The sequence below is a fragment of the Amyelois transitella genome, chromosome 16 (assembly GCF_032362555.1).
Source record: "Amyelois transitella isolate CPQ chromosome 16, ilAmyTran1.1, whole genome shotgun sequence".
Taxonomy (NCBI): domain Eukaryota; kingdom Metazoa; phylum Arthropoda; class Insecta; order Lepidoptera; family Pyralidae; genus Amyelois; species Amyelois transitella.
The window spans coordinates 8,278,672-8,422,850 of NC_083519.1; the positions used below are offsets into that span (position 1 = coordinate 8,278,672).

The window sequence follows — 144,179 nt, forward strand, 5'->3', positions numbered from 1 at the left end:
TACATCATATGTTCCGAGCGATTAGTTCTTCGACATCATTTGTTCGATTTCAAGTCTTAATAACAAGATGAGCATCGAAAACTATTAGTTTATTAGAACAATGCTCACGGAAATGTGGGCAGTACTAATTTTAGAAATGGGTTTGAATCTGGTTGCTTTATCACGCTTCATCGACTAAACATAATTAACTAAAATTTGCACACAAATGGGTGCTGATCTATTTTAAACATGTTAAATTTTCAATCTATTTCCGTTTTCACATATTTCACACGTCTATATCCCTTGCGGGGTAGTCTATAGCCGTAAAGCCAAAAGTCTTGAAAAGACTGAATGGCCACGTTCAGCTATTTGGCTTAATGATAGAATTGAGATTTAAATAGTGACAGGTTGCTAGACCATCGCCTAAAAAACAATCCCAAGTTTGTAAGCCTATCCCCTAGTCGCCTTTTACGACATCCATGGGAAAGAGATGGAGTGGTCCTATTCATTTTTGTATTGGTGCCGGGAACCACACGGCACTCCGTGTTCACACTTGCGCGCAATTTTGTAAGCAGGGTTACATTTCGTTACCGTATGTTTTTTTCTGAATATCATTATAACACGCTGCCGTGTGGTTCCCGGCACCAATACGAAAAAGAATAGGACCACTTCATCTCTTTCCCTTAGATGTCGTAAAGGCGACTAAAGGATAGGGTTACAAACTTGGGATTCTTCTTTAGGCGATGGGCTAGCAACCTGACACTATTTGAATCTCTGTTCTATCATTAAGCCAAACAGCTGAAAGTGGCCTATTAGTCTTTTCAAGACTGTTGGCTCTTTCTACCCCGCAAGGGATATAGACGTGACCATATGTATGTATGTAACACGCTGAAACTAATGATAGTGATATAGGTAACGGCCAATTTATACTCGTAATAATCTTAGCCCTTCAGTCTTTTTAAGAGTGTAAACTCTATCTACCCCACAAGAGACAAAGAGGTCATTATCCACGTGTAGAGGCGCTTGAGGTGTATCTGTTCATTGAGTTTATTTGAACAGTCAGAAAAAAATGAAATATTTATAACATAAATCTCATTTTTTCTTTGGGTAACACAAAATCCGAATAAGTTCCTAATCAGCTACAACACCAGCGGTTCCCAACCTCTGTAATTCTCCAATTACACTAGTAATATGAGCCAATGATATTGGGCGCTGGCTGCAACACTGAACAGCTTATTGGATTAAGATAATTGATAGCAATAACCTATTTGAGATCAATGCTATCACTGTTATGCAGGGTCCGATTAAGACGGTGACGACAAATCAGATGATATATGTAGATTATTTAATGATATTTTTTTTGTGAAGGAGTTTTACATGTCCTGTCACTTTTAACGGCGCAATCTCTGCACACAATTTCCAGTCCCATGTCATCTCTAAAGTTTAAAGTAAATCTGATACTGAGAATCTTACTGCATAAGAATGAAACTGCTTTTTGGATCAATTTTCATGCTCTTGATATATGCATACATATGGTCACGTCTATATCCCTTGCGGGGTAGACAGAGCCAACAGTCTTGAAAAGACTGAATGGCCACGTTCAGCTATTTGGCTTAATGATAGTATTGAGATTCAAATAGTGACAGGTTGCTAGCACATCACCCAAAAAAGAATTCCAAGTTTGTAAGCCTATCCTTTAGTCACCTTTTACGACATCCATGGGAAATAGATGGAGTGGTCCTATTCTTTTTTTCATTGATGACGAGTACCACACGGCTCTCTCTTGATAATTTAATATTTAAAGGAAGTTTAAGTTTCGCAATATAAAAAGATGTAGTCTCTACTCCTTATGATTTTGAAAATGTAACACTTGATAGGGATGGTACAGCTATAATAAATAATATAAATATAGATATGACATCGTAACAAAAGTTCATACTGATAAGCATTTTCTAATGAGATATGAAATCGAAGATCTGGAATATCCGATTATGGTCCAGTTAACTATAGGAAATATAGAAATGACACTATCAAAAATCGTTCAGCCACGCGAACGAAGTTGTGGGCATTAGCTAGTTCGCAATAATGACAGCGTTGGTAGCTGATGTTAATATATCGAATTTGCATCAAATGAGCCGTTGAGTATAGGATCACTCCTATAGAATTAGACAGAATAGGATTCCGTTATTAGTTCAGCTCTAGAGGCTTTATGGCTATAGAATATGGGTAATCTGCTGTGCAAGTTAAACCGCTTAAACTGTGAATATTGTTTGTAAAAAAATCGCTGATTCCTTGTTTTTTTGGTCGAATTACTATCAAGACGTTTAAGTGTTTTTTTTTTTGTCTTGACGCCTTGTATTAGCACAGTTGGTATTTGTAGTTATTACTATTATACTTAAACATTTAGAATTTGAAAATGTTCATATTAATATATGATAAGTGTTTCTTAACGATTATGATGATGTGCCGTGTGGATCCTGCCTCAATATAACAAAGAATCTCTTTCCCATGGATGTCGTAAAAGGCGACTAATGAAAATGCTTATAAACTTGGGGTTTTTCTTATAGGCGATGGGACAGCAACCTGTCACTATTTGCATCTCAATTCTTTCATTAAGCCAAACAGCTGAACATGGTACGTACAACCTGCCTACCCCTATTAAGGCTTATGTGGAAAAATTTCGCCCAAGTTGACGTTATAAGTGGTCACCCATCCATTGTACACTGAAGATGACGATCGCCGTACGTATCTACGGGATATGTGTCGCTACGATACGCCTGATTTATTAGTATTGATACGATGTCGATTGCCTGACCTGCTGTCGGCTGACAAATTTGATTGACCAATAACATACACATACATATGTATGTATGAAAACCTGCTCCTTGAAAAACGGCGAAGCAAAAAGAATTGTTATAATTTTTACCATTTCATATTTTCCCTCATAACTTCCAAACATGTTTAACCTTTTAAGCGCTTGGCTAAATATCAATTGTCGTGCCCCTAGCGCGCCGCTACAAATCGATAAAATAATACCTACAATAAATAAGGAGGAGTAATCGTTGTATCGATAAAAAAAGTCAAAAAGTTTTTTATGTTTTTATTTAAAATCAGCCTTCTTGTATCACAATCATTCATCTTTAAGGTGAAAGCTTATCTCTAAGTGAAAATTAGTAAAATTTCCGAAATCTAACTTATTTTGACTAATTCTTTGTGAGAGCGAATGGAGCGACCGTTTTAATAATTCTTATGTTTAAAGTTATACTTGTTAATTTAACTTTATTTCGTATGACACTGTTTATTTCATGCTGAATGATGCATTATACCTGATTATTTAACTGTTTGTTATTTTGTTTTTAAAATGCGCATTGCATTGTATCCCATCCCTATGGTCATATTTATGCGACACGCGCGATAGACACCGAAGAAAAGTCCGAGCTGCCAATTACTTATTTTTGTTTAAGTTTTTTCAATGCTTAGAGCTATGAAACATAATTTTAAGTAATTGTTGTAATAAATAGCTCTATTCAATAATAGTTTTAGTTATACCACGAAGTTAATAGGACGATAATAGAACGAAAAAATCATGGATATTCTCTGTCGCAGAAATACGACACGGGCGGTAGGGGCACGGCAATATTTGTCGCATATATGCGACTCGCGCGGTTAAAAGGTTAAATTTGTTTAAAAATAATCAACGTTTTAGTATTACGAATTAAATCACGTTTAAGAATCTGATACTTATTATACCGAAATTGTTATAATGATAATATGTCATGCTAAAAGATCCCCAATATAGCAACGGTAAGATGATAAATAATTAAAGGCATGAGTTAAGCTTTAACCTTAAAATTATAAATAAAATAAATAAAATAAAATAAAATAAAATATGTTTATTTCAGACACAGTCCAGAGTTGTTAGTAAATCTTATGTACTAATGTTAGTAATAATTTGACACGTTTTTATTTAAGCTCGAATGCTGTCGAGTCCAGTGACATAAAAAGGGCCCATCTACCCTGCCAGCGATGACTCTGAGTAGACGATTGGGGGTGCCGTTCAACCTGCACATCAAGGAGGCTACCCTCTTTCGGGCTATAGCTTGAAAAGTGTCAATTTGAGCCTGTACGAACATACCTGATGCGGAGCAGTATCTTGGCAACCCCAAGAGCGCCCTCAAGCCATTATTATATGTAACACGTAGGGCACTGTATGCCCTCTGCGTAAAGTTGACCCATAGACTGCATGTGTAAAATACCTGGCAGTATGCCTTAAACAACGTTATTTTTACACTACAGGGGCACTTAGCAAATCTACGGGCCAACATATTACATCTGACAGACAATGCCCTACGCTCCCTATCAATGTCCAGGTCATCACTAAGGGTCTCCGTCACCCAGTGCCCCAGGTACTTGAACTGCGAGACCCGTTTAAGCGGCGTACCAGCAAGCGAGACAGGCGGGACAGATGAATATGTCCTAGCGGTAGCCTTAAACATTAAAAATTCGCTCTTAGTTGCATTGTACCTGAGGCCATGGGCCACGGCGTAACGCTCACAGACTGAGATCAGTCGCCTGAGACCGCTGATTGATGGGCTCAGCAGCACCATGTCGTCAGCGTAACTTATGTTGTTAAAAAACGTACCGTCCACAGAACATCCTATCATGGTGCCGCTGAGCTCACGAACCAACTGGTCCATGTAAAGGTTGAACAGCGTCGGTGAGGTTAACCCCCCCTGCCTCACCCCACACTCCATTGCGTATTCCTGAGACAAAGAGCCCGCCCACCTAACATAGTTGCTCTGGTTACCGTACCAGTACTTGAAAATATCTATAACTTCTTTTGGTACTTCTGTATTATCAAGTTTGCTCCAAAGTTTGTCGTACGATACGAGGTCGAATGCTTTAGAAAGGTCCAAAAAACAGGCATAGACGGGTGTTTTCCTATCCGTGTAGTACCGGACAGTATGCTTGAGACAAAGAACAGCTGATTCGGTAGAGAGTCCGGGTCTGAACCCGAACTGCGCATCATGGAGAGTGATATGCTTGGTTAGTTGTCGATCAAGCAAACTGTCCAGCACTTTAGCAAGGATAGCGGCTAACGAAATGGGCCTATAATTTTGTATATCCGACTTATCACCCATTTTGTTTTTTGGGACTGGTACAACTAAGGTCAACATTAACTCTTTTGGCAAGTATGCATGTCCCACACAAAGAGTATAGAACATCGCCAGCACGCGCGACAAGTGTGGCCCCGCGTGCTGAAGATGCTCGACACTGAGTGAGTCATGTCCCGGGGATTTACCACGGGTCATGCCTTTTATTACAGTGGCCACCTCTTTGGTAGAAAAGTGTAGATAGTCTTGTTGACTATCACTTGCATTGATTATACTATGTTGCATGGTTGGCCCCAACGGTGAAACAACCTTAAAGTGGTCTTTAAACTGGTTTGCTATTGCGGTAGGATTGTTAATGCCCCCCACACTGGCAGGCATACCCGAAGGGTGATTAAGTTTGCTAGTTTGTTTCCAGAACTTGTCAAACCGTTTAGCAGCGTGATGGGAAGCAATCAAGTCCATTTTTATTTCTTCTTGACTGTCTTGACACCATTTTAATTTAGACTTAAACAACCTTCGAGTCTCACACATCTCATTATAAATGGGCCCTGACGAGGGTTTATTAAAATTATGTTGACCGAAACAGAATGAACTGTATTTACGTAATTCTACTTTAAAAGAATTTACCTAATTCTTGGCACATATCCTCGAAATTCCGTTTCAGAATATTGATTTAAAAATGAAATGCATTCATACATACATACATATAGTCACGTTTGCGGGATAGGCGGAGTCACTGTCTACCTAATTTATCAGCAGACAGTTATGGTCTAGATTTATTTGGTATGTTATTGCCTTTGTTGGCTGGATCTGGGACCGTAAAAGACTGAAAGGCCACGTTCAGCTGCATGGCCTTTCAGTCTTTTCAATACTGCTGGCTCTGTCTAGCTCGCAAAGGATATAGACGTGACTATATGTGTGTCTGTTTCTTAACAATGTTTGATGAAGATTAATTGACCTTTTTGAAGAAGACTGAGATGTTGAGGAGTCAACCGAAATATGAATAAAACTATATGATATCAAAAAGTAAATCGGAAATCGATTTACTTCAATAATACTAAAGATAAAAGTCGGGGCTTTCTATTATAGTTATACCTATACCTGTGGTAAATAAATACTTAGGTATATTTCTGCGAATATAATAAAGAAAGTAATATGTCCGATTGAGATCAGTATAAATGTCTCGGAGAAAGAATTCGGACGGAGCAATAAAGCAAATTGTGCGTAAAATTAAGCCAGCCCCTGAAATATGGCTCCTGGGAAACTTAGGATATGACGATTTTTATACAAGAAATTTAGTTAAAAATATTTACATACATACATACATACATACATATGTGCAATCGCGTCTATATCCTTTACAGGGTAGACAGAGCCAAAAGTTTTGCAAAATCTGAAAGGCCACGTTCAGCTGTATGGCTTTATGATGGAATTGATATTCAAATAGTGACAAGTTAAAAGAAGAATCACGAGTTTATTAGCCCATCTCTTAGTCAAATTTTACGAATTCCATGGAAAGATAGGGAATAGTCCTATTCTAAAATGCCGGGAACCACACGGCATAATATTTTACAAACGTAGTAGATTACTCTCATGGCTCCGCCCGGCGTGTAACAAATATTCCCGGTAATTTCCATTCCCGTGGAAATTCCGGGATATCTTATTTTGGTACAGCCCCAGACCATATAAATACTCGTATATATAAGATTAAGTCTACATGAGTTTATAAAAAAAAATATCTAATCCCTTCAAATTTATATCAATCGTCAGATTTATAAACGAGTGACAAATTCTTCAGATTTATATTTTTTTTTGTAATGAACAAAATCACAGATGAATGGGTTGGTTTCGCTTCATCCACATAACTCTTCATGCATGCTCCGTTTGAGGTACTCTTGACCTAACTTTTTACCAGAACGTCCGCACGAAAAAAAAAAAACAAACAAAAACTATAAAACCAACTGAAACTGTAAAAAATCATTTTAATATAACTTTAATCTAAAATTGATAGCAGGGCGACAGAATCGACAAGGAATTTTACTGTAAGTAGAATCCGCCGGGCCGGGGCCACGTCAGCGCAGTCGAATTTAATGCTCGACTTAACTCGCTATGATGGTCAGACCGTTTTAACGGGCCCTTTATGATGTCAGTGAATTATCTGGTGTCTACTATTACTTATATTTTGCATTTGAAATTATATTTTGTTTTTAGCGAAAGTATATTGGTGGATAATTGATATAACGTAATTTTTTTTAATATCTTTATACATACATAAATATGGTTACGTCTATATCACTTGCGGGGTAGGCAGAGCCTATAGTCTTAAAAAGACTGATCGCCCACGTTTTAGCTATTTGGCTTAATGATATAATTGAGATTCAAATATTGACAGGTTGCTAGCCCATAACCTTAAAAAGAATCCCAAGTTCGTAAGCCTATCCCTTAGTCGCCTTTTACGATGTCCATGGGAATGAGAAGGAGTTTTTTTTTTATTTATTTCCCAGTATATATAAAAATTAAATATATCTAGTACATATAAGAACACTGATAAAAAACACAGAGGTTTGTCCACAGTGTTAACATTCTATTCTTTTTTTATTGTGATTCTATTCTTTTTTTATTGGTGCCGGGAACCGCACGGCATATATATTTCTAAATTGTAATTGTATATATTTCTAAATTACAACAATTCCAGCCAGTGTGAAAGGTCCCCTTCCATCGCGCCAGCACGTCCGTTAATGTTCTGTTCGGGCGTATTATTTCACGTTTCGATAAAGTGCTTGATAGCACTAGCTTTCGAGCGTGACTCCATTCGAAGTCCTGCAAAATCCAGACGGCTATCAAATGTTGCTTTAGAATTTTTTAAAGGTAGGTAATTCACATTTTGCTTTAACTTTTTACTGTAATGGTTTCTGGCATACTAGAATTGAAACACTGTATACATACATACATAAAATCACGCCTCTTTCTCGGAGGGGTAGGCAGAGACTACCTCTTTCCATTTGCCACGATCTCTGCATACTTCCTTCGCTTCATCCACATTCATAACTCTCTTCATGCAAGCTCGGCGGTTTCGGGTACTTTTGACCTGATCCTTTACCAGGACGCCCTTAATTTGATCAAGATACGTTCGTTTAGGTCTTCCCACTCCGACCTTTCACACAAAAATATTATGGCTCCAGGGAAACTTACGATATGACGATTTTATATAAGTAATTTAGTCAAAAATATTTACATACATACATATATAAAATCGTGTCTTATCCTTTACGGGGTAGACAGAGCCAACAGTTTCGCAAACACTGTCTGCCCAGCAAAGAATAAAAGCATATTTATATAACTGTGTAAGAATACGCCAAAAAGTTATCGATACCCTTGTTTCTATTACGTTAAACTTTTAATCTCTATAATTATAGACATTAAAGTTCGGAATTGATAAATTTCAAATAGTCATATTCTTACTAAATTGTCTTATATCTGGCTCGAACACCAGCCCGAAGGTTCGATTAAAGCTACAAAGGTTTCTGCTACATTTATTCAAGAAAGTTTTGCAACGAGTTCTCAAGTTCCTAAAGAGTACCTTACCTACTATTATATAACGCACACTGAAATCGAATCTTTGTCGCTCTATTTTAGGTGCGAAAATCCTCACTTTTTCTCTATAAATAAATACGGAACATATTACACAGATTCAAATTCAAAATTCAAAATTTTTATTCATTATTATAGGATACTATATATCGCTTAATAATTGTCGTATGGTTTAACAACATTGGTTGACGTCAAATAAATTACTTAAAAACTAAGTTTACTGCCGCTTCCAAGGCGTCAGTGCAGAAGAAGCGGTAACAAACTGCACTGCAGCATTTTCTTCAACAACGTCAACTTCACAATATTAAATTATACTTAGAATAGAATGTGGACGAGAGAATACATTGTTTAATTTTATATATTTATGAGATTTAATATTGAAAAAAGAAAAATATATATTGAGTTAGCCTCGAAGTAAGTTCGACACTTGTGTTACGAGATACTAACTCAACGATACTATGTTTTATAATAAATACTTATATAGATAAACATCCAAGACCCAGGCCAATCAGAAAAAATCACGCCTGTTTCCCGGAGGTGTAGGCAGAGACAACATCTTTCCACTTGCCACGATCTCTGCATACTTCCTTCGCTTCATCCGTATTCATAACTCCCTTCATGCAAGCTCGGCGGTTTCGGGTACTCATATGAAAGCTCAATAGTAGTATTATTAAGATGACTTCTTGTTAAGTCGATTTTAATGATTCTGTCATCGTTTAGCGTTTGCGCATGTTTTATGAGTGTGTTGGTTCAAGTCATAAGCTTTTGGTTTTTGTCACTTTCAACTAGGTGACCCAATCTACAGCTCGTAGAAGATGTTGGAGGTGAATATAGGAGGAAGCCCTTTTAAAAAGCCCGTGTGTGTGTGAATTCTCTAAATGTCATATCCAACAAACAGATCGATGATATAATTTTAAAATCCTCGGGCGTTCGTCAAATCAAAATGACTCCTTCTCTTCTGTCGACTGTTAAATTATAAAAAGCCCGCTGTCTCTTAATCTCTTGGTGACCAAAAAGCATGGCGTCGCATCGTTCACTTTCAGACTTTTGACTTTTGAATACTTGCTTATCCAATTCTTGATCGCGGTCATAGATTTGTCACAGGGATGACGCATCCAAAAAAAATATTAAATTCGATTGATGCGATAACAAACAAACAATAACAAACAGTGACTTGCCGCTTTTTTTTTACTTAATTATAGTAATTATACTTCTCTAGTTCCTTTATAGTTTACTGTTTGCCTGGAGGAAATCCCGTTATACAAATCACTTGCAATAGGAATAAGTCCGCTATTGCAATTGATTTGTTTCTTTTATAACTATGTACTATTATTTCTTGTAACTGTGTTGGTACACTTACTAAAAAAGCGTGCTTGTTTGGAACATTGACTCTTTACTGAGTTGTGTTTTAATAAGTTTGAATTGATGCTTTTACGGTCAGGAATATGCATGCGCAATATGGCTGCCGCGAGACACTTAAACACTAGCGTTGTCCCGTTTCAAAATAAATGCTGTGTTAAATAAAAAGCGAAACAGCGATAGGGTTTAGCGGACATTCAGCGTATTTGCGGACTCTCTTCAGAGAGTTACTGAACCCAACATTAGTAGGATGATGAAAGAAGATATTCTATGAATTGCGCCAAGCACTACAAAGCAAATATTTTATAATGTCTCTGAGAAAACACACGTATAATCTGTCGAGATTTCGATCAAAGAGCACACACAAACTCGCAAATTAATTTCAGTTTACTCAAGTCATGTTTACTTTGGAAATTTTCACATTTTCATTTTGAAACAGGTACGTACGTATTAAAGTAATATTTCTGTTTATTTTAAGGCTTCGCTTTTATGTGCTTTCGTTATATAAAATATGCAAATGATTTATTTTTTTATGCCTATACCATGTCTCATTGGGGCAACGTCACCATTTTCAATACATATATATATAGTTAATAATATAGTTATGGTACCGTGTGGTTCTCGGCACTTAAAAATAGGACCACTCCACATCTTACCCGCCGTAAAAGGCGACTACGGGAAAGGCTAATAAAGCAGAGATTCTTCTTATAGGCTAGTAACCTGTCACTTTTTAAATCTCAATTTCATCATTAAGCAATTCAGTTGCATGTGGCGTTTCCATCTTTTCAAGACTATGGGCTTGGTCTACCCCGCAAGGGATATAGACTTATGTATAGATTTGGCCAGTTGTAACTATTACTGAAGAATCCCAGTTCACAAGGCAGGCGAAGAAGTATTTAGTTGGCATACAATATGTTTTTTCTTCTACCGGAACTACCAGTACAGCATAGAAGATAACTTCTATGCTGTACTGGTAGTTCTATATGGCGACTATAGGATTTAACACGTGGATATAAATCCACGTGTTAAATCCTATAGTCGCCATTTTTGAATATATTTTTCACAGAAAAAATGTACATTAAAATTATAATTTTGTATAAATGCCAAAAAAAGTCTGTTTGTTTTCTCCTCAAGCGTTATGCACCGAACTAAATTTCTTGAAATTCTCGCGTAGGTATATAAAAATTAATCTAAATCTTTCATCCTGATAAAAACTATAGACCACGTCCCATTTCAAAATACATGTATTCTCTTGTAGGTGACGCTAAATTCGTGTTGGCGATGCCGCGTGTAAAAGCTAGTACATACATACATATGGTCACGTCTATATCCCTTGTGGGCTAGACAGAGCCAACAGTCTTGAAAAGACTGAATGGCCTCGTTCAGCTATTTGGCTTAATGATAGAATTGAGATTCAAATAGTGATAGTTTGCTAGCTCATCGCCTAAAAAAGAATCCCAAGTTTGTAAGACTATACATTAGTCGCCTTTTATGACATCCATGGGAAAGAGATGGAGTGGTCCCATTCTTTTTTGTATTGGTGCCGGGAACCACACGGCAAAAAAAGCTAGTATTATATAAATATCGATAAAATGGAAATAGAATAGTTTAAAAAAAAACAGCATTAAAGCTGAGAACATAACACTCTTTCCGTACAGCTATGCACGAAGATGGCTCAACCTCATTTGTTTACACACATTCAAATAATAAACACGAAGTAACTTTTCTATTTAATCCCGCCCAAGGGTAAGGTTTTATCAAAGTTTAAAGTTTCGGAGATGGCACGCTCAGATAGACATAATGCCCGAAGTTTGGTTAAGGTGTGCCCCTGTGGTGCGATGAGCAAGATATGAAATGAACTTGAGTAATGAAAAAGATACAGTATGTGTTGCTTAAGATGATAAGAGTTTTTGATAACTTTTTGCCGTGTGGTTTCTGGAGAATAGAATCACTCCAAATGCTTTCAATCGATGTAGTAAAAGGCGACTAAGGGATAGGCTTATAAAGTTAGGATTGTCATTGTAGGCGATGGGCTAGCAACCTGTCAATATTTGAATCTCAATTCCATCATTAAGTCATACAGCTGAACACGGCCTTACAGTTTATTGGATCTATCTACCTTGCAAGAGATGTAGACATGACTATACGTATGCATGTATTTATTTAGATTACATATATAATGAATGACAATGAAAGAATGTAAATTGATCAAATTGAGGATTTCCTGGCAAAAGGTCAGGTCAACAGTACCCGTAACCGACGGCCTGGCGTAAATACAGTAATGAATGTGGATGAAGCGGAATAAGGTTGTGACAAGGTGAAGTCTCTGCCTATCCCTCCGTGAACGAGGTGTAATTTTTGAGTTTATTTATATATGTAAATAGAATGCAATGCATTGCAATCATCCCTAAAGACTAAATCTTCAATATATAAATACTAACAAAAACTTTGACATCATAGCGTCCTTTTCGAGTGAAAAAAGTAACTTCTACGTAGCGCCTTCGTAGCACCTCTACAAATTTTGTTTTCACACCGCTCTGACAGATGGCGGCAGTGGTATCTTAACGAAATAAAACGCAACTCAAGTTATCCATTCCTCAATGCGAACTTTTCACTTGTATGAATATATTAATATGCAAAAACAAAACGAATGTAATTATAAGTAAATAAAAACCCCGATATGTGATGTAGGATTTAAATTTAGTACGCCGCGGTCTCCCGTGGCAGAAGCACGGTTGCACGGGTACGCTTTCGCATTTTTTTTCCGGAATAACGTAATAATACCGGCTGGTAATCATGGGAATACCAGTGAAAAATAATTGAAAAACGATTATTTGCGTTTAATTTAATGGTCAGTGTATTGATTCTGATCGGCTCCAGTGTTTTGTGTGTGTATTTATACGTCAGCGGTAAGTAAATAATGTGCCTTTTTTATGATTGTATTACTTATATCTGTAGTTTTTATTATATCTAGATCACGTATCACGTTGCATTTTTGAGACTGTTAGCTCTGTCTATCCCGTAACGGATAAAGCCGTGATGTGCGTGTATGTTTATAATTGTACCTATATATAAAATCACGTGACGTTATCACGAATGAATCTTATATTTCTTTCTCTTGGCGTTAGTGCCAGTTGAGTCTTCTCACCTCTCTAAAGGACATATCTCTGTCTGTATGTATGTATGAGTTAATCTCTAAAAGCTTTTGACGGATTTTGATCCTGTTTGAAATGTTAGGTAAAGGTTTTTCTAAGTATGGTTTTTATTTATAAATATTACCGGTTGCTTGTATCGACTAATTTAAAAGATGCTTATCTCATTCTCGTTTGGATACTTTATAAATAAATTATAATACTGAGCCACAGCAAGAAGTTAATAAAATAGCAAGTATAAGAATTTCCGCAGGGTAAGTTGCATAAATTTTCGATAATATTGATATTGTGCCGTGTGGTTTCCGGCACTAAAGTGCCTTGGCCATATGGAGTGTATCTTTTCCATGGATGTCGTAAAAGGCTAAATAAACTTAGGATTGTTCTCGAATCTTAATTCTGTCATTAAGCCATGTAGCTAAACATTGCCTTTTAGTCTTTTCGAGACTATAGGCTCTGTCTGCTCCGCAAGGGATGTGGACGTGACTGTATGTATGTACGATTAATACTCAAAGGTGGCGCACTCCAGGCTCCTCTCCAGAGGGTGAGAAAAGTATTATTTATGTTAGTGAGCCTATCGTTAGTTTTGATTTCTATCGACACTATTAAAAAGAAAAGCCTTTCTGACGAGTGTGCGGCCAATACTTTAGTTTCTTCATCAGCTGTTGCATCTTATCTTACCAGTGGTCTTTAGTTTCTTCATCAGCTGTTGCATCTTATCTTACCAGTGGTCTTTTTTTTTTGGACAAAGAACTAGCACACATTTGGGAGTGGTGTTCATTTTAAAGAACGTTCCGTTTCGTTTTAAAAGGGACGCTAGACTCAAGGTTTAAGTGTTCAGGTACTTTAAAGCTTTTTGACAAATATATTAGTTAAAGGGTCAGGTCAAAAGTACCCGAAACCGCCGAGCTTGCATGAAGAGAGTTATGAATGTGGATGAAGCGAAGGAAGTATGCAGAGATCGTGGCAAGTGGAAAGAGGTAGTCTCTGCCTACCCCTACGGGAAAGAGGCGTGATTTTATGTATGTACGAGTAAGTATATTAGTTAACACTTAAATTTTATTTATTGAACTGTAAAATAACGTGAAAATGTGCCTGCGAAGGCCTTGTTTCTTAATAAAATATTGATTTGGATTTAATTTATTTTCTTCTTCTTCTTCAAACCAGAATTGGAACTACCCTTAAAAAATTCTATCAAATCAATGCCCTTGTCGTTCACATGACTACCAATATAAACAACGCCCTATTCCTCCCTTGGCTCACTATTTTCATGAATTATTTACAGGTAAACATTTCCTTTCAATCAAACGTAACGGCCTCTCAAACAGCCCAGTGTAATTGAAAAATCCATAAGCTTTCAACCAATTATGTATATTATAGCTATCGCGTCTTTGTGAACTGACAGTTTTGTTAAAATAATACTTTGAGAATTATGTGTATTATCCTAATTGTTTTAATATTATTATTTTTTTTTTAAATTTTCCTCTGGATGTTACTACAGACCCAGAAGGAGTTTATTGCCAGTATACTCTATCAGGGACAGTGACATTTTCAAGCATTTTCTTTTTTTTTGTTTACTTGAAATATGAAAAACTATAACTTTGCTTATTACTACACTTAGTCTTCTTATTGTACAATTATAAGGGTTTATGATTGGTTTAACATTATGCATGTAGTATTTCTGCAAGTTAAATTGCATCTCTTATGTCTAATTTTGTATACTTATTAAATTTGCTTGGCTGCACTGCCTTTTTTTAAATTTACTTATAGCTATTTATTTTTGTTTCTATATTACTGATTTACTTCAAAATTCGTTGCTTTTGTAGGTGGCGTTTTATTCGTACGCTTTTTGTATATAGCGCTAAATTAGCGCGGGCTGAGCTGTACGTAAAAGGTTGTTACAAAATAAAGCTTGTAAAGATTTTATTTATTTGTTACTATCTACCGAACAGAACCCCGAAACATTGCCTGTAGTGTATTTATATTACTTACTCTGATGGTCTCGACCCACTGAAGCATGCATTTCATCCAAGCCTCCAGGCCGGTCTTTTGTGGCAGCTACACAATTAATATCGCCATTATTGTATACATTTGCAGAGTTATTGATATGTCAGTATATTAAGACCTACGACCTATGAGTGTGAGCCGACATACTTTGATAAATCAATGTATTTTTCCGTCCGATACATTTTTAACCGACTTCAAAAATGGAGGTTCTCAGTTTGACCCGTATGTATGTTTATCCATAATTGGCTTGCGTTTGGCCGAACCGATTTTGATGCGGTTTTCGGAAAAGTATACGCTTAACACAGGTTGTTTTAGTAATTTAACCTGACTGATAAAAAAGAAGGTTCTCAGTTTGACTCTTAAACATGTAAGTTTGTTAACCAATTTCTCGTGTTTGGCTAATCCGATTTTGGTGCGGGTGTCATAAAACGTGCTTATGTTTTTCGTATTTTATGCTCAATATTAATAACTACTTAAAACTTTTACAGAATATTTAGTTGCAACTTTCAAAATAAAAAATTAAATAAAATAAAGTTATTATTAAAGGGAGCTCCCACACAACAAACAACGAATTTCAAGTAACATTTTGGTCAATTTTAACAAACAGGTTTCACAACAAACGTGGCGATGGTACGACTCGCACTTGACAGATATTTATTCAGTTCCATTTTTGAATTTGAATCCTTAACAAAGCCAACCACAGCCAAGCAACTAATTCAAACGAAAATGTAAACAGATTTGAATTAAATTACGCAGATGTTCGAATGAAATTTGGAATTTTACTTCGGTTTCTTATAAAACATTTTCATGTAATTACTCCATTGGTTCGGATGAATAGCCCTTTCAGGACCGTGGATTTCACTGAGTATTTTGTCATTACATACATACATACACATAATCACGTCTATATCCCTTACGGGGATAACCAAAAGTCTTGAAAAGACTGATAGTCTTGAAAAGACGGACTGAGAGAACGTGGCCTACTTTCAGCTGTTTGGCTATAATTGAGATTTAAAAAGGGGCAGGGAGCTAGCTCATCGCCTAAAAGACGAATCTCAAGTTAATCTAGTAGTTAGTCTCCCTTAATCGCGTTTTACGACATCTATGCGAAAGAAATGGAGTGGTCCTATTCTTTATTCGTATTTATTGTATTTTGTCGTTATTCGGATCGTTATTTCGATTTTCCTACCATTCTAAACTGAAGAGGAAAAAAAATTGGTGGTGGTTCTATTAGGGAAATTAAAATTACCCTTAATTAGCCTTCATATCAATTATTTCAGGTTATTGAGAAAAGTGCAAAAATTCTAAGATTAACAATGTTTTTCTTAAATCGAGATAACGCAGTTTGATAGTTTATCCGTTTACTTTCTATTTTAGTTTAGAGTTATGAAAATTTAATATTGTATTATTAAAAAACGTAAAATTTTTGACCCACTACAGAAATGAGAAATATATTTATTGAATATTGTTTTTCATCAATCGAAATAGCTACAATGCATTCACTCTCCGTCGCCTCCGACCAGCAAAAGCCGGCATTCTTTTGTGACTAATAAAAAATGCGAAACAGAATTATACCCCAATAACAATTCTGAAAAAATTACTCGAACGAAAAAGAAAAATTCTCAGGAAGAAAAATATCTTGATTTTCATTTTTTAAATATAACTTAAGAGGGGTAACTTGATTGATATGGAATATCTTAATAAGATTCGTTAAAGTGACCCTCCCTACTCTCCCCTCGACATTGCCGAAATGCGACGAAAATATGAACGTAAAAAAATATACCTATCTCCGTTTCGTAACCTTTTTTATAATTTTGCGACAGAAATTTGTCGTGGATAAATGGTTCGCACGTGATAAGGCGGAATTCTGGTGGAATAGTGACAGTTGAAAAATTGTGCCATTATAAATAATGTAATGATGTGAAGGGTGTGTCGAACTAGTCGAATGATTTTTGTACACATAACCTTTTTTGAACCGTAGGGGAAAGGCCCAAGAATTTTTTTACGTATTTTTATGAACTGGCTCTGTAAATAACACAGGATATAACTCTTCTTTATCAACGCGTCTACCGTGGTTCAATGTCCCTGGGCACATACATACATATAGTCACGTCTATATCTCTTGCGGGGTAGACAGAGCCAACAGTCTTTTCAAGACTGATAGGCCACGTTCAGCTGTTTGGCTTTAAGATAGAATTGAGATTCAAATAGTGTCAGGTTGCTAGCCCGTCGCCTAAAAGAAGAATCCCAAGTTTGTATGCCTACCCCTTAGTCGCCTTTTACAATATCCATGGGAAAGAGATTGAGTGGTCCTATTCTTTTTCTATTGGTGTCGGGAACCACACGGCACCAATAGAATGCTAAAAGTTGTGTAGTTTTCGCTAAACGTTTTAAGTAAAGTAGAACAGCATCCGTAGCATGACACGCGTGATGCCGTTTTTGTCGCGCGAAAAACTATCGCCACATTCACTTCATAATACAAACAGTAACAGCGATAGTTTATCGCGCGATATGAACGGCATCGCGCGTGCCATGCTACGGGGACAAGATTAGTTCATATCTACTTAGGAATGAAATGAGGAAAGGGGACTAAAGTATGAACATGCACGTTTTGACAGTGAATTTATCTCTTTCTCTCTCAAGTTTACGAATTCTCAAAACTTTCACGGTTGCACCGTCAAGATTTTCTATGATTGCTTCTCTACGAAATAAATTTCGTTATTATCTGAAAACGAACTTTATTGGTTCAAATATTTGACGGTCTCTGATTGGTGGAATGGAAACAAAGCACGCAACGCATGTGTTCGAGTTAGATCAACGAAATTAGATTCCTTATTTAAAAAATATCCAACACTTTTGCTCGCTATAGCTCCTTTAGTACGTAAGTACTCAACAATCACAATGTTCTGTATACGAACTGAATTAACGCAAGTATTTGACGGCCCCTGATTGGTGGAAACAGATCACGCAGCCGCAGTGTTTGAGCTACTCTTAGTAATCGTATCCCGTGTGTTTGTGTACCTCTCCACACAACCCGCAGTCAAGACCCACTTGTTTTATACTGTTTTGCTTACTGTTTCTATTCGAAAAATGTATAAGTACTCGTACAATTCAATTGAAAATTATCTTTGATACATTAAATACAGACGAGTTTTTCATTTTGAGTAAGTAACAGAACTCCACGACACAAACAAGAAATCACATTGCTTACCTAGGGTCCTACATTTTCTTACATACATATAATCACGTCTATATCCCTTGCGGGGTAGACAGAGCCAACAGTCTGAAAAGACTGATAGGCCACGTTCAGCTATTTGGCTTTAAGATAGAATTGAGATTCAAATAGTGACAGGTTGCTAGCCCATCGACTAAAAGAAGAATCCCAAGTTTATAAGTCTACCCCTAAGTCACCTTTTACGACATCCATGGGAGAGAGATAGAGTGGTCCTATTCTTTTCTATTGGAACCACACGCCACATTGTCCTAATTTCCACAATATTCTTGATCTGACCTTTCTGAATTAATCATTTAAATAAAATAATATCTTCACTTTTTGTTATATTATGGAATGAGATACCCTAAAAGAATAATGTGTAATTAATTTTATGAAAAATTTGCTTCATTATAAATATTCACGATGGAACTTCAACTATATTTTACTTTCAAATTGTGATACCTTAATTATTATTAAAATGAGATTGGGTTTTCGGACATTTTCTTCTCAAAAAGTAGTAACAATCGTAGCGTTTGTCCCAGGGTCCTCTTGTACGTCGCCCAGGGGTCGGTTTACGACTGTGATCAAAGGAGTAACACGGTTTTAATAGTGACTGTCAGTGGTCGAACGGTAAAGTTGCCAGTATGTCAAAACCAATTATGCCAAAAAACTATTATGACAAAAAATTCAATGCGTAACTCGTTATGCAAAACGAGTTATTTTTGTGTCCTATTTTAATAGGAAACAAAAAATTAGTCGAATGAAAGGGATCCCTTTCTTTCATAATGATGATTGTTTTTGAAACGAAATAGGTATGAAGAGAACATTTCATTTGCGTCATACGCATTTCTCATTCGGTTATCCCCATGTCTCATTAAACTTTCAACGTATTTTTACGCCAAACATCGGAAAATGGTGTACACTTCAATATTTTTGGAAACATACAACTCTATATTGTGTCTTTAGGTCTGTTTTTGAATTGCACTATTTTTAATGTTAGTGTTGTTGTTTACTACTATTAAAAAAAAGAAAAAAAAAGAAGGGGTAGATTGAATCAGTAAAAGAGAAAGAATCTGAATCTTAATTCTATCTTCAGTCTTTCTTGGCTCTGTCTAGCCCGCAAGGGATAAAAACTTGTTTATATATATATGTAAAGAGAAAAAAATATGTACTTAGTAAAAATAGAAAAGTTCGTTGCCTATAAAAATAATTCGAAATCCTGCGGACCATAAAAATTGGGAAACTGGCCACAATAATGAAAAACAAAAAACAAAAAATATTACGAGCTTCTATTTTCTAGATTTTATTTTTATAAAAATAATAATAAAGTTCTCCAAATAAAAGTCCGTATGTTTGTCAAGTAATTTTATAGCAATGTGTTAAGTATTTTCCGTTCCGTAGTGACGTTCCGTTCCGTTTACAGAGATGGACCATTACATTATGATCGGAAGCTGTCTTATCTCACAAATTATTTAAAGGATGTGTATACAAGAATTTATTTTTCCGGAAAAATTAGGAAACACATCTTTTTCTTGACTATCTTTCACATTCTAATAATATTTGGAAAATTTGCTAGAAATACATACGCCTCTTTCCCCGAGGGACAGGCAGAGACTATATCTTTCCACTTGCACATACAAAAAATAAGTACTTTAAAAAGAAAATTAAACCGTGATGTTAATCGTTATTTCAAAAGCCTCTTGATATTTCAACATCAAAGTAAGTACGGATTAATAATGCCGTGTGGTTCCCGGCACCAATACAAAAAAGAATAGGACCACTCCATCTCTTTCCCATGGATGTCGTTAAAGGCGACTAAGGGATAGGCTTATAAACTTGGGATTCTTCTTTTAGGCGATGGGCTAGCAACCTGTCACTTTTTGAATCTCAATTCTAGCATTAAGCCAAATAGCTGAACGTGGCCATTTAGTCTTCAAGACTGTTGGCTTTGTCTACCCCGCATGGGATATAGACGTGACCATATGTAATGTATTAATATCTCTTTGTAACTTTATACCAAATATGGCGTTCATTCAGTTTCTTCCATATTCTGTCAATGAATCGTCGCTAACGTCGGTAAATATGCGCATATTTTCAGGGCTCGATTGTATGCTAAGTTTGTATTCAGATTTGTGAAATACATACATATAAAACTGAGCAAGTACATGTTTTTGTATTGCTTGTAAAAGTGAACTTTCAAGCACCAAATTTCGAATGTCTTAAAAAACGGAGATGTTAGGAGTACCTGTAATCGTCGGATATTAAAAGACTAATGAGTGTGTAAAAAGCGGGAGAGCTCTGTAATAATGTGTAAGGATCGAAGCAAGTGGAAATCCATAGTCTCTGCCTACCTTAATGGGAGACAGGCGTGATGATATAAATGTATGTATATATGCTTGGTGTGCTTCTATGCCGTCTGAGTAAGTATATGTTGTGTTATCTGCCTCTCTTTCTGTTTCAAATTGTATAGAACACTGACCGCCTAGAAAAAAGTCAATATTTAAAGAAAAAAAAAAGAAAAAAAGTGAAAGTGAACAATTGAATATTATAATTTTTCTTCAATTAAATTTTTTTTTTTCTGTATTGAAAAGACTGGAAGGCCACGCTCAGCTGTATAGTTAACTTATGAAATTGAGATTCAAATAGTGACAGGTCGCTAGACATCTACAGGAGAATCCCAAGTTTGTAAGGCTAAGAAAGTTGGTTATTATATCGTTTTCACCAAGCTTGATGCGACTTTAATAAATATTCAACATCTATCGTGCTCTTTTCTGACTTTTACAACTTGTTTAAACATTCAGACGGTCTGAACGTAAAGGCGGATGCAGTCTTTAACATTCTTAAATGTTTCTATAATTCGATTTGAGTTAACACTTTTTTTTATTTCTACAAAAAATTCGATGTACAAATGACTAGGTATATTTAATTTTTTGTATTTTTGCAGTTTTTCGTTACGGAGATATGGACTTAGTTAATTTTGTTTTACACCGCGCTTATTAGCTTTAAAAATCACATAAATTGGCATTGGATATTTCATTTAAACGAAAAGTTTTTATGTATTTTTATATTTATGTATATCAAGGAAAAAGTAAGAATAGAACTTAATTAAAGAGAAATTTAGTACAAGGGCACTACTTATTTCTATACTTTTGTTAGTTATAATGAGATACCACAGAATTATTAATAAATAAGGTACTTTATATACGTGTCAAGTGTAATTTATTTAAAGAAACTTCTATCGTCAAAATTTAAATTTTATAAATTTACATACCTAAGTCTTCGTTGAACACTTGATTTATTACATGTACCGTCACAAGTTACGTAACGCTCGATTTACCGATTACTACCGCGCGATTATACATTAATGTACTAGTTAACTTTTGAGGTTTGAGCATTAAGATGATATACCACGTATGTATGGATGTGGATACTCCATCTCTTTTAGATTGTACAAGTTAATTAAGAAGAATGTTAAAGTCATGGTGTATTTGTTGCTAAATTTTATACGTCCTTGCTAAAGGTAAGGTCTAATTAGGAGTATCTATCTCTATCTCTAATCAAGAGTAATCTAAACAAAATTGTGATTAATTTGGAGAAAACCAAAAATAATAACGTTGCATCGTTTGTGGCAAGTGAAAAGAATTTGTAGTTTCTTCCTCCCGTAAGGAGCAAGATTTTATGTGTATTTTTATAAGTACTTTTGGCATTATAATGGGATGTCTAAAACATATTTTACCAGTCGCGAAATTATTAAATCTATTACAGTAATCTACTTTGTCTTAGAATAACCACGTATATGTATCTAAATAATAATAAAAAAAAACCATCTGGAAAGAATATTACAGTAATAGTAGGCGATAAAATACTCAAAGAAATCTCCCATCTACGGGGATGAAAAATGTTCGTTCCGATCCCACGCTGTGCCCGAATGAAGAAAGAGATGGAAAAGACGTATTACACCGATTTTAGTTAACCTCCGATGTTAAAAAGTGGGGTTGTATATGGATAAAGTGACAACGAGGAGTTGTATAAGTATAATTTCCGATTTTCATGCGAACACTATTTTCTTTAGCTTCCAATCAATCGATAAATAATAATAAAACATTGAAAAATATGTACAGTGAATAATAAAAAAAAATGGCCGACAGTAGAACTAGTAGGTAGTATCTTTATAAAGAATTTGAAAAAAGATCTGTCTGTTTGTACACGCTATCTCTGGAACTACTGGATGGATTTTAGTATGTCCTTTATCCCCCATAGTATGTAGTAGCACGTGTGACACTGCGCCGTTTTAATCGCGCGATAAACTAGCGCTGTCCCGTTTCACATCGTTATAAAAAGCGAAACAGCGATAGTTTTTTACGCCATAACAATACCACGCTACGGAGCAGGAGTAACAGGATTTTATCACCGCGAAAAAGTTGGTTATTTATAAGAAGATTAACTTGAATTACAGCTATGACGTGGTCAGTTAGTATTGATATAACTTACCTACCTTGCTATACCTATGAAAAAAAAAATGCAGCGTACCACAAATTCAGCGTATCCAGGTCAGCACTACATCACAGATGCTATTTGCAGTAAAAATCCACACAATACCGTAGTTTACAACTGTCATAATTGTTATGTATACAGCGAAATAGTTCACAAAGAAATATTGAATCAATTTGTTCGTCGATTCTAACGCGACGGGGACAAATAAATCATGCATGACTGTGAAATATTACCGGTTGTCGGAACGTAACTCTTTACTAGATATTGTGATGGAGAATGCGGTTTGCATTGTGTTTATATAGTTTATCTTCTGTGAGAACTTTTTAGTAATGCGGTCTGTAGAGTATTTGCGTCTATTCCGTAAGGAAGTAAAGACGTAAAATGTATGTATCTAGAAGTTAATGGACCTAGAGAGGACATAGTTTAAAAATAAAAATATATCTTTACAAATAGTTTCTGACATAGCTACGACATCTCTACGAATCAGTTCCAATGACGTACGATATAATTGTGGTAAAGCTACGATACGAATCAATTGTAATATGGCTACAACATGCCTAGAAATTAATTGCAACATTTTTACAACATGGTCCTACGAATCAATTTCGACGTGCAGTTTAAGTGCAAAGCTTTGTTGTATTACTAAACTTCACGATGCTCTGAACTCGCACCACTGGTAAGAAGATTTAACACTGAAAGATTCACCTCCGTTAGTTCAGAATTGGACCCAAAACCCCGATTCTAATACAAATATCAGCCACATATCATGTTCATTGCACCATATCTCGAACGACGCCATGGCCGTTCGAATTTCGAACGTTTAGACACGATGCGACGACAAAATTGGCTGTCCTGCTCGCGAAATAGATTGGCGCACTTACAACATTCACGTACATATCACGTAAACTCTATACGAACGCAATAAAGATGAGAATTGTTTGGGCAAACGATGCCTTTGAGTTTGCAGCCGTAACCGTATAATAGGTACACTGAAGTGTTTGAAATAGGTATGCAAGCTCTGTTTACGAAATCTGCTGTTCCGTAAAATGCATTGAGAATATATATACCTTAGTTGACAGCTTGAAAAAGTTATGCTTTGTTTTTTGTGTACAAGAGTAATATATGATAATGATGGAATTCTGCATTCAAAAAAGAGGTTGGTTTTTGATATGATAAAATAGGATCAAGCCTGTCTAGATTGGACAAAGACGTTGAAGGTGGCGAAACGACGAAGGTATAAAATATAATCATTTTTACGATCATTAATGATTTTATTATCAATAAAGCCATGCAGCTGGAGTCTCCTCTCAAGACTGTAAATTGTATGTATGGCTGTCAAATAAAGGTCAAAGATATAATGGAAGTTTATTTCGAAATAGTATTTTTGAGAATGGAGAAACTACTCTATCAGCGTGTAACTGAAACAACCTAGCAAATTTGATTCACACTTGTATATGGTTGCCTGTATGGGAATAATTTCTAAAAAAACATCCTAAGGACACAACTAGTGTTGTATATCAGTTGGTAATTATGATAACACAATAACACAAGCATCTCCAAAACAATTATATTTGTAACTTTATGTGCGGATTAGCCCAGGGCGGCATTTTATCAAGAGTCTATATAAAATCATACCTCTTCTGAAGAATAATGGACAAGCATTTCTCGTCTCAATCAATAAAATAACAAAAGTATCGTATTTTCCGATTCGCAACAATACCGGGAAAATATTTCCAACCGCCACGATATCATCGAGGAACAAAAACAAAACATTTAAAAGGTATATCTATTCAGTGCGGACCCAATTATTCTTAGATCTTTCATCCCACGAGCTATAAAAACCATCTGCCGCGACCGGGTAGCGACTTAATAATTGAACTGTCAACCTCGGGGATATCGCATAAACATTGACATTCTGAACTAAGGCTTTCTCACTGTACAAATAGAGAAAAAGTCCATTGTGACGATCGGTGTATTTTTGATGATGAAATATAAATGATTTATTTTTCAATTTGCCTTGGAATATCGCATGAGTGTTATGAAAATTTTGAACTAAGATATACTCGCTGTACTAAATGGAGAAAAATCTATTAGGTAGATTTTTCGAGATTGTTGCCTCTGTCTGCTCCGTAAGCAATGTATGTAGCTCTGTATGTGTTTTTCAGAAAACAAAAGTACCTATTATTCAAAGAAAATGTATTAAAAATTCGAAATGCGAAAAGCAATAACAAAATCTGAAATTATTGTAGCGAAAATTCCATATTCCACGTCACAACAAAACACACGCCACCATTGTCACTCGGAGTAGATTCAAAAAAGGAACATCGAATCGTTCGATTCACGAGCAATTCACGACGAAATCGAAGGAAAATATTCCGAATAACTTCGATGTTCATCATTTTTAGAGTTCAATGACCTGGTAAATCATTCAAGAATGCCAAATGAAAGGTAATTTTATTTCGTAACGTTCTGCTGAGCGTGACATGGAATGGACAGATATTTTTGAACGTTAAGCTTTTGTAATTTTGTATAGTATTGCTTTGTGTAATATGAATTGTTTTATTGTGAGGAATATAATCTCAAATAATAACAGTTTGTTTTATACTACTAGGACTAGATTTTTCTTGCTTCCTAGATTTAAGAAATGAACAACAGCTTAGGAAAGAAATAAGTCAAAGGTTAGACCATTGGGTAAAGCATTATTCATTAAGTATAGCCATTTTATAGCCACTGTTTGACGCCTTTTTTTCAATTAGGAAGTCGCTAGCAAGAGCTGGTCATACAAAGAGGTGAACAAATGAAAATTTACGTTTATTCTGCAAAAAAATACATATTGTGAATTAGGGTCCAATACATGATACCTATGTATACACGTAAAAGTTTTTTCCTTGATACTTAAATATTTCCGTCTTTTCATTTCTTTGTCAGTTTAGGAGTATGTAAAATAATGAAAGTCTTTCACTATATATTTCAAGAGGATATCAAGCTTACAAGAGCGTCGCATTTTTCATATGCACCAAACAGGCAAGCGCATATATCATGAAATAGCGGAGACAGCCAAGCTTAAGTGGTGCGATGTAAACGGTACAAAGAGTGAAATATTCATATCCGACGCCCTAAGATGAGAGAATGAGGAAGATGTGGCTAGCTATTGACTAACGATAGGGTCGCTATCATAGCTTACATAGCACGCGTCGACGATGTTTTTGTTACGCTACTATCAAATATCGCTGTCCCGTTTCACGTTATAATAAAAAGCGAAACAGCGATAGCATATCGCGCGGTAAAAACGCGTGCGTGTTCATTGGTGCAAAATTGACACAGTGTCGATTGTTGTTTAACCCTTAACAGTTTTATTCTAATTGCTTATTAAATTACATATTATGAACTATCTTTTACCTACTACTGCTTTTACGTTATGTACATTATACTAATCAATGATCTTACGGTGAGGGTAAAAATGTGAAACCTGCGCCCTGCAAATTGAAGCAAATGGATGTGTAGTAATTATGATCCAATACGGTTTTAGGTTCAACTGCAAAGGTTGCGCAGGTGACGGGAGCTGCTTTGGGTAAGAAACCAGACTCTCCCAATCCAAGATCCATGGTCAAAAGTGTAGCCAGCAGCTACTCACTAGTGGTGAGGATTTAACCGAGACTATAGCCTGAAGAAAGAAGAACTAGCTTTCACCCTGGAGTTTTGTAATGATGAACCTATTTAAAAATAAATAAACAACCAAATAGTCAATACACAGGTTTTTTTAAATAAATTTAAATATTTCCATAAGAAAAAAAAAATGTTTCTTATCAATTTTCTTAGTAGCGTATTTTGAGGTTGTCATAGCGTACTCCTATTTTCAGCTGCTGAATACGATTGCATATCGCATGCTGTCTTTTATCTCTAGATGCCCACTAATACTAGCGGGCTGTAATAACCTAGAGAGAGGAGTTAGACGCCAAGTTCTCAGTTTCCCATCGTCAGAACCAGTCGGCACCATTGCTTTCTACGGTAATTAGTTGTCACTATAGAGTTAAAGACATCAGAGGACGTTTCTGCTCGCGACTTCACTCGCGTGTACATTGTGGCCTTTGTGTTGTGTTAAAATATTTGTATGTTTTTGATATAATTAAAATCATGCTTCTTACTAAAACATCACACTTTATATATAAATTAAATGAAGTAAGATACAAACCTATAATACGGCATTTGTGTTATATGTACAACAAAAGTTTTTTTTTATATATATACATTATCACGTCTTACGAGGTAGACAAAGCCAAGAGTCTCGGAAAGACTGAAAGGCCACTTTCAGCTGTTTGGCTTAATTATATATTTTTTTATATAAGTACTTAAACCATTAACTCTAATCAACAGCTCATCAGTTCATGTACCATAGACTTGACTTGACATTTTATCTGGTATAAAAGGTCAGGTCAAGTTTATGACTGTCGCAACGTCCATGTTTTGATGAAGTAATGTCCGTTTATTATTAACTACCTTTTTTTAAAACAATATTCTATAACGGAATACCGAGGGTATGTGCCAAGCCTTAGGTAAATCCTTTTAAAGTAGAATTACGTAAATACAGTTCATTCTATTTCGGGCAACATAATTTTAAGGTTGAAGCGAAATTCATGTCTTTGATTATTACGTTTTGTTACGTTATACTTTTAAAAATGTGCCGGGAAATGAGTGGATATTTTCCCGCTGACCCCCGAAAGGACCATCAATTAAATTGTAAGACCCATTTAAGTCCATGTGACGTCGATGACATGACCGAATTTACTATAACCAGGAGAACCAAAGCAACGCCACAGAGTAAGAAAATTAAGCAGTGAGTCCTTGTATAACTACATAGTATAAAGCAAAGCCGCTTCCCGCGTCTGTCCATATGTCTGTACTATGTATGTATGTTTTTATTATTATATATTTAAAACTACAGAACGGATTTTCCAGTTATTTTAAATAGATAGAGTGATTTCAAAGGAAGGTTTATGTTCGTAAATGCTACCCGTGTGAAGCCGGGACGGGTGCTAGTATAAAACTTATGTTTATGTAACACTAAGTAAATACAAATCATACAGATTGAATTAGCCCCAAAGTAAATTTGAAAAGAGTGTTTCAATTGAAATTTAATTTCTATTAATTTTTCTATTGACCATACCTTTTTTGATTGATTTTGACGAAACTAAAGTTTTGACAATGCTCCTGATTATTTATAAAATAGTTGTAAAAGTCACATTCAAACCTGTTGAGGAGTTTCGAAGTTATAACATACCAAATAGACAGCCAGCCAAAATTCTGAAAATAGTTTTTTTTGCTTTCTGTCAATTTCTCCAAAATTCTTTTTTTTTTTGGTAAAATATTTAATATGTAGACTCGATTTTTACTGTCTTATTATATGTTTTGATTATATCGTCATCTTATATAGGCACAAACAGTATACGCGTTATCAGCGGTTCTTTCTTAAAATTCCTTAGTTCAAGTGTTAGATATGGACCATCCAAAATTAGCATAATTGAAAAACAAAGTAATTAAGATAACTAAATTCTTGCGAACTGTCTTGATTAGAATTGATCCTATGGGTCAACCCCTTCATTTCTCGAATAATAAATTCGCTTAGTCTGGAGTGAGACTACTTCATCGAGTACTATCAGAGGCACTTTATAATGATGAAGACGAATATAACGATGAATTTGTCAAATCTACGCTTATTTCGAAAGTCTTTGCTTCAGAAACCTCACCCCTACGCCAAGGAAGATAAATAAATAACTTGAAGATAATTCAAAATCATTATTTATTTAACCAGAGAATATAACAATATCTTTATTAGTTTCGAATTAAATTATTTTTTAATTTTCCCATGTATATTCTTATTTTTATGATTGTACAATGGGACACACAGAAAATAATAAAAACTACCTACTTCTTGGCGTGTCGACTCCACCAATAATCCAATTTTACCAATTCATTCATTCATCTATTCATGTTTTTTAATGTAAACAATGTGCATTCGTTCACGATTTAGATTTAAGAGATCTATATTTGTAAATTAACGTCCGATGAAAATGCTGCATTGTAGTTTGTTCCGCCTCTTCTTCTACACATGCGCTTTGGAAGCGATAGTAGTTATAATTAGATTTAAGACAAATCATACGCCACAATTTCATATAAAACCTTTGAAATATTAGATGTACGGTAGGAAGTACACCTTTCTCTGTATCCCTCTGTTTATTGCTTAATTGGACGACTATTATTCTTAGACTGTAACGGAAGGACCCCTCCAAAAGCCAATTACAGGCACGCGAGTCACCATTTGCGTTAATCCGCGTGATTAACCTTTTTGCAGGACTAATGGCCGGTTTTTACAAGCCGTGTCATATTCTAAATACTCGTAATATGAGGTTTTTTTTTTTTATAAACACTCAAGTTTCGAAAGTGTGGTAAGTTTAGCTTATTTATGACTTTCTTTATGCTGTATAGGCATGATGACTGAATAGAAAAAACATGTCAAATTGAAAAACTGCTCCTTGAAAAACGAGAAAACAAGAGTTGTATAATTTTAACCGGTATGTTCATCTTTTCCCTCATGACTTCTAAACTAATTTAAATATATTCAACTTTTTATTATAACGAATGAAATCACGTTTTTAAAGCTGATATTATTAAACTGAAATTGTTTTAATGATGTCAAAGAATAATAACAAATTAAAGATACCCGATATAGCTACGGTAAGTAGATAAATAATCAAAGACATGAATTTCGCTTCAACCTTAAAATTACGTAAATACAGTTCATTCTATTTCGGGCAACATAATTTTAAGGTTGAAGCGAAATTCATGTCTTTGATTATTTATCTACTTACCGTAGCTATATCGGGTATCTTTAATTTGTTATTATTCTTTGACATCATTAAAACAATTTCAGTTTAATAATATCAGCTTTAAAAACGTGATTTCATTCGTTATAATAAAAAGTTGAATATATTTAAATTAGTTTAGAAGTCATGAGGGAAAAGATGAACATACCGGTTAAAATTATACAACTCTTGTTTTCTCGTTTTTCAAGGAGCAGTTTTTCAATTTGACATGTTTTTTCTATTCAGTCATCATGCCTATACAGCATAAAGAAAGTCATAAATAAGCTAAACTTACCACACTTTCGAAACTTGAGTGTTTATAAAAAAAAAAAACCTCATATTACGAGTATTTAGAATATGACACGGCTTGTAAAAACCGGCCATTAGTCCTGCAAAAAGGTTAATCACGCGGATTAACGCAAATGGTGACTCGCGTGCCTGTAATTGGCTTTTGGAGGGGTCCTTCCGTTACAGTCTAAGAATAATAGTCGTCCAATTAAGCAATAAACAGAGGGATACAGAGAAAGGTGTACTTCCTACCGTACATCTAATATTTCAAAGGTTTTATATGAAATTGTGGCGTATGATTTGTCTTAAATCTAATTATAACTACTATCGCTTCCAAAGCGCATGTGTAGAAGAAGAGGCGGAACAAACTACAATGCAGCATTTTCATCGGACGTTAATTTACAAATATAGATCTCTTAAATCTAAATCGTGAACGAATGCACATTGTTTACATTAAAAAACATGAATAGATGAATGAATGAATTGGTAAAATTGGATTATTGGTGGAGTCGACACGCCAAGAAGTAGGTAGTTTTTATTATTTTCTGTGTGTCCCATTGTACAATCATAAAAATAAGAATATACATGGGAAAATTAAAAAATAATTTAATTCGAAACTAATAAAGATATTGTTATATTCTCTGGTTAAATAAATAATGATTTTGAATTATCTTCAAGTTATTTATTTATCTTCCTTGGCGTAGGGGTGAGGTTTCTGAAGCAAAGACTTTCGAAATAAGCGTAGATTTGACAAATTCATCGTTATATTCGTCTTCATCATTATAAAGTGCCTCTGATAGTACTCGATGAAGTAGTCTCACTCCAGACTAAGCGAATTTATTATTCGAGAAATGAAGGGGTTGACCCATAGGATCAATTCTAATCAAGACAGTTCGCAAGAATTTAGTTATCTTAATTACTTTGTTTTTCAATTATGCTAATTTTGGATGGTCCATATCTAACACTTGAACTAAGGAATTTTAAGAAAGAACCGCTGATAACGCGTATACTGTTTGTGCCTATATAAGATGAAGATATAATCAAAACATATAATAAGACAGTAAAAATCGAGTCTACATATTAAATATTTTACCAAAAAAAAAAAAGAATTTTGGAGAAATTTATAGAAAGCAAAAAAAACTATTTTCAGAATTTTGGCTGGCTGTCTATTTGGTATGTTATAACTTCGAAACTCCTCAACAGGTTTGAATGTGACTTTTACAACTATTTTATAAATAATCAGGAGCATTGTCAAAACTTTAGTTTCGTCAAAATCAATCAAAAAAGGTATGGTCAATAGAAAAATTAATAGAAATTAAATTTCAATTGAAACACTCTTTTCAAATTTACTTTGGGGCTAATTCAATCTGTATGATTTGTATTTACTTATTGTTACATAAACATAAGTTTTATACTAGCACCCGTCCCGGCTTCACACGGGTAGCATTTACGAACATAAACCTTCCTTTGAAATCACTCTATCTATTTAAAATAACTGGAAAATCCGTTCTGTAGTTTTAAATATATAATAATAAAAGCATTCATACATAGTACAGATATATGGACAGACGCGGGAAGCAGCTTTGCTTTATACTATGTAGTTATACAAGGACTCACTGCTTAATTTTCCTACTCTGTGGCGTTGCTTTGGTTCTCCTGGTTATAGTAAATTCGGTCATGTCATCGACGTCACATGGACTTAAATGGGTCTTACAATTTAATTGATGGTCCTTTCGGGGGTCAGCGGGAAAATATCCACTCATTTCCCGGCACATTTTTAAAAGTATAACGTAACGTTCACAAATTATGAAGGGTACATTAGGCTATTAAGTTCTTCTGGCGTAAGTATTTTTCTTAAAAAGGAAATGGGAATACTAACAACGCTTATAAACTTGAGATGATTATTTGAGGCGATGGGTTTAGGACGGGTGGGAACATGACACCAATCTCAATTCTATATTTAAGCCATACATCTGAACATTTGTTCGGTTCAGTTTATACTGTGAGGGATAAAGACGTAATTATATAAGTATATAATATGTATGCACATCAAAAACAGTTTAGAAGCAATGCAGTCTGAAAGCGGGCCCGCACCAAGTTGTAATACAAGAATCTCTTCGAACACGTCATATCAAATTGAAACGCGGGCCCGCGCGCCAACTGATCTGCTGCCGCGCCTCATTGTGAAGAGTTTCTTATGTTAAACAACTTGGTGCGGGCCCACTTTTAAACTCTTGCTGCTTTTGATATGCTTGTACCACGCGTATAATGTTTTTTTTTTTAGTAATATACTTAAGACAAGATTTGTGTCAATTAGAAAATCTGAGTGTACTGTGTGGCTCCCGGCACCAATACAAAAAAGAATAGGACCACTCCATCTCTTTCCCATGGATGTCGTAAAAGGCGACTAAGGGATAGGCTTACAAACTTGGGATTCTTTTTTAGGCGATGGGCTAGCTAGGGTAACTACAAAATCAGATTTCGTGAACTAATCGGCGACCGAACTCGGGACCTTCGGACCAGGTGATGCATACTACCACACTGCTTCACACAGGTCATCGGGAAGTAGAAATGCGATGGATTACAAAAATTACTTTAATATTCCAAGGAGGAACTGTCCAACTTTGCTATCAAATAGAAACGGAAATGAATGTCACTTTGGTAAATGAAAATTCTTTGACATTGTTATGAGAAAGTTTGGATTTTTGAATGAAAATACTCTAGCTTTACAAAGCTGCGTTGTCCTTAAAGCAGTGATCTTGTAACTTCATCCAAGATCTAGTGAATATGATTTTTTTTGTGTGAATATACGTAGGTATCCTACAAGAAGTCACTTCCACTTGTCTTTGTCTATAATTTACAGATTCTTTATTTATTTAAAAAAAAATAGGTAAAAAAAAGCCTGATAATAAAAATCTTCTGATAAAATCTAATGGATTTATTTTGTAGCATGGCAAATGTAAGAAACGTTAAAAGAAATTAGAAACTGGAATTCGAATTTTAAAAGAATCGAGTATTACACAAATGAAAAACAAAAATCTTTTTTCTTATTCGCAAGTGGCCAGTCCCTTTTATTAGCTTTTATTGCAGTCCGTAATTACCAGTTTTATTTTCCAAGAGGCACTTTAAGTACGCACCCAATTGGTTTCCTTTGCCTACTTAAAAATCTATCAGAATTGAAGTAGGTAGACTTGTGAGATTTAATTCAATTAAATGTGTTGACTATCAGAAGAATTTATTTATTTCCATTTGAGTTAAAAACAGTTACCTACCATGCATCAATTAACTAACTATTCACTTATTAAAAAAATGAATGGTAACGTTGTCTTTCGGTCACATCAAAGGTTTTATATTGGTTCAGATTCAAATAAGTGATTAAAAAGTAAATAGGGAGAAATAAATTTGTAGAAAATAACTCGAAATAAAAACACAAATTGTCATATAAACATTTAAAAAAAATTACAGTCCGCGACAACCGGAACGTAAAAAAAAACATTTTGAAGTACATATCCAACAACTAGCGTTTCCTTTCAAGATAAAACTGAACAGAAATAGGCTACCTTATCTACGCACCCTAAGCTTGCCCATTTGGGGAATGAACAGTCGAGGGCCAGGGTCGGGTTTGGTAACACTTCCATTGAAGGGTCACGGTTCAATTCCTTATATCGTTCTAGGAAATCAATGAATTTTGTAAGGTGAAAGTTTGTTAGATTCCTTCTAAGTTTGACATTTGTATGTATGTAATTTTTACTTCTACATTTTTAAAAATATATTTTTTTTTTCTTTTTTTTTTAATTAATGAAAATTGTTTTTGCTTGGGGAAGCCCGGATTTTATAGAATGTCCGTTGTTTTTTACAACGACGCGAAAGTCGGAGTACAGGTTTACAATAAAAATGCGTCTCAATTTGTCATTTAATTCAGAAACAACGCAATCTTTAATGCGTACAGAATGGAAGAAAGAAATTTATTAAAAAAATCCATTCTAATGAAAAAGTACGTCATGAAAATTTTCTTAGTTAAACAATTTCTTTGTTGTAATGAAATGGTAGTATTATTCATACCTTTTCATTTAACGGCTAAGCCTTTGAACGCTGTTTTAATTTGAGATCTTTGTAGGACTTAATTGAGTAATTTGTTAGAAACAGTTTTGTTTGAAAATTTTGGTTATGTAGTCTTTGACACTAAATAAAAAGAGTAATTGTATGTTTTTAGGGATTATTTGTGTTGGTAAGAATTTCTTATTCTTTGTACGCAGAAAATTACTTAAAAAAATCATTTTACCCTTGAATTTATTATCTTTTAAATCAAATTGTATATTAAATTTATAAGGTATCATACAAGGTCAGATCGAATTGGCAGTAGTACCAGGCCTTTCTAAAACTACAATGGAAAAAGTACCACATCATTAAATAACTTGATTTTTCATTTCAACTTTATGCAAGCCAGTATTATGTACCTTTCTCTAATATTATATGGCAATACGTACGTACAAATAAAACCTTTTTTTTTGACATCCCTACAATATTCGTTTCCAATTCAAATGTCACACGATATATTTTGCAAAATATTGTTTAATTATTAATATTTTTGCTAACACCAAAGTGCTCCCGGTATAAAATATTTATAGATAGACATTTTCCGTGTTCTACTTTTTTAATATAAATTGATATTTGTACAAATTGGGACGGACGAAGAGACAAACATAAGAATTATTTTTTTAATTACATGACAAATAAAACGTCATATAAATGATTCGTTTATTCACCAAATAAAGTAAAACCTAACTAGACTCAACAAAATTAAGCCATTGTCAGGAAATCCTCAATTTAGCCTTGTAGTGAGAACGAGCTTGTAGCAATCAATTTTATGGCCTATTTCTACACGGATAATGTCTAAATTTGAATGTGAACATGGTAATCTATTGGTTAACCACACGCAAACCTTCCGGGGCGGGGTGTCGCTTGAAGATTTATAAGTAAATGTTTAGTTTAAGCGCTGACTTAGCATTTAGCTACTTTCCGTGGCGTTACTCTAAGTTAGAAAAATACTAGCTTTTACCCGCGGCTTCGCCCGCGTGTACTAACCGCCATCTGCAATAAGCGACGAATTTAACGCCATCTACAAAAAAGCGACGAAATAAGTTACACTTACAAAAAGCAAAGTATTAAACGCCACCTACAAAAACGCAACGCAATTTGGTGCCACTTTCAAAAGAATATAAAAGAAGGTTTTTCGCAAATTCCACGACAACTTTAGTTTTTGTTGGGTTTTCTAAGTCCATCTCCAGACTCTTAATTATTATACAAACGTGATATTTCAAGAAGATAATCCGAGAAGAGGTAACAAACAAACAAAATATACTTACTTTCGCTTTTATAATATTAGTTGGGATATATACAAATACTTGTATGATTTCACTATGGTTTCGTGGCAAAGAAAAAACATAGCGTGTGCCAGTTCTTATTTTATTTAAAAGGGATAAATAGATTTGTAGGAAGTCAAAGATCCTCATGATTCGGCGACGGTAACCGGGAAGTTGGAAGAACCATATGAATGTTTGTATGTAAACATACATACATACATATGATCACGTCTTTATGACTGATAGGCTACGTTCAGCTGTTTGGCTAAATGATTGACATGAGATTCAAATAGTGACGGGTTGCTAGCCCATCGCCTAAAAGAAGAATCCCATGTTTATAAGCCTATATCTTAGTCGCCTTTTACGACATCCATGGGAACGAGATGGAGTGGTCCTATTCTTTTTTTTATTGGTGGCGGGAACCACATGGCACAAACAAACATATACGGCATAAATGTCTAAGATTGATCTAGTTAGCACTAAAGTTAGTTTTATGCTTATGTTCGTGAATTTTTTATCTCGCCGTGAAGATCAAACCTCTGACTTCTGACCCAGAGATAAGGTTTTCTTCAAATAAATACTATTTAAAATTAAATTAATTTATAGGCAGTTCATAACTAAGACGAGACGCGAGACTACATAAATACATTACAATATAGCCAAGCGATTTAATTTTAACTACTGCACGCAACGACGCGTGGCGCGGTGTCATGTCGGTGAGAACTAAAGAATAAAAATTAAAAAAAAAAGAATGTTTGTTTGTGGTTTTATAATTTACACAGATAAAATAAATAGTAGCTTATTAATTAGAAAAAAACATTCTTTTGTTCCAGATTTGGTCGCGAAAACAGATGTTCTAGTGTCGAAGGAAGCGTATAATGTGCAAGAGTTTGTGTGATAATTTCAAATATGGAAGTGTATAAAAAATTGTTTTGGATGATACTACAAACTTTTATTCTGCTGCCTACTATTGATATGAAAGGTAAGGGACAAATAACACAGATTTAGTTCGAAATTTGTGTAACGAGATACTAACTCAACTATACAATATTTCATAATAAATACTTATATGGATAAAATTCCAAGACCCAGGCCAATTAGAAAAAGATCGTTCCTGATCATGCCGGGGCAGGGATTCGAACCCGGGACCTCCGGTGTCAGAGTCAAGCGCAGTACCGCTGCGCCACAGAAGCCGTCAACATTAGTAAAACATACCTACTTATTCAAAAACTGCCTATCGCCTGTGTACACTTTATCTTATTAATTCACAAGTTGTAGCAATTATTGTTATTTTTCTTTGACTCTGAGAATAACCGAACTTGTAACACCATAATAAGCAATTGCCTGATCAGCGTCGCTCCCGTGAGAATTTCCATAAAAGAAAGTAGCTTATATCAAACATCGTGAGGAAACATGCATGTTCGGGCAGCTGAGTGTGCAACTATATGATCCAATTCAGGTAAGGTTCCCATGCAAAGCAGAAAAGGTCAGATGGGAGACGCTTCCTGTAAAAAAACTAACTCACCCAATCTAGGATCCATGGTTTATCCCGAACTCCTCTCCAGAGTGATGAGGATATTACTGATACTATAGCCAGGGGGAAGAAAGTAGCCTACATCAAGACAATACTCGTATATGTAGGTTTGCATGTTTAAATAGGTTCGAGTTTCAGAATAAAGCCGAAACTTGGCACGGCAGCGGACTTAATTGATTTGACAATTGAAAAAGAGTCCCAAAATTATTTAAAAGGTAAACGGAGTTGGCAGCTTTCAGTAAAGTTAAACGTTAAAATAAAAACTGTTGTGAAGATGCATTGTCCGAATACATAATTTACATGTATCGTATTTGGGGATAAGATATTATTATTGATCTAACTGAAATATATGGAACGGAACGTGTTCTACGTCCAATGCCAAGTTTTCTTTAAAAAGGGGATGATAGCAATTTCCAAAACAATATAAACAAGTTATTTACATGATAGAATACATGCTCTTAAGGTGAGGGAAAACATCGTGAGGTAATCTACACATACAGAACTGGATGTGTAACCAATACGGGTTAGGTTTACCTGCAAAGGTTGCGGAGGTCAGATGGAAGTCGCTTCGTGTAAAAATCTGACTCACTCAATCCAGGATCCATGGTCAAAGGCATACTCCGGGCTCCAGAGTGATGAGGATGCAATCAGGACTAAAGTCAGGAGGAAGAACAACATGTTAGATTACATGTAATTAAATACTTTATGTGACTTTTCATTTTAAATTTTTACCATCTATATATATAAAACTCTTCCGTTACTGAGTGACTGACTGACAGACAACGCACAGTCGAAACTACTGGTCGTAGACAGCTGAAATTTGGAATGTAGGTTCCTTGGGATATGTAGGGGAGCACTAAGAAAGGATTTTTGGAAATTCAACCCCCAAGGGGGGGAAAAGGGGTAAAAACGTTTCTATGAAAAATCTTATTCCTTGGGTTTATAAACTTAAAACTTGGCATGAACACGTACATAGGCAAGTAAATATGTTTGACATTATAAGTTTTTTCAAACTAACCTCCAATCGTGATTTAGGGGGTACGATTGGGTGACTGATTTATTAACGCACAGCCGAAACCGCTCGGTATAGGAGTCTGAGATTTTGAACAGAGGTTCCTTTAGTAACATAAGTGAGCACTAAGAAGGGATTTTTGAAATGTCAACCCCCAAGGGGGGGAAACGGGATAAACTGAGCCGGGGCTGCGGGAAAGTTCTAAACGAGATACCGTGGCCCCGGAACGCAAAGGGCAACTGAAGGAACGAGGTGGGTTTTAGTCAGTAAAAGTCTGACACTCCCTTCCGTTCCACCCAGAGCGGGAGAGGTCATTTGATGATTTCCCATCCTTAAAAAAAATGACTTTGTATGACAACTTTCAGTCGTCTCTTTAACATACATAATAACATACATAATTATGTACATACATGCATAACATTAATAACATCACGCCTTTAAATCCCTATTTTGTGTTAACACTACCCATACAAACAGCTACGAAATTTGTCCGCATCCATTTTCACCTAAATTCTTAACGTTAATGAGATTTACTTTTTATTATCAGGTCAACCTAATAGCCTCACATGTACGTATAACTTCGTAAGAATTTTCTTTCAACTCCTAACCGTTGAGGAGTTGTACCTTCCATCATCAGCTCATTCACATGGGATGATGACTATCAGACGCAAATACTTAAACAGATCTATGAAATTGTCAAAAACGTAATTGCCTGTAAATTTGAGGTTTGCCCTTGATTTCCCTGGAATACCATCATCAGATCCTGACTAGGTAACAACGGTACCAACTTGAAAGTATACTCTACCGAACAAAAAAAGAATCACGTAAATCGGTCCATAAATCTCGGCGTAATCGGTATGCATAAATAAAACACCCGAATTTTATTTTCTATTAACTATCACGAGTTGTCTCGATGCTCGATAGATGGCGTTGGCATCGAGATAGATCGCGCTATGGTTTCGTTACCGTCATTTAGCAAGGTAGCGTAAAATATTTTAATTTATCGTGTAATTTTAGCAGCGCCCCTAGCGGACATACGCGAAACTACATATTACACACTACAAATATTTTGATTTGAAATTATTATTCGTTTGATTCATTAACTTTTAACTTGACTTATTTAACTTATTTTACTCTCTATTTCAGTTAATTTTTGATTTGTTGATTAGATTTGATATTTTTGATAGTGATAGGTGTCGAAGTGCGAGAAGTCTTAAATATTGGTTAGTAAAAAATACGTATCAGTTGCGGAAAGCAGGATGGCACTAAATAGGATGGGATGGGACAGGATAGGACTGGACGGGGCAGGACGGGACACAACAGGTTGGGACGGGACGGAACAGAACGAGAAGAGACGGGACAAGACGGGAGAAGCCATATGAATTTAAACCAAATATAAACATAAAACAGCCCCGCACGATACGGGATAAAAAAATGGGTGGAATTTTATGGCGTATCCTTATAATATAAATACATTTGCGCGGGCGAAGCCGCGGGCAAAAGCTAGTAAAAAATAAATAAGGTAGCTGCCAAACAAATAAGGTTCATGATCCAAACAGGTGTGATATCACACTTAAGTAACGTTTTGTGAGAGATATTATTAGATTACTAGAGGCCGCCCGCGACTTCGTCCGCATGGAAACCCTATCAATCCCGCGGGAACTCTGGGATAAGTAGTCTATGTGTTATTCTGGGTCTTCAGCTACCTACATACCAAATTTCATGGTAATCGGTTCAGTAGTTTTTGCGTGAAAGAGTAACAAACATCCATACATCCATAAAAACTTTCGCCTTTATAATAGTAGTAGGATATTATTACTCAATTAATAAACACCAGTTGACATGATTGAAGAAAATGCTGCAGTGCCGTTTGCTGCCGCATCTTCTGTACTGACGCTTTGGAAGCGGCACTAAACTTAGTTTTAAGTAATTCATTCGACGTCAACCAATGTTGTGAAACCAAAAGATATGACAAAAGTTAAGTTATGTTTGAGATGTCCCATAAATATTCTCAGGGAATCAAAGTTCAGAGCAAAATACTATATTAAAAGATAATAATATTATGTAGGTTAGGCATTTCCCTAAGAAATCTCCTCCTTGCATATTTATCCAAGTAAATGGTGTAAGTTCAGCACTACAATTTTCTTTAGCGGCGGCAGCAATTTTCTTCAGAAGTGAAAGGTAATGTGAAACGGAATGATTGACGTTAAAACTTGCTCAAATGATAAAGGCGCGTTCACACTGATAAATATAATGAAGGGTTTTAAAGATTTTATTTTTAACTCAAATATAACATTTTTTTTTATTAAATAATGCAATGCAATGAATAGTTAAAAAATCAATGAAATAAAAATATTGATAAAGAAACGTAATTAATAAAGCTAGATATTGCCATATCCAAGCGGGGTAAATGTACATACATCTATCTTATATAGGCTTCGCGTGTAGTAAGAATATAACTAAAATATGTTATTTTACAGTTTGTTAGCACGCTACTAAAAAGTCATCCAAATACCTCGCACTTCATTGTAATTCCTTTTCAGTTCTTATGAACAGGCCCTTCAAATCACATGCCGTGTTCGTGGAGTTAATTGTTTAATGTACACAGTAATTACAAAAGTAAATATGCGCTTATAACCAGTTATAAGTCCGTAGTAAGCCATTAAGAAAACAAGGGTGAATAATGTTATTGAGGCGAAACATTGCTTATAATTTTCAACGTCCTAGGCTTGATAAAATCTCCTTGCCTTATAATTTTGGAACAGTATTTAAGATTCAGTACTAGATCTTCATTTTTGATGTAAAGAATTTTTAGTTCTTTGTTCTTTAATACTGATTTTAACGACAACTTTGGTTATAGTATGCGCCATCAGTTTGGGTCAAATTTGTGTAGTCCCGAATAAACTTAAAAATATTAAACTTCACGAAAATTGTTGCAGATATAGAATAGACTTTCAAGTTTTCCCACGGGAGCGAAGCCCCGCGCAAAAGCAAGTTAAAACTAAAGAAACTTATACTCGTGTGAATACCGGCTTATCACAAAGTATGTTTAATCTATTTAAAGAACAGTTTGATACTCTCCCGAGTGATATGGAATGACGCGAGGTTGTCAATGAACGATTCCAACATCTGGCAGGCTGCCAGCCATCAGCTCCGACGTATTGTCAAGTTGAAACCTGATTTAATAGTGTTTGCACTGATCCTTAGATGGAGCAATCCTTTTTTTGTTTCATGCAAACGTGGGCGAAAGTTGTGATTATATTTCATTAATAGTATGTGTTCGTGCTGTGTGGTTCCCGACACCAATGAAAAAAATAATAGGACCACTCCATTTCGTTCCCATGGATCTCGTAAATGGCTACTGAGGGATAGGCTTATAAACTTGGGATTCTTCTTTTAGGCGATGGGCTACCAACCTGTCACTATTTGAATCTCAATCCGCTGAACGTGGCGTTGCAGTTTTTTTAAGACTGTTGGCTCTGTCTACCCCGCAAGGGAAATAGACGTGATTGTATGTATGTATGTAATAGTGAAATTCCATTTTGCCCTGCCGCAAACCACATGGCTGTGAATAGTTAAATTATTACGGACACGAATCGGAATGGCAATTAAAAATTGCTCGGTCCAGTCAATTATTTTATTCCCGTGACGTCATCGATTGGGATTGTGCTAACGCGAAATGCAGATCGTTTCTAGGACAACTATTTTTGCTTTCCATTTGAGAAAAGCGTCGTTCGGAACGTTGAATTTTAATGCATTTCTTTCTCTCTCTCACCATGGCGTATTTCCGACTACATTTTCAGTGTAAGATTATTATGTGTCCGAAATTAGCGATCACGTTAAAAAGAGCAGTAAAACTTGCTACTTTTTTTAACCAATTGATACTAATGTTTTAGTATGATATTTTAACTATGATAATATTGTTATCAATAAAATAGGTGTCGTTCTGACGGCAGACCGTTTATTTATTAAAGTATTCTGGTAAGGATTAAGACATTTAAATTTAACTATAAAAATAACAATCATCTTACTAACATAAACTTACAGTTTACGCCCGCAGTATCGCTCGCATAAAACATAAATCTCATTTATTTTGCTTTCCTGCGGATATTTTAGAGAAACCTGTCTTTGTGCACCATTAAACTACTTGGATCCAATGGTTCAGATTAATCAGTTTCCTATTATATATTTATTAGTGATTTATTCTACTAGGGCTGTAGCGGGAGCGATGATTCGGCTTGACCGCCATCAAAGGGAAGATCTTCCGCAAAGCTAGGTGTTATGCCTGGGGAACCGCGGCTCCGACTATGTTGAGTCGGAGGTTGTATTTATGATTGACAGTTGATGTGTCACGGTACTCAGTAGGCCTTCACTTCAGCAATATTTTTTTTAAATATGTCCACAACGTATATACGTTATTATACCTACCCGCATGTCAAATTTCAGTTAAATTCGTTCTGCGGTTTTTTCTGTCGTTGATAGATCTGTCAGTCAATGTTTTCCTTTGAAATCAAAAGGAAAAGAACCCTAGGGGCATTTCAATGTGATATATTTTCATATGCGTTCTTTAATAAATAAACATTTTTTTTGGTGCTGTCACTACTTGTGCTTAATAATCCACGTACCTTAATTTATTTTATGTTATTTAGCTCTATTAATAAATATTGTTTTTGTTTGTCCTTAAATGCATTTTTATTTTATTTGCTGATTTTAAAGAGAAAGCCAGTGTTTAAAAACTATTTATTGATATAAACTCTCTTCTAATTGCAATGGAAAGAAAAATAAGTGTACTCATTAGGCACTTGATTGTGTATTTCTTTTTTTAAGTCGTAATTAATTAACGCTTAGGCCGTGACTACATTGTGTTACGGATAGCGATTTGTAGGGCTCAAATTCTTGACAGGGTAAAAGAAATCAGGACAATGGCGATGTGGATAATTATCTTAAGAAATGTAAAAAGAAGGTCCTGAGTCCTAATTCTAAGTTGTTGAAGGAAATCATCAAGAGAGTTCCCCGAATCATCAGGCAATCACTATATGCTGTAAAATCATTTCAACTTAGTCTTCTGAAACATAGCCATGAACAAGACTGCAAGATCGATATAAATCAGTGTTTCCACACCCTTTAGCGAGCATAAACATTTATACATAGAACTTTATCCGAACAGCGTACAAGTACAATGTTTTATTATCTTTACATCTGTTAAACAGTTGTCTTATCGCCGTGTCGAAGCACAATGCAACAACCCTAAAGTCTTTTTATATTTTCGAGGAAATTAAAACAAAGTTCTCCACGGAGCGTGCTCGTTTCTAATTTATTTTAAGCAGATTTCTCAAGATTAGGAGAGAAAGGAAACCGTATACTTTTTCACTTGGCAAATTAAGTCGCAGTGTAGGGTAATGACGAGCGCTTTGGTAAGCCCAGCTTAAGTTTCAAGACCAAAATTCCCACAGTAGGTACACAAGTTTTGCCAATTTTTGTATTATTTTGAAGTATTGCAAACAGAATTCTAATGCCACATAATTGGATATATTTTGGCGTTTCGTTGCGAGAACGATGTTTCATGCTCGACATCCATTAAAGGGAAAATCTTCCGCCAGGTTAGATTATACTTAGTGAACCACGGCTCCGACGATGTTGAGGTTAAAGTCTTGCTTTAATTCATATAATATTTAAGCCAAATAGCTGAACGTGGCCTATCAGTCTTCAAGACTGTTGGCTCTGTCTACCCCGCAAGGGATATAGACGTGATTATATGTATGTAATATTTAAGAAGATACCTTCAGGTAGAAATTGATTGCGTGATATAAGCTTAATCTCAATATCCGTTACCAGCTTAGCTGTAGTAGAAGAGACGTTATGGAGACAATACCCAATACAATATAAAAGGCTAATATACTGATGTACCGGGTTCGAATCATGGCCAGGGAATGATGAGGAAAGAACTTTTTCTGATTGGCCTGGGTCTTGAATGTTTATATGTATAAGTATTTATTATAAAATATAGTATCGTTGAGTTAGTATCTCGTAACACAAGTCTCGAACTTACTTCGGGGCTAACTCAATCTGTGTAATTTGTGTTCCGGCATATATTTATATATTTAAAAGTACTAAGAAAAAAAAAGGTTCATTAACTACTTAACGCTAACAGAGAAAAGTTATCAAATTAACGAGAAATAATTATCTAAATGCCATACAATATGAGCTACAGCAGCCGCTAAGCTTTGGCCCAATGCCACTGACGTGTATTGCAGCTTGGAACAGTTTTGGGTGTGCACTAAACTAACTATAATGTAATCGAGATACTACACTCTCGGAGTATATTTTGAAACATATAAGCAGTCGTAAGAGGTGATGGAAATGATACAGTACTAATGTAAGTTAAAGACGAAATGATGCGTTCAGAAATTGCTTTTAAAACTTTTAAGTTCAAAACATAATTCCATTATTTGCGTAGTCAAATTTTGATCTTCCTTACATAGCTTGTGAAGTTCTCTCTTTCTCTCATTTTTGTATGTTGTTATTGCACCCTCCGCCATTATGCTTTGGAACCTGGGGTCCACCATGAGGCTTTTATAACTTATAAGCTATCTTAAAAGCGGACTCTTTAACTTTGTAACTGTAAGTTAATAATGGAATCAGCATGTTTTTACGAGAAAAATAAAGAAAGTAGTATATTAGTTTGTTTAGTTATATATATACTAGCTGTGCCCGCGACTTCGTCCGCGTGGAAGTGTTATTTTGTCCATCATTGAAGCCCTCAAGGATGAACAATTTTCCCCGTTTTTTCACATTTTCCATTATTTCTTCGCTGCTAAAAGTTGCAGCGTGATGTTATTTAGCCTTAAGCCTTCCTCGATAAATGGTCTATTCAATACAAAAAGAATTTTTCAATTCGTACCAGAAGTTCCTAAGATAAACACGTTCAAACAAACAAACCGACAAACTCTTCAGCTTTATAATATAGAGGAAGGTTATATCATAAAGTTTAGAATTATATATAGCGGTTTGTTCATATGTGTCACATCACTCTTTTCAGCATTCATTTATACCCACAACATAATAATATTTGACGGCCTCTGTGGCGCAGCGCCAGTTCCCTTGTCTGTGACACCGGAGGTCCCGGGTTCGAATCCCGGCCAGGGCATGATGAGAAAAGAACTTTTTCTGATTGGTCTGGGTCTTGGATGTTAATCTATATAAGTATTTATTGTAAAATATAGAATCGTTGAGTTAGTAACTCGTAACACAAGTCTCGAACTTACTTCGAGGCTAACTCAATCAGTGTAATTTGTCCGGTATATATTTATTTATTTTTATTATTTATTTAATTATGAAGTTAATTACTACGAATACTTCTTTTTTATTTATCCAAAATCAAAGATGAACGGTGCTCAAAGCTCCATATTTTTCAACCATTTTCAATCATATCACAATATTGGGAATACCTTTCATTGGTTTCCTTTGAAGTTGATTGGTACTTGAACCTACCCAACCGGCATTTTAATTAGTATTTGAAATGCCGAAAGAGAGGTGCTTATAATTTCTCAGGCCTGTATTTTGCTGTTTGTTTAATAAAATAAAACGAAAAATAAAAAATGCGATAATAAGATATGTGATGATAGTATTAGGTACATTAACTGCTCTACAAGTTTTAAAAACAAATTACGTGTTGTAAAAATTCGAGATGATTTTTAAGTATTCAGTTCTTGTGGCCTGTATGCGGTATACAAATGGTAGAATAATACCATAATACGTTTGCGATAAAATCAAAACTACACATTAACTTAAATTAAATAAAACAACTTTAATATCTAAAATAATTAGATAGTGAGGAATTAATAAAAAAGTGTAAATTCATTCTGCACAATCTGGTTTCATACAAGTAGATTTTACTCTGACATTGCCCACTGTTATTAATAAACAACTTTTAAAATCTCACATGTATACAAATGTAAAATCTCATTCATTTCAGCATTCCATTTAAAAAATGCTGTAAATGTTTTCTGAAATAAAACATCCATCTATCTCTCTCGCTCACTGCACACAGTTATCAAATTAGTGGGCATGGGCGCTGAATTGCAATTGCAGCATAAAGCGGAAATAACAAATATTGAAAGCGCTTTTTGAACGTAATAAAAGAACATTTACATTATTAGGCAGCTTCGTCTATTTTAAACATAGGTAAGTTACGAAAATGTCAAATAATTTTACGACTTGTGTTTCATTTTTTGTTTTGTGCTGTTTTGTATGTCTTACTCTTATGGTGCAATAAAGAGTTCTATTTATCTATTTTTTTTATTATTTCTATTTATCTATTAAATTTTGTATACAGCTGAACGTGGGGTTTCAATTTTTTTTTGAGAATTTTGGCTTGTCTACTCATAGATACATACATACATATGGTCACGTCCATATCCCTTGCGGGGTAGACAGAGCCAACAGTCTTGAAAAGACTGAATGGCCACGTTCAGCTATTTGGCTTAATGATAGAATTGAGATTCAAATAGAGACAGGTAGCTGGCTCATCGCCTAAAAATAAGATTCCCAAGTTTGTAAGCTTATCCCTTAGTCGCCTTTTACGACATCCATAGGAAAGAGATGGAGTGGTCCTATTCTTTTTTGTACTGGTGCCGGGAACCACACGGCACCAAATAGCTGAGCGTGGCCTATCAGTCTTTTCAAGACTGTTGGCTCTGTCAACCCCACAAGAGATATAGACGTGACCATATGTATGTATATGTAATAAAAAATCTAAAACACTTAGTTATATTTCCAATTAACTTTAATGGAGTATACAACAAAGCGAAGGTAGATTCAAGTTGGATGCGGATCCGGAAACTTCCAGATTGTTTCGGAACAACTTGTGACTCAGTTCATTTGGCTAAATGAGCCGCGACTCTGTCGTGAAACTATTTCGAGAATGTTACTATTCTTATTATAGCATACGTACGTACATGATATACGCATCGCTAATAGTTTTAATTAACATACATACATATGATCACGTCTATATCCCTAGCGGGGTAGACAGAGCCACCAGTCTTGAAAAGACTTATCAGTCTTTTCAAGACTAAGCGTGACTGAGTTGTTTGGCTTTGTGATAGAATTGAGATTCAAATAGTGACAGGTTGCTAGCCTACCCCTTAGTCGCCTTTTACCACATCTATGGGAGAGAGATGGAGTGGTCCAATTCTTTTCTATTGGTGCCGGGAACCACACGGCACATTGCCCTAATTTCCACAATATTCTTGATCTGACCTTTTGCCTTTCTGACGTCCCCTTTTTATCAAAGTAAGCTTTCCTTTTCCAGCGGTCCTATTTACAACTCATCACTACATAGTATAAAACAAAGTCGCTATCCATCTACCATACCATACTATCCATCGCCTAAAAGAGGAATCCCAAGTTTATAAGCCTATCCCTTAGTCGCCTTTTACGACATCCGTGGGAAAGAGATGGAGTAGTCCTATTCTTTTTTGTAATGGTGCAGGGAACCACACGGCACATTTTTAATAAAGTTTTAATTAATTTCGTTACTATTATTAGTTGCAACAACAGAAAGGCTCGTCATTTGACCGGACATGTTCGAGACGAAATAAATCCGAATTGGAAGGTTTCTCCTTTTTTGAAGTCGGTTACAAAGACCAAAATTACCACTTATTAGTTGAAGAAAAGTTACTGAAAAATGCGCCTCTTTGATTTTAGAAGCGTAATGCCCCATACGTTTTGATATAAAATACAAGCTTTAAAGTACAGGTTTATATCATGGCTTTATTCCCTACGGAATAGACAGAGCCCACAGTCTCGTAAAGACTCCAAAGCTACACGTGGGTAGCTTGGAAGTCGAATTCAGATTCAGATAGTGACAGGTTCATGTCTAACGTCTAAAAGAAGAATCCTTAGTTTGCTCGCATAAGTATTTCCTTTGGTTATACTTTTACAAGAAACAGAAGTGCACTATTATTTTTCTTTCACTACTAGACCATAATAAAATTCTACATACATACATACATATGATCACGTCTTTATCTCTTACGGGGTAGACAGGGCCAACAGTCTTGAAAAGACTGATAGCCCACGTTCAGCTGTTTGGCTTAATGATAGAATTGAGATTCAAATAGTGACGGGTTGCTAGCCCATCGCCTAAAAGAAGAATCCCAAGTTTATAAGCCTATCCCTTAGTCGCCTTTTACGACATCCATAGGAAAGAGATGGAGTGGGCCTATTCTTTTTTTTATTGGTGCCGGGAACCACACGGCAAATATAATAAAATTCTAGCTTGAAATAAAGTGGTGATGGCTAGCCACAACGTTGATATAATCGTCATTAAATCATGAAATTAGTCTCATTATCCAAAACCGCGGGTTAGGTGTGGTATTAATATCACTTTTAGCGAGTGTAACTGCAATCTATTTGTTGATGACATTAAGCGCATTTGCAAGCTCATTACTTGGTAATAACGGCTGAGCCGGCGCGGGTTTACGAGTGGGGGGAGATAATACAATTTTATCATCGAATTGTTTAGCTGTAATGATAGGTGATTCGGAATTTGATTGTCTGATGGTAATCCATGATGGTGTATTTTTATCATTTTAGCAGAAGAAGTTTAGATGTCTCTTTAATTTTCTTGCGTTTTCTAAATTGATTCAAAGTCTAGTAGGCTATTAGGCTATGATTCTGACTGGTTCTGTTAATACTTTTGACTTTAATGTTATGTAAAGTAACATATCGTCCCCTTACTGCAAAAACCAATTAAAGTCACTTTTTGTCAAAACTGAGTTAAGTGCACCTTCATAATCTCCTTTTCAAGCTCTATACGCTGGTAAAACCCGTTTTTTGATATGACGCTTCATTCCTGATTTAGCTTTTCGCTAAGATATCTTACAATGTAATTTTGAAAATATTGTACAGTAAAACAGTAATGTGTAGTGGTTAAATAAAATGTATAAATAAAATTTACAGAAAAGATCAGTAATCGTATTTTCAATGGTTTTGGCATGTTAAATTTTGACAAAAAATATTTATTCAATTACTGCAAAAATATACTTAATAATACTAGCAAGCTTTTAGCAGTTACTTGTTAGATAAAATTCTCTATGTTACCTACTTACGAAATATTTAATAATCTGTTAGTCCTTTTTACTGATTCATATTTCCCTCGTAAATAAATATTATCTACAAAAAAAAATATAATAAAGTAGTTTTGTTGGTTTTACTTGTAAGCTGTAAACTTTGATTTCATTCAGCCCGTCAGCAAAAACCGTGTAAGTCGCGTTTCAACCGTCGCTCTTACTGTGCGTCTGCGTTGAATTTCGTTAAATTGCTGTTTTGTTTGTGTTAAACCTTGTATGTGGAGAAAGTAATAATACGAAAAAAGCGGGTAAGTAAAATCATTATGTAATTAATTTTAGGTTAGATTTTTGTTAGAATGATTTTGTTACCTACTTAGTTGAAATTTGAAACGGAATGTATTATTATGATCTATATTTTGGGTGGCGGGAAGGCTTATTTTGTTTGTTTAATCATACTAATATTATAAAGCTGAAGAGATTGTTTCTTTGTTTGTTTGTTTGAACGCGCTAACCTCAGGAACTAATCCTATTACGGTGCACACATTTGCACAGCTAGTTAACAATATTTAACAACAGTTTTTATATCTACTAACATAAGAATGTGCACGTGATGATGATCTTTTATTTTTAGGTGACTATAATAATACCTACCCAGTCAGTGTTAATGCGAAAGAATCTAGCCCATCGGAGTTGACCGTAAGTGCTCGTATAAGTGCTTGCAAAAAATTACATGTCTAGCTACCATTTGATATAAGTATGTTACTATGCTATTTATTTGCTAATTAAAGATATTTAAATGAATGTTTATAGTTGTTAGGTTTTGAAAGTGAATTTAAATGTGTACATCATTTTTAGGGTTCCGTACCCAAAGGGTAACACGGGACCGTATTAATACGGTCCCGTGTTACCCTTTGGGTACGGAACCCTAAAAATCCTCCGCTGTCCGTCTGTCTGTCTATCCATCTGGGGTGACAGGAGAGATGATGCATCATCTCCCCTGTCACCCCCTTCCTACTTTACCTCTTCTTTTAGGCTTTCGACGACTCCTAGTCTTTTCATATCTAAATCGGTTCATTCAATTTATGTATTGAATAGAATATTTGCAAGTTCTGAAAGTATTCTGGAAATCCGTAAGGTTAGCCCTAAGAAAAACTAGAACCAGAGAGCTGACCAGGATCAGAAGCCAGGATGGTAGCGTTGTGAGAGGAGAATAATGTGTGTTAAGATATGGAAGGAGTATTTTGAAAGTTTATTTGAAAAAAATGAAGGAAATATTAAAAATTTATGTTATAGCGAAGAAAAAGAGAATGAGATGGAATGCGAAATTGAAATGTTCGAAATTGTGAAAGCATTTAAGAGTATGAAAGCTGGTAAGGCTGCTGGGTATGATAGTGTCGGTCGAGATGTTAAAAAATTGTTCTGCGACAAGGCGTATTAGCTAGTCAGTTGTACTGCCTTTTCAATTTGTGTTGGAGAAGCGGCCGAGGACCTATTTATGTATAGTTGTTTGATAGATTTGAATGAGTCTGAAAGTGGATTAAGGATGAAAGAGTTACTCATCAAATGTCTGCTCTATACCGACGACCAGGTTATACTGGCGTCATCAGCGAAAAAATTACAGGAGATGGTAAACTGTATGCATGAAGCTTTGAAAGAGAAAAGAATGAAAGTAACGTAAGTAAAACTAAAACACTGGTTTTTTGAAATGGAGAAAGAAATGACAGCATGTAATATTTTGATTGGAGGAGAAAAAGTTGAGCAAGTGAAAGAGTTTGTATATCTAGGATCAAAGTTTACATCAGATGGAAAGTGTGATAGTGATATTGAAAGGAGAGTGAACGCGGGGAACATGGTGAATGGAGCTTTGCATGCCTTTATGAGCAGTCAGAAACTATCCAAAAAGGCTCGACTGGCTGTGCACAGGGACGTGTTGGTCCCGACATTAATGTTTGGGAGTGAAAGTTGGGTATGGCAAAAGAAGCACGAAAGCAGAATAAATGCAGTGGAAACGCTCTCATGCGTTAAGATGATCGGTGTGAAATTGAGTGACCGGATAAGGAACAGCGTGATAAGTGAATGTTGTGATGTGAAGATGTGAGATATAGTTACAGGAATAGAAAAGGGTATGTTAAGATGGTTTGGTCATGTGGAGAGGATGAATGAAAGCAGGTTGACTAAGCAGATATAGGTACAAGGAGAGTGTGGAGGGTAAGGTCGGAGTGGGAAGACCTAGACGAACGTATCTTGATCAAATTAAGGACGTCCTGGTAAAGGTTCAGGTCAAGAGTACCCGAAACTGCCGAGCTTGCATGAAGAGAGTTATGAATGTGGATGAAGCGAAGGAAGTGTGCAGAGATCGTGGCAAGTGGAAAGGGATAGTCTCTGCTTACCCCTCCGGGAAAGAGGCGTGATTTTATATATGTATGCATGTATGTATTTGCAAGTTAGCAGAGAACAACTACTTATGCACATTTTATATTTCAGATGATAACAGTAGAGGATCTACAGACCTAAACGAATCAGCCACTAAAACTGCAGACTTTTTGTATGACGTTTTTTATTTGATTTTGGTTATGTTAAATTAATAAAGAATTGTATTTTTATTTTCACAACATTGATGATGATGATTGTACTATTTGGTATTGTTTTTATACATAATAAAGTATTAAGGCCGTCAAAATTGTGTTTTAAACACGTTTTACCAACATTTTTGTAACATTTTAGTGAGTTATGGGATATTTTAATATTAAATTAAAAGCAACTAACCCAATATTAAGTAATATTTAGGGCACTTAAGTAGTAAAGTTAAAAAATCTTTACAGTAAAAACCATTTATTTGCACCACCTCTCGCCCTAATTCCTTAATTTATTCTAGTATTTCGAGGATTTGCTTTTATTGTACTAATTACCTTTAAAGCTTAATAAATAAGTATTAAAAATACATGAACAGATTCTTGAAAGGTTACAATCTTAATAGTGATTTGACAGTGCAAACCTTTAAACGTCAATTTCTCAAAACTTAATTTCATGCACTTAGTTGGTTTTTGCAGTAAGGGGACGATATATTACTGGATTATACTCTGAGTAATTATTTTACATATTAAGGTGCATTTTGCACCCATACCAATATATGTATAAATAATAATACCATGCCAACCTTGTAAAAGACATTGTCGTTTTTGAAGGTATTTTTCAGCATTTTGTACATTCTTGAGCATTTTCAGTTTTGATTAATATACTGAGATTCAGTTGCTGCAAGCCCAGAAACTTTAACCCAAATTTCCAATTTGAATCTTTACCAAAGAGTTACGTTTCGGTAAATCTTCAAACAGTATCAAACAAGGTATTTAAAAGTTGCAACACAATTAATTATAGACTGAAGCGAGGCGGAAATTAGTTATTTTGGGAAGTAAAGAAGCTTCACTTTGCACTAGTTCCAAAGTTAGTGGACTTAACTATTGCTCTTACACTTGATGCAACTACGTCACAATAAAAACTTAGCGAGAGTTTCGCCCACGGAGTATCGTAATGAAGTTACGTACTTTTGATAAATAGTTTTAGTTCGCTTTGTTACAGACATTTAGCAGGCAATAATTCAGTTTGGGCTAAGTTATGACTGCGTACACTTGTAGTAAGAGGTGAAGAGCTTGGTTGATTGTACATATAATCACGTCTATATCTCTTGCTGGGTAGACGGAGCCAACGTAATGAAAACACTGACAGGCCACGTTCACCTGTTTGGCTTAGTGAAAGAATGGAGATTCAAAAAGTGATAGGTTGCTCACCCATCGCCTAAGAGAAGAATCCCAAGTTGACTGTAAATTTTTTTATATATGAATACCAAGAGTAAATTTTGTTTCCGAAGTAGTGTCAAGTCCGAAATTGTTCTCCGAAATGGACATTTTTATTAAACGTTTATAGTCTTAGAAGACTATCGTTTAATCTACAAACAGTATTCTATAGCATAATTTTTCCTCATCGAGTCATTCTGCGACAGTTACCAACTTTTTCCAAAACACTAAACATAACATCTTTATGTCATTGACCACACTGATAATGTACACATTATTTTGTAGAGCTCTGTTAAACGTTCTCCTGGTTTGTTTGTAATATCTTTATTGCATAGAAATTTACACAGTAACAAGAAAAAAGTACAAAGTTATAAAATAAACAAATCACTAGCAATGGCGGACTTATCCCATAAAGGGATCTCTTCCAGTCAACCGGCAAAACAATAAAGGAACTAGATAATTCAGTAAAAAGCGGCAAGTCACTGTGTTTTTAGCAACAATATAATAATATACTAACAGAAATACATATAATAGACATATACCTATCCAATAAATATATATGTATAAACTTATTAATAAATAAACATACATAAACTAAGATAAATTGCCTGACGTTCGATCTAGGTGCTCAACTGGACAGGAACTTAAATACATTATTTTTAAACATGTTGAGGGTCTGTGCTTTTTTAGTGTCCAAGGGGAGAGAATTCCAAAGCTTTGCAGCCTTTACGGAGAAAGATTTAGAGTAGGAATGGGAAGAGTGTAAAGGAACACATAGAAGAAGTTTATTGTAGGATCTTAGACGATTGTCCGGTTCGCGAAAAGAGAATTTTTCGTGAAGATACGAGGGGAAAGATCGATTGAAAAGAACATTAAAGAGCAGAGAAAGAATATGGAGATTTCGGCGAGCTCTGATAGGCAACCATTTCAGTTGATCACGAAATTTCGAAATATGATCGTATTTCCGGAGACCGAAAATATATCTTATACAAACATTTTGTAAACGGTCGAGTTTATTGAGAAGTTCTTCAGACGGATCCAAATAGACTATGTCAGCGTAATCAAGATGAGGTAGCAAGAGTGAGCTAGCCAACATAATTTTAGTTTTAAGAGGCAAGAAGTTTTGAAGTCGTTTCAAGGCGTGTAGTGAGTAGAAAATCTTTCGACTTACGTCATTGATTTGAGGGGCCCACGATAAAGTCTGATCAAATATGATACCCAAATTTTTTACTTTATTAGTAAAAGGGATAATTTCACCATTGAGTGAAATGTTGGGTACCAAGGATAAATTTAATCTACTAATAAAATGAGGGCTACCGATAATAATTGCCTGAGATTTGTTCGCGTTTATCGTAAGTCCAAAATTCCGAGCCCAATTCGCAATTGAAATAAGGTCTGCGTTGATAACGCCGACAGCATTGTGGAATTCATCAAGTGGGGCAGCTGCATAAATTTGGAGATCATCAGCGTAAAGATGAAAAGAGGAGGATAAAAGGGCCGTTATTCCATCTATAAAAATAGAAAAAAGTATGGGAGAAAGAACTCCTCCTTGTGGTACACCAGCAGCGAGCCCACACCAGTCAGAACTAATCTGGTTGGCGTAAACTTTCTGATGGCGACCCTGAAGATAGGAGCGGAACCACAGAAGACAAAATGAAGAAACTTTTAAAGAACCCAGAACAGCCAGCAGGATATCAAAATCAACTGAGTTGAAAGCATTAGAAAAGTCTAGGAGAACTAGGGCTGTGAGGCTCTTATTATCAATGTTTAAACGCAAGTCCTCCGTAATTTTTAGGAGAGCTGTGGTTGTACTATGGCCTACTCTAAAACCAGATTGGTAAGGACTCAGCAATCTATGCCTTATCAAGTGACTAGAGAATTGCCGCTGAACATGGTGTTCTAGGATTTTAGATAACAGTGGTAGGATAGAGATAGGACGGAAATGGTATTAGCTGATTATTTTCTTCACTACTTTACATTAGAGGATTTTACCATTTCTTTCTTATGAAGCCTGGAAAAGATTACTGTACCGTAAGTTAACACGTTTTTTGTACTTCTCATAATCAGTGAAAATTTCATACGAAAAATTGGTGGTACAATAAATAACTTTTCTATCCAAACACGTAAAAATAACTCCCCAACCTACCACAGACCCAAACAAAAACAAAGGCCCACCAACAATACCAAATTGAAACATTAAATGTGTCAGCCATTTTACAATTTATGACGTTTCCTACCGCATATAATGGCTAAGGTTTTGTCCATTAATGCGTCATTAGCAAATATTTAATAGGAACTTAACATTCAGTTTGCAAAGTTGAACTGTTTTACTGCTAATCAAAATTCAACTATGCTAATTTAGAAATGTAGCACTATTAAGCCACGGTTTTGGCGTCGGGACGCATTTGAAACATTTAATTACTGGGACCTGACTATAACTTGTCTGTATGCGGAAAGTTGAATAAGTGAATGTAATTAATTATTTTTATTGTTATTAATTCTGTATTTTTCAATATAAATGAAATTGAAATTATCTTTGAAACTTAATTTTATCATCTCAAGTATGATCTTCGAGCTCTGAGATTAATGGCTTTGCCTATACCGTTAAAGACAAGGATGTGTGTATTTTTCAAATCATTTACAATAAATATCTTTTATTGGATTGAAAAACTTTATTATCATACGCAAAACAATATAATGAAAATAATAAGTAATTTTTAACACAATTATAAACATTATAAGAATTATCATCCAAACGCTGACATCTAATGCCAAATGTTGAGACAACAAAAACATTTGATGGGACATAAACCAACTTTTCAGGGGTCATAAAGCCATACGTGTTTATTCACTTGTCAACATACCAGAATGTACATATGTATGTAGATGTTATTGTCAACTTGTAAGTGAGTACTTAAACTTGCTGCTGGGCCTTTAAGTTTTGAATTGAATTGTTCTGAAACTTAGCATTCTTGCCCTGCGCACTGACCGCATTGTATAAACATAATAGTTATTTTGTTGGCTTTGTCAGTCACAATTATATGATAGTTGTAATCGAATAAAAAGAGAGAGACATAGATTCAAATCCTACTTGACTTTTTCTGACTTATGCACATCACATTAGCTTTATACAAATATGACGAAATAATAATCTGTTTCTTTTTTCATTTATTATTATAATCACGTTTAAATCCCTTGCGGGGTAGACAGAGCCAGCAGTCTTGAAAGATTGACAGGCCACGTTCAGCTGCTAAGCTTAATGATAGAATTGAAATTCTAATAGTGACAGGTTGCTAGCCAATCACCTTAAAGAAGAATCCCAAGTTTATAATCTGTTTCTGCTATTTGTCTAAACGTATAACTTTTATTATAATCTTAATACAATATAATAAAAGTGAGTAACAGTTTTGAGTCACGTATCGGGTTTAGCAACCTTAGCCTCTGGCCTTAAACGGCAAATATTTCATTTTATCTTTTGACGGTAGATTGTTATGACTCTGGGAGTTTCCGGCCCATTCCCGGGGAAGCAACACGAGAGATTTATTAAATTCGGGTGGGGATTCTGTCTGGCTTGTCGTTAGGAATATTCTAGAAGGATTAAGGTTTTACATGCATCATTTTTTTAATTTGACTTTGATACATTTTTGAGTCAGATTGAATCAGAAATATGAGGGTGGTTAAGAGAAACAGATGTACAGGTATTAATTTACATTGGTCGCAATCCAAGCATGCACTACATATGTTTGGAAAGTCATTGTAGAAAATGGTATTGATAATGTAAGCAATATGATAAGATAGTAAAAATCGAGTGCAAACAGTGTTGAGGTAGACAGAGCCAATAGTCTCTAGTATACTGAAAAGCCACTTTCATCTGTTTTGCTTGATGATGGAAATGGGATTTCAATAATGATAGCTTACTAAACTTACTAACCCATGGTCTAAAAGAAGAATTTTAAATTTATTAACCTTGTTAAAAATATAGATATTCTTTAGAGAACCATGAATCTTCATTCATACATTTTTAACTGCAAACGAGTATTATATTCTGGTATAACGTATGATAACATCGCTACACTAAAAGCAACACGTGTGTATCTAATATAACATAACGCCTATATTTTCCTACACGAAAAAAGCGTAAAACAAAATATTCAAAGTAACGATAATGGACAGTAAAATCAACACGTGATGTTCAACGTTCACCCCAATTTTACCCTTTTGATGTGGGAAGGGTTACAGGGTTATAGACAAAATATTAACTTTTTTCTTTGTTGTTTTTGTTATTTTTTTTTTTGAAGACTTAAATTTTTGATGAAAAGAGTATTCTTTGTTCTATAGAACAAATTAGACTGACGGTTAGGACGGTTTAGGCATCAGAATAAAAAAGTATAATGCTTTGATGATAGCTTAAAATCCTGATGACGTCGTTGCGGCCATGTTATTGTACTAATGACTCTATTCTGATTTATATTATTTGATTGTTAACCGATGTTCTTACGGTGAGGGAAAACATTGTGAGGAATCCTGAGGCATCTCGATTTGTAGGCAAAGTAACCATGATCAAATATGCGTTGGGTTCTCTTGCAAGGGCACGGAGATCAAACGGGAGTCGCTTCGTGTAAAAACCTGACTTATCCAATCCAGAATTATGATTCGCACCCCAGACTTCTTACCACTGAGCCTAGGAGGATGATGAACATGTCCCGTAATAACGGTAATTGTGATGACAAGAAAATACTCTTTTTTTATTCTGATTCTAGCGTTTGACTCCTTCTTTATTTCAAGTCTCCAGGAAAATATTCAGTTTGGTCCAAACATTCGACTGGCTTGTGGTATTAAGTCCGTTATTTAATAGATAATAATTTAGAAATATTATCCTGAATTTCACAACCTATCCGCTTACTCTTAAAGTCTTTGTTAAAAATAACTTCCCTCTTAAAATAATAATCTTATTTCATCATTCTTAAAAATACAAAAAAAAAAACAAATTAAGCCTATCAAATTGCTGAATTTCTTTTCAGTGACAACTGAGAAAAAAAAAAAGAAAAAATCACCCTTCTAGAGTTTCCAGTGATTATCTCAAATAGATGTAATTAATTTGACGGTCCCCGGGTTGGTCCTTAATTACACGAGGCCGAATTAAGACGCCTCCGGCAAAATTATCAGGGACATTTTCACTGTCTGATGCGCGTAGATAACGTATGTTGTAGAGCGTGGAAGTAGTTAGAAACGAGAATGAAAGAAATAAACATAATTGCTAAGAAGGCGGCTTAAAAGTTAAAGCAATGTTTTATTACAGCTTTTATCAGTTAACATTAAAAATAAATATACTAAAGATTGAATGAATGAAAAAAAGACTCGTAAAATTGCACAAGTGTTAATTCTTTTTAGAACATTTAGAACCTATGTTTGTAATACAACCAGAGATTTTTATAATTAATTACTTCAACAAAATAAAGTGTAGAATTTTGAAAACTAAATTATGATCTACACTTATAAAATATTTTGCAGATTTAATTGTTTGTCAATAACATCACCAGAATTCAACTAAGTTAATTTTTTCGAAATAATAAGTCTATTAACACTAAGTTATCATTTTACACATGTGAGGCCATTCTTCAGAGGAATTTAATATTGTAAGGTCTGAAGCAAATGACAATAACATTTGCTTAAAGAGTATATACCTATTATGAATTAAATCATGAACTTTAGGTATGTCGCCAGCTCTGACTGCAACAAACAATTATTTTTCCAGGATGTTTATATGTATAAAGTACCCTAATACCTAACATGTTGTTTTTATTGGCTTTAAAACCAGTTAAGAATGAAATTGAGTATACTCCATTATACTCCTTGATTGCGCCCTTACATAGGACCCCGAGGTTTTATGACCGTTATTAAGGATTGTAATGAGAGAAAGAGAGAGAGAGGGAGAGAGAGAGAGGGAGAGAGTGAGATAGACTTATCCTTAATTTAGGGCTACTTTAATCCTTGCACAATTGTACATACATACCTACATGTTATATGATAGAGGCATTTTTCGAGAGGGAACATTCAAAAAATGTTTCCACTTACCTCGATTCTTGTTTATCCTTGTGTGCTCCAACCAAATTATCCATATGGACCCTCTATTATATTCCAAATGCTATTTATTAAATTATTAAGAGACATAAGATCGTTTCGTAAAATCATTGGCTCATTACCACGCGCACCAAAGGCGTGTTCTCCCTTCCCACTTGGAATCCGCGGAGCTAGTCCATTTCTTACAGAACTGAAATAAATATATACGGGACAAAGTAAACAAAATAAAACTTAACAATAAAATACATACATACATAAATCATACTTTTTTCCCGTCTTTACTTTTAATGTACTTTTTATCTTTCATATAAAATGTTCGTTCCCGTGCTCCTCCGAAACGGCTTGACCGATTCTCATGAAATTTTGTGAGCATATTGAGTAGGTCTGAAAATCGGCCAACATTTATATTCCATACCCCTTAGTGATAAGGGTAGTCCTATCCACCCTTGAAATCTTTTTTAACTAGTAATTACTTAAAAATTATTTATATAGCAAAACAGCGTTTGCCGGGACAGCTAGTAACGTATAATATTATAGAAGTTAATATATTAATATGTTTCCGTCTATATATTTTATTGTTAGTTAGCTTACATACGTCGATGTATATGTGATAACATATCACATAAAACAATTAGGTAAAAATATTGACTAAAAGATATTTCAAGATTCCATATATTGCATTACCTAAAGTATTATTAAGTAAGTACTAAAAGTACGCAAAATAACATTTATTGTATTATCTAAAGTCTTATTAAGTAAGTAGGTACTATAAGTACGTACGATGTGCGGATTTAAAATTCCATTTCCGAGTACGTGATCGTGGAACTTCCGAACTGGATCTGTTTGCGTAAGTTCCGCAAAACGGGCTGGCCTTTTTTCGGATTTAACGTTAGGCTTTGTAGCATATTAATAACGTTGCTGTAGGAGCAACGGTTTGAATTTTACGTACGTGCGGTGTTACGAAATTGTATCCAAAAACTTGCTACACGTATGCTGATGCGCGTAAATGCTAATAGTTAACTGTTATTTAATTTTTAATGTCGACTAGGAGGGGTAGTGTTAGTTTTTCGAAATCACAGGTCCCTAGTTCCAATTTCGATCAGGTCTTGATACAAATTTTTTTTAATGTTTATTGCATTAATTAAAAAAAATAAAGTCATTGAGTAAGTATCTCACAATAAAAGTGTGTTCTTTCTTTGGGGCTAGCTCAATCTGTGTTTTTTGTCCAGTATTTATGTACTAGAGTTTGCCCGCAGCTCAGCCTGCGTGAAACGAAAAATTGTTAGTATCTCTTTCCGCTGGAATTTAGGGGAACATAAAACAATCTACATGCCAAATTTATCTATTTCCAAAGTCCTTTTTTATATATTAAGATGTTACTAGCTGTCCCGGCAAACGTTGTTTTGCCATATAAATAATTTTTAAGTAATTTCTATATCAAAAAAAATGTTAAGGGTGGACAGGTGGACCCTTATCACTAAGGGGTATGAAAAATAGATGTTGGCCGATTCTCAGACTTACTCAATATGCTCACAAAATTTGATGAGAATCGGTCAAGCCATTTCGGAGGAGTACGGGAACGAACATTGTGACACGAGAATTTTTTATAAAAGATTATGTAGGTGTATGAGATGTGATAATGTTTACCGGTACCATCACTAGAAATAAGACCCAAACAAGGTTCAGGATTTGCTCAATGAAATGAATCATTAATTCCGAAGGCCTTGTATCTCGGTGAACTATTTGTCACTGAGCATTATCTTAGTCGGTTAGGGCACGCACTGGCTTAGATTCCGAATTAATTGCGAGTGAGATCTAAAGATTTATGTCATATTTTGATAAATGGGAGTTGGAGTTGGAACGAGGTCAGTGTGGAGTTTTCGGAGTTGAGTATTTGTTGAAGGAGATTTGTTTGATATAGTGTTATGGTATAAGTCGGCTCTTTTAGACTTAGCAGGATAAGTTAATCAATGCTTATAGAAAGGTTGTCCTGCAGCTTACAGTGAGGGTAATTATTAAAAGATGTAGGAAATTTTCATAGCATGTTTGAATGATGAAACTGAGTTGGTTTCCAAAAACATATGGCGATAAAAGCGAAAACAAATAGAATTACTTTCTCATTTCCCGGCATTTTGGAATGGGACCCCTCCATATCATTCCCATGAATGTCGTAAAAGGCGACTAAAGGAAAAACTAATAAACTTGGGATTCTTCTTGTAGGCGAAAGGCTAGCAACCTGTGACTATTTGAATCTCAATTCTATCATTAAGCGAAACAGCAGAACGTGGCTTATCAGTTTTTCAAGATTGTTGGCTGTGTCTACCCCGCAAGGGATATATACGTGATAAATACGTGACATTATATATGTATACATACATACATTTCTAAAACCCCTTTCACACTGTGATCTCAAATGATAGATTTAAGAGACGGTGCCTATTAATTATATAATTTCCCTTTCATTTTGACTAAATACTGGTGTTTCTTTGAGGATTAATCATTAAGAACGCCATATATGAAATTGCTTTGGCAAAAGACTAGAGTTTGCTTGCGGCTCCGCCCGCGTGAAGCGAAACTTCTTCTTCTTCCTTGCGTTAGCCCGGTCATATTCTCACCTCTCTGGTGAGGAGCCCGGGGTATGTCTTTGACCATGGATCCTAGACTCAGGTTTTTACACGAAGCGATTCCCATCTGACCTCCGCAACCTTTGCAGGTAAAACTAACCCGTATTGGTCCATGGTAACACATCCAGTTGCCTGAATGTGCAGGGTTGCCTCACGATGTTTTCCCTCACCGTAAGAGCAATATCATCAACAATAGCCCGCGTGGAGCGAAACATCCTGATAATTTATCTTCCCCCAGTGGTGGGTTACCACCCATGGCTCTCCCAACCATCCATAAACAAAATATTGAATGTACTTATGATGTAAAAATACATTATGTACATACTTTTGTATGAGTATATATTTCTGCAAAACAAATGATGTCTAGAGATCGGACAAAGAAAAGTGTGGAAAGAGTCATTTCAGAAAACAGATTCTAGGCAAAGAAGTATAATTAGTGACGAAAGTGCAACCAAGAAAACACAAAGATAAGAAAGGGAAGATGTAAATCTTTTTCTTCCTGGCTTTAGTCCCGGTTGGATCCTCACCTTTATGGAGACCATGGATCCTGAATTGGGTGTCAGGTTTAGTAGATGTAAATCTTCTTAACTATGAAAACCATAAAAATCATCATCACTTATTTTCGTGAAGTCAAAATTTGACAAAGATGCAAAATTGTCTTGCACGTTGAAAAAAACAAGAAATGTAAGCTGAAAACTAAAAAATACCTCTGTTAAATACAATGAAACGAGACTAATTCCGAGTGAGACAAGGATAGATTAAGCAGTGTCTCCATTCGTCACGGCGGCCAGGGTTGGCGCTTGACCTCAATTTCTAACCAAGTACATATCCTTAGGTCATATTAAAATAAAGCGTCCAGATTTGTCAGTATTAAAGCTCGCATTTTTAACCCTTAAAGTAATAGGGTTTTGAACGTGAGTTATAAGGAAGTGGGCAGTATGTATTTTTTTGGTTGATTTCGTGAAAAATTGTCTGTTTATTACGCCTTATCTCTTTCGACATATTGTGTGATCTTTCAAAATAATCTTGAATTTCATGTTGACGTGCCAAATTTCCAATCTCTAGATCCAGCGGTTTGGGCTGTCGGTTAGTCAGTCACTCAGAAACCAATGACTTCTATTTAATACTATCGACCCGCCCCGGCATTGCACGGGTAAAATTTATACATATAAACCTTCCTTTTGACTTACTGTATCTATAAAAAAACCGCATCAAAATCCGTTGTGTAGTTTTAAAGATATAACCATACATACAGACGTGGGAAGCAACTTTGGGTTATACTATGTAGTTATATAGTTTTATATATAGACGTGGCAACCCTACCTCTTGTAGTCTGGCCTGGGTGTTGATTCATTAAATTTAATGTCAGCGGTTACAACGAATGAATTGTAGAAGCGAATTAATTGTCGCTATAAATTATCGCAAGCGACTGAACGACGTGCGTCTGCTTTTGTTGTGTTGCGTTATGATTGTCTCTCATGTTCGGGTTTAACCCTCAATGTAAAAACGGGGTATTTTAAGACAACAATTAAAAGTAATAATAGTTTCCGCGTAGTTGTAAAAGTCAATTAAGAGAATGGTTTTGCATATAAACTGTTTAGGCCATGAATCATCAACCTGCCCATTTTTGAATGTCAATTAAATCATATTTCATGGCCATCGATTTTAGTGACTTTCGAGGTGACTGACATTCTTTTGAATACAAATGATTCCTGCCCTTTCCAACAACATTAAACTCTTGCTCATTTCAGCATCATCAGCATTTCCAGATAATGTTTTTGATGAGTTGAAAACAGGGCATGTGATATAAAATTCTAGTTTAAATCTACGCAAAAAAGTGCAACAAAAGGGAACCAAACAATTCAATTGCAAGCTCATCCGACTGAGCGCTACTCGTATCCCTGCCGAGGCCTCAATTATTCAGGACAAAATTAGGAGTAATTGGCCCAGGCCACGCTGAAGCAATCTAGATAAAAGCCTGGACGGATGGGCTGTGTGTTGTTCTGTGATGCTTGAAATTTTATTAAGACTTGTATTGGTACTGCCGGTTGATGTTTTTTTATACTTTATTAGAACGTTAACTTTATGAATATGGTATTTCATTTGAATCGGTCCAGCGGTTTAGCTGTGAAAGCGGAACAGACAGACAGACGTCGCATTTATAATATTAGTAAGGGATTTGTTATTATGGGATAGGCAGGAGCCATGTGTTTCGAAAAGTTCGGTCGGATGGCTTAATTATGGAATTGGAATTTATATTATGAAAGGTTGTCAGATTATTTCAATTTCTCTTGAATGTTATTTAATGTGATGAACTTTTCTTAGTCTATACGATATTTACACCACATTGTTACAAATGGTTCATGAAAAAAAGTCATGTGAATTTATGTCGTAAAAGCTATAATTACAAATAGTTAGTAACCTTACATTATATATCAAGCATATGAGTAATGAAAAATAACGCAAAAGAAAGACAACAGAATGAACTCCATTTCAATGGAATTCCAGGAAGAAATACATCTTAAACACAGCGATCGAAGCACGCCACAAATCCGCATTCACATTCAAATAGGATATACGGACGCGTCTCTAAGGAACAGATCAATCTCCAACAACATTAGCCGACGACACAGGCTGACATCAATCACATGATTTGATCCCACGAATATTCGGAAAAACAGAGGTGAGAGAAAATAAATGTCCGGGCAAGAGCGGGTTTATTTAAATTATGGAGGGTTCTGTGTGTTGAAGACTTAAGTGAAGAAGCTCTTATCCTGGTGAAGTGGGAAAAAAACAGTCAGACAGCGAACACCACGCCCCTAAGCATAAGGCTGGAGGGTGCAACTGGGAACAGGCAAATATGAGGCAGAGAAATATACGAAGGCGTCTCTAAGGAACAGATCAATCTCCAACAACAAAGCCGATGACACAGACAATCAATCACATGATTTGATACCTCGAATATTTCGAGAAGCAGAGATGAGAAAAGAAATGTCCGGGTAAGAGCGAGTGTATGCAATTTGAGAAGGATTCTATATTTAGAAGTCTAGCTTAGAATTGAATACACTGTAGACCGCATGAACTGGAATGAAAATAGCCAGAAAGCAGACCTCAGGTTCCTGAAGGACTTACTTATACTGAAAGCAAGTCTGATTAGCGCTATGAGGTTGCATTTAATGATTTTCAACACCTTTTTCTGCCGAGATCATTTGTCAATTATTTTAGTCTCTTAAGAATATTAAATACAAAAGGAATATTCTTGTAAACCATATATTTTAATTTTGTTTTTTGAGTATTCTTAAGAAAGCCCGAGATACAAATCTATAAACTATCTAATCACCCTGAGAAAAACTTATTTGCATAAAAATATCCGCGAGTAACCCTAAAATTGTAATAGGTAAGGGATGACAGATAGAATAGGTAATTTGTCGAGCAGATAGGACTGATGTCCTCACGGATTCTGAGTAAAAACAAACAAAGATAAGAGGTGATTTGGGCAAAACGGACGTGCCCTATCGTTTTGCAGATAGTGAAAGAAGAAATCGAAGATGTTTTCTGGGTTAAGGGCCAGGAAATACGGATTTTTAAAACTTCACTTTAAAAGTAAGTTTTGACCTGATTGGGGAAACGCAGCTTAGTATTATTGTATGATCAAATAAATAGTGATGACAATTTCGATTGCTAATCTGGCAACCGGATGTCATTTTATTTTTATTACTATTGGACATCTCTACCCCTAATGTAATGAAAAGGACGTAAGTTTTTTGTTTAAATTTTTGTTCTGAACATAGTGGCTTTTCCAATAAATCTTCCCTGTAAGCCTCATTATTTAAATAAAGGAAGACATTTTTACCTAGCACTTTAGTTTCCTTATAACAGGAAGCTAATTTCCTTTACCATTATGATGGCGATACGAAAATAAGGCATGAACAGTAGCCATTAGCGAAGAGCGTTGGGTCTCGAGAGACTCTCCAGTTGAGACTAAAGCTTAGTACACACTTGAAAGTCGTTGTTATGAAACGTTACTAAACACATATACTTTTGCTGACCGATTAGAGTTTGCTCGCATGCATATCAGGTTTACTTCTCATTCTCACGGAAATTTCAGTCCTCTCTAAGTACCTCCTACACTTCACAAGCACCATAAAAAAATTTCTATCTGCGCCCAGTATATTCAGCTGCTTTATGCTATTTGCCAATGAGTAGCTTTCACAGACCATTGGTAATGAAAAGGTTTTATGGTAGGTATTGGTAGGTTGATATTTCTTCTTTGATCAAAATCGAGTAGTGGGTAAATCGGTTAATAATCAATTAGTATGTTAACTTGCCAGTCTCACTTCTATGATATGGGTACCCCATCTTTTTCTTCTTAAATTTAAGAGCTAACTATTGTCGGTTGAGTAAGTGGAGCGTACTTAATTCATCTCTTTTCTCTGTTGATTCTTTTATTAGTTGGTATGTTGTATACCGTTTACTTTTTGCTTTATTTTATTCTTGGTCTGCCTATTCGTCTCTTTCCATTATTATCTCCTTCTACTGTTGTTTTAAAACATTCGTTATGTCCGATAAAATATCCTAACAATTAACCTCTCCTAATTTCTTTCGTTTTAAAATAAAATACCCTTTCTTACCACGTATTATCAGATCTTGTATCACGGTTTTTAAATAAGGCGAAAGTGGATATCACCCTATTCAAATTCCGGGAAAGTCTATTATTATCTAGTTACTGTTATCTGTTATAAAATTAAGTAAGAAATTATTCTATCGTAATATTTTAAAGGATGTATGCTACTCCTAATCCCTGCTTCATTACTTACGACACAAAAGTGGGTAATGGTGTTGTCAAAATTAACATGCTCTCCTCATTAGGAAGACTGGACTTTGTGAGTTATGAAAATATATTACAGTGTGTTATTTGGTGAGGGATAACATCGTAAGGTTGCATGTTGAGGTAACTGGATGTGTAAGAATTGAATGGCAGAGGGTGCAAATGGGAACAATATGGGTTAGATACTGGAAGTCAGACGGGAGTTGCTTATCTTAATTGGTTTTTATTGCAACCTATTACTGTTTGAATTCCATTATTAGTTTTTCCACACGGTAATAACATTCAATATTGTATTTAATAACGTTGAATATTGGCAGAATTAAAACCTGTGCAGTGTATCACGCTTTTTCGGGTATTCGCGGTCACAATACTATATCTATTAAGAAATACCCACATTCAAAATGATATTTTCCATTTAGCAACTAGCAACGACATCGATACTACTAGACGTTAACGAGTTGACTCGTGGCCAAGTCTAGTGCAATTTACTGGACCGCGCGGTCTTGCGACTTGATAACTTCTGTTTTACAGTTCTACATTGGCAACTTTTCCTTAAATAGATATAATCAGATTGTAAAATAACGGAATTAACTGAAAGTAGAACCATGGGAGAAAAATATTTTTCACCAAGTTGATTGCATCAATTCTCAAAAATATTTTTTTTTCTATATATTTTTTGCACAAAAACAAAATTGGCGCCACAGCTGGCCACTAACAAGATACAAACATTGAAAAAAAAGTAGAAATCTAGATAAGAACTTAGTACACGTACTCTACAGACAAAGATTTAAAAGAAAGCATATGAAAAACCTAATGATTGAAATAAAAAAAATACAGATTTATACAATTGATATTCATCAGGTGATTGTATGCTAATGTATGGTTCCTCATATCAACTAAAGTTTAGAGCCAACAGTCATTGGTGTCTTCTTTTGAACGATAGGCTAGCAACCTGGTACTATTTGAATCTCAATTCCACGAATTTGGCCTTCAGTCTTTTTATGTCTGATATCTCTGTCTACTCTGTGAGGGAAAAAAACCTAATTACATGTATTTATCTGTATGTATTATTTTATTTCTGAATTTCTTTTTGACTTGGCAATGATATAATTTTCTCTACGATTCTATTCTTAAATTTTAATAAGGTCATTAATTTTCGCCACTCTGTCGTATGTAATCAAAAGCCAAACTGGATGTAACCACATAACTTGGCTGAGCAGTGGTCAGCTCGTTAGCGAACTACCTTCATTCCTATATAGATATAGGATATAGATACCTACATTATATGTTACGAAGATACTGTGTTAATATTTAGATTGGAATAATAAAAAAACATTAATCGTTGTTGCCATGTCTATTTTTGGGTTATGAGTTTGACCTGAATACCCTATACTATTAAAAGAGCAATATTTGTATATATTTTTGTATTATTATTTTGGAAGTCGGTTCTAACTATTCACGTCGCAGTACCTAGGTTTGATCCGCAGCAACGGATTATTTTATTTTACATTTTTTTGTGATTTATTTTTTTTTGTTTTTATATTTTTTTATGGTTTTTCTGACGTCCACCAAGCACAGCTTAGTCAACTAGGTACTGGTATTTGAGTGGACAATATATTGCACAAAAATGATTACGAGACAGATTTAAATATCAACATAAAACATGGCATTATATAAATAATAATTTAAACTTCAAAATGACAGAAAGACTGCCACTTACATACGAGCAAAGACTCTCACGGAAGCAAGTTATTTTTTTTTTAACTTTGATAAATTATAAAAAAAGGTAACACATAAAAAAGGGTATGTATCAAAAAGTTCAAGTAAAGGACAACGCACACGCCCTAAGTTTAAACAGACGAGGCAAATGGTTTACTGTCTTTAGTTTTGCATAATACTCGAGACAAAATATGCTAATCTGTTGAGAAGTTCACCCTTTGCGTATATACATACATAAGTTAATGACATAAACACTTTTCACGTTGATAACACTTCTTCTTGTATTTTTGACGGGAGATCGCAGTTTTATAAGCCTACTACTGATATATAGTTAAAACACATGGTTGACGCAGATACTTAAGTGTATCAATTTATTTTTAGGGAAACTTAAGTTTTTGTGAAAATAAACTGATTTCCATGTAGCACCCAAATCTAAGTTATAAGTGTTAAAATTTTGACAATAATTAGCTGTTGAATGATAAGACACATTGCTCTTAGATATTGAGAGATTTGTACAGACCATCGTTTTACTTAATGGGTATATTCTATGTAATTTCCGCGAAATTACTGAAATTAGGTTTTCATCATTTAGGTTTCAATTATAATTCAAATCTCCACTGTTTTAATAAGATTCTAAAGAGTAGTAAAGTCAAAACAAATGTATGGGTCACTTTAATTGGGTTAAAATCTTGAAGACTCTTCAACTTAGTTACGTGCCATTGTTACGTTTATATCGATTAAAACAAGACTCGGTAAGAAGGCGGTCTCTTCATAAGAGGATTAGCTTCTTAATCAGGTTAGCGCCGACACACTACGCTACGCAGGTCAAGCGCGACTTACCGGCTGCGCCAACTTCTTATAGCTTGTTAAGGAAAATGCTGGAGATATTCTTAGAAGTTGCTTTGTTTATCTTTATAAATATGTTGAAATTTTATTTTTTTATTGGCCATATGTACTGTGGGAATTTTAGAAACAAGTTCAAATAACGTTCAGAAAAACTAGGCTAGTCAGGCGCCAGTTATCAGCTGCGCCAAATTAAGAAAGTGCTTGTAAAATATTAATAAAAGATATAAAATACTCTCTCTCACTCTAAATTAGTCTAGTTTTTAACTCCAAGGAAATATCCCGCGGACTATTAAACGGTAAGTATTTTAGGCTAAGACATTGCAATGCCGTGCCGTGTGGTTCCCGGCACCAATACAGAAAAGAATAGGACCACTCCATCTCTTTCCTATGGATGTCGTTAAAGGCGACTAACGGATAGGCTTTCAAACTTGAGAATCTTTTTTAGGCGATGGGTTAGCAACCTGTTACTATTTGAATCTCAATTCTATCATTAAGCCAAATAGCTGAACGTGGCCATTCAGTCTTTTCAAGACTGTTGGCTCTGTCTATCTCGCAAGGGATATAGACGTGACCATATGTATGTATGTATGTATGCATTGCATGTTCAAATAGAAAAAAATCGTTATCCAAGTTACAAGATACTTAATAAGCCGGATTCGAGTGTGTATGTAATGTATGTATGTATGTGTGAATCCTTTACTCAGAACAATTTATGAAGTTTAGTAATCGGTGAACTGTAGGTACCTACTTGAAAACCATGAGTAGGACCTTAAGTAATTATTGCAGGTCGCTTGTTCTTGGTGTTAGAGACTCTCATTTTCTCAAAAGGGTTTAGTTACATTGGAATTTTGGAGTGGTATTATAATTGATGTAGTCTCTGCCTACTTCTCCGGGAATTAGGCGTGATTTTTATATGTATGTATAAAACTGTCCATAATCAGGTCTTTGTCAGGATTGGTCTTTTTGAGACTGTGGGCTTTGTCAACCCCGCAAGGGATATAGATGTGATTATATGTATGTACTGTCCACAACAAATACTTTATATTTATAATGAAAACAAAATGTAAATATTACTTAAAAATTGTTAATTTCGGAAAGGGAATATTATGCCTCGACGAGCGAGAAATAACATGATGTACAAACACGGTTGCACATTCAGTTGCCTTAATGTGCTGCTTTTCATACGACAAACACACAACTCACTTTGTTTCCTCTCACCCTAATCATGAGATCGGATATTTAATTTAAAAAATAAACGTAAATGGATGTCGTAAAAGGCGACTTAGGGAAAGGCTAATAAACTTGAGATTCTTCTTGTCGGCGATGGGCTAGCAATCTCGCACTATTTCAATCTCAATTCTATAATTAAACTGAACGTAGCTTTCCACTATTCATAAGACTCTGTCTACCCCTCAAGGGATAAACACGTGATTATATATATGCATATAAACACGTCTATATCCCTAGCGGGGTAGACAGAGCCAACAGTCTAGGAAAGACTTATAGGCCACGTTCAGCTGTTTGTCTTTATGGTGGAATTGAGATTCTAATAGTGACAGGTTGCTAGCCCATCGCCTAAAAGAAGAATCCCAAGTTTATAAACCTATCCCTTAGTCGCCTTTTACGACATCCATGGGAATGAGATGGTGGTGGTGATGGTGGTCCTATTCTTTTTTTTTGGTGCCGGGAACCACACGACATATTTATATATGTATATAAGATAAATTATTGTGTGAAAACACCACCAGAATTACCAATGAACGTACAATTACATTCGTGCCAGAGCAATCTCCGTCAATTCCTCGGAGGCTGTGAACTCACTGGTGTATGCAATCAGTTGTTTAGTTCAGACAAAGCAATAAGCTATTCTATACATGTACGAGCTTTTGTAGATTACACTTTATTTATTTGTTTTTTAATTTTTGTATGTATACACAGAAAACATTGAGTATGGTTAATACAAGAAACAAAATTAAATAGGTTCTGCTTATTTCTAAAGAAATCTCTTCCAGCAGACTCGAGATAGGAAACTTTGTTAGGATAATACATTATTAAATAGCAAAATTTGACGAAACATGTTGTTGATATGTTTCTGTTATTTTTTGATGAAATGAAAAAATAAACTTTGCATTCTTCTTGTAGGCGTTGGACTAACAACCCGTTACTATTTGAAATTCAATTCCATCATTAAGCTATACAGCTGAACGCGCCTCTTTTCAAGAATGATGGCTCTGTGTGTCAGTGACAATATGTATGTATGTACATATGATGCTTATGATTCATTATCTCTAAAACATTTTTCGCATCAAAACAGGCAGGTATAATAATCTTACAATGTAGTGGCCAAAAACCTCTATCACTACGCACCTGCGGTACATTACTCAAACAAACGAGTGCCTAGTGACAGCCTGACCCTACATTGCTGCGTAATATAAAGTTATGTTTACACAGTTTTTGTTGCTTTCAGTAAAAATACTTGATTACTAAAGAATAACTCCATGATGTATTTAACCCCAATTTTCGTTTTACGCATTAATATATACGCCTATTTTACAGATTCTGTCAAAAAAGTTATCTGCTTAGCCCAATGTTAGACTGTTAGATAAGGCTATTAGCATTAAGGTAGGCTATCGTACTTTACAGAGTGTATTTGGTACATAAAGATTAATAAATAAAAGGCCGGTCAGGTCCATACGTTCCGTTTCTCATTAAACACTCATTTGAATATTATAAACATGATGTTAAAAAAAGCAAAAGATGCGGGTACGGGAGGAATGATGCAATTTTCGTGATATACATACATATGTGAAGCTAATCACAGTATTGAGATGCCGAAAGATATAATTTTGTTATCATAATCATCATATAAATACATAATATTATAATGGTATAATTTTTTCAGAAGTAGGTATTTCATCAAGTTTCATCGGGGATCACCAATTTAGTTAGACACCGGGGCGCCTGATGAGTCCTTATTATGTCAAAATTATAGTTATACTTAACTCAATGTAAATTTAAAACTGAACAATAGCTTAATTTTTGTTGAGTTTTCTTTGTAGGTAAGTAATTCAAATCGTCGTGGCTAACATTCAATAACAATATGATATTTTTACTAAAAAAATAAAGTGAAAATTATGGTAATATTCCTTTATTGGCATCATTATTTTCATCGTGTGAACGTGGCTTTAACCCGTAAATGTACATTATGCTTTCAGCTTATCTTTACGGTCGCGATGACCCTTATCTAATAGTGTTACATCTATGTATATTATGGTCTCTTTGGTGTGGCCACTTTGAGTATTCATTACATTTCGTTATATTATACCTACTGAATTTTCGTAATATTATGAGTAGAGTTAATATCTACTATTTATTTATCAAAATGTATGCTTAAAAAAATCCGAAAACCTATATAACAACAACTAAGGTAAAATGTGATTTTTAAATTTCTGTCTGTCAGTCTGTAAGGTTTTCGCATAACGCAAAAACCACTGCTCTGATTTGAATGCGGTTCTCAGATAAACTAGGTATGTCTGACTTTAAAACATGGTACAAAAATTACTAAGGAGGCAATAAATACCTCCTTAGTAATTTTTGTGTAGGTTAGGTTAGGTCTTTATTGCACATAGAAAGAAATGTAACAAAAAATAGAAAACAGTCATTGGATTTAGATGAGTGTGTATATCTTCCAGTCAACCAAAATATAAAGTAAAACCCAGAATCAAAGAGGCATAGCATAGAGAACGCGCATTCAATAATCAATTAATTACAAACTAATTGTATTGAGATAGTCAGCGTACTTCTACCGCGAACGAAGTAGCGGGCAACAAGTACATACATATGGTCACATCTATATCTCTTGCGGGTAGACAGAGCCAACAGTCTTGAAAAGACTGAATGGCCACGTTCAGTTATTTGGCTTAATGATAGAATTGAGATTCAAATAGTGACAGGTTGCTAACCCATCGCCTAAAAAAGAATCCCAAGTTTTTAAGCCTATCCCTTAGTCGCCTTTTATAACATCCATGGAAAAGAGATGGAGTGGTATTAGCAGTATTCTTTTTTTGTATTGGTACCAGGAACCACACGGCAACAGGTAGTTATTTATTATATTATTAACAAAGAAACTTCAACAAAACGCTTACAGCTACCAATCTCTATTGGTTGTATGCCTCATTTTATCGCCGACACTAAATAACTGGGAACAATTCACATTAAAAAGTTCCCAACAAATATTGCGTTTAACAAGACCATCGTTTATTTTTATGTCCCAAGTTTCAGTAACAGAGCGTTTTTCGCGGAATATCTCGTAATGTTCTTTCTTTTCTTTATTTATAATTTTATGTCCCTGTGTTTTATTGCTGTTATATTTTTTTTAAATAGTTTATTACAGCGTTGGAAGACGAATGTATCTTGATCGAATCGGGAAAATCCTAACGAAATTACACGTGAAGAGTTAGACCCTAATCCCTCATAGCTACGAGCACTTACTTTTACAAATATTAAAGACTAGTTTGGGATATAAAGTAGCCTATGTGTTATTCTGGGTCTTTATCTACCAACATACCAAATTTCATCATAATCGGTTCAGTAGTTTTTGCGTGAAAGAGTAACAAACATCCATACTGACATCCTGACATACTCACAAACATTCGCATTTTTAATATTTGTAGGATGATTGGATAAGTAAAGTGCCGTATGGTACCTGGCACTTTGAAATAGGACCACTTAAATTCCTCTTCCATGGACTTCGCAAACGGCGACTAAGGAAATGGCTAATAAACTTGGGATTATTCTTGAAGGCGGTCGGCTAGTACGTCAAATAGTGACCTGTCACTATTGAAATAATGACAGGTTGCTAGTCAACTCCAAAATTTCAATTACATCGCTAAGCCAAGACTGTTGGCTCTGTCTTCTCCGAAAGGGATATAGACGTCATTATATGTACACACGTAACATTTCGTAAATGTTTTTTTTTAATTACAATACATTTCTAGTTTACCAATATAAAAATAGCTAAACTACATACATACATACATATAATCACGTCTATATCCCTTGCGGGGTAGACAAAGCCAACAGTCTTGTAAAGACTAATGGGCGTTTTTCAAAAAAGATGACCGTTACTGTACCGGAATGCCAAAAAAAAATATTCGATTATCTGATTTATTTTTACATTTCTAAATAGCTTTTAAAATAAGCTTTCTGGAAATACTAAATATACTGTAATTGAAAAAGTAATTTCGTCAAAAAATGAGCATTTCTCGACAATTCGGGGCGCAAGTCGTCTTCAAAATGTGAATTGATAATAAATAAATAAAACACGTTTTCCATATATTTTTATTTAAAAACCTATTAATGTAACTGTTTTCATTTAGAATACAAGAAAAAAATAACATTATCAGTATTATTCTACAAATTATTAAGGAATTTACTTCCGGTAAGTAACATTTTTATCATCATCAACATTTTTAATACTCTCTTATGAAAAATCCGTAAGGTATAAAACTAAATGTCTTAGCAATTCAGGTAAAACATTATTATGTTAATAACATTTCGTTCTTATATTAATTATATTCTTACTAATTAACAAAGTAAAATAACATTTTATAAAAGAAGTCTCACTTCAACCAATTACTAATCGGAATTCTTAGTTACTAATAGGAACATAAAGCTGAGATCACAAACACAAATTTTTCTTTCTTCTACAAATATATTTTTTAATCAGTCTCAAAATCAATCACAGTTGTCAGTTACAACACAATGTTAGCAAAATTACGGCATACTAATCAATGATTGATTATAAGTTAGCCGTTACGAGTATTTTTTTTTCTGTAAAAAACTAATGTAAAATAATTATCTTCGTCACGTTAACGTTAACGATTATTTTTACCTAAAAAATCTAACTTCTTGTAGTTTAATTTTTTTAACTTTTCCAAAATCAATCACATTTGTTAATACAACACAATTTTAGCAAAATAACGGCATCCTAATCAGTGATTGATTATTAAATTCGCCCTAAAAACTAATAAAATTTAACAATAAATTATAACAATAAAATTTTATGTTGAAGGTGAAATTTACCTTTAATCTGAGTCACAAAGACAAGGAGGACATATGTAATCAAAAGAGACTGAGTCACTGCATTTCAGACATATATCAGATTTGCAAACCATGCACTTTATTTTACTCTTTAATTCCATTTGACACAACTTACAGGCAGGGCCAATATTTTTAGATTTATTAATAAAAGATTTCGTATTATATAGAAGAGAGCTCGCACTTATATTTTTAGGAGGTAGTTGAGAGTTACCAGGAAATAAAACACGAGCACGTTTTTTTTCACGTTTAGGACTTATGATATGTACTAATGGAAGATCACAGTTGTTACCCTCTATATTAAAATTCGTATCAAGGTCCTTATTTTTAGATTTATTAAAAGATCCCGTATTGTATAGAAGAGAGGTCGCACTTACGCTTTTAAGAGGTGGTTGAGGGTCTCCAGGATACAAAACGCGAGCGCGTTTTTTTTCACATACAGGACTTGTGATATGTACTGCTGGAAGATCACAGTTGTTATTCTCAATATTAAAATTCGTATCAATATCAAAATTTAAAGTTGTTACATCAATTTGCTCGGTTATGGATGGAGAAGGTAAATCATATTCCACCTCTGACGATGGCACAGTTATAACAATTGGTTGGTCTACTTTTGGTGCCGTTTTATTAGGCTGAACAAACTCATGAAACTTTGGGTTATAGCAGGAACATAACCCTGCATTATCGCCGCAAAAACAACTAAGCAATCTATACTTTATAGTATTTTTGGAAGATGAAATAATTTGGTGCAATTTCATCGTTCCAGGAACGGTTGCAATATTGGTTGGAATAAGTTTAGAAATATTTTTTGTGTCAGTATCGTTAACATAAAAACATTTAACTGTTTTCATTGAGTTAGACAACACTTCAAAGGCATCTGTTGCATTGGTGACATCGCAGCCGTATGAGACTCTTCTATCTAATTGGCGTTTTACACTACCACCAACGCCATCAGCAATGCCCTTACCATGGCCACTTTCTGAGAAAGACCATGTAGAATATTTAAGATTTAATTTACAGGTAAATAAATTGAGCAGATAAAAGTTTTTTTTTTGTCTATATTGGCTTGTAGGTCCATCTGAAAAAAAATGAATAATAGAAATTTCCGGGTAGTTTTCCTTTGCATATTTAATAACAGGTAATAAATGTGCCCAGATAGCTCCAGGGTCATGGTTATTATTATCCGAAACGGTTGCAAATGTTTGACATTTATCAGTAAAAAATATTGCACCAGTATGAAGAGTAATAGTGTTTTTTGAGGCACCGAAATGAATTGATTGAACTTCATTAGCATATTTACATTCGTAGTTCTCAGAAAAGTCACATAAGATTGCGATCTCACCATTTTTAAGATTATTAACACATTTTTGATACTGTTTTTGCTGCTCTTTCCAGTTGTGAAAGTGTATTTTAAAGAGTGGTATTTTTTCTATGAATAAGGATGTTAAATCAGCGACAGTACCTACCTGTTCTTGCTTAATTGTTTTTTTGGTAACGCATTCTTTACTACCTCTTTGGTATTTGTGATCAGTTCTTACCCATTGATGCCACTTAATAGTATCATTAGCTTGATGAATATCAATTTCTAAGCGAGGATTTTTGCAAACCTCACAGCATCCGTGCATACAGTTAAATGCAGTAATATTACAAGAAAAAAATTTGACAACTTCGTCAATATTTTTGTACGAGATGATTGATCGATATTTCAAAGCGTTAAACAAATATTGGAAATTACTGTGTTTAATGCACAAGCACGTATCTCTAGCTGCACGAGTGGGCGCTATAACATAAAATGGTTTACAGCGATAAAATGTAGTAAAACCAAATTTACCGCCTTCTTCTACATACATACGATAAGTGTTCGAAAGGGTGTCCAGCAAATATCTTACTTGCATCTTCTGTTTGTTTCTTGTTTTACACTCTTTACGACCAGCTGCACATCTAGATACGTCATCTCGCAGATAGAACGCCGCAATGTTTTCTCGAACCTTGAAAATAAGAATCGACGTTATCATAATATGGTCTCACTTACTCAGAGAGAAACACTAAATAATTAAGAAAAATTACCTTTAATGTCCCGTAATTTTTATTACTTCTACGATTGCAAAATCTTATTTTAGTTTTTAGACCCAAAATTTTCGGCAGATTCTTTCCAAACTTTTGTTTAAATTTATGTGCAATTTTTTTTAATGCCCTTTTTTCTGCAAGTATTTTGCATTCTGCATATGTCTCTTTTATAGCATCTTTTAAATTCTCCAATTCTTTTTCAGTTACATTTTTAGATGTTTCCAAACTTTGTACTTTTTGCTTAGTGCGAATTAACTGCTTTCTGAGACGACCAATGACTGTATTCAACTTTTGCTGATTTTTTTGAGCCCTGTAATAGTTAGCGTACACCTTTTGTAACTTTTTAGTATTTCTATTTTTTGGCATGGTTTGACATGGTCTATTTTTTGGTATGGTTACTTGATTATTTGCTTCTTGAATTTTTTTTTCATCTTTTCTTTTTTTCTGAATTCTTTTTTCTTTTCTCCACTGTTCCCTTTGCTTTTCTTTCTCGTTATCATCTAAATCACTAATTTTTTTCCTTCGCTTAGCAACTAGTTCCCTTTGTTTCTGTTTATATTTTTCATACTTTTCTGGATCGTCCTTTAATTTTTCTCTAAATTTTTTAGCCCGTTCAGCTCCGGTTAATGGCATTTTTGTTTATTCAATTACAGGTTAATTGTTATTATTCGCAATATTTGCACTCGTCCTCCGGATAATGATCATATACAGTAAAGAATAAACAAATTTGACACCAGAAAAAATTATGATATAAAAGACAATGAATGTATTCTCCACTAAATATTACAAAGTGAGTAGGTAATCTAGCGTCGGTGTTAGTTTTACAGTTATGACATTTTGTTGCTAGCATAAAGTGCGATCTTCTCCATGGCCACTTAGCTCTTTCGAGTAGTCTCAAATCGTCGCGAGTCAAAAACTTATCGATGTCCAGAATTACTACCATAATTTATCTAAGTATATTGAATACTAATTCGTGTTCGTATAGAAATCTGAAATGCAAAATGTAGTAATTGTCACACAAGATAAAGATTAAACATTTTTACTTAATTGAAATACTTAAAAGAAGCAAAAAAATTAAAATTATACTAGTCGTTCGCATCGAACATCGAATATTTTAAAAACTACTAAACTGATTTTGCCACTTATCAACAAAATCTCCAAAATTTATTTTCGTGTGCACTGTGCAAAAAGCTTAAAATGATTCCAGTTTTAATATTTTTAGTTAGTACATACCTACTTGTTTGCACAAAAAGAAGTAAAATCAAGTCAATAGAAAAAAATAGATTTTTTATTTAGGACTCGGCCTTATAATTCCAATTAGCAACAAAATTCATTCCGGCTATATATAACGTTTCTAATCGGATGTTACGAAAGTACATATTTGCCTACACATTCCAAAATTTTACATATAATACCCAGTAATTCTTTATTCCAATAAACTTATTGTTTGCAAAGACACTTTATACGCAACTTTAAATGGTAGGCGTGTTTAAACAATAAGATTTACCTGTTCAAATTCACAAACTCACTGGAACACTTTTTTTTTCGACATCACTCTTCGAACACAAAAGTAACGAATAAACAAATCACAGAGACCCGAAAAGCAACCGGAAACGACGTAAGCTGTCATAAAATAGTTGCCACATTACAAAAATTACTAGAATTGGTAGGATTTATTTTTGTAAGTTTAAGAAAATCGATGTTACTTATCCGAAATTCCGGTATTGTAAAAATCAGGGACAAAATAAAATTTGATTTATTTACTTATTTTAATATAGAAACTTATCAAAATTCTTTGTATATATAATTTTGAATGCTTTTTCCATAAACCGAAAGATTTAGATGTAAAGTTTAATGAAAATATTTTGAGAAATGTCGCTTCAAAGTTAGGAAGGTATGTATGGGACATGGTAAATTGGGGTGACACGTCGTAACTTGGATCGATTTTATTCAAATCGGGATATCATTTTTAAAAACTTTCTTATTTCAAGTTACTTATGTTGAAATTTTCTTTAAGTTTCCGTATGCCATTTACATTAAACTATTATATATTTAATTATATAATTAAACAAAGTCAGTGGACATGCTGTTTTGTCAGTGGTCAAAGAAATTGAAAAACGCCCTAATAGGCCACGTTCAGCTGTTTGGCTTTAAGATGGAATTGAGATTCAAATAGTGACAGGTTGCTAGCCTATCGCCTAAAAGAAGAATCTCAAGTTTATAAGCCTACCCCTTAGTCGCCTTTTATGACATCCATGGGAAAGCGATAGAGTGGTCCTATTCTTTTTTCTATTCGCCGGGAACCACACGGCAAGGAACCACATAGCTAAACTATACTTAAAAAAAAAGTAAATGTACTATACTGAAATTGATGTATTGGTTTTAAACTACTATCCTTATACAGTTCTGCACTAGCTGCATTCGATCCCTAGGGAACTCGGCAACGTCGTCAATTTACCCCGCCGGGAGCCGACTTGACGTTCGATAACGGAACGCATTGACAAGCGACAACACCTGCAGTTTCATTAAAAAAATAAGAATAATAGATAATTGTATTTTTTTTTTACACTCAATTCCGTGCCGCGTGATTCCCAGCACTTATATAAAAAAAAACAGGGCCACTGCATCTCTTTTCTATGAATATCGTAAAGGCGACTAAGGGATAGGCTTATAAACTTGAGATTCTTCTTTTAGGCGATAGGCTAGCAACCTGTCACTATTTGAATCTCAATTCTATCATCAAGCCAAATAGCTGAACGTGGCCTATCAGTCTTTGTTGGCTCTGTCTACCCCGGCAAGGGATATAGACGTGATTATATGTATGTATGTATTTGAAGAATACTTATAAGATAAAAGTATGCATTATCCATTATTTGCAATCATGACTATACGAGTATCTATGTATGTATGTGTAGCGGGAGCGTTAATTCGTCTCGACTGCCACCAAAGGGAAGATCTTCCGTCAGACTACGTGTGATGCCTGGGGAACCGCGGCTCCGACGATGTTGTGTCGGAGGTTGTATATATGCTTCAATCCGTGAAATCTTTGTTTGCGCGTATTAGACTTTTCGCTATTTTTCTGACTGATAGCGTCCCGTGATTTTCTTTTTTTGATTTGGGCGTAGAGATGTCGCCACATAATGTACATACTCGTATGTTAAAATACCAAATTATATTCGTCAATGTTACATACATACATACATATAATCACGTCTTTATCCCTTGCGGGGTAGACAGAGCCAACAGTCTTGAAAAGACTGATAGGCCACGTTCAGCTGTTTGGCTTTATGATGGAATTGAGATTCAAATAGTGACAGGTTGCTAGCCCATGGCCTAAAAGAAGAATCCCAAGTTTATAAGCCTATCCCTTAGTCGCCTTTTACGACATCCATGGGAACGAGATGGAGTGGTCCTATTCTTTTTTTTATTGGTGCCGGGAACCATACGGCACTAACTAAACTAAACTAGTATTCGTCAATGTTTTAGATAAAATTACTTAAACAATATGATATACAGGTAAACTCGTAGCCCGGGAATTGAAAACCCGCATCTGGAATAATCCGTATATTCTGGATGTTTTAATCTCCAGTCCTGGAAACAGATTCGCAGCTCATCTGCAAGTCTGATGTTTAGAAATATTAGAGCGGTTGCTTTGGTGAATTCCTGACTTTAATATAAAAAGAGCAGGTGATATGTTAAAAAAAGGTTTCATTGTCGAGTCATTTAGCTTAACGTTGCTCGTGAGTCCTGTGATTGGCTCTGTCTATCCGGGAAGAGTATATACGTAATGTCTATACTAAATATTTAAAAAATAATGTGATTGTCATTCCTAGTTGATATTGTTATTGTTTTAGATTAAATATAGCAGTAACATATTCTATTGATAGGATTATGCGCAGGTAAATAGTAGGTCAGCCATAGTACCTAGTGTACTAGTGGTCGAAAAGGTAAGGTGTCTGGTCAAAACGCGCGGTTGCGCATAAAGGCACCGGTTCGAATCCCACCACCGCCATGTACTAATGATTATTTTCGAAATTATGTACATTAGTTTGATAACTAACCGATGCTCTTACGGCGTGGGAAAACATCGTGAGGAAACCTGCACATTCAGGAAACAGGATGTGTAACCAAATAATCCAATACGGGTAAGGTTCCCCTGATAAGGTTACGCAGGTCATATGGAAGTCGCTTTGAGTTAAAACCTTACTCACCCAATCCAGGATCCATGGTCTAGAGCCTTCCCCGGGCTCCTCTCCAGAGTGGTGACGATACAACCGGGACTATAGCCAGGAAGAAGAAGAAACAAGTAGGTCAGCGTTTTTTATCGCGCGATAAATACGGCGTCGCTCGTGCCATAGTACGGGGGGCAGGTTATGAAAACCTGCATCCGGAAATTCGGGTTGTTTTAATCTCCCAGCGGTTGCAGCTGGAAACAGATTTGCAGGTCATCTGCAATTCGTACGGCATAGAAATATTAGAGGTTTTGCTTTTCCGACTCTCTCATAGTTGGTGAGTGAAATAATATTACGTTTAGACAATTTTGAAACGGGTAGGTATATATAACTGATTTTAAACTATCGCGTTGCACTATACTATTTATAAATACTATATAGTATTAAATGCGCACATAACGTACCTTTATTTTCGGTCGCTCGGTGACCACAGATCATTGTAACATGATTCGACACGTCCTAGATAAAATAAAGGTACGTTACGTGCGCGTTTAATGCCTATTGTATTTATAAATAGGTATTTATTTAAAATAATTTCAGATATCATTGTAAAACCTATCCCTTTTTAAAAGTTGGGTAGTGAAATCTAGTAGTATTTTTGCTGAGGGGTAGGTAGAGACTACATCTTTCTACTTGCTTCAACTCTTTCATACTTCGTTCGCTTCATCCATATTCATAACTGTTTTCATTCATCGGATCTAGTACGTGCGTTTAGTAGGTATTTTGAAAAACCTGTTGAAGTAAAAGCCAATTATTTATGACTAACCCGAGTATGCAATATTGATAATGTCTCTATCTTCATACATATATCATACACACATAAATAGGCACGTCTATATCCCTTGCGGGGTAGACAGTGCCAACAGTTTGAAAAGGTTGAAAAACCACGTTAAGGTTTCATGATGGAATGGAGGTTCAAGTAGTGACAGGTTGCTTGCCCAAATGCCCATCACCTATAAGATGAGTCCCCATCTTATAAACCTATCTGTTAGTCGCTTTTTACGACAAACATGGGGAAGATATGGAAGTGAAGATTTATTGGTGCCATGCTAAAGTGCCAGAAACCACACGGCACATGTTTCTATATACGTACAATGTTAATAAAATAATATTTCTATAACAAGTCGGGACCATCGGTCTTATCTCCAAGTGGTTGCCACCCACGTCACGTTCCATCAAGAACACTTACGCGCTCATTTTCTAACTTCGAAAGGTACTCATAATATTTTTGTGCTGTATTTTTATTATATTTCATCTCATTTAGAAATTTTATTTGTATTAAATCAAGGGCTAATTCAGTTATTTTTTTTATTAATACGATTTTATTAATTGATATTTATTAAGATTAAAAATAAAAATGAGTAGATTTTATGAAGGCACAATTTTTATTTCAGCTGGTCGCGATTTCTTCATCCACATTCATAACTCTCTTCATTCAAGCTCCGTTGGTCTTAAAAATGGATGAAAAAGTGTAAGAGTCGTTTAAAATTTACGAAGTTACGCATAAAATATAGTAAAATCCTCTTAAATGTTAACCATTAAACCTTTCCAGCAAATGTACCTATAGAAACTGCGGGCGCGCGGCTCGATGAAACGTGCATGGGATCCAAATGACCCCTTGGTACTGAATACAAGTTCAGTTAAAGGCAGAATCCGCAACGTTAGGTTTTGAATTTCGAACATTTTAAAAAGTTAATCTATTCTAATATAACGATAGGTTGAACAAAGATTCAAATATGGAGCGTTGCGGCAGAGTACAATATATGTATATTTAAAAGTTCGATTTTCAAACAGTGGTAATGATATTTATTTCGATCATTACTTATTATATTACTGTTAAGGTAAAAGTACGGATTTGTATTTTTGAATTTTTGTAGAATTCTTATGAGATCTAGGGGAAGGTGGATCTTTCAGCGGTAACGGATGTTAATGTTACTAGTTACAATATATATTGACGAGTATGTACTTATTATCGTTTATCAATAATAGGAGAAAGGATAACAAAATTTTCTTCATAAAGAATTGGTTCCAAAGTTAGTTGAAGCAAATTTTCTCTAAGCTTTCAAAACCATAATATATTTTTCTATAACTCTAATTACACCTAGCTAAAGCTCCCAACATTAAATTACAATGTCACAAAAGTTACAGCAGGACGCCTCAACATCAAAATTCTTTTAAAATTATTCCGAAGTGAGAAACTTGAAAATCATTCCTTTCTAATAAATTAAAATGCCATTATGGAACTGCCTGCTTCCTTTTTACGCGTCACGGCACAAGAATCCAATGGATTTTCGACCTTATTAGCCGAATTTTTGGCTGGATTTAATTTTGGTAAATGAGCATGAGAGGTTTAGAAGTCTTGCAAATGTGATTGCTAAGGTTAACCAAATTGGATGCAAATACATTCACAATGAATTTTAGGTTCAGAATATCCTCTCATGGGTCTACTGGAAGAAATTTATTTAAATAAGAAGCACCTTTGTACTAGAATTACTGTATTAAATGCTCCTGTATATAATTTTGTGTAGGTATATAAATAAGTAAACAAATAAGAATTAAACAAAAATAATTTGTCGTGTGATCATGGAGTTACATTGAACCTTGAAGATAGACCTCTGTCGTGAAATTAGGAATATTAGTGGATGATTTTATATTGTTGAATTTCAGGACACGTATACAACTCTTCAGAATCCGCGAAGATGTAATAGATTAATGATAGATAGTAAGTGTTTGTTTAGAAAAACATAAAAAGAGACTTTTATTCTCAGCACGTCAAAACAAGTAAATGTAATAAAAACACGCGGTATTCCGACCGAAAGGCAAAAAATAACGCTTCATTCCACGCGTCGTAGATAAAAAGTTTTCGCAGATAATAAATGTGTGGTGCTCACTCGTAGTTTTATCACAATTCACATAATTACAGATGTGGCACTTCTGACGGCCTCTGTGTCTAGCGGTAGTGTTACTGAGACATAAAAGGTCTTGGGTTCGAAACTCGGCCTGGGCATGGATGAGGAAAAACTACTTTTTTGTGTGTTTATCAATAAGTATTTATTGTAAAAAGTATCGTTGAGATAATATCTCATGACACAAGCTATGTGCCTACGTCGGGGCTAGCTCAATGTGTGTGATATGGATCCTGTAATGCATTTATAATTATATTTGTTGAATAAATTCACTGTAACAAATTTAAAAAAAATGCTTTTTCATAGCCTATTTTTATAAGTCAACTGTTATATATTTTGTTCCACATCAATTTTTCTGCAGGAATTAAGTGAGTTGGTTAATGCAGCATATGGTTCGAAAAATATACTTTTAGTAATTATATTATCTTTTGTTTTTAACTTTTCTTTGATGTAAGCCCACAAAATACCACCTAATAATCGACTTTATAAATTGCATTCAGTATTTTCCATTCGGCTTCATTTCTGCACTCTGGCTATTTTATTTGCTATGAACCAAGTGTATGTATATGATAATGTATAGTAAGATTTATTCAGCGTTGATGTGTTTTTCAAAGGTTAAACGGTTTTTGCAAAAAAATAAAGTTATATTAGGTTTATTTTTACGATTACAGATAAAATCGAACATAGAATTTGATATTAGTAGTTTTTCACCTACAGTACCTACTTTCTATTAAATTAATATTTGTAATTTTTTAAAGTGTGTAGTAAAATATTAAACTATTAATTCGTCTATCAGTGTCATCATCTGCTCGGTTTACTGTAAGGTAAAAAAGCCACACACTTTAAGTCCGCCATGTTAAAACATATCCTTTTAAATTCATATCATAACGAGAAAACAATCATAATAAACAATAAACTGTACCGATATTTTGCACAGAGACAGAAAAGCCATCAAGAGTAACATAAGATACTTTTTATCAAAAAAGGAATACTAAGTTTAGCCTTACCCTTAGTCGCCTTTTACGACATCCATTGGAAAGATACGAGTAAGATAATTCTGAAGTACCGGAAACCACACGGCAACATTAGACGTTTTTAACTTACCTTTTAATGATCAGAAGAAAGTGTTTAGTAAGTTCTCCCAATAGAATATCTATTAATCAAAGCACAATAGAAACAGTTCCACTTTGGATGCGGGATTTTAATTTTCGTTATAATTCGACGGGCGAAAATGTTAATTTTGTGGCAATTATTGCCACGGAAGGCTTAACACGAGGTGGATCGTGACAGGTGGCGGCTGTCACGGGTACATGGTACGGGTCCATTGTCATACGCTAAAAATCTAAGTTTGGACCTTACCATAAGCTTCTTAGAAACTTCTTCCGCCTGGCTTTAAACCTTATTACATCCTCACATTTCTGGAGAGAAGCCCGAAGCCGGTTTTAACATGATCCTGAATTGAGTACACCAGATTTTTACACGAAACGACTTTCATCTTACTTTCGCAACCTTTGCAGGGTAACCCATTTTGGATTTTAGTAAAAGCAGCACTAAATGAATGTGATCATTCATTTAGTCGTCTTTTGCGACATCCATAGGAAATAAATGGTACTATTATTAAGTGCCAGGAATCACACGATATCGCTATTATGATTTATAAGAAATTAATATTTATTATAGCTCGTACGAGCATCATGGACATGAAGCTGCCGAGAATCAAAGAGTTCCCGTGCACGTTCATAAAACTCACTTTAATGTGCTCTTTCGTCCTTTGTTTATAAAGCTCTATCCACACCAAAAGTATTTTATCAATAACGCCATGTTCCTAGTGTCATTATACCGGCTAAGTTTCGTTGCTATACTTGTCCAGTCGCCTTTCTATTCGTAAGATTCCTCCCACTATAAGGTAGATTGGAAGAGATTGCTTTAGCGATAAGTCCGAATTTGTACCTCAAAAACCTGTTTTTTCTCCGATTTCTTTTTTCTTGGCGCAATATAGAGTTTATCTATGTATCTATTCATAATCCAGAAAAGGAAGATTCTTCTGTATTTCGAAAATCAAAACTCTTCTATCCTTTATTCGTAACTAGCATCTTCAAATACATATAATGGAAACATACCACTAAACAAGGTGGCGTGACTTCGCGAACGATTCCGGGGTACCAAACATAGCTTCGTCTCAATTACGTCGTAATTTTAATGCCCCCACTAATTATAATGTTAGCCTTTTGATTGCCCCCGAACCGTGTTTCGGAACTTTGATGGAGTTTGAGGAACTGAGAACTAAAATTATAGGTTCGAGTGTAAAGTTTGCGCTAAATTATTTTATAACGTGATTATACAGTTCGGATCATCTAACCGAGTTGCCGGGGAACCGTCAAACTTAGTATTTTTACTCGATATTGAAAAAGAAATGGTTTGTTTGTCATTCATTATTGAGAGGACAAGGTCAGAAATCGGATTCCAGATTCACGAAGGAAACACTAGTGGAGGAACCCGCAGAGATTAAAGAGGGCACTTTTTTGATAACCGTACTTTTCGTCACATCTCGTCTCGGTCTGAGCTGACCCTTCAGTCATTCCACAAACAAAGGTACATTGAACTAATCGAACTTCCCCAAGTGAAGCCACCCCGAAATTAATTTCCAGTAAGCGAGCAACATAAAGCAATTTTCACACAATATAAACATGGAATGTTACATCGCTTATCTATCCAGTGCCCATCAAATCAAATGAGAGATCGCCTTAGTTTGGGCCGATCTGTGTTTAACTTTCCCTAATTGTTTACACAAGTACCGACTTTCGTGGGTCAGCCAGTGTAACGTAACGCGTTGACCTCTCTAAAGACATTGAATTTTAAGAGCAATAAAGGACGCCATAGGTCTGTAAACTGGACATTCCTATTACCTAATCTACCAAAAACCAATGTTACATGGAACTTTTAATGTGATTAATATTTGATTTGTTTACCTTTTGAAATATTAAATGAACTTGTATGTACGTGTTTTCAGAGTGATTGGATTTTGTTATGTGGGCGAGAAGCAATGAAGAATTTAAATCCCTTTTTTTCGGTTAATAAGTAAGCGAATGTAGTGACAACTGTAAGAAAGTGGTAAGCGACCGCTATCATAACTTAAAAGTTTAGTAAGAGTTTGTGTTTTTTCATTTGTCTAGGAATGAAATAGAAAAATTCGGTCTTATTTTTTTATATTTAAAGAGTATTTATGAATTAACAATTTTAAGAAAACCAATAAACTTAACGAAGCCTATCTACGTTGTCTACATTCCGAAGACATCCAACATTCCAATTAAAGGCTCTTAGAATTTTCATCTTTATTCCGTCAGTTACGACAAAATTGAGCAAAGAAATATAGATGGGAAATTTTATTGTTTTAACATTTCGGACATACACATACATAGGTATCGGCCCCAATTTAATTATGTACGATAAGACTTTACCCGTGTAGGCTTATTTATTGTTTTACGTTGTTTTGTTGATATGTTCGTGAAATATTTTTGTTAAAATATATGGCGATACTGTATTTTAACATACTTATATTTTCAACCAAAATGAATTTGTTTGTCTTCCAGTCCAAATGGAACAAATTGATGATTTTTATTCGGGTCTAAGATTATTTTAGTCACTGTTTTTGTCCAATAAGTAATTGACTAAAAAGGTATATTTTGAGTTAGTATCTTGTACATGACACAAGTTTCGAACTTATTTCGAGGGCAACACCATCTGTGTAATATGACCCATGTATATTTATTTATTACAAGCAGCTTCTCTTAGCAAATCCTATCTAAAGAGTATTTGTCCTGGATAAAAGGTAGAGAGTACTTTTCTTCTCAATACTTTTAAAGGTTTGAGGCGTGCCTATGGTTGCAAAGGCATTTAGCCAATCCAAAATCATGGTCAAAAGACGCACCCCAAGCTCCTCTCCAGAGAAGTGCGGATCAATGCTAGGGGGAATGATGATGGCATAAAATTTTCCATCATACGTCTAATGGGACTCCACTATAGCAGTTAAAATCTATGGCACTATAAAGGGGTTGGTAATTATGGTACGGGAGCGGTCTCGGTAATTACCTAAAAGCTAATTCATTGTAAGACCGTTAGGGTATTGCTACAGATTACATAACGGTTTGAAATGTCTATTATTGTGTTAAAACTAGATAAAATGTAAAAAATCACTAATGTAATATACATAAGTTATTTTCAGTAGGTACATACATATGTACATATAGTGTCGTCTATATCTCTTGCGGGGTAGATTGAGCCAACAGTTTCGAAAAGAGTGAAGAGGCACGCTCAGCTGCATGGCTTCATGATAGAATTGAGATTCAGATAGTGAAAGGTTGCTAGCCCATCGCCAACAAGAGTCTTTTACGACATCCATGGGAAAGAAATGACATTATTCCACATTATTCACTAAAGATAGAAGTGGATAATTAAGTAATTTTATTTATTTATTTTATTCTATTACAGCCCTAATAATGTACAATAAGTGGACTTAATGCCACGAGGCATTCTCGACCAAGCGAGCCATAAGACCAAACTGAGATTTCATGATAAAAAAATAAAATTTGTAGTTACATAGTTTAGAAATTAGGGAAAACGAAGCAAACGTACACTTTATTAATTTCAAAATGGAATTATGATAAAGAAGAACATCAAGTTTATAAGTCGTTTATTCATTAAATAATATAAATTAAATGCTTGATTCTGATACTCTACCCTCATAAGTATGAATTGTCGGCTATTACAAGATCGATAGCTCTATAAGGGATTCTAATTAAAGTGCGGAAGGTACTCCATAATTACCTGGAGAGGGCTTTGTTTGAACTGCACTAAGCGCCCTTTTGTTTAGAAGGGAACGGATATTGTGATGCATTGTTACGTCAAATTGAAATCTTCGCGAAAGTATTCCTGGAAAATGGAGTAATTTCGAGTTGCTACCTTTTGATTACCTGCTAATTGACCATTCAATTAAGAGGATTGCCAATTTCAGTAATATTTCCGCCTATTTTCATAATTCTATCAATGTTTTGGAAGATGCTCCTTTACGCGCTAATGGGTTTATGGGATCGGTCGGGATTTTTAATATTTTATCACTTGGTAATCAAAAAAGCTGTCGTTAATTAAGGCTCGGACACAAAAATAACCAATTAATCAACTGATTCGAAACATAATGGATTATTATTTAGATTTTATAATACCTACTCTTAGTTATGTTACATGTTATAAAATAACTACTGAAAAAGCAATTCTACATTTAAAATAAACTTCATGCATAAAAATAGAAGGGTGCAAGAAAGTGCTTAATGTCATATTTTTCAATCCTTAGAGTTACATTGGATTGCAAAAGAAGAGAAGGTTATACCGAAACCTGAGCTTGTTTCATCTATTAACCCTCAACAGCAAAATTTATTAAGTTTTTTCAATCAAACAAAAAAAATTGTTACACATTTTACCTAATTTGAGTATAACAAAGGCATTACAGTATCTTGACCTCATCGTACGTCGATCAATATCCGTAAATAGCGAGTAAAGCGGCTGCATTCATCGTTCATAAATTATTTACATCACTCACCAGGTGTATTGTGAACATTCAATATTTGATATTCTATAAACGGACTGAGGGGCTTCCAAATATGTGTCTCGGTATTGTCTTTAAAAGTTAAAAGAGATTAACATGGAATTTCCTACTGAAGTCTCAAGAAAGTGCCGGGAACCACACGGGCTTTAGAGGAGGATCACTCCCTCTCTTTCCCATGGACGGCTAAGAAACTTGGAATGTTTCATTTAGGCGATGGGCTGGTGTTTTGTAAACGCTTTTATTAATTCCATCGTTGGTTTCGACATCGTTTGTCTACCCCGCAAAGGATAAAGGAAGTATATCTCAAAAAACATGAAAATAATTAGTAAATATGTCTTTCAAATTTCTGTAATGTTAAACGGCCTTATCTCTTTAAATAATAATTAGAAACTATCTTCATTCTTTTCAGACTCGTACGTGATAAACAAGAATATAGACGTCCCACAATTTGAACGGCCTATAGGAAACCACACATTCTACATCGGCAGAGAAGCAGTCCTCGACTGTTCAGTCATAAACTTGGGGAAACACAAGGTAAGTATGTAGCCAATGATGGGTTACATCGAGTTTTACTCGATCAAAATGGGCGTATAAACGTCATTTGTATGTATTAGTGCCATCGCGTAACCACTAGATGGCGTTGATTAAATACTTGCTCGACTAAAACCCGTACTAATATCCCTGGTGACAGGCTTTCAAATATCTCTAAGTTCATTGGGAAAACACAAGGTTTAGTATCTTAGCCAACTGGTCACAGGCCAGTTAATATATCTATCTTCAAAAGACCTTATTCGTCTTAGTTTTAATTTTAGTTGCATTCACACGTAACTCTGACCCAATGTATGATTATGAGTAGGATTCTGGACTGAATAACTTAGGGTTTTCCACAGAGCGACTCCTGTCTGACCTCAACAGCCTCTACAAAGGAAAATTACCTATATAATACGCCCTAAATGAGCAGTTATTCTCACGATGTTTCTTCTCAGCAATAGACAATCTATCAATAAAATTAAGTAATTTATACTCGTATCACAAAAGTCTAGTGGGCGTGTAAGAATTTGAACCATCTTTTGAAGCTTAAAATAAAGAAGTACATTACATCCATTGTAAATGAAACTAGTGATAAAAATTATTATCAATAATTCCAATATTAGTGTTCGACCACCGCTTCTAAACCTAAAACTTAACCTACTGCATTTATTACTATGGCGCATTTACTCCTTCCAATCAACAGTTTTAAACGTACAAATATTTTCCTTTGTTCTTCTACCTGCAGTATCTAAACATAATGTCAAAGCTAAAGGCACCGTAATTTCGAAACTAGACCATAAACAAGGGTAATTAAGGTCCGAATTAATGCCGCGTCCGTACCAATTAAAGTTTTAACGCTCCTTGTTATTTGTTGGGAGTACGAGAAGTGTGGTCACCTCACTCAGGTTGTTTGATCTTAAGTACCTATATAATCACGTCTTTATCCCTTAAGGGTAGACAAAACTAAATGTCTCAAAAAGACTAAAGGCCCTCGTGTCGGCGATATAGTACGTATAGTCAAATTAATCATTCAATCGAATTGTTTAAAGACTAATTCAATAGCATAGGCTTGATAATTTGTTTGTGAACTCTTTATTCCACATAAAAATAAGATAAGTAATATTACAAATTATAAAACAGTCAATATGTATTTAATTAAATCGATTCGACTTTAAGCACTTTTCGTTATATTATAAATACTCGTAGTATCATTTTCTTTTAAGTTTAGTACAAAATACTTAAGAAAGTTGTTTATAAATAAGTCGCGTCTGTTTAATATTTTCACGTGGAGTCTACGGCGTAGAACTATGGCTACGACGCGGCGTAGCAACGCTACGATGTATCCGATTTCGTAGACTAGCCAAGCCACAATCGCGTTCTTATCTCTAATCTAGTAGCTAGAGCTGGTTAAATATCACGAGGGCCATATTTTACTGGATAGCTTTAATGATAGAATTCCAGGGTAGTGAATTAGATTGCTAGCCTATAGCCCAAGAGAAGACTCCGAAGTTCATAAGCCTTTCTCCATATATATTGCAAGAGAAGCATCACACGCACACACTATGTATTTTCTTTTAAAGAATACAATGAAAGCAACAAATAGAATCTTTGATCTTTTAGCCATCAAACTAAAGAACTCTTTCTGATTGGCCTGGGTCTTGTATGTTTATCTATATACGTATTTATTATAAAATATAGTACCGTTGAGTTAGTATCACGTAACACAAGTCTCGAACTTACTTCAAGGCTAACTCAATCTGTATAATTTGTCGCGTTTATATTTATTTAAACCGAGAATTCAAATTTTGCCTACTTATATACGGAAAAAAATAACACAAATTGAGTTTGTTAAGAGGAACTAACACAACGACACTATATTTTATATAAAATATTATAAAACATATGTCCAAGACCTGGGCCAATCAAAAAAAGCTCGATTCTCACCGTGCCCTGGCCGGGATTCGAACCCGGGCGATACTATGTCACAGGCAAGAGCACTACCGCTGTGCCACAGAGGCCTTTAAATAACACCCCTCAAATACCACAAGCGGGTAAAAAAGAGCATTTCACAGCACAACTTTCGAGGTTTATGTAAATGCATTGTTGTTTACACCATCACGAGTTTTCTCATTCAAATTTCGTGTTAATATTTAAGTTCGAACCACTCAGAGTTAAATTAATAATTGTATTTGAATGTTGACGTCATTGCGGTAAAAGTTTCCCGACAATGTATAGTCGAACAAATGTTACAGGTTTTTGGTAAATAGATATTGTAATTTGGAAAATGCGATGGTACTGAAATTGTGGTGTACGAATTTGTAACATAACCATCAACTAACTTAATTTGTCTTGTATAACTGAATAGTTCTACTGAATAATTGTACCTACATAGAAGAGAAATCAAGTAATGCGCTGCTCTCAACTAGTCAGACACATTCTTGTCTCCCTACAAATTCTTCTTCTTAGTCGTGTCACTCTTGACAGAGTGGTCGTGGTCATCATGTAGTGTTGGAGGCGGCGCCAATGTGCGCCTTACGATGTCCCGCCATTTCTCCCTGCTGGAAGTCATCCTGCTGCACTCGTTAAGTGAACCGCCAATCACAGACTTTATTTGGTCGGTCCATCGCATGGGTGACCTCCCGCGCGGTCGAGAGCCTTCCACTTTACCCTGGACAACAAGCCGTTCTATATTAGCCCTACAAATATTAGAGTACATATCGACATACATAAATCACACCTCTTTCCCGGAGGGGTAGGCAGAGACCATACTTTCGACTTACCACGATCCCTGCACACTTCTTTCGCTTCATCTACATTCATAACTCTCTTCATGCGAGCTCATCGGTTTCGGGTACTCTTGACCTGACCTTTTGCTAGAACGTCTCTGACAAGGTACGTTCGTTTAGGCCTTACCACTCCAACAGTCCCATTCACACTTCTTTTGTATATTTGCTTAGTCAACGTGCTTTCATGTCTTAGAGTATCGACGTAATTAAAAGTAATCTACAAATTCTACACTTTAATTCTCCATAACTGTCATCAGAGTTTCAGAGATCAGACGGAAGGTATCAACAATACAAATTTTTAATGGCATGCCTTGTAACAAAATCATCGCATCGCATAAAGTCATAAAAGTTAAATGTAGCGGTGATAATGTCAAAACTCATAAGACCGCATGAGTTTTGAAATTTTCAAATTATGCCATAAAAATGATGTTCAGATCAAATTAACATTGACAGGAGTATACTCGTGTTATTATTTGACTAACTCAGTCTTAAATCGTCATTAAAAGCGGACTATTTCTTCCTGAACGCGAAGAAAGATTATTGAAACCAACATGGCGATAAATTTAACTGAATAAACTAAGATGAGTGCCGTGTAGTTCCCGCACTAATAGGAAAAAGAATAGGACCACTCCATCTCTTTCCCATGGATGTCGTAAAAGGCGACTAAGTGATATGCTTATAAACTTGGGATTCTTCTTTTAGGCGACTAGCTAGCAACCCATTTGAATCTCAATTCTATCACTAAGCCAAACAACTGAACGTGGCCTCTTTGTCTTTATAAGACTGTAGGCTCTGTTTACCCCGCAAGGGATATAGACGTGATTATATGTATGTATGTATGTATAAACTAAGATGAGAGAGAGAGAGAGAGAGAAGATACTATAAAACATCTCGTTTTAACTAGTTTTATGACATTACGAGCATTTTATAGTTTAACGTCGTATATACTGTTTTACTCGGCCCAAGGGTATAAAACGTAAGACAGTTTATAAATAAAACTTACATCGTTTTATGAATAATAAAATAACTTGTATCTATTTAACTGAAGATGGTATTTACAGGGTTATATTTTATTCAAAAATTTAAAGACACTTTGGTTTATTGTAATTGGAATATCATTTATTTTTGTATCAAAGTCAGTTATTATATATAATAAGGTTTGAAATTACGATGTTTATGGACTTTGCTCTATTTTTGTCAACTGGAAATAAATAAATGTCATTATTTTCGAAGAAATTCAACTCATATCGATATGTTTGTGTTCAGTTGCCGTAAAAAAGTATAAAGTGATATGATTGGAATAAATTATGAAGACTGTAACAGAACATAACAAATATTCACTACAAATCTGACATTATGTTTGGTATTGAAAATGTGAAAGCAACTAGTAAACTAATTCTCGGTTGCTACAGAATTAAACGTTGATTTACATTAAAAAGTCTTGTCATTCGTTCTTTACGGACTTTTCCAGCCCTTCGCCAGGCCATGATGAGAAACGAACTTTATCTAATTGGTCTAGGTCTTGGATGTTCATAAATATAAGTATTTATTGAGTTTGTATCTCGTAAAACAAGTTTCGCACTTACTTCGAGGCAAACTCAATCTGTGTATTGTGTACCGTATATATTTATTATTATTGTTTATTTTTTTCAAATAAACTAATTAATCTACAGCTTCATCACTATGCCAAACACAGAGTTCCCTGATGTATTTTCAGGGAAATCTTGGGTAATCAGAAAAAACATGGCGGCCTGTATTTATTTAGAGACTATTCTAATTAAGGGGCAGGCGTTAATCTCAATTGCGGTACGCTGGTTTAATAATGTATACCATTAAGGGGAACGCGTGTAGTTGTGATATATTTTCCTATTTAGACTGAGAGGACTTTATTTACTTAGGTTTGGTATTAGTGCTGTGTGGTTCTCAAGATTCCAGAATAGGATTACTCCATCGCTTTCTTAAAGAAGTCGTTGTAGGCGACAAAGGAAATAGACACGTTGTTCTTTTGCTGGTTTTATTTTAATGCAATTTGGATTAGGTTCCACTGTAAAGTTTGCGTAGGTGGGTGCGATGGAGGTCCCTTAGAGTAGAAATGTGACTTACCCAATCCAGGGAACTTCCTTTTGGAACCAAAGTTCCAAAAGGTCAATGGCCACAGGCCAGAGAGGTGAGTATGTAATTTTGACAAATACCAGGAGGAAATACATATATATAAAAAAAACAAGATGTTACGTGGGTTTTCTCTCCCGTGGAAATTATTTGCATGCATAATTGCATAAAGCCAGATGATTGCACAATTAAATTAATTAGTATCTTTTTTTATTGCGTACAAATTCACGATTTCGTAGGTGACTGTTTTAACTCCATTAATCGGTTTAAAATATTCGAATGGATGGCATCGAATGATTGCTGTGAATGCAAAAATTGTTTCCATCTTTTTATTACTTTCCTCTTTTTCATGTGACTTCGCTCCCGTAATAGCGTTATGTAATGCGCGATGATAAAGATCATTGTCATAAAAAATATATTTGGACTAAGGTATAGTTACTTGTAGACAGCTTTGGCCTCAAAATTGTTTTGATTTCATAAGAATACTCTTGCAATTTTTAACATCAATTAAATGGATCTTAAGTTTTTATGTTTATTATATTAACTTCTTGAAGTAAAGTTATGAGCATTAATTAAGTTATAATTAGTATAGTTTTCGTAATTGCAAACACTATGATAAGTGAAATACTTTTTGTTACATTCCCCATTAATGAACTATCTTTTGGGGATCCTTATTAATTTGTTTGGTAAACAAAACTTATTGTTTTCATAACAAACATAGTTCTAATAAATGGTTCTAATTTTAGAGGTCCGTAATAGGAATCCTAAGCAAACATATAAAATAGTCCTATATTCGGTGCCCGTGGCACGTTTGTATGAGATAATCATATTTCTGCAGGATATTAGGGGTTATATGATGTCATAAAGACATATTAAGCGCGCGAAAATATACTTTATTAGATAATATTTACGATTCATTAAAGTTATGACGTGGTTAAGGAAATTAATTATAAAAAATAGGGTTGACCTAAATTAGAACTGAATAGGAGGTATAGGTAAAAGTAACGTGATTCCTCCAGTTCAAATCCGTCAATCAGTAATGAGCAATAACTTTTTCAGTAATGTACACTGGTGTGATAAATGTAATACTTAAAAAATATCCATTTCATCGCAGTGTTAACACTTCAAATGCAGCTGACAAGACAAAGATTACCCGTAACTTTTTAATTCACGCCAGACAAGTGGAAGGAAACATTCTCGGTCGCGGAACCCTAAAAACTGGTTCCTCAGCTTGTAAATCATGAAAGTTTCTTGCTCATTTACATAGACATTGTGCAGGTTACAGGCATCTGGGGACATCGCCGCGACGTCCAACTTTCAGGGTTCACTTTAATTGTTTTTATCTGCTCCATTTCTCACAAAATAATGTAATGTTCAATACATACACAGAAAACGTGCTGTTTGACAGCTTTTTCTTTTCACTTGCTTATCTACACTAATATTATAAAGAGGAAAACTTTGTTTGTTTGGTTGTAATGAATAGGCTCAAAAACTACTGGACCGATTTTAAAAATTCTTTCACCATTCGAAAGCTACATTATCCACGAGTAACATAGACTATATTTTATTTTGGAAAAAAATAGGGTTCCGTAATAATATATAAAAATAATTGGCAAAACAGCGTCTGCCTGGTCAGCTAGTTGTAAAATAAATCGAATGCTTTGTAAACTAAGACGTTGGCGTGTAGTATTGAATCTGAATTTCGTTAATAGACAAATCGTGTGAATAGACCCCGCCAATTAAGAAAAAAAAACGGCTCAGCAGCAGCACCCTCACATCACTTCCTTGTATTCATGAATATAAATCGTCTGTCTGAAAATATCCCAGTGCCAATTAAATACGACAATAACATAACAACAATGTATTAGGAATGTTCAGTATATTTTTCCTCAGAATAAAACCCTGGCCGTGAACTTAATATGTAGTATTATTCCATTATAGCTTTTTAAATATATCCTATATTTATCATATTACCTACCAACTCATGTCTGACCTCGATACTTAAGTAAATCTTTAATAAAGTTTTCATTGCAAAATTGGTGATAAAGAATTTAGTGATTTAGTAGTGAAAGCGATACAAACAGACAGAAACCTTCACACTTTATTTACTCTACAAAAAAAATGTTCACCCCATCTTTCGTGCCAACACAAAATCTTATCCGTTTGACCGTAAAATATGACGTCATAAGCGAAAAGGAATCACACAATAGAGCGCGATAACTCTCCCCATAATAAGGCTTGTAAACACCATCAGCAAATGACAAATATATCTGTTATCTCAATTTATTTCTGTACATTTTATTGCCGCATTGTTGGGAAAGTGAGTGATGGTTGCTTTGTATAAACCTTCACGTCTCAGAAACGCTGCGAGGAATCTGACAGGAATCATTAATATTACATGCCGCTTGGTACAAGTGCTGATTTCGAGTAGGTTTTGGGGGGTTAAATTAGCTATAATAATGGTGCTTCTCATGTTTATTTGATACAATATATAGGTTTAAAGAGTTTATTCTCATAAAAAGATTACAATAAATCCACTTACATGAGAAAATAATTCACAAATATGCTTAAACTAAGATGCAGTCACCGTTATAACATTTTATATATGAGGCAAACAAAAGGCACAGAAACAAAACATTTTATCCAGGTAGACTAGATTTCTATCACGACTATATATCACTTACGGGGTCGGCAGAATTTCGGAAAGAGGCCACGTGACGTTGAGGTTGCTTTTTACATAAGTTACTATATCACTCCTCTCACCCGGAGGAGTAGGCAGAAATTTATATATTTCTACTTGGCGCGATCTCTTTATATTTTACTTCATTCATATTCATCATATTTAGTATGATTTAGGTTCCAAAATGAACAAAACTGTGTTGCCACATAAGTTTACTTATCTGCAAAGATCCTGATGATAAGGATTATTCACAGTTTTTTTTTTGTTATAATTAAAGCATAATAAAGATATGTATAATAAATAAGAAAAGCTCAATAGTCAAGCTAACTTGAATATATTCTTTTCCATATCGAATTGGAAACAAATATAATGGTACCAATGTAAAGAGAGATATGATCACTATGTATAAATAATGCGCACGTAACGTACCTTTATTTTATCTCGGACGTTTCGAATCATGATACAATGATCTGTGGTCACGGAACATACCTTTATTATTTATAAATAGTATTAACCGACGCGAAAGTTTAAAATCAGATATAATCACTTTTATCATAATTCGCGCTTACAAAAATATCCAATGAGAATGTGGATTCTTTAAAAATATCTAGATTTTTTCCGAAGTGGCAACATAATTTAAAGTTATTGGAATATCTGAAAAATATTAGACCAATCCCGCTTTGGCCGACAAGCGTTTGTTTGAAGAAAGCTTCGAGCATCGGATTATCCACGATTAATAAATTTGTCTTCCGATCTCAAATACAAAATATTTATAATACAGAAGCAAGTTATGTATTTAATATGTTTTTGTCTTTTTAACTGCCACCATCTAGCGTTTGTTTATTTATTTTGGTTTTGTAAAATTTATAAATTGTAAGTAATTCAAGTACATTGTGTTAAAGCCATTTACCGACAGTACATACATACATATAGTCGCGTGTATATATATACCTCGCGGGGTGAACGAGCCAACATTCTTGTAAAGACTTACCAGCACTGATTAAGAATAATGATAAGGATTCTGTTCTTATTTATGTATGTCTATGAATAAACATTTGTATTTTTTATTGACACCGGATTATTTATCTGTTTGCTTTTTTCCAAAAGTTGACTGGTAGAGAATGCTATTAGCATTAAGTCCTACCTATTATACTTTTGAAGCTCAATAATGTTTTAAATAAATAAATAAATAGTATGTAAATGCATGTTTTTTTTCTTTTGTTCTCTCTGATTGAATCATTCAATGATATGAAGATGTCACTTCTGTACTGTTGTTATTTGCAATCTAGGAATATTTCACCCTACTTGATTTTTTTTTTTGTTTGTCATAAAACATCTAATTGTTGGTCGTTATCTTCGGTGTTTCGTTCGCTCAAGATTGCCGGGAAATATTTAAAAAATATAAGGTATAAGGCGATAAGTATTTATTTTATGCTTACTGAATATTTAGAGATAATTTAGTGCTTCTGTTGTATATTATTTTTGTTTATTTCTTACAGCTCTACAAACGTATTTATTACGAACTTTTTGAACGACAACTTCTAAAGCGGAGTCTCTTAAACCTAGACTATAAGAAAAATAGACATGGCATAACTGCGTAAAAAAAACGTACATTTCAAAAGCAAAACAAAAAAGAAATATACGCCTATCAATCTTTCTTCACTCATCATTCAAATTGAGACACGTAACCGGAAAGATTCGAAATTCAAACATATTTGTAGATTCGCCCAAAGGGCTCTGGCAATTTTCGAGTATTACATAACATTAGGGCCGGGAAGCGATTACTATTCGCGCCGGGCTATTGTAACTTTTGCCTTACAATAAAAGGCGCGTGACTGCGAATTTAAACGCAACTGTTTGGCACCAAATCAATTTGGGCCGGGCGTGATTCAAATTCGCCATTGCCCTTTTTACTTTTTGCGGGTGTTTATATATTTATTTGGGTAACAAACAATAGTTATAACACGTACGTACCCATACATAATAGGAGACATTTTAAGTATACCTATCTAGTTACATCTGGTAAAAGTATACCTATTACATACATACAAAAAAATAACAGGTCTTTCAAGAATGATATACGAAGTGACTGAATCTTTCCACTTGTCATGATTATTACCATAATTCTCTTCGTGAAAACTTATGAGTTTAGGCTATTATTGACTCAATCTTTCGCCTGGACTATCCTGATTAAAAAATAAACTTAAACCTTTATAAAATAATGACTGTATTACCATGCGGGTGGTGGTTTGCGAAGGCTTCTGGGAATATATCATAAGCAGATTCCAGGGAGATGGCAATTCGGAAAAATATCCAGACAATAGCCTTAAGAGGATTATTAGTTAACTAGTTGTGCCGGCGACTTCGTCCGCGTATAATAGTTATTATGGGCATCATTGAAGCCCTCAAGGATGAATAATTCTCCCCGTTTTTTCACATTTTCCATGACTTCTTTGTTCTTTATAGTTGCAGCGTGATGTTATATAGCCTTCCTCGATAAATGGTCTATTCGACGCAAAAAGATTTTTTTAATTCAAAACAGTAGTTCCTGAGATTAGCGCGTTCAAACAAACAAACAAACAAACTCTTCAGTTTTATAATATTAGTATAAATACATAACTTAAAGTATTAGTAGTAATTCTGTCATGAAGTCATACAGGTAAATGTGCCTTTTCTAGACCATTGGCTCTGTCTACCCCAGAAAGGACATGCGGGATTGTATTTATATGTATATAGTCAACATACTCTGAACCTATTTTAATATTTGAATAAGCCGATTATATAGAATAAAAGTAATACTTCTTAACCTTAAAACTAACCACATTTTATTACTTCCCTAATTCTCTCTTTAACCGTCACACGTGGTCACCCATCCAGAACAATTTTACTGCCATTACCGTCCGCTTTACAACCCCCTAAATACGTCTTCATAGCTCACCCCTCCACATTCAGAATCCTTTATTCTCCCATATCTTGAAGAGCCATTTGACAGACTCCATTAATTTGGCCCATAACCAGGGAAAAGCGAGGCATGATAAAATGTAAGACGAAATGATGTATTAGAGCATACGACGGTATGTAGCGTGGTCTAATGTCGCTTTTAAGATTTTGAGGTTGAAAAAAATGAAGAAATTTAGTATGGAACTGTCTGTCAGTCTGTCTCTCGGCTATATCTCATGAACTGTGATATTTAGACAGTTGAAATTATAACGTACCGTGGCATAAGTGCCGTGTGGTTCCCGGCACTAATACAAAAAAGAATAGGACCTCTCCATCTCTCCCATGGATGTCGTAAAAGGCCACTAAGGGATATGCTTACAAACTTGGGATTCTTCTTTTAGGCGATGGGCTAGCAACCTGTCACTATTCAGCTATTTGGCTTAATGATTGAATCTCAATTCTATCATTAAGCCAAATAGCTGAACGTGGCCATTCAGTCTTTTCAAGACTGTTGGCTCTGTCTACCCCGCAAGGGATATAGACGTATGTATGTATGTATGAAATTAAAACAGATGGCGTATTTCTGTTGCCGCGATGACAAAAAATGCATGTTGTGATGATAATGGCAACAAGTAGAGTATTAGGTATATATATTAAAGTATCTTTCTATTTTTATATTAAAAAAAATCGTCATTGCTTCACAAGTCATTTAACTTCATTCATCTTCCGTCTTTAACTCTTAACAATATTCATTTGGTCAAAATATATTTCATTTTCAGTCTTATTTTTTTTTTGCTCGATTCTTCATGGTATAGTGCTTCTTCTTTTTCATTTTTCTTCTAAAAAATGTCTAACTATAATTAAAATTATTTAACTAAATGTTTTCTTAACTATCTTTATTATCTTATCCAGGTTTTATTTTTTCTTAGACCGCCTCTCTCCACAGTTTCTTCATAACTTTTACACTATACACACCACTTAGATATAAGCCGGCCTTTGTACTGTTTTATATTTGTAATTTACTCCTTTAGTGAACAATAAAGCATTTACTTACTTACTATTAATTTTATTAAAAAGCCTTTAATTTATTGAGCAGGAAACTGGCAGGGTCAAAATGAAAACGAATGAAACGACGACTGGTGTTAGACTCTTATATTTATTCTTAAATACACATAATATATACTTGAATCTTATTTACGCTACACTACCGCACTACAGATTTTTATATAGGAAAATCTAACACAAGGACGTAAAATGTGTTGTTTTGACAGTTTTGTATGAATAGAAGTTACCCAAGCATTAATACGTAAATAATTAATTAGAAGTCAGTTTCAAATTCTCGTAAGCTTCTAGTAAACTTGATGAAATTACGAAACAACTTGAAGTACAAAGAACAATTTCCTATGAGGCCAAAATCGCGATTATTAATTATTACTTCAAACGGTATTTATTATAACAGATAAAGGGTCCGCTCAACAAAAATTAATTTCAAGAATCCATTAATTTTCACAAACAAAGTAACCGGCTGAAATTGGTTTAGCAACGTATTAATTATTATTTAAATTAATAATGAATGAATGGAAATAAGTCATCGAAAATCTCTTATGCTTTCGGTCGTCTCGATCGTTCATAGCTACGTTTTTACTTTAATAATTATATCCTCTATCATGCCTTTCCTTTTTGTTATGTATAATTTAATTAGCTTTTTATATGCAGCTTCGCCCGAGGGAGTTAAGCGCCATCTACAAAAAATACAGTTTTTTCGCAACCGGAATAAAAATACCATATGTCCTTCTCCACTCTTAATTATTCCATGCGAAATTTCAAAATGATTGGATCAGTTGATCACGAAAAATGAAAAAAAAACAAATAAACTTACTTCAGAATTTATAATATAGGTACCGAAGTTCAGATTGGGACAATTTTGTATGTTTATTTGATAGCGAACAAAAAACATAATGTGTGCTTCTTTTGATTGTAAAAGTAAATCAATGATAGTCTAGTTTCTGAATCAACAATTCCATCCTTCTTCCACACTTCTCTTGGAGAAAAGATCGGTCATCAATCAATAAATGAATTTAGTAGCCTTAAATAAGTAATAATAAATCTTGAGTAGCCTTTTACAACAACCGTACGAAGGAGTTGTGTTATTCTGAAGTTGCCTGAACCATATGACACAAGTGAATGAACAATTCTAAAGCATACATATTCTAAAAAGTAGGTTTCCCGCTGTTAAAAAAGCCAATGCAATAAAAAGCTTGTCAATGAGGGCGCTAGTTGTACATTTCATAATAGCAACACTTAAGTTCCGTTTCCGCCCGCCATTGTTTTGTTGTGTTCGTTCAATGTACGAGTATGATACGGTGTTAAAAAATTAAACTTTTTTATTTAAATCTCAATCTTTTAATCATAAAACAACATCCCCTACATTTCTATGCGGGAGTCATAAAATAATGTCACAGCGCATCTTTTGTTATTCTTTAAGATTTTCTCAACAACTTCGAAGTGGTTCCACTATCTTGAAACTTTAATATGCACAAAATGTTTAGTCTTCGAGCTAAGACAGCTTACCTCACTCCTCTCTCGTGTTATTATTAAAATTTTGTCATCTTCGTAAGTTACTTTGCTTAGTAACTTAGACTTAGTAGCTTGAGTCTATTCTTATATTTTGTGATCATTTTAAGATATGACGCCACTAGGCAATAAATTTAAATTAATTATTTTAGGGTTCATGTAGGTATATATTTTGTTATATGTAGGTGATATTATATTATATTTACTTATTCAAATATGTAAAAGAAGGTAGTAAATAAGTTTCATATCGACACAGCCCAAACTACTGGGCTTATATATGGACTTGAAATTTGGCGTGTAGGTCTTGAAAAGATTGATAGGCCCCATTCTACTGTTTGGCTTAATGATAGAATTGAGATTCAAATAGTGAAAGGTTGCTAGCCCATCGCATCTATGAAACATTCAAGTTTATAATCCTATCCCATAGTCACCTTTTATGATACAGTTGGGACCGAGGTGGAGTTGTCCTATCATTTTTGGTGGCTGGAACCACACGGTACACACTACAATATTAAGAAAAACCTTCAGAAATAAGAAAATATTTAGAATAATATAAATTCTCTTACGGAATCTAGGTTACGCTCAAACTCCACAACTCTATTATTTTTAAAACTTTCGCAACAAGTATGAAAGTTTGTCCACCCTGTTATCTTGATAACAGTTTTTCTGCAAGAGAATCACATCACACTTCAACACGTTATTAAATTATAGATATGGCCCGGAGTTTTGCTCTCATGGAAATTTACAGAATTAAACGTAATCATAAGTATCCTAGACTGACGAGCTTGCATGAAGAGAGTTATGAATGTGGGTGATACGAAAGTGAATTAAAGTTAAAAACGCAACTGGAATAACCGTCATGAAGATGATAACTCCCGAAGGTCAAGTTTGGGTCAAATTCGATCAAAATGGGAAGCATGAGTATACACATACACACACATAGTCACGTCTATATCCCTTGCGAGTAAGACAGAGCCAACAGCCTCGAAAAGACTAAAAGGATACGTTCAGCTGTATGGCTTCATGATGGAATTGAAATTCAAATAGTGACAAGTTGCTAGCCTATCGTCAACAAAAAGAAATCCCATGTTTATAAGCCTATCTCTTAGTCGCCTTTTACGACATCCATGATGGAGATGGTGTAGTCCTAATCTTTTTCTATTGGCACCGGAAGCCACACGGGTAGTATAAGTATAACAAACAATAATACAAAATACGTATGTACGAGTATTTTATCTCTATAATATTAGGAGGAATAGAGGTTATTATTTTGATCCAGTAGCAATGGTAGCCCTAGGCAAGTTTCAGGGAGCAAGATTCAATTATGGCGCCCCTCCCTTGCCTCTGATATTCCACACCTTTCACATGCATGTGTTATGTCATGTTTTATCGATTATTTATGTAGATACATACATATAATCACATCTATAACCCTTGCAGGGTTGACAGAGCCAAAAGTCTTGAAAAGACTTAAAGGTTACGTCAGCGGTATGGCTTAATAATTAAATTGAGATTAAAATAGTGACAGGTTGCTTAACAACCATCATATACCAGAAGAATCCAAAGCTTTTAAGACAAAATTTTATCAGCAAACTAGCTAATAAAACTTATTCCAGTGCCGTGTGGTTCCCGGCACCAATAAAAAAAAGAATAGGACCACTCCATCTCGTTCCCATGGATATCGTAAAAAGGCGACTAAGGGATAGGCTTATAAACTTGGGATTCTTCTTTTAGGCGATGGGCTAGCAACCCGTTACTATTTGAATCTCAATTCTATCATTAAGTCAGTCACAGCTGAACGTGGCCTATCAGTCTTTTCAAGACCGTTGGCTCTGTCTACCCCGTAAGGGATAAAGACGTGATCATATGTATGTATGTATGTAAAACTTATTCCCTCAGGTGGGATGGTTAAGGGCGGCTGACCAGACCATCCTGACAATGCAAGACCGTTCGATTCTCGGGTCCCGATACTCCGTCAACCGGGATGACCCTACCACCTGGCAGTTGAGGATCCGCCCTTTGAGAGCTGAAGACAGAGGGTGCTACATGTGTCAGATCAACACCCAGCCCAGCATGAAGTGGCAGATCGGCTGCATTGATGTTTATGGTGAGTTTATATATTAAATTTCAATTGTAAAGTTTCTTGTGGTTCTCTTTTAAGGATAGGATCATCTTCTTTCCCATGAATGTCGTAAAATGCGACTAAGGTATAGGAAAACAAACTTGAGATTCTTTTTGTTGGCGATGGGCTACCAAATTGTCGCTATTTGAAGTTTCCCATTGGGTCGTGCAGCTGAACGTGGCCTTTCAGTCTTTTCAAGAACGCTGGCTCTGTCTACCTCGCAAAGGATATGGACGTGATTATATGAATGAATTAATGATTTTTTTTATATCTTTTGTGATATGTATTCATTTTATGATCGCGTTCACAGGCGGACCCCGGGCTCGTTTCTAGCGAGGGCTTAAATATTTACATTAGAATAATTAAAAATACTCTTTTTTATCAATCAATCAGGTGAATGGAGCTTTGCATGCCTTCATGAGCAGTCAGAAACTATCCAAAAAGGCTCGACTGGCTGTGCATAGGTGTGTTGTGGTGTGCATACGTGTTGGTCCCGACATTAATGTATGGGAGTGAAAGTTGGGTATGGCAAAAGAAGCACGAAAGCAGAATAAATGCAGTGGAAATGAGAGCGTTAAGGAGTATGATGGGTGTGAAATTGAGTGACCGGATAAGGAACAGCGTGATAAGGGAATGTTGTGATGTGAAAGAAGAAAAATATTGCTCTGTTATTAACATTATACAATTTGCGGCAACATAAAATAATTAATTATTAATTCAGTAGTTAATAAATCATTAATTATGACTATTTTATCAATTATTGCACAATGAAGATCAAATAGTCAACATTTTAATTTTAATATCGATGTGTCAATAAATTATAATTCAGATTATACTTGCAATATTAATATTTATAACGAACTGTAATAATTTACAGTTCGTAAATTCCCATTTCATTGAATATCAATATACAAAATACAATGTGGTACTCGGCAGTTTACAATAGGAGCACTCCATCTCTTTCCTGCAAGCACCAGGCTTTGGCTTACTGATATAATTGAGATTCATATCTCTTATATATGTCCTTTATATGTATCGCCTAAAAGAAGAATTCCAAGTTTATAAGCCTTTTCCTTAGTCGTCTTTTACGACATCCATGGGAAAGAGATGGAGTGGTCCTATTCTTTTTTTCTATTGGTGCCGGGAACTACACAGCACACGCAAGGTACAAAGCGTGATTATATATACTCGTATAATATAATATAATAATTAATAATTGTATTGTATAAATGTTCGTAAATTTCCAATTCATTGAATATCAATTTACTTAAAATTTATTGGAGGGCAGATACGCGTAAACAAATATAAAGCCGTCAAGAACGTTGTAGATACGCCGAAGAACTTAAGTAAATTAGAGAGTGAGTACCAGCCGAATTAGTAACTTTGTTAAGGTGATTCCAACTGTGAAACTTTCAAAAGAAAACTTCGAACAAACGATTTCTTTAAACGCTAAAAATAAAAGGAAGTTTATAAGCTTGTTTGCGTATCGGGAGATGCGTATTGATGAAATATCCTACTAATGTGCCGTGCCGTTATAGTGCCGTGTGGTTCCCGGCACTAATACAAAAAATAATAGGCCCACTCCAACTCTTTCCCATGGATGTCGTAAAAGGTGACTTAGGGATAGGCTTATAAACTTGGGATTCTTCTTTTAGGCGATGGGCTAGCAACCTGTCGCTATTTGAATCTCAATTCTATCATTAAGCCAAATAGCTCAACGTGGCCATTTAGTCTTCAAGACTGTTGGCTCTGTCTATCCCGCATGGGTTATAGACGTGACCATATGTATGTATTGTATCCTACTAATATTATAAATGCGAAAGTTTGTTACTCTTTCAGGCTAAAACTACTGAACCGATTATGATGAAATTCGGTATGTAGGTAGCTGAAGACTCAGAATAACATATAAGCTACTTTTTATCTCGGCGTTTCCGCGAGATTGATAGGGTTTCCATGCGGACGAAGTCCCGGGCGGCCTCTAGTGAAAAATACAATTAAATAGCTGAACGTGGCCTATCAGTCTTTTTAAGACTGCTGCTCTGTGTCTACCCCGCAAGGGATATAGACGTGACTAAACGTGTATGTAAAATTTTGTTAGTGTAAATAACTTGCTGCAAGTTCAAGTTTTAGATTCGATTACACGTTAGGTCAAGGTGAAAATGACAGTCTTCTCTATCAATATGACGTATTAAAAAATTGTTATAATGTAATAGTGTAAGTTAAGTTGTTTATTTAATACTCACTCAGGTAAATTTATAATGGTTATTTCGTAATAATTTTAGAAAAGACTTTTTTGATCCGTAATTTTTAGAGCGTGTTTTAGTAGTCGCGTTATAGTTTTTAAACTTTATTTTTATACTTTTAAAGTTTCTGGCCATTAATTAACGATTAATATTTAAATGTTGTCATAATCGTTAATTATATTAACAGTAGATACTATAATCAAGCCTCTTTTCTAGTCAGTGGAAAGATATAATCTCTTTACTTTCTAGATACTGCTACGATGCCTGCATCTTCTTTCATTCATATAATCACGTCTATAGCCCTTGCCGTGTAGACAGTGCCGGCAGTCTTGATAGACTGATACGTTCAGCTGTTAGGCTTAAAGATCGAATTGCGATTCAAATAGTGACAGGTTGCTATCTCATCGTCTAAAAGAAAAATCCCAAGTTTTTAAGCATATCCCTTAGTCGCCTTTTACGATATCCTCGGAAAAGAGATTGAGTTCTACACGGCACATCTTTTTTTACTTAAACTATACTAATAAATTTTACAATGATAACTTGCAGCATATATTTGACAATCCACCCCTGTTTCAATGTGCAACATACTTATTCAATAACACCTAAGTCGAACTTATAACAAAACTCAATATCAATGAAACGATTGAAAATGTCGTGGAAAAATTTTTCGTCGGGAAAATAAATCACCTTAGAAGGTACTCGCACTCGAAACTGACGCCAACTTTTGTCGCTAACTGTTCAAATTAGTTTGGACTTTATACTTTTTTTTTCTCTCTCAAGTTTTTGAAGCATGGATTTCAATATTGAATTTCTACTGTGTCTCGGCGGGCAAGAAGTTTGAGAATTTAATATATATTTTTATTTAAGGGAAGTAAAACTTGGCAACGAAGTGAATCTTTGGCGCAAGTTTAGAGATATTACTCGAGTTGATGCGATAGAGTGTGGTAAAAAGGCCACAAAGTTAAAAGCTAATAAAATGTGTTAGCGACTATGGTAACACTTGTGTCATATTTCCGAGTATATGATGTAGAAGAAATATATTCTTCTTTGCTCTTTCGATTTTTACCTCTTATTTATGTTATTTCTTAATGCTGAGGTTCATTGATAGATAAGATAAACATGGTAACACATCAGAATTCATTATTCATTACTTCTTATAAATGTGTCGAAAAATTAGAAAAACCTTTCAAAATAGGGGTGGCTCCCACCATTTTTATTGATAGAAATATTGGCACAAACATTTATTTCCTTTTTAGAAACATCTCTTGAACATATTGAATGATAACAGCGATATTGAATGATAATTTTATTCATAGAACCTCAATGATAATAGAGTTCTATTTTTGAATAAAATTATGGACAAAAGAAAAAGTTAAACTGTTACTCATACTTCATTTTAAAAATACTTTAGGTCTCAGAAGTTGTTTTTTTTAAAGAAACATGTGAATAGTATTTCAAGACCTAAATGGAATAAAGTCACCCTTTTTTCACAGTACCTATATTATATTTACAGTAGGTACTTATATTTAGGGTTTATACTAAACCCCTTACAAAAAGTCACAAGAAGAACATGGTTTTACTTAAGTTTATGTAAATAGAGCGATCAGGGGGATACACTTGGAACACCGTAAACTGTTCCTGGAAGAAAACTGTTCGGAACAAAATGTCGGTTAAGGGAAGGGTGATGTAATGGTTTATTACACGAGGAACGTAATGAGAGTGTGAATTTTGCAAGGGTTCGATAAAAAGGAAGGCTTTCCTTTTATATTTTTTAAACATGTTTTCTTAAAAAAATGTGCTTGTATTAATTTCGCAGGTAGATTAAAAATTTGACTCTTTTTGCATCTTTTAAATACAATGTTCTAATACTTACAACTTTTGAAATATTAATTCTTCTTAAAAAAATCTCATTATATAGTAATAATTTTTTATCTACTCCTCATGATTACACTATCCCAGGCACTTTCCCGGAAAATACTAAATTAGAATGGCTAATAGTTTGACGATAACCCTCACCTGCAAATAATTCAATTTATTTAAAGTTAGTATATTTTGACAGTGCCACCAGACATCATAAATGACGACACATCAGCGGACGTCTCTGCGCAGGAGTTGGACAACGTGACCCTGGTCTGCAAGGCGAGTGGACACCCCCCGCCGAAGATCACGTGGAGAAGAGAAGACAATGAACCTTTGTTGCTGAAAAAGGCCGGAGGAAGGGACTTTTACAAAGGTCTGTGGATTTGCCTAGCTTTATCTCGCGGTTTCTTGAAAACTCTAAATTTGTTGATTCGAATCAGCATCCAGGACTCTTCTTCAAAGAGATGAGGAGTGTAATCACTAATAATAATTATTATTATTGCAAGGAAGAAGGAGCAGAAAGTTACCTATTGACCGTTTTTCACTACTCTTAACTATGAAAACTCAAACCAATGTTTTGAACGCTATCAAAGAAAAAATGTTTTTTTTAGTGATGACGTATGCACCTTAGCAAATACAGCTGTATTAAAACCATGGTTTAGAACGCTACCGAAATAAGAAAAATGTTTTTAGAGATAACGTACTATGTAAGTACTTTAGTACTCGCAAATACAGCTGTATTCCAAAACAGTCATTAAACATAAATTTTCAATATACCAATTAAAAATACAAAATTTCCGTATCTTACTCCGAAACGTATATGGACACTTCTCTTCTTGTAGTGCACAATTACGTGGGCAGTTCGCTTACTCTGTGGCGCGTGGACCGAAGGCAGATGGGCGCGTTTCTATGTATAGCGTCCAATGACGTCCCCCCGACTGTCAGTAAGAGAATCACCCTTAGTGTCAATTGTAAGTATTAAATCTTTCCTTGAATTAAATTTTTTAACAGTAATACTAATAAGGCCGCCTTTTGTGCATTTTGCTAGCTTATGTATAGTATACGTTATAATTATTGTTCAATAAAGTGTCGCCGTGTGGTTCCCGGCACCAATAGAAAAAAGAATAGGACCACTCCATCTCTTTCCCATGGACGTCGTAAAAGGCGACTAAGAGGTAGGCTTATAAACTTGGGATTCTTCTTTTAGGCGATGGGCTAGCAACCTGTCACTATTTGAATCTCAATTCCATCTTAAAGCCAAATAGCTTAGCGTGGCCTGTGTTTTCAAGACTGTTGGTTCTGTCTAGGGATATAGACGTGATTATATGTATGTATAAAGGGTATTTCATCATTAAGCGCTACAGCTGAACGTGGCCTTTCAGTCTGTAGGGTCTGTCTCACCTGCAAGGGCTATAGACGTGACTATGTATTTATGTATAAAATATATTTTCTAGGTGCCAGAAATAAATGGTACTCGTACTTGGTTTTTTTTCAGTCTATGAGCTGGCTGGTTATGAATTTTAATAGTAAAATGGGACCTTTGAGTCTTGTGACTATTGGATCTTTAAGGGATTTTATGAAATTAATACAATATATGTAATTACGTATTTATCCCTTACGGGGTAGATAGAGTCAATGATATACATAAACCGTTTTAGTTTTTAATAAACATTGGAGTTCGCTTAACAATACACACCATGCCAATTTCAGTGTTCGTGCTTTAAACTACCAAATAAGTTTATCCGTCATTTCTAATTTTTTATATTTATATTAACTGGTTCGATTTTATTTTATTTTCGAATCCAATCGTAAAGAACAAACCAATAAATATACGGGAAGGGCACTTAATACAGGTACTTCAGATAAATATATTTCCACAATCGGTATAAGCCAAACGAAGCTCATCTCTGGAGGCAATACAATTAAACGATTACTCCTCTTAGCTATCGACGTGTGCCTAACCCGATGGTCTAATTTATAGGCACATTGACAAGATGATAAGTGAACAAAATTTCTTATAATTTCTCTTTCAAAACTTAAGTAACTGAAAGGGACGTCTAACAGACTATTTTATAATTCTAATACGTTACACACAGGAATGTCCCTGTCAATTTCCAAATGAATCAATTTTGCCAATCAGATGATTCCTGAATTTACCTATCACCGCGTATCGTAAGCAAATTAACATTTTCCAAACCGTTACCCAATTTACACGTCACTTCTCACTAGCCTTATCACCTTCTTCCTGTCATTAGTCCCGGTTTCATCTTCGGGAGAAAAACCCGGAATGCACTATTTGACCATAATCCTGGATTGGGTTAGTGAGATTTTTACACTAAGCGCTTTCCATCCGATCGCAACCTTTGCAAAGGAACGAGACCTTAATGTATCATAGTAAAAGGTGCACTAGATGAATGTCATCAGACAATTGCTCACTCCTGTCACCGCGTATACTAAAACGTTACCAGCCGTAGAATTCCCAAGCCTCTCGTCGCTTATCACTTGTACCACGCTCCAAAGCTGTGATAAAGCGAATTGATCTCGCCCTTGTAAGCCGCCCTAGCGTATAATTGACTCTTCCCTGTCATTGAGTGCCAGGTAAGTGAAGATTCGACGACCTCATATCGGAATATTTAGTGGTTTGTACGAGAATGTCTTACATCAGGCCTCGGATTAATTAAAGCGATAGACGGTGCCGACTCTTGTCGCTTAATTTCAGGTATAAAGGCGTCTTGCAGCTGAAATTAGCTAATAAAGCAATCCGCAATATGCCGAGCCTCGAAGTACAATTGGCTTAGGATGAAACTGAAAAATGAAAAGAGAATAGTTTAAAAAGTCTGTTTAAAAACTTTATAGATTACAGAAACTTCTTCGTAAGAATTACATAGTCAAACCTCAAAGCCTTCCCATAACTTTTTAATTATATTGTAGAAGTCCTGTGATTCCTCGAATTTAAGTTTACTTTCACAACCTTCTAACAAAATGAAACTGAAAAATATATATAAATGTTTAATATAGAAACGCGACAACATGCGATATGAACAAGAGCTATATGTGGAGTGAAGGATCGGCTCGGCGATGCCTCACGATTTTGATTGGATGTTGTGATAAGTGGCGTAGAGATGTCGCCACAATATCTACACAATAAAAAAAAAAACATTCCATATTCTCAACAAAGCGTTTCTGTCGAATGCTAAACCAGAAGACACAACACAAATCCTAAGAATGTGTTCACAAACACAAGAACGATGGATTGAAATCGGCGATCTTTCGCATCCAGCGAATTTCACGGCTCATCGGGCCACCATCCAGGATCAACTCCCGTTTATCAGGGCGCTGGCTCCCGGGCTAACCACTTCGGAATCAGCCAATTTTACTCCAAAGCCAAGGTTTTAGTTGAGAGTTCAATTTTAATGCGTTCAGACTTGATCCAATTTTTTGATTTGCCGACTTTGCGGATTGCTTTTTCTATTTGTTTGAGGAAATGATTCATTTGAATTGTATAGCCGTGTTTTTTTTTAAATAGCTCCACAATTTGTTTTTTTTTTGCGTAAATATTTTTTTCTTTGTCTTTGATTCATTCAGTCGTCATCGTCAGAATATTCACAACACTTTATTTTCTTCACTTGACTTTTCATACATTATGCATGCGAATTTCAATTTCAAAAAACATGTATCCGTAGATATCCGACTGCCAATCTTTATTGAGATTTATTATTGGTTTTAAAAGTAATTTTATTTGAAATTTGTAGGTATTTAATAGCAATAAATCCGTGAAATAACATGATTAACTTCAAACTTTCTGTTTTAATTCATAATTAAAAATCTACTGACTACCTTGCTTTAAGAAAGTTATGAATGTGAATGAAGCGAAAATAGTATGCAGGAATCGTGTTAGGTGGAAAGATATACTCTCTGCCTTTCCTTTCGAGAAAGAGACCATTAAATCAGCAAGTAACTTTAGAAAATACCTTCGTAATTTTTACAACGAAATTAATCTTCGTTAACAAATTTAAATAACGTAATTAATTAGATGTTAATTTATAACCTTCCTATCTAGAAATAACACGACCTGTATCAAATTTAAACTTAAACATTGTTTAAGCGACTGAGTAAGTATACATAGGTGAAATTGTGCAAAGACTGTTACCTCGTGACAAGAGAATTGTTGGTTTAGCTTAATGAATGTTGCGTGTATGTTATTAGGCAATACATGGAAAATATTCGTCAAGAAAATTTATTTTGGGGTTACGGGAAAATCATAATCGTTCTTAATAATAATGTAGGAGTGGGAATGCTTTCCAAATTTGTTCAAGATATGTTCATCTTGAACAAATTTGGAACGTCCTGGCAAAAGGTCAGGTTTGTTAGACCGAGCTTGCATGAAGAGAGTTATTTATTATTTATTTACTAATTTATGTACACAGAAAACATCGAGACTGATAAACACAAGAAACAAAATTACAAAGGTTCTGCTTATTTCAAAAGAAATCTCTTCCAGCAGACCCGAGATAGGAAACATGATGGAAAGGGTGACAGGCGTGTACTCAATGTGGATGAAGCAAAATAAATTTGGAGAGATCGTGGCAAGTGGAAAAATGTAATCTCTGCATATTTTTGCATGCCATGACTGGTTAAATGCGCGAAATGTACTCGTATATGCTTTGTAACACCTATAATTGTACCGCATTTATAGCAAATAAAGTATTTGTTTCTTTGTTTGTACTTCCTGGGAAAAAGGCGTGATTTTATGTATGTATGTATGATCGTTATTCGTAAATTCGTTCATTCTTCTCCTAATAGTATCGCTTCTCCACGAAGATAAGCGACCATCATGGTTATATTAAGGGTAAGTGCGAGTTTTAATCCAATAAAATGAGTCTAGCTAGGAACCGCGAATTGATATGAAATTGCATTAGTACCATTGCATTACCACTAGATGGCGTTGATTTAATCAAATACAAATCCTCGTTTACTTATTCGCGTTAAAAACCCGTCGGTCGTCGGTAGGCGATGGGCTGGCAACCTGTCACTATTTGAATCTCAATTCCATCATAATGCTATACATGGCCTTTCATTATTTTCAAGACTTGTTGGCTTTGTCTACCCCGCAAGGGATAAAGACATGAGTATATGTATATATGTATCCTAGCATTTATGCAAAAGATACTTAACGTACCTTTTTGTTCTATCGGTCGGCATAGGTAACTTTTCTTAATTTTAACATTCTCTTTCCTTCTTTCTAGTTTCACCTACAGTGACAGTGAGATATCAGCTGTTAGGTGCACTTTTGGGTACGGACGTGTACCTGGAATGCACAGTGGAAGCGTATCCTAATACTATCAACTATTGGCTCAAAAACCGAGGGGAGATGTTATTGGATGGGTAAGAATCATTAATTTATGAGCGTACGTATGTATGTTTTGATAATAATATTACTCGTACAAAAATGTTCTATTCAAAACTTTTGTACTTTATCCAACTTTGTGTACCAACTTAACTGTGAATTTGAGCAAGTGGTGTTTACCTTCAATGGTTTGCATATTAAAAAATTAAATTAATGTATGGATTAGATTGTATAACATTTATTCCATTCAGTATGTTGGTTCTGTCTACCCCGCAAGGGATATAGACGTGACCATATGTATGTATGTTGTATAACATATATTAATGTAGCATGCATTGGTAGACCGAATAAATAAATAGATAATAATTGTATAGTTTTTTTGTATGAATTTCTCCGTATCTTCGGATGTAATTGACGTTAAATTTGACTTCAGCGGTGTCAATAGTGTGAAATATTTTCGTAGTGACATAAATTTAAGAGCTCGTTACAGTGCATCCAACATTAAATGTGGATTACTAAATAAATGTATTATGAAAAAATCCAGGTAGTCTCTGCCTACCCCTCCGCGAAAGAGGCGTGATTTTATGTGATGTTATGTTATGAAATGATCCAGGAAGTTCAAAGGAATATTGTTAGCTAGTTTTTTATCTAAACTAATTTTTACTCAAGTAATAAAGATCGTTTTTATGCATATGCCCCCGTAGCGTGGCACGCGCGACGCCGTTTGTATCGCGCGATAAACTATCGCCTTTCCGTTTCACGCCATAATAAAAAGTGAAACAGTGATACTTTTTCACTTCTTATTATAGTTTTAGCTCTATATCCAAGTAGAAGATCAACATTGTGAAACAAATTTGTTTTCTTTTTTAGGCCAAAATACACAATAAGTGAGGAGAGATCCACGTACAATGTTTCCATGACGCTGGTTGTAAGAGATTTTAGCAAAAGTGATATCGGGACTTACAACTGTGTCAGCACTAATTCCTTAGGCAAGAGCGAGGGGACCCTTCGCCTGTATGGTATGTTCGTTTAAGCATTCCGACAATAAAACGAATCGTTAGACATTTTTTCCATTAAATAATAACTTTTATAATAAAATGGAATATTTTGACCGTACCAATCAGTCCTGAGTGTTTACGAGTATTGAATTTATTGAATGCATTTGTTGATTTTGATATGTAGGTATATTTGGCATTAAATTAAGATATAATGGAGGTTTAATTTATAAAATTGGCATAAGGTGTTACACTTCACTTCTTCCTCCTGGCTTTAGTCCCGATTGCATTCTCATCACTCTGGAGAGAAGCCCGGAGTATACCTTTGACTATGTATCCAGATTGGAAAGGTTTCAGGTTTTTACAAAAAGCCATCTGACCTCCGCAACCTTTGCAGGGGAACCTAATCAGTTGCCTAAATGTGTAGGTTTCCTCACGATATGTTCCCTTACCCTTTTTGGTATTATACTATCTTATATTATATAAAGTGTATAAAAGGCTGTTGTATAAATTATGGAAGATATGCTCGTTACATGTAAATTAAGTAATTCCAATTACGTAAATAAATGACACAATAATAAAGAGAGATACGTTTTCAATAAAATAAATTTTACTTTTCAGAAATTAAAATGTACTCAAGTGAGGAATCAGAGGCTGAAATAAATGTTGGCGGTAAGTTTAACATGCTAATTTAGATTTTTTAGGGTTTCAGCTCTCGTTTAGAATACCTATAATAATGTTCTGTTTGTCAAGAAACTTTTCCTCAGAAATGTATGTATAACATTCAAACTAATTTTATAAATGCGAAAGTAAGTTTGTTTGTTTTCACCTCTTCACGCTTTATCTACTAATTTGGAGTAGGACAGCAACAGGTACCTTTCATTCTAGTAAAAAATATAGTCCCGCTGGGATTTGCGAAAATCCTGTTTTCTTTTGTAGGTATCGGTCGGCGCGGGCGAAGCTGCGGGCAAAAATAGTAGTTCATATTAAATTCAAATCATAGAATACGGAATAATATACGAATGTAGAAGTGGGAAGAACCGGGGGTGTGACGTCGCAAGTAATGACTATGGCATATAGGCATCTTTTCTATTGTCACAAATTTTCCAATTTCTAAAAAGCAAGTGCCATTAAAAGTTAATGACGTTTTTTGTGTTGCTTATATCGTTTTCTTAAAGAAAATAAATTATATAAAGTAGCTCCGAAATCTGAAAGTTTTAATGATTGTATTAAATCATTCCGCCGTGTCATCATGTGCCGTGTGGTTTCCGGCACCAATAAAAAAATAATAGGTATTCCTTCTCCATCTCGTTCCCATGGATGTCGTAAAAGACGACTAAGGGATAGGCTTATAAACTTGGGATTCTTCTTTAATGCGATGGGCTAGCATCCGGTTACTATTTGAATCTCAATTCTATCATTAAGCCAAACAGCTGAACATGGCCTATCTTAGTCTTTTCAAGACTGTTGACTCTGACTACCCCGTAAGGGATAAAGACATGATCATATGTATGTATGTAGTAAATCATAAAATATTGACAGAAAATTGTAAAACGATAGTAAGAAGAAGATACGACGAAAGTAAGTATACGTGAAAACCGTTCGCATTAAGATTTATTTCACGTTGCTCAGAAAGGCGTAGAATCCGTTATCCCTTTTTGAAAATCTGACATTGCAACCACTCTTCTACCAATGATGTAGTAGACACATTGATTAGTTACTTAGTATGTAAGCAAATTTTTAATTATTTACAGGTCTCACAGAAGGAGCGGTTAAACAGAAGTCTCAAATTAGTGATGCAGAAAATATTAATTCTGGGACTTTCCTTGTCATATTATTGTTCATTGTTCTTATTGTCTAAATAATTACACTCAAGTCAAAATACTTAACGTGCAGTCTCTATATAACCAATATGAAATATACTAGGAATGTATAAATGTATCTGTTCAAGCACTTTGAAATATGTTACGGGAAATTTACAGAAACAAAAGCAACTAAAACTTCACTCTCCCTGTACTTATTTAGAACTGTATATTTTCTATAAAACAATTACCATTAAAATTATATACAATTGTAATTAATTGTTCTTAAACTCGTCTGACGATCGTCACTTTTTTATTTACGTTCTATCCGATAAATTTTTTTCTGTGGCCAGAAACAAAACATAAAAAGGTTACTTATATTCTAGACAGTATATGAAAATTAACGATGTGAATAAAAACATGTATTGTGATATTTGATATCAATTATTAACAGCTAAATGATAATGAATGGAGCTTTGCATGCCTTTATGAGCAGTCAGAAACTATCCAAAAAGGCTCGACTGGCTGTGCACAGGGGCGTGTTGGTCCCGACATTAATGTATGGGAGTGAAAGTTGGGTATGGCAAAAGAAGCATGAAAGCAGAATAAATGCAGTGGAAATGAGAGCGTTAAGGAGTATGATGGGTGTGAAATTGAGTGACAGGATAAGGAACAGCGTGATAAGGGAATGTTGTGATGTGAAAGAAGATGTAGTTACAGGAATAGAAAAGGGTATGTTAAGATGGTTCGGTCATGTGGAGAGGATGAATGAAAGCAGGTTGACTAAGCAGATATACAAGGAGAGTGTGGAGGGAAAGGTCGGAGTGGGAAGACCTAGACGAACGTATCTTGATCAAATTAAGGACGTCCTGGTAAAGGGTCAGGTCAAAAGTACCCGAAACCGCCGAGCTTGTATGAAGAGAGTTATGAATGTGGACGAAGCGAAAGAAGTATGCAGAGATCGTGGCAAGTGGAAAGAGGTAGTCTCTGCCTACCCCTCCGGGAAAGAGGCGTGATTTTATGTATGTATGTATGTATGTATGTAAATGATAAAATGTTTATCATGAGATAGGAGTATATTAAGTTTGACATAAGTATCAACATTAAATAAGTACAGTACAGTCAATGAAAAATGGGCGACGATTAACATTTTATTGCATACTTGGAATTGTAAATAAATTTGCTCAATTTGTACGTATCTTGAAAATAACATTTGTAATTAAAATATACAATATTTTTAATGAAAGTTAAAAGTCATGTTGTGAATCGATTGAATTCTGTTTCAACATAAATTATAACATCGAAAATTGTGAAAAGTTTATTTAAATAGTAACTGTATCATATGAATGTAATTTGTATCAAAAGATCAGACCAAGAGTACTCCTAAACTGACGAGCTTGCATGAAGAGAATCAAAGCGAAAGAAGTATACAGGGATCGTGGCAACTGGAATAATTTTGTCTCCGACTATCCCTATGGGATATAGGTGTCATCAATGTCTGTATAAAACTTATTGAAAATTACAGTGCATTCCAAAAGATTATCTGGAATTATAGAATTTCAGATTGTCACAATATACATGTTAAAGTAATTGATAAGGTTCATTTCCATTAATATTAATATGGAAATGAACCTTATGAACCTTAATATTAATATTCGTAAAAGGTTTCCCGAAACTCTCATCTACTGATATTTAAAAATCAGTGGTGCTGAAAATATGTGACTGTTGATATTTTGACCAAATAAAGCACAAAGTAAACGTCGCAACATACCAGCAAGTAAAAAAAATAACAGAGCAATAGATCGGAGGACGTTCCACTTAACTACACCGACAAGAGTTTGCTCTTAAATTTAAGAAAAAGATTGTTTTGTTTTCAATTATTGACATGTAAATATTGTACAAGTTTTTGATATAATAATTGACAACTTTCATAAAATATTGGGAAAAATATATTGAAAATTGCTGAGTGAAAATACTTCTCAATAAATAAATAATCTTCATCTTTTATCATGTTAAAAGAAAATACTATAAAGAATTAAATATAGGCTTAACACGGGATTAACGTTGGCTGAAGAGGAAAGAATAAAAATATTTTATTCTATCATGTTAGAGATATAAAAATTGTATATTATAAAGCCTAATCGTGGACATTAAACTAAGTCGTAGTAAGTAAAATATGAACTGACAATTCTACCCATATCAATCTAAGTCATAATGACAATGTTTTGTATAAAAACAATTTGTACTCGTATGTGACATAACTTTTAAATAAAGCGCTGAAAGTATAGTCAGTTTTTCTTTTTGGAATTTTCAAGGTATCATTTGATAACTTTCAAGAAACAGTAATAATGAGCAAAGTTATTGATCGTTCATTAATTACCAAAATATTTGCCTTCATTCAAAAATGCTTTTTTAAACAAATATTTACTGTTGTAAGTATATCAATGTGTGAATTTGGATTGATGTACCTTTATCAAGATGGGACGTCCTGGAGAAACGTCTCATCAAGAGTACTCTAAGCATACGATTTTGGAGAACAGGTATAGTCTAATAACTTATTAGGAGTGGACAAGCAATGATAGTTCCACCGATTTGCACTACACTTTATTTTTTTAAGTGACAAATAACACTGATTAAGTTAGCCTCGAAATAAGTGCGAGACTTGTGTTACGAGATACTAACTCAACGATACTATATCTTATAATCTTATAATAATAAATACTTATATAGATAAACATCCAAGACCCAGGCCAATCAGAAAAAGTTCTTTTCTCATCATGCCCTGACCGGGATTCGAACCCGGGACCTCCCGTGTCACAGACAAGCGTACTAACCGCTGCGCCACAGAGAACGTCTGGTACTGGGTGGGAAACAACACTTATGCATAAATAAGTATAAAAACATAAAAAGTTAAGTATGTCACAAGAACAACGAAAGCAGAATGAACGCGGTAGAAACGAGAGCGCTTATCAATCTCAACAATCAATTTAAAAAAGTAAATAGGAGAGAAACAGAGGCTATGTTAACTATCAAAGGTTACTTAGCCAATTGAGAACTAAATCTAACCAGGGCTTTATAAGCCAGTAAAATACGAGGGAAGGTAATAATCTTTATCTTAGCAGATAAAGTGCCGTGTTACGTCCACTTTTATAACCTCGTTTTAAGACAACAGTAACGGGTAAAAGGATTAGGAATGTTTTGTGATCTCAGCTTGGTGGTGAACTGGTATACTGAAAAATAGAATTCTCATTATTTCTCTTATATATTTGTCATATATAAGACGTGTACCTTTTGCACGCTTATAAGAATCACTTCACTCACTCAAATACTTTTATAACACGTAGAGAATTATATATATATCTATACTAATATTATTAAGCTGAAGAGTTTGTTTGTTTGTTTGAACGCGCTAGTCTCAGGAACTACTGGTTCGAATTGAAAAATTCTTTTTGTGTTGAATAAACCATTTATCGAGGAAGGCTTTAGGATATATAACATCACGCTGCAACTATAAGGAGCGAAGAAATAATGGAAAATGTAAAAAAAAAAAAAAAACGGGGAGCATTATTCATCCTCAAGGGCTTCAATGATGCCCAAAATAACTATTTCACGCGGACGAAGTCGCGGGTACAGCTAGTACTAAATATAACTATATCCTTTTGGCGTGAGCCCTGGTTGAGTCCTCTTTTCTTTGAAGTGTAAGCATTACGCCTTGTATAGGGTAAGTAACCTTTTTATACGAAGCGACACCCGTCTGACCTCCGCATATTATGCAGGGAAACCTAACAAGATCATGGTTAAACATCAAGTTTCCTAAATATGCGGGGTTTCTCAAGATTTTTACGGAAGGCAAGTGATTGGTTCACCTAAGTCATAAATTTTGAAATGATTTGGAAAAGATTCTTCTTGCATCATAATGCTTGTAGCAGTCTCCTACAAAACTTTATGTACGTACTTTGATGATATTATACTGTAACTAACTAAAATAAGTAAATTTTGTATCACGACACACAAGTAAGAATACACGCTCTGAAGAAAATTCGATAAAAACTTTTTCCTACAATATTTTTTAAGTGTTTGTTTGTTCATGACACCAAAAAATAGGTTAATCTATGTGACAAATGGCGTTAGCAAGGTTAAGCGTTGAAAGTGCATTTTGAAAGGTACTAAGCCCACTTGACAACGTGATATTTCAATCCAGCATACAGGACAACTGAAGTCTTCGGATTAAAAATATAGGACAAAGCGGAAAATTTCAACTTCATATATCCATACATATAATCACGTCTATATCCCTTGTGAGGGAAAAAGAGCTAACTTGAAAAGACTGATTGGCCACGTTCAGCTGTCTGGCTTAATGATTGAATTGAGATTCAAATAGTGACAGGTTGCCAGCCCATCGCTTAAAAGAAGAATCTTAAGTTCATAAGCCTATACCTTAGTCGCCTTTTATGTTAAACAATCAAGGGAGGTGTAAAATATTCATTTATTAAAATCAATCATGATGGTACATACAAATACCGAAACTCTCCAATAACAAGACTCCCCGTGGCAACTCACCACGAAAACACGTTTACTGAGACTCGCCTTTTTATTGCATTCCCCGTCACAAGAGGGCCTTAATTTAATATGACCTGCTCGATTTGTTTACAAAGGAAAAATTTATTCATGAAATTTGTTTTCCAAGGGTCCACCCTCGGATAAAAATAAACTTTCTACGCGTAAGTTACTTTGACCCGGGCCCTTTATTTCGTTCAACAATATTCTTCATATTTTCTTAGATTCTTTCATTTTAGTAACTATTGGAATAGGAGGCCCTACCATTTGCACTTGTGCGAAAATATTTAATAGAAATTTTTTTGACATATATTTTTAACGTAACATAATAAACATATAATCGCGTCTTTATCCTTTGGGACCTATGTTCATTAGTAGACGTCCTACGACTGATATACTGATGACGAGGGACATAAGAACAAATTAGCCCACTCTCAGATTAAAAAACAATTACTTTAAAAAGTCACATAAAAATTGTTGCATGCGTGTGGCTGAGATGATACAGATGGACATATAGATCTATAGATACATTAGCAAGCACGTCAAAGTTATTACACTCTTCCATTTAGTCGGGTGTTAAAAGATATAGATGGATTTGTAGAATTTGAACACCGGATGTTAAACGCTTCTTTATGTTGGGGATGACCAAAAGGGTCGGATTTTAAAAATGTTTCTTCTATTATAATGTCATTTTTTTAATATTGTTTTGTCAGAGTCTCATTTTGTCAGTCGAAGAGTAAAGACCTTATTTTCGCAATCTCTTCTTTTATTTATTCCTGCCGGTATATAGGGGCATTTCTGGAGCAAGGGGAGCTGCGGTTCTACCGGCCAAAACGAATCCATAACATTTCTATCTTTGAACTGAAAAAATGGGTGCTTACTTTACTCCAAGTCAATGGTAAGTTATGGTATATAATATAATGGTGATTTTTAAGAAAAACCAAAATGTTTAATTGTATAAACAAAATTTTATGATAAAAAAATAACATTTGAAAAAATAACATCCGAATTGCTTGGTAGGGGACAAAATATTTACACCAGCAAAATTTCATACAAAATATGTTCGGTACGCATTTGGCATTGTTACTGGGTGGATTCTATAGAAATTGCAAACTATTTTATGACACATGTCAAGATGGGTTCGGAACGGCGCAACTATTGATATTTATCAAAACATTTCGAACATATGTGACTTTTATATAATACTGTCTATAAATCATACATTCAAATATACACATCACGTCTTTTGGGGTAAATAGAGGAAACAGACGCGAAAAGAGTCTTAGATTACGTTTAGCTAACGTCTTAGTGATGAAATTTATCACAGTGATAATTTAACTGATTATGTACTACTTATCAATTTTGAAGTTCACGATATGTTTCTGGTGAAGTAAGTGATAGGGACACGACACACACACACATTGCATCTATAACCCTTACTTGTCAATAGACTCGAAAGTCACAAGGCAGTGACTTTGCATATAGAAAGCTACTTAGTGCTATTATTGAAAAAGTAAAATAAGATTTTGCAAGTAAGGGAAGACCTTGAAAGCATAAATAACAGTGTATATTTATTAAATAAAAGTAAGAACCATTATAAAAAAGACAAAAAAAATTCACAAGTAAACATCTCTTCCAGCACCACATTGAGGCAACGCGCCTTATATGCTGCCAGCATTTCCTCACTGACTAGCCAGACTAATTTGAGCTAATTATTTTACCTTTGCTTATGTTTTCAAAGACAAAGAATCCGAATAAGCTCCGTGACAAGAGATGCAACTATTGTTTTTCGCTATCAGATTAGTATGAAGACTTTGTGTTGTGGAATAAATAAATATATACGGAACAAATTACGCACATTAAGTTAGCCTCGAAGTTCTAAACTTGTATAACGAGATACTTACTCAACGATACTCATTTTATAATAAACACTTCAATAGATAAATATCCAAGACCATTTCGAACCCGGGGCCTCCGGTATCACAGACAAGCGTACTACCGCTAAACCACAGAGGCTGTCAAAGAAAGATGGACACGTTAAAAATTTGGTGTAATGATGGTTTAAAGCCGTAAGTAATATTCCCATAGGAATGAAAATGTAGTTTCAGTTGCTATTTAAATATTTGTTGCTTGCAAAGCCGGCAAGGCTTTGTGACCTTTTTGATGGCAAAATTCTGAAAAAGTTACAATTTCTAGGAAGAAACAAAAACCTGGATTTTTGTTTGTCGTGACCTATTTCTGGGTAAAATTGAAACGACAAAGGGCAGAAAAATGTTTTTAGTCGAAGAGAGATCTGTGTTCTTTTCATTTTGATAGTAGATAATAATGAAAAAGCCTTTGTGTAAAACTAGAATTGATTTCTTGGAATTTCAGAAATCTGTGTTACCTTTGTACGAGTAATTAGTATTGCTTTTTCCATTTATGATTCAATGTCAATAGGCTTCAAAACTACTCAACTAGATTATAGATTTTAATAAATTTTTACTTTTAGCCAAACATAAACGGCCTCTGTTGCGCAGCGGTTGTACGCTTGTCTGTGACATCGGAGGTCCCGGATTCGAATCCCGGCCAGGGCATGATGAGAAAAGAACTTTTTCTGATTGGCCTGGGTCTTGGATGTTTATCTGTATAAGTATTTATTAAAAAATATAGTAGTATCGTATCGTTGAGTTAGTATCTCGTAACACAAGTCTCGAACTTACTTCGAGGCTAACTCAATCTGTGTAAATTAACCCATATAAAAAATATACTATTACTAGCATCTGTTCGCTTACACAAAACCAATATATAAATACATTTAGGTACAACATTTTTTTACCAATATTTTTCAATCTTTCTAATAGTAAACCTAGTCTGTCTCCAGAAAATGGCTTCCGATGTTAATCTACAATTTCGGAGTCTGCCAAAACTCGTAGTCAAGAGCAATATCCTGTTTTCTGGGAGAAAAAAAAAGCAATTTGTTCAACTCCCGCTGTTTACATGCTGTCTGGCGTTATCATTAAGAGTTTCGAATTTATTCTTAGTATTTCCTCTTAACTCCTAGTAGGTATTTGTTTTAAGAAATGCAATTGCAGAAGTTGCTTGCATTTACTATCATCGTTAATTTAATTTTGCATATTTACGGCATCGTCGTAAGATTTTTAAATGATTTCTTGTATTCCACTTAAACAATACATAACATAACACATTAAATATTTTTTGCACACATACATAATAATTATTAAATGGTTGACTGGAAGGGATCCCTAAATGGTAAAAGTCTTTGTATATTTTGTCTTACAAATTTACTGTATTTTTGTGTTACGAAATATACAATAAAGATATAACAAACAAACAAACAAGAATAATCATGTAGGTTTCTAGCAAAACAGTAATTTCTTTTTTTTTTTATTTATTTATTTGGAAGACCAACAACGGTTGTTGTGTAAAACAAATTTTGAGGTCTTTTTTTTAAACTATCAGCAAAGTAATAATATTTCCAGTTATTCGTAAGTATGTCTATGCAACGAATCTTAATAACACCATCACAATATTGCACATGTTGGAATAACGTATAACAACAAACATAAGAATCAAGGAAAACCAAAGCTTAGTAAATGTTCGCTAACACATCTTGAATTCGGATGAATGATGAACCCCCTATTCACAACAGCCATTATAAAAGCAATCAAATACTCGTTTGCTTTCGAAGATCGCCGGTTTCCTCACATCTTTACCACGATTTTGTAAACAAAACCATTACCGAGAACGTCACTCGCTAAATAAAACACGTCATATAAATTGAAACGCGCTATTCATGTCAGTATACAGTTCAGAAGCGCGGCGTCGACTGCACACGGCTGGGAGTTGTGGTTACTACTATAAAATATAAATAATAAGCTTGTCCTTATAATTAATAACAAAATCAAAGTGAACACTAGGCTTTGAAGCATAGTGGGAGAAGGTGTACCTGGATGTATATTAAAAATTAGACTGGAATATCTTAATTTGGTATGCACCAGTTAACTTTCCTTCAGTTTTGTCTTTCAAATAATGACATCGAAATACTACAAAACAAACAAAAAAAAAATAATTGTAAGATTCTGATGGACCACACGTAAAAGAGACTTTTGAATATAAGGAAATAAGTCAGCTTACCCGTTAGACAAGTGGGTCGGTGGAGAACAGTTGCGGTTTCAATAAAAAGTGACCACTGACCAAACTGTAAGGTGGCCTTAATATAAGGCTCATCAGAAACTACCTTTGTATGAACCTATGTAGCTGAATTGTCTCTGCCTATCCATCCGTAAAAATGGCATGACTTAGATATACAGGATGACATTTGAAAAAGTCACCCTGTATATAATAGTTTCACGGAAATCTCATAAGATTTTTATGAATGAGAAAATGTAAAACACTTTATCGAAAAAGTTAATTTCATGGAAAAACTTACTTTCTCTTTTGATATTTTAAGATATTTGCAAAATAAAAAAAAATAGTTAAATTCTTTTTTCCATTTATTATCGTATGAAAAATATTATTAAACATACAATAAGGATTAACTTAGCAAAGTAAAAGAACTAAGTTGGTGATTATACTAATGCTAAATTAAGTAAGAATTATATTAATGCATCTTCGGTTTCCCAAAATTTGCTTTCGAGTTTAAAATGAGAAATTGCAACCAATGGTAGGAACGCAATAACGGTCTAGACATCAGTTTGCACGACTGGGACTTTAAATGAAATATGTTATCATATTAGCTACAATGTCAAATTGAGTGAACAAGATTTAAACTGTACAGTGTAATTTTGTTTATTACATTAACAGCATTATATGCGAGTTGCACTCTTTTGAAATAAATAGCAGTGAAAATTCTGAACGAAAATATAACTTGCGTTTTGAAACGAAGTTATTCTTCACCCTGCAGCTCAAAATAACGTATATAACGTTATTATACATTTTGTTTTTATATATTATTATTTGTTCTATTAATAAGTTGATTATGTGGGAAGCTTTATATTATTTTATATATCACCTATGATTTAAAAGATTTTAAGTTTACATATGTTTTTTTTTTTAATTTTAATTTTTAGTATTCCGCAAATGAGAAAAGAATCAAAAAAGCGTTTTAGAATAAAATGGTTGCATGAATAAATACAAGATTAAGGCGAATTACAAATGAAGATAATGAATAGTCCTTTTATATAAGAGTAAGTTGAAAATAATTTACTTGAACGAACCTATAAACATCTCTATAAAAGTTGAGAGTGTGTAAACTTTCATCATACCAGTCCATTGTTGCTTCGGATTGAACTTCTTTAATCTTATAGAAGTTTGTCTCTCGATTCAGGATTATAGCAATAACTTTATTGGTATAATAAAGTATTGAAAATAAATAAGGCGTCGTCTGTGGGACGATTGAGGTATTCGATTAAATAAGAAAAGTGTAATGCATAGGTTCTAATCCTATCAAGATCATGTACCAAGAACTTTTTAGTGAGTTTATACTTGCATTAGCATTATATAACTGACTAATGCAAGTTAAATTTGGGCTTCTAATTATCCATTTAGAATTGTCTGATTTTTGGGAATATTAATTACCAAGCGACAACATTTAACTTATGACATCTTATATAACATTTTGGTATAAACACAATGTAGAAGAAGGTGCACTTTGTGTCTACAAGGTGTTAAATACTTTGTGAATATAATTTACAGTTTACTTTTACAGAAAGGGTTAGTTCACACAAAGAAACTCGAAATTGAACCTTAACTACTTACAACACATCAAATACACATACACCAGCGTTAAGTGACGTACCTTTGATATGATACCATTAATCATCCACCTGGTGATAGTTCTGGACGCGTCCTTCCTTAAGGAGTCCGGAGTGCACATATGACCTATCTTGGGTAAGTCATTCAAGTTTCATCAGGCAATTTGTCCCTGTCATTTACAACCTTTGCAGGAAAACCTTTCTCATATTGGATCATGGTTACACAGTCAGTTGTCAGAATGATATGATATCATACATACATATAATCACGTCTATATCCCTTGCGAGGTAAACAGAGCCAACAGTCTTGAAAAGACTGAAACGCCACGTTCAGCTATTATTTGGGTTTAAGATAGAATTGAGATTCAAATAGTGACAGGTTGCTAGCCCATCGCCTAAACGAACAATCTCAAGTTTATAAGCCTACCCCTAAGTCGCCTTTTACGACATCCATGGGAGAGAGATGGAGTGGTCCCATTCTTTTTTCTTTTGGTACCGGGAACCACACGGCATATATGATATCAATTAGGATAAATTTTTAATCTTGTCGCGTCTCGCCGTAAACTGCAATATTGCAGACTAAAGTATGACACTGTGGCGCTTTACAAGACAGTTTGCATTTACAGAAAGGCATACAAAGCCCGCCTACATCTGTCTGGTTATAATTTCAGTGGAAGGAAACCTTGACAGGCTGAGTGCTAAGATTCCTTGTAACAGGAATACGAAATAAACCAAATGTAATAGGAAAAATAAACTAAATAACTACAAGAGAAGAAATTTATTCGCAATTGCTATCATGCTGGTCCAATAGCACAAAAAAACAGAAAAAGGTCGACCAAGGGAAAAGTTATTACTGTCGCTGGTCGAATCGGTAATGCCTTACAGAAAAATGCATGATGCGCGTGGAAGACTCGTGTGAAATTATGCTATATAGGTTATGCTCGAGTTTTTCCGAAGTTCTTACAGTAATGGAAAACATGAAAATATCCTGCACATTCAAGCAACTGAATGTGTAACAATAATCCAAACCAATACGGGTTAGTTAATGATAATAAGTCAAGAAGACATTTTGTAAAAGAAAATTCCTCAGTCATGTCTAAAATCGAAGATTCTTTTTGCGCAGTTCACTATATCTATACCTACGAGGCAATAAACCCGTCGGCTTCACATCCAAAAAGATAGAATCTAACATCTATCCAAAACAAATGTTCACATACAAATATTTATTCAACGAATATCATAATATCTGTCTGTCCTAAATACACACACGATTGCGGATCACAAAACATACGGAACTGAAACAAAATCAATAATGGTTTTATGGAAACTAATATGAAGTTTAGATATGTTGGCTCTGGTAATGATATTACGTGGCTTTTAGTCTTTTCGAGTCTGTTGGCTGTGCCTACTAACGGGGTAGGCAAAGCCAAAAGTCACGTGCATATGCTTAGCATAATGACGTGATTTTTATTTATGATAATGATAATGGTAATTAAAAAGTTTGTTGTCGAATCCATGTGTTTCGACTTAAATTCGTGATGAGCTTGGAAGAGTGGTTCAAGACTACCTAGGCCATGTGACAATGATTCTAACTTAATTGTGCTCATTAATTGGTTAGCTTACCGATGTTCTAACGATGAAAAACATCGTAAGGAAATTAGATATGATTTTGTAACCATGATTCAATATTGGTTAGGTTCTCCTGCAAAGACTGCGGAGATCAGACGGGATTCGCTTCGAGTAAAAACCTGACTCACCTAATCCAGGGTGGTGTTCTCTTAAATGTGATCATCTCTTGAATGCCAGTTCTTTAAATTATTTAAAAACAGAAAAATAAAATGACAGTACAAAAAAGAAAAAAAAGGCATTTACAGGTAAATCGGAAATGAAAACGATAAATAACAACTCAGTCGTTTATATTCGCGCGATAAATTTAATTATGGCAATATTTTGATACAATCGCAGTGGAATCTCCTGTTATGAACTACGGAGATATTTAGGTACCATGATTTTCATTGGTCTTACATTTTATTGATCTATTCGTTACTTTCAAAATTTGTTCATTATTCCCCTATATTAATGTTAAGGCTTTCGTTTTTGTCCCAAATATACAAATTCTTCATATTTCGAATAACTAGACACAGCTGTTTAGTCTGTGCTACATATCAATAAATCAATTTCCCTTTTTTTATATTAAACATAATTTTAAAAAGCTTTTATTTTCACTTCACTTACTCATGTTCATATTAAGTACAAATCTCGTTAGTTTAATTTATTTAATTACAAAAAAATCACGAATCATACCAAGAAGTTTTATTAATGAAAAAGCTATATTCAATACGACAAATCTTAGACTTAAGTCTTAGTGGAATTCTTAACAAAAATTCTTGGTACGGCGAACAATGGCCGCTCGACTTAAAAGCGTTTATCGGTAGCCGTCATTTAATTCAAGTGAAAGCCTTCAGGTGTTAATAATATCAGAAATAGGTCGAGACTGGCTCGACCGTGAACAACGTGTATAATATATCTAGTAAATCTATATATAGACTAGAAGACTTATCAAGAATTTGTGAGACTAAAATCTATACCAATGCCAATATTACAAAGCTGAAGAGTTTGTTTGTTTGAACGCACTAATCTCAGGAACTACTGGTTCGAATTGAAAAAGTATTTTTATGTTTAATAGACCATTTATCGAGGAAGGCTTTAGGCTATATATCATCAAGCTGCAACTATTAGGAGCGAAGAAATAATGGAAAATGTGAAACAAAAAAACGGGGACAATCCCCAAAAATTTCTCCTTTAGGGCTTCAATGATGCTCAAAATCACTATTCCACGCGGACAGACTCGCGGGCACATCAAAAACAATATAGTGCCGTGTGGTTTTCCCGGCGTTAGAGCGTCGGTGGTCGAATCGGTAGGGTGTCAGGTTCAAATCCGTGATGTGCAGAAAGGTTCAAATCCCACTTCGGCCATGTACCAAAGACTATTTTCAATGTTCTTACGGTGAGGGAAAACATCGTGAGGAAATCTGATCTGAACATTCAGACAACTGGATGTGTTACTATGGAGCGAGTACGGTATACCTGCAAAGGTTGCTAAGGTCAAATGCGACTCGCTTCGTGTAAAAGCCTGACGGGTGGGTCAGGTTTTTACATAAAGCGACTCGCATTTGATTTGATTATTATGTTACTCAGAGAGGTGAGGATGTAACCGGATTAACGCTAGAAGGAAAGAGTAGATTTAGTGAACTTGTAAAGAATTAGATAGATAGATAGACTCTTTATTGCACCATAAGAAAAAGAAAAACAGAAAAAAAAACACAGGTAATGAGGTACTAAGGCGGACTTATCGCTAAAGCAATCTCTTCCAGTCAACCTTAGTTATTTGTGTGTGGAAAAGTTCTGTAACTTTTGAAAGATTTTTTAAAAGTAATTTATGTAAAAAATTACACAACCGCGTCTCTTTCCAAGAGTGATAGATAGAGACTACATCTTTCCTCATGTCACTATCAGTGCATAGTTATTTTGCTCTATACATCTTTAATTTTTCATTTAAACACTCGTCAGTTTAAGGTTTAGCGTGAACTTTGATCAGAACATCCCCTATTTTATCAAATTACGTTCGTCTAGACTTCCCCCTTTCAATGCTCAGAGCATAAACATTTTTTTTACTTATTTAGTCCCTAAAGAGGGTAAATAACTACATAAGCTTAGCTAAGGTGGCTCAATAAGCGTCTCATCGCAAGATAAACGGTTCCTACCGGACAAAAGGTAAGAAGCCGATAACGATCACAGAGGGTTCATCTTTAAGAGTAACTTTTATATGTGTGGAGCGCGCGTAACGGATAATCTGTAACCTCAGAAATAGATGGTCGAAATCTTAAACTTATTTTAGTCAGTCAGGGTATGGCTGATAAAGTTGGGATTCTACTTAGAAGTGATGGTCTAGCAATAGGGCAACCAACATGTGACATGTTGCTAGGCCATCACATCTAAGTGATACATTTTTATTCATTAAAAAGGTCATCTAGATAAATGGGGCTTTCAAGTTTCATGTCTTTTTTGCGCTGTTTTCATTGGTGCCGTGTGGTTCCCGGCACCAATACAAAAAAGAATAGGACCACTCAATCTCTTTCCCGTGGATGTCGTAAAAGGCGACTAAGAGATAGGCTTACAAACTTGGGATTCTTTTTTAGGCCATGGTCTAGCAACCTGTCACTATTTGAATCTTAATTCTATCTTAAAGCCAAATAGCTGAACGTGGTCTATCAGTCTTTACAAGACTGTTGGCTCTGTCTACCCCGCAAGGGATATAGACGTGATTATATGTATATATGTTTTCATTGGTGATGGGCCTTAGATTTGTAATTTAGAAGAATGGGTTACTTAATGTCGCAGGCTTTTCTATACAGGGGTGAGAACAGTGGGAGGATAACTAATGACGTGTGGTTCCTGGTACTTTAGAAATAGAATAGCATCGTTTCATCTTTTTCCCATAGATGTAGTAAAAGTCGACTGAGGGAAAGGCTTAGGATTCAAATTAAGGCGATATGGGCTATTATGCTGTTATTATTTGAATCTCACAACTCACAGAACGTGCCCTTGTAGTCTTTTTGAGACTGTTGGCTGTGTCTACCCCGTAAGAGATAAAAATGTAAATCTAGTAGGTATATACATATGTTTGTGTAGCGTGTATTTTGATTGTATTTGATATGTTTGATATTTGATGTATTTGAGCCTGCGATCCGATTATCGATATTTTTTACATTCATGGTTTGTTCGCGCTCCACTTTGTACTATCAATGATAATTACACTAACTTTCGGTCTCTCTCGATATATACTCGTAGTACCCGTATTATCTTTACTCGATCGGAGATTTAGAAATGCCTTTGTTGTGAAAATGAACACACTGTAGTTTAAATTAGTATCCCTTATACTGTACTAGCTGTTGCCTGCGACTTTGTCCGCCTTAAATCGATGTAGAGATTAAACTAACTGTATTAAGTTAAACTTCGCCGTTGCCGGTCCCAAGCCCGGATGAGAAAGAAGGAGGGTTGGTATGGATAAGAGCTAACCAACCGTAAAATAGCAACGCCGAGTATCGGGCGGCGGTAAACTAACCCGACCCCTCTATGCACACCCGCTGCTGCACAGAGAATGGCCTATAGAGACCATGAGGGACTAAATCCCCTCACAAAGTCTACCGTGGAAGGACCCGGGCGCCCACCACGATGTTCCTGCCCAAGAAAACCCCCCAACGAATGAATGGATAATACGAAAGATAGTGCTAGCTCGTTGGGCGATCCGGCTAACCACCGGCGCCGTTCAGTTACCGGGCTGGACGGTGTGAAATTGACGACCGAAGCCGCTGCTAGAACGGGTCACCAGGCCCTGGCAAGCGGTCATGCTACTGGTGACACAACAGATCGGATCTCAATTAGGGATCACCGACGTATCGCCACCTGGAACGTCCGTGGACTGCTGTGCTCAGGAAAGCTGGACATAGTGGAGAGAGAAGCGGAATCTCATGGTTTGGCCTTGCTTGGAATGACCGAGACTCATATGAGAGGCCAAGGGCATCACAGAACACCCAGGGGTAACACCCTATATTTCTCAGGCCCCACAAACTCCAGCACCAATGGAGTTGCCATCTGGCTACCCCGTCACCTAAATAACTGTGTGATAGGCTACAACCCAATCTCTGACAGGATTATATCCTTGAAACTAAACACACGTCCCTGCACCCTAAACATAGTCACTGTATACGCCCCTACATCTAACTCGGAGGAGAGCGTGTGTGACAACTTCTACTCAGACCTTGAAGCAGCACTCTCTAAAATACCTAACCGGGAAATCACATTGATCATTGGTGACTGGAACGCAAAAGTAGGCAACACCTTGGAAGACGACCATATCAGGGCCATTGTCGGTAAACATGGCCTTGGCGCTAGAAATGCCAGGGGAAGCCGGCTTCTTGAGTTCTGTATCGGTAGGAAACTGACAATACTGAACACATGTTTCCAACATCATCCCAGACGTCTCTATACCTGGATATCGCCTGGCGATCGCTGTCGCAACCAAATCGACTATATACTAATTAACAGTCGGTGGAGAACATCAGTCACAAACGTGAAGACATTCCCGGGCGCTGATTGCGGCTCTGACCACAGTCTGTTGGTTGCAAGTTTCGCCTTACGCCTGAAAGCGATCAGGAAAAAGTGTGCGGGACGACTTCCAAACTTGGGACCAACAGAACAACTGCACTTCCAATGCACACTTGACAATAAAATCACAGACAATCCCCTGCCTGCAGACGCAAACCCTAATGAACAGTGGGAACATCTAAAAGAGCAAATTTGCAGGTCAATGAATGACGCCACTGTCGCCAGGCCCAACACCAACTGCAAACAAACGTGGTTATCCAAAAGTACCTGGAAACTAATACAAGAGAGGAAAGACCTTAAAGCTAGCGGTCTCTCGAGCCAGGCTGACAGGGAGAAGTACTCAGAATATTGCAGAATGATCCAGAGACAATGCAGACATGACAAAAACAACTTTGTTGAACGCATTTGCCACGAGATAGAAGAACATGCATTCAAAATACAGACCTCAGACCTCTTCAAGAAGGTAAAGCTGCTTTCCAAACAGTTTAAACCCAAAACATGGCTGATTGAGGACGAGGATGGTACTCTCATACAAGACCTAAAGGCTGTAACAGGCAGATGGCGACAATACTGCAAAGATCTCTACGAAAATCCACATGAGCACCGATCACCGCATGACTCAACGGCATGGAGTGAAATGACTTTGGAACCTCCTATTCTTCGATCAGAGATCACTGCAGCCATAAACGCGCTCAAGTCCAAAAAAGCCCCTGGACCAGACCAAATCACAGCAGAGATACTAAGGGCTATGGGCCCTGGAGGTATAGACGCTCTACACAAAATATGCGAAAACATCTGGCGGACTGGAGAATGGCCCTCTGACTGGGCTAACTCTATTATACTGCCCCTTCATAAAAAGGGCTCCACCTCTAAATGTGGCAACTACAGAACGCTAGCACTGATATCACATGCCAGTAAAGTGATGCTCCATATCATCAACAGCAGAATTAGACACTTCCTGGACTGGCAAATTCCACAAGAGCAAGCGGGATTTGTTAAGGGCAGGGGCACTCGCGAGCAAATCCTAAACATACGCCAGCTGATCGAAAAAGCCTACGAATTCAACGTACCTATCATCTTGTGCTTCATCGATTACAGCAAAGCCTTCGACTGTGTCGTGTGGTCAGACCTCTGGAATATACTGGGAGAACTGGGAGTGCCTCAACATCTTGTGGCGCTTATCCGCTCGCTGTACCTAAATAACCAAGGCATCGTCAAAATCGAGGGTTGCACATCGGAGCCATTTAGTTTTGCTAAAGGCGTTAGGCAGGGCTGCATCCTGTCTCCGATTCTCTTCAACGTTTACGGAGAATACATCATCAGGCGGGCTTGCGAGGACTGGGACGGCGGAGTCACGGTTGGTGGCACCAGACTGACAAACCTTCGTTACGCAGACGACACCACATTAATAGCTGCAAGTGAAAGCGAAATGGTGGAATTCCTTGCCCGTATTGAGAACACCAGTTTGCAATTAGGTCTCAAAATCAACCACGCCAAAACCAAACTAATGGTGGTAGATCGTGCCGGAAGACTTGAACTGACGAATGCTCTCAACTTAGACATCGTCAATGACTTTGTCTACCTGGGGGCCAACATCAGTGACAGGGGATCCTGTGAGACGGAAATAAGGAGACGAATAGGGATGGCCAAAAATGCCATGTCTCAACTACAAAAGATATGGAAGGACCGAAGCATTTCACGGAAGACAAAAAAGAAACTTGTCCACACTCTGGTCTTCTCCATATTTAGCTACGGCGCCGAGACATGGGTCCTGAAAAAGGCTGATAGAGACCGCATAGATGCCTTCGAAATGTGGTGCTGGAGGAAGATGCTACAGATACCCTGGACTGCCTTCCGTACCAATGCATCTATCCTGCGTGAACTCCAAATCAAAACGAGACTGTCCACCACCTGTCTCCGCAGGATACTGGAATTTTTCGGCCACATTGCACGGAAAGACGGTCACAACATGGAGCAGCTAATGGTGACAGGCAAGGTTGACGGAAAAAGACCTAGAGGTCGCAGCCCTACAAGATGGTCGGATCAAATCCGATCGTCACTAAACACCGATCTCCATAAGGCCCTCCACGACGCAAAGGATCGCAACAGGTGGAAGGAAGACATCAAAGAGAAAGTGATTCGGCGGGGGAGTCACGACCCTCAGCAATGAGGTATACGACGCGAGGAGGAGGATTAAGTTAAAGTTCCTTATACTATACTAGCAGTTGCCTGCGAATTTGTCCGTAATTATTCTCTCCAAATTTTTATGAAAATCCGCAACTCACACAGTACAAATACGTGTTTCAACTTTTTCTATCTCGAAAAACAATTCAGCCTTTTTAATAATTAAGTATATTATAATTCAATGCTTGTATTCAGTTAATTTTATACATAGCTTTATATAAAATTATCTTAATACAAGTATTATATTAGCTGTTGCCTGCGACTGTATCCGTCTTAAATCTCTACAAATTTTCATAAAAATCCTTAACCCATTCTTGACCACCGTGCCAATTTGGGAACACTTATTTTTTGAGGGTAGATAAAAAAAGTGTTGACACCAGTGTATGTTCTGTTGCGTAGTTGTGAAGGCAAAAGAGTGCGCTTATGGTAAAAAATTAAATAAAAGCATAAAACATCAAAAGTGATATTGTTTTCATAAATTAAAAATATCTATTTATAGAAGCATCGAGGTAAGTGCATATTATTTACTTATACGACAGGTCGATGTACGATATCGTGATAGTGGTTTTAGTTATTATAAAATAAGATATTGGACAAACGTTTATATGTAAATTTAGTAACTTTTATCTTATGTATGCAATTATACGGTCAAGTAAATATTGGTGTGCCAATTTTGGTACAGTGGCTACAAGTGTGCAATAATTGAATATTCATTTCAGGACTTCAAGATGAGTCGAAAACAGACTTTTAGCGCCAGTAATAACTACAGAGGACTTGAGGATGCCATTCATGACATAATAGAGGATAGTGATGACGGTTTGGAGTATGACCTAGCCATTATTCCTCCAGATCCAAGTATTGTTACTGATGAAGAAGAGGGTTTCGACGAAGATTTGATGCCGTCGAGCTTACCAAATGACGTTCCTGGTAACATTGAAGTATTTGTTCACAATATTGGTAGTCTTTCAGACTCTGGTGACAGTAGTGATGATGAGCCTTTGGCTGCAAAAAAAGCACGTAAAGACACAGGTAGTACATCACATGCAGAGCAATCCAGAAACACTGTACCATCTCGTCGTCAAGCCTTGAATATTCCAATTTGGCGAAAGTGTGCTCCTAACTATTCTACTCAATACGAAGAAACTGAGGAACGGTTACTCTGTGAGAACCATGTGAAAGAGCAACTAAAAGATTTGACTCCTGTTCAAATTTTTGAAAAGCTTTTTGATGATGAAGTATTTGAGATGATTGTACACTTTAGCAATCTTTATGCGAGCCAAAATAATAGACACAACTTTTGTGTCACAACTGAAGAGCTAAGGATATTTTTTGGAATACTCATTCTTTCAGGTTACCATAAGTTACCTCGAGAACACATGTATTGGTCTTTGGATGAAGATGTTGGCGTAGAAGTCGTGTCAAAAGCGATGTCAAGAAATAGATTTAGAGAAATCAAACGAAACTTGCATTTGGTAGACAATAATGATGCTTCGACTACTTCTGATAAAATGTTCAAGGTCCGAAAATTGTCCGAAGTACTCATGAAAAAATATAACCAGTGGGGTATTTTTCACGAGTTTATTTCAATCGACGAATCAATGATTCGGTACTATGGCCATCATCCAGCCAAGCAATTTATTCGAGGCAAACCTGTTCGGTTTGGTTACAAGAATTGGGTTGCTGCAAGTTCTTCAGGATATTGTTATAGCTTTGATATTTACTGTGGAAAGTCTACCACGCCGACCACTGAGCCACTTGGTACAAGAGTAGTAAAATTGCTACTCAATAAATTGACGACGAATGCTGCAAATCATAAAGTATTTTTTGATAATTTTTTTACCAGCTGTGATCTACTCTATGACTTACGTCAGTCAGGATTTCGGGCCACTGGAACTGTGAGAGAAAATCGTACCAAAAAATGCCCATTATCGTCTGTAAAGGAAATGATGAAAAAATCACGAGCAGTATATGACTACAGGTTTGATAAAAATAATGAAATTCTTTTGGTCCGCTGGAAAGATAACAGTATTTGCACAATGGCTACCAATTACGACTCATATGAGCCTTTAGGACTTGTAAAGAGATGGTGTCCAGAAAAAAAGGAGAAGGCTGAGGTGACGATTCCACATCTCTTTCAAAATTACAATAAAGGCATGGGTGGAGTGGATGAATTAGACCAGTCGATATCACTCTATAGGATTGGGATTCATGGCAAGAAATGGTGGTGGGTTCTATTTACCTACATGATTGACATGACCATAGCAAACGCATGGCGTCTACATGTCCTTGCTAAAGAAGATCCCATGGACCAATTGTTGTTTAGGCGAAACATAGCCAGATACTACCTCAGGCATTCAATTCAGAAACAAAACACTCGTCCTTCGTCATCAAATATTGATGGGTTACAATTAGATGGTAAGAACCACGTCCCTGAAAAACTTGTGAAACGTGTACGGTGTGTTGTTTGTCATAATAGAAGCCGTTGGGGGTGCAAAAAATGCAAGAAAACACTCTGTATAGAAAAATCGTGTTTCGCTGATTTTCACTCTTAGGTGGCCACTGTGCCAATTTGGGTACACCCCTGTAATTTCCTGAAAAAATGTTTTTTTTTCATTTTCGAGCAGATTTATTTGTTTTTGTACTCCTCTTTCATGAATAAATAAAGAAAAATTAAAAATTAACATGTGCGTTTTTATTTGGCCTCTAATGGGTTAACTCGCACAGTACATATAACATACATACATACATACATATGGTCACGTCCAATTGCGGGGTAAACAGAGCCAACAGTCTTGAAAAGACTAAATGGCCACGGTCGGCTATGTGGCTAAATGATAGAATAGAATTGGGATTTAAATAGTGACAGGTCGCTAGCCCATCGCCTAAAAAACAAATCCCAAGGTTGTAAGCCTATCCCTTAGTCGCCTTTTACGTCATCCATGGGAAAGAGATGGAGTGGTTCTATTTTTTTTGTATTGGTGCCATGAACCACACGGCAAAACACATAACTGTTTCAACATTTTCTAACTCCAAAAATAGTTCAGCCGCTGTAACCAAAACATTATGGTTATTGTGTTAACTGCTGTTCCGCTTGTTATTTTTCCTTTTATTAACTTTTAACCGTTTGTGAACTGTAAAACGAGTATTGACCTGTCGTTTACATGCTATGCACTAATATTTTTTTTGTATTTTACACTGGTAACATTGCCGTTGTTAGATGATCGTTGTGTTTTGTTGATGAACTAAAAAATACTTTTAAAAAGAGCCGCCTAACATCGACATCTACCTTTTTTTGAAGTCGGCAAAATTTCTAAAATCTTCTTCTCAAAATCTTTCCTGAAGACGGCCTCATTGAAACGCGAGTTAATCGCGGATAAACAAACACACATACACACAAAGAAACAATAAACATAAATTTATATGTAGGAAGCGGCGGAACAAACAAAACTGCAGCAAAATAGATCTTATATCTAAACCGTTATTATAGTATAATAGCAAATAATAAATGCGAATATAAAACTTGTCCGGCACTTAATGAGTAATAACTAGGCACAGTAGATTCAACTGAATTTGGTAAGATAATATTTTAGCATGTGGTATGACGTTAAGACAATTTGGGGAGCTCTCAGAGGAAATATTCCCAAGATGTGATTTTTATATCATCTGCATAACAGAAATAATTTAATAAAACAAGCCACATTTTACTATATTTCTCTTGTAAATATGAAATTAATGACAAAAGTGATTCCATAGATTCCGCTTTTCAATGAGCATCCAACATTCCACTAAAGCCAAAAAAAAACTCTGACCCGCTCTTTATTTTCGACAAAAGTCGACGGCCGTTATCACGAACTTACTTCGTAATTGTTTTCAATCCGTATTCCTATTTCCCTTTAGGACTTCTTTTGTTGGGAAGGACCATTTTCGTCTCTTGATAAATGTTTTAATTTGGAAAATGATAGGAATATTTTACCATGAAATCTGATTTTGCTCAACACGCCCCAAGCCACAAATACTGTGCTTACTATTTATGAATTTTTGTGAAAAAAATTATTCTGCACTGTATATACCAATCTGAGTGTGTCTTCACCACGTCCTTCCACATTCAGATGAAGGATAGTAATTTTTTTGTTTGAAAGAACTATCGATGTTGTTCCATCTTCTGAAGGTTTACTGCTAGAGAATACTTTTAGTGTTAAGGTTGTAGTTTTTAACTAAATAAAATACAAACCAGGTTTTGTAATCCTGTGGAAAACTTGAGGACATCACAAATGATATGGAGATATCAATGCTAATATTATAAATGTGAAAATGTGTTTGTGTATTTGTTTGTGCGGCTTTCAAGTCCATAGTACCTAAGTATCTTCACGAAATATAGGAGGAGAAGGGCATAAGGTACTTTTCATGCGGGTAGTAGGTAAGGCATTAATTTGGAATTTTAGTAGGGAATGTAAAAAGTTTACAAACATTATAAATTCGATTGGAGTTTATTTTTTAAAGGCTTTTATTGTAATGGCGTTTGTATCAATACTATCAATAGTTCTATACAATGGTACTACGCACAACGATTGGACAAATGTGTGGGATGAAACATTTTGTAAATTGACAATTTTTTTATTCGATTCAAGCTGATACAATCGAATCTGATTTGTTCTCTTTGTTGTAGTCTAAAAATATGAATCTAAATATAAAATTCAAAGAGCAATTGACTTAATCTGTCAGGAACGACATTATGAAATATATATATATATATATTTACTGAAAGGTTAAACTTACTTAAACTTGTTTTTAAGTATTTTGCCGCAAATAATAATTTTATGTTTTGGTCCATCCATGATGGTTCGGTAGGGAAGAAAATCTATGAAATAAGTTGCATATCTCTCTTTCTCATAGTCTCTCGTAGATTGTAAAATTCGATCAAGATAAAAACAAAAGCTATAAAGATAATTAGATCTGTCCTGTCTACTCTATAATTTTATGCTTGAACGAAGTGTTACTGATGATAAGATTCCCCTCATAAACAAAACGGCAAAAATCAAACACCACAGATCTCTGCGGCATAACACAATAGACAGCACAATGCAAAATGCTTCGCAAACAACAACATGTTTGTAGCTTTCGGCGCATAATTGTACATTTAGCGCATGAATCCAGAATTAGCCTGCCTGACGAACTCGATTGATTCGACGTTCGTGACCGGAATTTGAACATCGAATTGTTGAATAGTAAACAAACAAGTGATTTACAAAAAAAAAGTAAAAAAAAATTTTTTTTTGTAGTGTGTTTTCAGGAAAAACACGACGGCCAAACCGAACGACGAATTTGAGAAAATAAAAACTTAACAGAGTTTAAGAAACATGATGGCGACATAAGAGGAACAAATTACAATAGTGTAAGTCTATCTCCTCCTTAATTAAATGTGTAAAGAAACGATCTATGTAAACTCAAATATATCGTTAATTTCTATAACTACAGGTGTTTCGAAAAAAACTCTCCCAGCATTTCTAAACCATGTAAGGAATCTACAGTCTAATTAAAAAAATGCGTGACGTATTGTGAAAGTGTTATGGCATGAAAGTGTTATGACGTTTTGGTAAAACGTTGCAGGTAAGAGAAGAAGAGTAATGACAGATAATTTCAAAATCCATAGAAATAACCTTTATAAAGACTAGTTTTATAATCTTTAAGAGGGTGTGGGTTTAGCTATATACACGAGATCCAGCAAGAAGACGCCTGAGGATAGCGAGCTATTTAACTTGGTGAGCGTTGAAGTAGACTAAAAGCGTGGATCAGGGGTGCGCGCGCGCAATTGCAAAGGATCCCGGGTGATGAAGACGGGCTTAGGGTATACCGGCAGCGGCACGAAGTCGCAGTATTATCTTGTATGTTGTTATAAGTTAAATATTAATGTACGTAGTCATAAGTCCTATATCGTATTTATAAAATTCTCGTGTCACAATGTTCGTTCCCGTACTCCTCCGAAACGGCTTTGCTGATTCTCATGAAATTTTGTGAGCATATTGATTAGGTCTGAGAATCGGCCAACATATATTTTCATACCCCTTAGTGATAAGCCTTGTCCACCCTTAACATTTTTTTTTAACTAGAAATTACTTTAAAATTATTTCTATGGCAAAACAACGTTTGACGGGACAGCTAGTAAACTATATAAAAGTTGTTTATATAGGACGTGTACTTTTAGTCCTAAGTCCTATATAATAATCGTAGATAGGTTTTTATTACACGTGTACTTTTAGTCCTGTGTAATAAAAACCTATCTACCATTTTTAACGAACTACTCAATACCTTGTATCCCAAAAGCAATCTTTTAGGACACACCGGGACGTCTTTTATTTCCGCTAACACTACTTACAAGTTTTTATAAGTTCCAAATGGTTTCAGAGTTTCTGTGTGTGGTTGGGCGAGGTTCTGTGAGGATTCAAAGCCGCGTGTTACACCGAATAGAATATTTCTTTTTATATTATCATTTATTTATTTATTTAACCTTTATTGTACAAAATACAATTGTAAAAGCACAATGGGTGGACTTAATGCTAAGTGCATTATCTAACAGTCAACCTTTGGGTCAAACAGAGAATTTTAGGTGGGTGCAAAATAAAGGGAAGCAGAACATAAATTATTTACTATTGGTACTTATAATAATACATATTATTATATATGTTACATGAAACGAAAAATAAATAAATATATATGAATACAATAATAAATACACAAATATAATGCAATGTACTAATAGATATATAAATATATATATATATACATGTACATATATATATAGGAATATAAGCAGCGAGACTCAAATATAACTATTATTTACTTAAGACTCAAGTAGAACTTGTACACAAGAGACTTAAAGCTAGCGCGGCCTGGGGCTCTTCTGATGTTTTCAGGCAGCGCATTCCAGAGTCTGACCGCTGTGACGGCAAAAGAATTGGAGAGAAAACTAGTACGGTGAGAAGGTGTTGCAAGAGACAACTTACTAGAAGAACGCAGGATTCTTTCATGAGTGGAACTTAAAAGGTTAAAATTAGACTTGAGATAATTAGGGGCAAGGGGATTATTGAGAATATTATAAAGTGAACATTTATAATAATCAATGACCAATAAAATAGTTCATGTAAGTACAACATTGACGAACATTTTGGAATACTGCTTGTACGATGAAATAGCAAGCTATCGCTATCTCAATTTCAAACTCCTGTCTAACCATCGTAATTTTGCAGGATGCGGAAATTTTACCAATATTGAATCCTGGTTATAAAATCTGTTGCCTAAATGTTATTTATGAGCATCGATTAGCAATCAAACTAATAATTGCATAGCTTAGAAAATAATCATTGATACGGGCTACCACCGTTCGACCACCGTAAGTAGGTACTCTTCTTACAAGATTTTATTTTATTGCTAAGAATTCGTGTAACTGTGTGTGTGTAAGCCGAATGTGAAAGTGTTATCCTTCAGCTTTGCTTTGTGGTACCCGACACTTTAGAATAGAACCACTCCGTATATTCCCATGGATGTCGTAAAAGGTGACTAAAAAAGGCTTATAATCTTGGAGTTGTTTTTGTTGGCAATGGGCTAGCAACCAGTTACTATTTATAGCTGCTGCATATCAGCTGAATGTGACCCTTCAGTAAGTTAAGGCTGTTGGCTTTGTCTACCCCGCAAGAGAT

At 35.1% G+C, this 144,179-nt stretch overlaps 3 protein-coding genes across 3 annotated transcripts; 2 read left to right on the top strand and 1 right to left on the bottom strand.

Moving 5' to 3' along the window:
- The first annotated feature begins 12,766 nt into the window (after positions 1–12,766).
- Positions 12,767–118,279, top strand: LOC106129765 (lachesin). Its single transcript, XM_013328431.2, has 10 exons — positions 12,767–12,952; positions 36,252–36,400; positions 90,241–90,365; positions 105,351–105,558; positions 109,876–110,049; positions 110,519–110,647; positions 114,923–115,061; positions 115,894–116,042; positions 116,640–116,690; positions 117,773–118,279. Exons 2-10 carry the CDS (start codon positions 36,328–36,330, stop codon positions 117,877–117,879), a joined length of 1,155 nt encoding a protein of 384 aa, XP_013183885.2. The 5' UTR covers positions 12,767–12,952; positions 36,252–36,327; the 3' UTR covers positions 117,880–118,279.
- Positions 74,251–79,209, bottom strand: LOC132902617 (uncharacterized). The gene is made up of 3 exons (XM_060948481.1): positions 78,602–79,209; positions 77,095–78,083; positions 74,251–77,015 (listed from the first exon to the last, which is right to left on the bottom strand). The coding sequence occupies exons 2-3, from the start codon at positions 77,725–77,727 to the stop codon at positions 75,015–75,017; spliced, it is 2,634 nt and encodes an 877-aa protein (XP_060804464.1). The 5' UTR covers positions 77,728–78,083; positions 78,602–79,209; the 3' UTR covers positions 74,251–75,014.
- Positions 118,280–137,213: 18,934 nt separating the features above from the next.
- Positions 137,214–139,037, top strand: LOC106134550 (piggyBac transposable element-derived protein 3-like). The gene has a single exon (XM_060948648.1). The coding sequence runs from the start codon at positions 137,214–137,216 to the stop codon at positions 139,035–139,037; it is 1,824 nt and encodes a 607-aa protein (XP_060804631.1).
- The last annotated feature ends 5,142 nt before the right edge of the window (positions 139,038–144,179 follow it).

What these genes read in the sequence shown, in the direction of transcription:
- LOC106129765 (XM_013328431.2), top strand. Translation starts at nt 36,328, where the DNA reads ATGGAAGTGTATAAAAAATTGTTTTGGATGATACTACAAACTTTTATT. An exon ending in TAAACTTGGGGAAACACAAG is followed by an intron (nt 90,366 to 105,350) that starts GTAAGTATGTAG and finishes TTATTCCCTCAG; the next exon opens with GTGGGATGGTTAAGGGCGGC. An exon ending in GGGGAGATGTTATTGGATGG is followed by an intron (nt 115,062 to 115,893) that starts GTAAGAATCATT and finishes TTTCTTTTTTAG; the next exon opens with GCCAAAATACACAATAAGTG.
- LOC132902617 (XM_060948481.1), bottom strand. Translation starts at nt 77,727, where the DNA reads ATGCCATTAACCGGAGCTGAACGGGCTAAAAAATTTAGAGAAAAATTA. An exon ending in AAAATTACGGGACATTAAAG is followed by an intron (nt 77,016 to 77,094) that starts GTAATTTTTCTT and finishes CTTATTTTCAAG; the next exon opens with GTTCGAGAAAACATTGCGGC.
- LOC106134550 (XM_060948648.1), top strand. Translation starts at nt 137,214, where the DNA reads ATGAGTCGAAAACAGACTTTTAGCGCCAGTAATAACTACAGAGGACTT.